This window comes from Aulonocara sp. 'chitande type north' Nkhata Bay, linkage group LG19 (assembly GCF_057382095.1).
Source record: "Aulonocara sp. 'chitande type north' Nkhata Bay isolate Kocher_YH1m ecotype deep benthic linkage group LG19, A_spYH_male_GT1.1, whole genome shotgun sequence".
Lineage (NCBI taxonomy): Eukaryota > Metazoa > Chordata > Actinopteri > Cichliformes > Cichlidae > Aulonocara > Aulonocara sp. 'chitande type north' Nkhata Bay.
Window position 1 is genome coordinate 4,955,038 of NC_141362.1, and position 144,179 is coordinate 5,099,216.

The 144,179-nt window shown below is 39.8% G+C and overlaps 3 protein-coding genes and 1 long non-coding RNA gene across 4 annotated transcripts; 2 read left to right on the forward strand and 2 right to left on the reverse strand.

The window, feature by feature from the left end:
* Nucleotides 1-6,392: 6,392 nt before the first annotated feature.
* Nucleotides 6,393-76,724, forward strand: sptbn5 (spectrin, beta, non-erythrocytic 5). Its single transcript, XM_086274842.1, has 81 exons — nucleotides 6,393-6,482; nucleotides 7,842-7,964; nucleotides 11,766-11,933; nucleotides 12,199-12,315; nucleotides 12,552-12,700; nucleotides 12,847-13,075; nucleotides 14,676-14,762; nucleotides 14,856-14,963; nucleotides 15,039-15,123; nucleotides 15,202-15,335; nucleotides 15,930-16,150; nucleotides 16,281-16,419; nucleotides 16,541-16,675; nucleotides 16,777-16,865; nucleotides 17,051-17,204; nucleotides 19,649-19,852; nucleotides 20,948-21,163; nucleotides 21,433-21,607; nucleotides 22,221-22,357; nucleotides 22,503-22,715; nucleotides 22,861-23,013; nucleotides 23,790-23,920; nucleotides 24,196-24,447; nucleotides 25,051-25,126; nucleotides 25,506-25,717; nucleotides 26,091-26,340; nucleotides 26,516-26,655; nucleotides 27,381-27,480; nucleotides 27,650-27,820; nucleotides 27,986-28,150; nucleotides 28,682-28,771; nucleotides 28,857-28,993; nucleotides 29,392-29,578; nucleotides 29,744-29,853; nucleotides 30,491-30,581; nucleotides 30,785-30,901; nucleotides 31,052-31,209; nucleotides 31,623-31,755; nucleotides 31,856-32,001; nucleotides 32,375-32,489; nucleotides 33,419-33,529; nucleotides 33,912-34,091; nucleotides 34,285-34,488; nucleotides 35,046-35,195; nucleotides 35,281-35,385; nucleotides 35,594-35,782; nucleotides 35,982-36,137; nucleotides 36,741-36,929; nucleotides 37,014-37,109; nucleotides 37,446-37,567; nucleotides 37,886-38,000; nucleotides 38,491-38,604; nucleotides 38,895-39,016; nucleotides 40,000-40,162; nucleotides 40,237-40,425; nucleotides 41,095-41,172; nucleotides 41,252-41,424; nucleotides 41,528-41,618; nucleotides 41,693-41,839; nucleotides 42,064-42,201; nucleotides 42,383-42,550; nucleotides 43,752-43,840; nucleotides 44,044-44,230; nucleotides 44,522-44,590; nucleotides 44,673-44,816; nucleotides 45,640-45,836; nucleotides 45,935-46,139; nucleotides 48,282-48,461; nucleotides 48,549-48,704; nucleotides 48,801-49,018; nucleotides 49,546-49,735; nucleotides 49,816-49,992; nucleotides 50,417-50,524; nucleotides 50,702-51,450; nucleotides 51,673-51,721; nucleotides 51,798-51,866; nucleotides 52,573-52,656; nucleotides 54,298-54,389; nucleotides 55,422-55,538; nucleotides 74,698-74,894; nucleotides 75,375-76,724. Exons 2-81 carry the CDS (start codon nucleotides 7,851-7,853, stop codon nucleotides 75,527-75,529), a joined length of 12,240 nt encoding a protein of 4,079 aa, XP_086130968.1. The 5' UTR covers nucleotides 6,393-6,482; nucleotides 7,842-7,850; the 3' UTR covers nucleotides 75,530-76,724.
* On the reverse strand, nucleotides 57,579-59,235 carry LOC147306353 (transcription factor 7-like 1). The gene is made up of 6 exons (XM_086274843.1): nucleotides 59,189-59,235; nucleotides 59,029-59,091; nucleotides 58,667-58,823; nucleotides 58,414-58,521; nucleotides 58,252-58,294; nucleotides 57,579-58,133 (listed from the first exon to the last, which is right to left on the reverse strand). Exons 1-6 carry the CDS (start codon nucleotides 59,218-59,220, stop codon nucleotides 57,862-57,864), a joined length of 675 nt encoding a protein of 224 aa, XP_086130969.1. The 5' UTR covers nucleotides 59,221-59,235; the 3' UTR covers nucleotides 57,579-57,861.
* On the reverse strand, nucleotides 70,334-73,448 carry LOC147306354 (uncharacterized). The gene is made up of 4 exons (XR_015126456.1): nucleotides 72,659-73,448; nucleotides 72,130-72,282; nucleotides 71,679-71,768; nucleotides 70,334-71,105 (listed from the first exon to the last, which is right to left on the reverse strand). It is a non-coding gene; the product is annotated as an uncharacterized LOC147306354 (long non-coding RNA).
* An 11,878-nt stretch (nucleotides 76,725-88,602) lies between the features above and the next one.
* Nucleotides 88,603-96,591, forward strand: foxg1a (forkhead box G1a). Its single transcript, XM_086275392.1, has one exon. The coding sequence runs from the start codon at nucleotides 88,840-88,842 to the stop codon at nucleotides 90,163-90,165; it is 1,326 nt and encodes a 441-aa protein (XP_086131518.1). The 5' UTR covers nucleotides 88,603-88,839; the 3' UTR covers nucleotides 90,166-96,591.
* The last annotated feature ends 47,588 nt before the right edge of the window (nucleotides 96,592-144,179 follow it).

A 144,179-nucleotide genomic window follows, 5' to 3' on the forward strand; every position in this document is an offset into this window, starting at 1 on the left:
TTGGGTTGAGGATGGAGTCAAGCTCAACTCCCAGTCCCACTGCCAGTTTCTGGAAGATACCTTCTTCAAGCAGTGGTACAGGAAGAAGTCTGCATCCTTCAAGAAAAACTTGATTTTCATGCAGGACAATGCTCCATCACACGCGTCCAAGTACTCCACAGCTTGGCTGGCAAGAAAGGGTATAAAAGAAGAAAAACTAATGACATGGCCACCTTGTTCACCTGATCTGAACTACATTGAGAACCTGTGGTCCATCATCAAATGTGAGATTTACAAGGAGGGAAAACAGTACACCTCTCTGAACAGTGTCTGGGAGGCTGTGGTTGCTGCTGCACGCAATGTTGATGGTGAACAGATCAAAACACTGACAGAATCCATGGATGGCAGGCTTTTGAGTGTCCTTGCAAAGAAAGGTGGCTATATTGGTCGCTGATTTGTTTTTGTTTTGTTTTTGAATGTCAGAAATGTATATTTGTGAATGTGGAGATGTTATATTGGTGTCACTGGTAAAAATAAATAATTGAAATGGGTATATATTTGTTTTTTGTTAAGTTTCCTAATAATTATGCACAGTAGTAGTCACCTGCACACACAGATATCCCCCTAAAATAGCTAAAACTAAAAACTACTTCCAAAAACATTCAGCTTTGATATTAATGAGTTTTTTGGGTTCATTGAGAACATGGTTGTTGTTCAATAATAACATTATTCCTCAAAAATACAACTTGCCTAATAATTCTGCACTCCCTGTAGGTCTGTTGACAGAGCTCTGTACAGGTCTGCTCGAGCTGACCTGAAAAGTGGTCCCACCTGTCCAGCAACAACACATGGCATGGAATAATAGACATCATAAACCACAGAGGCAGAACTGTGAAAACAGAAAACCTGAGTGTGCAGCTAGCAGAGGAAATAAACAGCTTCTTCGCCCGCTTTGAAACACCACAACAGCAGCATTCATCTGCCTCAGCCCTGCTCCCATCCTCATCCTCACCTGGTTCCTGCACCGCTCCATTCACTGTAACGGAGCACGATGTCAGATGTGTCTTCCTAGCAGTGAACCCCAGGAAGGCGGCCGGTCCAGACGGAATACGTGGTAAAGTGCTAAGACCATGTGCCCACCAGCTCACCCTCATCTCCACCAGAATCTTCAACCTCTCACTGGATGAAGCAGCCATCCCATCCTGTCTAAAATCAGCCACAATCATCCCAGTACCAAAGAAGTCTCCCATCACCAGCCTGAACTATTATTGCCCTGTGGCCCTCACACCGGTAATCATGAAATGCTTTGAGAGACTAGTCCTTCAGCACACCAAGGATTACCTCCCCCCAGAATTCGACCCCCACCAGTTTGCATACCGTGCAAACAGATTCACAGAAGATGCCATCACCCTCCACTCGGTGCTGAGTCACCTAGAACAGTGGCAGAGCTACGCCAGAATGCTCTTTGTGGACTACAGCTCACCCTTCCACCACTCGCCCATTGAGAGCCTACTAACTTACTGCATCACAGTATGGTACAGCAGCTGCACTAAGGCGGATAGAGCCACCCTCCCAGCATGTTTGCAATGAGTAGGAGATGCTCTGTATCTCACTGTACAACTGTATAGTGACAAAGGTATTGGGTTCTTTTCTAAAAATTGCTATAAACAGAGGAACCCAAACTGATGAAAAGTGGCGAATATTTTTTTTCAAATGACTATTTTTAGTGGATGTTTGATATGGAGGCAGAATGACAGAATGTTAAAAGAAGTTACTTTTAGTCACTCTAAGCTGGGCATTGCGTTCTCTGGCTGTTCAAAGCCATGGAACTTTAGACTTTCCAAGCAAATAATGATGGCCATACTGATGTTCTTTTCAGTACATTTTACTTTATGTTCATTTTCATTTTTATGATGTTTCTATTTTTACATAATTCCTCCCACATAGCAAAATTGGTATGGCCTGGATCTGTCCTACACAATGTGCTTACACATGGCCTGCGTACCGCAAAGAATGACGGCCCTATGGTGGCCCAGATCTGGTTTACCAGAGGTGGCCCACACATGAGCCAGCACAAGGCCAGTTGCAGACACACTGCTGGCCCTGTGCTGGCCCAGAACAGTTTCAGCTCTGGCCCCAGATGTCAGCCTAATGTGTACCTTAGCCATGTAAGCCATGTAATAACAACATGTGCTGGAACATAATAGTGCAAAAGTAACATGACGAAACTCTGTTCAGACAGTGAATGGACTGATTCTTATACAGCACTTTTTTACTCACCCATATTACTTAAAGTGCTCTATACAACATGTCACATTCACCCAATCAGGCCAAATGTTGGCATGCCATCACATAAACAGTGCCATCTTACCATGCCAGAAGTCATCCAGCAGTGCCGGCTTGACACCAGATCCAGGCAAGACCCGTCTGCTTTGTGGGATGACTTGTTCTTTTGGCGTTTTAGTTGTGGATTATGTTTGGGCTGTGTCTCTTGCCCTTTCAGTATTGTTTCCTTGTGCTTCTAAGTGTCCCTTTGTTTCTTTTTAGGTTATGTAGTATGGGTTAGAGATATTTTGTATGTTGTTTTTGTTTAATAAATCCGCCTTTTGGATTATTCCCTGATGTGCCTGAGTTCTGTTATTTAGTGTCACTTTGAAAGGACACACATCCAGCATTGACATATAATTGTTCTTTCAATTTTTGATAAAGATTACAGTGAATTGAGATGTAACTTGGCCCAGAGGTACGGTAGGACGCCCAGAGTAAGAAAGTGTTGAAAGTTGGACCTCAACTATTATGGATGATTTTTAATGAATTTTTGAAATTTCCATAATTGTAGTGTATTGGCTGTATTGAATTGCATATAAATGTCCTTTAATTTCTGAGTAATTTTACAGTAAATCTGGATGAAACTTGGCACACAGGTACAGTAGGTGTCCCAGAGGAGGGATGTGTTGAAAGTTGGACCTCAACTACTCAGGATGATTTTTAATGAATTTTTGAAAATTGACATAATTGTAGTGTATTGACTGTATTGGATTGAATAGACGTTTCCATTAATTTCTGAGGAATTCTACAGTAAATCTGGATGAAACTTGGCACACAGGTACAGTAGGTGTCCCAGAGAAGGAATCTGTTGAAAGTTGGACCTCAACTACTCAGGATGATTTTTAATGAATTTTTGAAAATTGACATAATTCTATTGTATTGGCTGTATTAGATTGAATAAATGTTTCCTTTAATTTCTGAGGAATTCTACAGTAAATCTTGATGAAACGTGGCACACAGGTACAGTAGGTGTCCCAGAGGAGGGATGTGTTGAAAGTTGGACCTCAACTACTCAGGGTGATTTTTAATGAATTTTTGAAAATTGACATAATTCTATTGTATTGACTGTATTGAATTGAATATAAGTTTCCTTTAATTTCTGAGGAATTCTACAGTAAATCTGGATGAAACTTGGCACACAGGTACAGTAGGTGTCCCAGAGGAGGGATGTGTTGAAAGTTGGACATCAACTACTCAGGATGATTTTTAATGAATTTTTGAAAATTGACATAATTCTATTGTATTGGCTGTATTAGATTGAATAAATGTTTCCTTTAATTTCTGAGGAATTTTACAGTAAATCTGGATGAAACTTGGCACACAGGTACAGTAGGTGTCCCAGAGGAGGGATGTGTTGAAAGTTGGACCTCAACTACTCAGGATGATTTTTAATGAATTTTTGAAAATTGACATAATTCTATTGTATTGACTGTATTGAATTGAATATGTTTCCTTTAATTTCTGAGGAATTCTACAGTAAATCTGGATGAAACTTGGCACACAGGTACAGTAGGTGTCCCGGAGGAGGAATGTGTTGAAAGTTGGACCTCAATTACTCAGGATGATTTTTAATGAATTTCTGACATTTCCATAATTGTATTGACTGTATCGGGCTGTTTCATTGTAATTTGTGTGCGCGCATGTGCGTGCGACTGTTCGCGCGCGCACGTGTGCGCGGGTATAGGCTTTCAATCGGCACATAAAGCGAAAAGGCGCTACCGTAAAGACTGGTGTAAAAGCGCAAGGAAATTTATGCGGCGGATAAGAGGCGGCTGGCTTGACCGCGGCTCACAAATGACGGCTCACTTTACCGCGGTGCTCTATCACGTGATGCATACTGCTCCGACGTGCTAACGTTCTGAGGTGAGTTACAGCGTGTTGCAAGTTTTGTGAGGTGCTTTCGTGATATTTAATGGATCGGATTACATTTTTTATTTTTCTCCGATATCCGATCCAGTAATTTAGGTCAGTATCGGACCGATACCGATACGTAATATCGGATCGGTCCATCTCTACTATATAATGCCCAAGAGAAAAGACATTAGCAGTGATCTTAGGGAAGCAATTGTTCCTGTCCAACAGTCTGGGAATGTCCTCTTCCAAATAATTTGAAGTTCATTCTTCTACAGTGAAAGATTTAGGACTCATTTAGCATCTTAAATGTTAAAGGTCATAACAGTGTAATTATAAGACTGAACAAGTATGGCCTGCTTGGAATAGTTGCCAGAGGAAAACCTCTTCTTGCTAAACAGAATATGGCACTAAGGCTAAGGTTTCCAAAGTTGCATCTTGAAAAAACCACAAGTCTTCTAAGAGAAAGGAATCAAGCTTATGCCCATACCACCCTTAGCACACCAGCTGTCAGAAGGTAAGTCGAGTCAAGTCTGGTTAATACTGGGATGGAGGACTACCTGGGAATACCAAGTGCTGTACTGTTTGCTTAGGATTTAGAGTGCACTATAGCACAGAAAAAGGACTAGGGCAGATTCTTATGCAGTGGACGTCCCTTTGTGCTCGTCCTGCTAAATGTTAGTGCAGCATATAATACTGTTGACTAAAACAGTACAGAGATTAGAGCACACATTTGGTATATCTATCTGATTGATTTCAATTAGTGCATATAAATAGAAAAGGTTTCACACATAAAAGTTCACAGAGTTCAACAGGGTTCAACAGGGTTCTGTGCTGGGACCAATTCGTTTTACATATAGGAATAGATAGAAAACACTGTCATTCCTATGCTTTCTTCAAATCAACTGTTAAACTGCAGACATATTTGAAAGACTTGAAAGCCTGGATGACCTCTAATTTCTCACTTCTAAATTCAGACATAGTTCATTGCACATTACCTTGTAACACTGTAATTCATTTTTGACCAGTATATGTCTTTCAATACACACATTAAACAAATATGTCTAGGACTACTTTCTTGCGTTTGCACAAATAAAACTAAAATGATAGAAACATCCTGTCTCAGAATGATGCTGAAAAGTCTTCAGTTAATGCAGAATGCTGCAGCAGAAGTACTAAATAGGACTGTGCTTTCTCATAGGGACAGAGGAATTCCCATAAGCTACCTTATGAATAACATAGGAGAGACCACAGTCACTGCTTTCCTAGTGGGAATGTGCAGTTATGAAACTGTTTGAAACTTTGAGGCTGTATTTAAAGACACACCCTATGCTTAAATTAATTGGTCTTGCTACTGGAAAGGACCTTTAGGAAGACATTCAAACCCTCTCCAGTGAAAAATGGTAATTATTACATAATGTTTCCTTGCAGAGCTGCAGTCAGGTGGTTTTGGCAGGATGAGGGACGGTTATGCATTATTAATTATAATCCAGGAAACACACACTGTACAGTTTACTTTTACTGGATATTGAACTGTCTCCTCTCTTATCTTTTCCTCTCCAGGTTTTTTTTTTTTTTATACCAAAAGGTTTCAGATTAGGACTCAGTGTGCATTTTGTTAAACTGGATCTTAATCCTGGTTCTTCTTCAGGACACTTGCATTTGGGTGCATCATTTATTTACATTGTAGCTTTTATACATGAATATATGCTGGAAAGATTTAGAAAGAAAGATAATGCATTCGAAGCGTGTCTGTGCGTTTGTGTTTTGAGTTACTGTCACGTTGAACTTTGACTCTTTTGCTGTCAGGTGAGTGGATCTGCTCAAGCCGTAAATCCAATGGTTCCAAAGTTCACACACACACACACACACACACACACACACACACACACACACACACACACACACACACACACACACACACACACACACTTCAACCTCTTCAAAAAAGACGAGACATGATATTGGCTTTTATTCAGTTCTTGTAGAATTACCATAGCCACACCAATAACCTCTTGCCTAACCTTAAATCAAGTATTCACCCTAAATTTTATTAATTTACTTTGAATCTCTGCAAATTAGCTGTGTAAACACATTTATGTCCCCACAACATGGGCAATACTTGTACACACACATCACAGGAATTCACACACCTCTTTTATGGCAACATTTGGTGCAGACAATAAAATCAGATCAACAGGGTGTCACTCTTCACTGGATCAGAAGGGCATTATTTCTTCTGAAACGGATGTCTTTTCCCCTGAGATTCCAAAGTTGAAAACAAAATAAATCATAAAGAGCTTTGGGCTGCACAGGACTGAACGGTAAGAGCATGTTTCCTCTGTCTGTGTGCTTGCGTGCTGTATATAGCTTCTCTTCCTGTTCCTGTAGTTTGGTTCTTTCTAAGTTCTTCTGCAGGTTATCTTAGCACCAGGATACTTAAAAGTGACCACATTGCTGCACAAAAGTGTTTCCTGTTTATGTGGACATTTTTAGGCTTCGTGGGCCATATTTGAATTGGTCATTTTACAGTGTATTGCTAAATTGGAAAGCAGAGATAAAGAAGGAGATTTTGACAGCAGTATGGATTTTAGACTGATCTTTATCTTTAGACTGAGGTTAGCTTAGCTTGGAACAAAGTTTAAATATCCTGTTTAAACTTTTTAGTACATCCATCTGGTTGCTATACATTTAGCAAAATTAAGATTTCACTTTCAAGATGATGCATTGCAATAAATTGTGTTTTGCAATATTTGTAAAATTTTTAAACAAGAGAATAAGTGAAGGATAATAGGACAACACATGAGGTTATCTACCTTTCTATCTGTGCCTGAATGTCTTGGCATCACTCCACAAAATCAAAGATCAACTTAGGTTTGACAGTTATAAAAAAAGAAGTGTGCATACACACACATTAATGGCACAAAGCAATGAGTCAGTGAGTTAGGTTATTAAAGCTTAGGAATTTTTACAGCTACATTACATTTAGGTGTAACTGCTGTTGTCAGCATGGAAGAAAATAAAATGTGTCCAATTTAACCGTTGACTCAAGCAAGTGAACTGACAACTCAGTTTAATTTGCCTAGTCAGCTGATTAATCCTACCAAAGGGCAAATGATGAGTGAGGCTTAAATACTTAAAGGATCATTCTGCTTTATTTCAGTCTGGTTTATTGCCCCTATTCTGTTTCTCCTCTTGCTCTAAGGCTCTTTTTAACTTAGGCCATGCAATCACTTTGTGTCCGTCTCTGTTATTTGACTATCATGCATGTTATGCTTATTTTAAGCATTGCTTAAAAATCAGTGACTTCGACAAGTCAATCGCAATGTGTCAAAGAACCAGTGTAGTGCGACAGAGGCTCTAATAACCAAGAGGCACAAGAACACAAGGATGCATAAACAGAACTATGACACTTTCAACAGTAACAACTAAAGTCTTTCAGTTTGCATTTTTTTTTGCCTTTAACCTGCAGACTGAAATGTTAAAAGCATTAACTGACACTCCTGTGTGCCACGGATGTGTCTGTCTGATATTACGCTCTCTGATGTGTTGCTGTTGTCCAAACTAGATCTCTCATGAAAATGTGTTTTTTACTTGTTTAAAGCTGTATAAAGTTAAAGCAAGAAAAGGTCAAGATCTGAAAACTGCGTGTGTTTGTGACTTTTAATGTTTTTCATGTTCAGCCCATCAGGATGGCGACAGAGGAGGATGGGGCTGGGAGAGTCCGACAGCTGCAGGAGCAGCGGATGGGAGTTCAAAAGAAAACGTTCACCAAGTGGATGAACAGTGTCTTCCACAAGAATGGGGTGAGATGGGAAGAAGAAATAATTCTAAGAAATAATTATGCATTGCATATGTAAGTTACAGTGGGGCAAAAAAGTATTTAGTCAGCCACCGATTGTGCAAGTTCCCCCACCTAAAATGATGACAGAGGTCAGTAATTTGCACCAGAGGTACACTTCAACTGTGAGAGACAGAATGTGAAAAAAAAATCCATGAATCCACATGGTAGGATTTGTAAAGAATTTATTCGTAAATCAGGGTGGAAAATAAGTATTTGGTCAATAACAAAAATACAACTCAGTACTTTGTAACATAATCTTTGTTGGCAATAACAGAGGTCAAACGTTTACTATAGGTCTTTACCAGGTTTGCACACACAGTAGCTGGTATTTTGGCCCATTCCTCCATGCAGATCTTCTCGAGAGCAGTGATGTTTTGGGGCTGTCGCCGAGCAACACGGACTTTCAACTCCCGCCACAGATTTTCTATGGGGTTGAGGTCTGGAGACTGGCTAGGCCACTCCAGGACTTTCAAATGCTTCTTACGGAGCCACTCCTTTGTTGCCCGGGCGGTGTGTTTTGGATCATTGTCATGTTGGAAGACCCAGCCTCGTTTCATCTTCAAAGTTCTCACTGATGGAAGGAGGTTTTGGCTCAAAATCTCACGATACATGGCCCCATTCATTCTGTCCTTAACACGGATCAGTCGTCCTGTCCCCTTGGCAGAAAAACAGCCCCATAGCATGATGTTTCCACCCCCATGCTTCACAGTAGGTATGGTGTTCTTGGGATGCAACTCAGTATTCTTCTTCCTCCAAACACGACGAGTTGAGTTTATACCAAAAAGTTCTACTTTGGTTTCATCTGACCACATGACATTCTCCCAATCCTCTGCTGTATCATCCATGTGCTCTCTGGCAAACTTCAGACGGGCCTGGACATGCACTGGCTTCAGCAGCGGAACACGTCTGGCACTGCGGGATTTGATTCCCTGCCGTTGTAGTGTGTTACTGATGGTGACCTTTGTTACTTTGGTCCCAGCTCTCTGCAGGTCATTCACCAGGTCCCCCCGTGTGGTTCTGGGATCTTTGCTCACCGTTCTCATGATCATTTTGACCCCACGGGATGAGATCTTGCGTGGAGCCCCAGATCGAGGGAGATTATCAGTGGTCTTGTATGTCTTCCATTTTCTGATGATTGCTCCCACAGTTGATTTTTTCACACCAAGCTGCTTGCCTATTGTAGATTCACTCTTCCCAGTCTGGTGCAGGTCTACAATACTTTTCCTGGTGTCCTTAGAAAGCTCTTTGGTCTTGGCCATGGCGGAGTTTGGAGTCTGACTGTTTGAGGCTGTGGACAGGTGTCTTTTATACAGATGATGAGTTCAAACAGGTGCCATTCATACAGGTAATGAGTGGGGGACAGAAAAGCTTCTTACAGAAGACGTTACAGGTCTGTGAGAGCCAGAGATTTTCCTTGTTTGAGGTGACCAAATACTTATTTTACACCCTAATTTACGAATAAATTCTTTACAGATCCTACCATGTGAATTCATGGATTTTTTTTTCACATTCTGTCTCTCACAGTTGAAGTGTACCTCTGGTGCAAATTACTGACCTCTGTCATCATTTTAAGTGGGGGAACTTGCACAATCGGTGGCTGACTAAATACTTTTTTGCCCCACTGTAAATGAATTTATTTAACTTGCATACATGTTCCAGCACATTTGACTAAAGGTTGTTACACATAGTCGTAACTGTACGAGACATAATCAGGATGTTTGTATTATGAGGATGTGACAGTTACAAAGCGATGGGTGCAGTAAATATTATCTCTTAGTTCTTTTCAATGTAAACAACCAAATTTTCAAGCCAACATTAAATGATACGATCGTGGCTCAAGAGTTGAGAGTTCGCCTTATAATCGGAAGGTTGCCGGTTCGAGCCCCGGCTTGGACAGTCTTGGTCGTTGTGTCCTTGGGCAAGACACTTCACCCGTTGCCTACTGGTGGTGGTCAGAGGGCCCGGTGGCGCCAGTGTCCGGCAGCCTCGCCTCTGTCAGTGCGCCCCAGGGTGGCTGTGGCTACAATGTAGCTTGCCATCACCAGTGTGTGAATGTGTGTGTGAATGGGTGGATGACTGGATATGTAAAGCGCTTTGGGGTCCTTAGGGACTAGTAAAGCGCTATATAAATACAGGCCATTTACCATTTCTTAAGACCGAAGGAAGGGAATTCCAGAGCCGAGGAGCAGAGCGGCTGAAAGCTCTGCTCCCCATAGTGATAAGACGAGCAGGAAGAACAACAAGATGAGCGCCAGATAAAGATCTGAGAGAGCGGGAAACAGTGGTGATATGAAACAAATCACAGAGATTAGGAGGGGCAAGATTATGGTTGCACCTGAGAAAGAGTCTTATCTTTTTCAACTTAAGCAAATAAGGAATTAAGGAAGGAATTAAAGTGTCTTTAATCCAGGTGCTGGAGATTTCTTTTTTTATTACAATTAGCCTCTTCATAAGAAGGGTCATAAAAGCTAAGGACCTTTGATTATTATTTTGTGTGTGTTCACACACTAACTACACTTTATTACTATATTAGATTTGACTTTACAATCTCAACAGCATTTGTGCATTTTATCCTTACATGCTTACACTTTCTTCTTACCCACTGCAAGGTTATCAAATATTTTTGAGGCCTCTATGTTGGCCAACTAGCTGTCATCTTAGAGCAAAGTGTGAAGTTGGAAACTAACAAATGCTAGGTTGGTTAGCAGGTTCAGTCCTTAAACCAAAAAAGAGGAAAACACAGACAGAGATGGCTGCTATTTAGTGGTAAGTAAAAGCAATTTATTTATGGACAGAATCCAAAGACAGATAGGCGGGCCAGTCCATATACATCACAGTGATAAAGTTATACTCACAGTCAGCACTTTTTAAAATGAAATGATAACGTTTGAAGCCATGCAAAATTTTACCTTCACACGATTAACGTTTTCTAAAATATAGGCCCTTAAATTACTGTCATGATTATTAATAGTAGAGCCAAAAATCATTTCATATCTATTAAAGATATTAAAAACATAAAAAAACAAACATTCTGCAGTCCCAACATTTTGACTTAAAGATTTTTTTATTTAAAAAAAGTTAATCACTGCAGTAATGTGCAAAATATTCAAAAATACTGCAGGGTGATAACATATGATACTGTATATAGCAGTTTAATACACAATTCTTATTCTTTAATACACACTTTTTGATCATTTGAGTACATTTCCTTACCTCTGTTACGCAGTAGAAAGTGCATTGTGGTATTAGTACTTTTACTTTAGTGAAGGACTTGCTTCACTGATTTTGTTCCAAACTTGTTACAATGTTACAAAAAAAAATATCCAAAGACAGAATTACGGTACAAGTTGATTCACAGCAGCTACACAGAAGACACATAATAGTGTAGAGGGAATTCCAGGAGTTGGTAATGGATAGAGAAAGAAATCTAAATTAGAGGTTACAACATACACAGGAAATGCAGTATCATCAAATACTTAAATGTTTAAGTGGAGAGGAAGGATTGAAAAGTAACTGATCTTAAACTGAATTCTCAAACCATTTGAGAATAAATCACACCACCTGTAGGCGTTTGTTTGGTCTAGCAAGTAGATAAAAGAATGGCACCCACACACTTAGACTAAGGTTACCAAATAACTGCAAGGTTTAGTAATATTTCTGATTTGCAAGCTTGAACAACGTGAACATCAAAAATCTGGTACAGTAACGGGGAGCTTCTATGTCAGGTTTGGCTTGTAACTGAAACTGTCCGGATCTCCTGCAGGAGAAATTGGAGCTGACTGACGTCTATACTGAACTTAAAACCGGAGAAGTTCTGATCCGTCTGCTGGAGTTCATCGCCAACGAGAAGTTGCCATCGCGGAGCCGAGGCAAGATGAGAGTCCACTTTCTGGAGAACAACAGCATTGCCATCAATTTCCTCAAAACCAAAGTAACCTACTTTTTGCTTTTTGGTGTCCTGAAAGTGATCCACCAAATTTACAAATATACAAAATTAATAGTATTATTCCTCATGAGGAGAACGGTCTTTTCTCAGTATATTTTAATCTTGATTAAATGTTAGTTCTAAAAAGCCAATCAGATTATCCTAAATGTCAAGGTAATGACTTTCAGTTCTTACTGGCAGCTGTAAAATGTTGAACTTCATAGCAGTCTCACGAACGACAGCTTCACACTGCTCTATGCTCTACTGTTAGATTCGGGTGGATTTAATTGGTCCAGAAAATGTGGTGGATGGGGATCGTACACTGATCCTGGGGCTGCTGTGGATCATCATCCTCAGGTTTCAGATTGGACATATTAACCTGGAAGAGGTATCGAATTAAAACTACAGCAGAATTAGTTATCTCCTTTAATTTAAACAATTTATTTATGAATTTAACATATTTAACATTTTCCCTCTTTTTTGGGGTATTTTCCTTTTCCCTTTCCTTTCCCTTGCTCCTCCACATTTTTACTTTTGTCTTTCCATCTTCTTGTCTTTTAAATTTTTTCCATTTTTGCCTTGTTCTCATTTCATCTCACCCCCTTCCCTCCTCCTCCTTCTCAGGGGAACAGCGTAGCTCATCGCTCAGCCAAGGAGGCTCTGCTGATCTGGTGTCAGAGGAAAACATCAGGCTACAATGGTGTTGACGTGCAGGACTTTTCCTCCAGCTGGAGGGATGGACTTGCCTTCAATGCTCTTATCCACGCCCACCGGTAGCATACTTGTGCACACGCATTTTTGTTGTATTTGTGAGGTCCCTCATAAAATATTTCCTAAAATATCCTCAAAAGTCAAAAACTCAAATGGAAACTCAAATCGCTTCTCACAGAGTAAACATACATGTGTCTGTCCATCCCAGACCTGACCTTTTTGACTACCACCGTTTCCATGGTGATAACCCCCAGCGTAATCTGGAGCATGCGTTCACTCTGGCAGAGCGGGAGTTCAGTATCATGCAGCTTCTGGAGGTGGATGACATCATGGTCGCTCATCCTGATGAAAAGTCCATCATGACCTACGTGTCTCTGTACTACCACTACTTTTCCAGGATGAAGCAGGGGCAGACCATCCAGAAGAGACTTGCCAGGGTTGGATTCAGCACAAACATAAACACAGCAGCATTGCATACAACAGAAAAAAAGATCAGTCAGATAATAAATAATATGACCATAATAGCATAATACATAATATTAATTGAAGCCCAAGTGATTCTAAATTTGTGTATAGATGAGTGCATATAAATATATACGACACATACAGACATGCACATGTTATAGATATTAAAGGTGACATATTTCTAATATAAGGCAGAATTGTTTCTGTTTAACTAAACGTGCAGTAAAAATAAAAAAGAGAAGCAATGGGGCAGAGAAAGAGTCTGTATCAGTCTGTCAGTCCATCTTTTCAGACTCAGTCGGCTCTTGTAACTTGATGTTGATTAGCAAAAACCGAGGCTGGTTACAATGGAAAATCTAATCTATAAGGCAGGTTTATTTGTCCCTAAACTCAGATTGTGGGTCATTTTTTTCTTTAAATAATGTGTTGCTTGACATAATGTCTGTCATACCGTTTATAGTGTGGACTGCTCTGCCCCATGTGGTATTGTAACCTGCTCTAAATAGTATAGATTACTGCTACAATGACAAGCTGCTGCTCACACAAAACACAAAACACAGCTGGTGGGATTTTTATTTTGGTAGATAAGAAGGTATTAGTAGCTCAAAGGAGAACCTTTCATAAAAGAGGGGCTGTGGATGTTAAGAATCACATCAGATCACATACAATGAGATGCTGCTGGAGGCAGCAGCAGGAACTCATTCAGAGAACCTCACACCTTTAACACACCGAAGCTACAAGCCTTTATCTGCTTCACACATGTTCCTTCTGCTGTACATGATAATAACCAAGTTAAACTGTTTTGGGGCTGAGTGTTGTCAGATGTTTTTTTAAGGTTTGCATTTTGTTTATTTGGACTGAGGGTTATGGTTGCAGGAGTGAAAGTGCTGTGACTGAACACTGATGCTGCTGTATTGCTTCTCATTCTTAAATAACAACCACATTAGTTAATGGGAGGTGAAACTAATATGTTTAATTTCTCATCTTAAGTCGCGTACACAATGGAAGTGATAACTACAGCTTTGAAAATTATGTTAGAAGCCACTTTTATATTTATTAGTATTTTTGCATTGATAGGTAGGCAACTATAAATCAAAAATTAAGCAAGCCAATCATGTGATGTAATATAACAGCCATGCATTTTAAAATCAACATTGGCTCATATAGCTTGTGATAGTGATAGTGCTCAGGTGCAGTGACCAGCATTTTCAGAATGCCAGGAAGTGACTGACAGCAGCCTTTTGCAATAAGATTGAGCAGTTTCAGATGGACACTTTTTTACCCCAGTGGGGTTGAGGGGACATCAAGAGGGGCAGGTGCAGGATGCAGAATTACAGTTTGCAGAATTAGAGTCAACCAGCAACAATGGGGATAGCCTATTAACAATGAAATCATTAAGAAGGCAAGATAGGTAATTTAAGGATTAATTTAAATGAGCAACTTTTCTTGGTTGCTAATTCTTTGGTTACGAACAATATTTTTGTCTTTGATTTGCCAGTCCAGATTCCATTTTAACATATCAAACCAAAACATCCAGAACACAAAAGTAGGACTTCATTCTTTTCTCCACAGATTGTTGGGATGCTCATGGAGCTGGATGGCATGAAGATCCAGTATGAAAGAATGGTCTCAGATCTGCTTCGCTGGATCAAAACTAAGGTAACAGGTCAATCCCAGAAAAAACACAGGAATATAAGACAAAAAAACAAAACAATTAATGAATTAAATTTGGTGATTATTTTTTGACTGAAGATGGTGCAGCTGAATGACAGAAGATTCCCAAACTCTTTGAGGGAGATGCAGAAACTGATGAGCGCTTTTAAGACCTACAGAACTGTGGAGAAACCTCCCAAATACCAGGTCAGATGACCCTCACATTTTAAATTCAGCGTCCTCCTTTGTTCATCTCCTTAAAGTTAAGTCTTGTTTTTCCAGGAGCGTGGGGCAATTGAGGCCCACTTGTTCAGTCTGAGGACTCAACTGGCAGCCAACAACCAATGGGCTTATAATCCTCCCGAAGGTACAGAACACTAACAGTCAATTATAATATAAGGGCTGCTATGACAAAGATCGCTCATGCTGTTGTGTATTTGTAAAGGTAAAACTCTGAATGACATCGAGAAGAGCTGGGCTATGCTGGAGAGGGCGGAACATGAACGAGAGCGAGCCCTACAGGAAACGCTGCTACGCCTGGAAAGCCTGGAGCAACTTGCACAGAAGTTTGCCAGGAAGGTAACGCCACTCTACTCATATGAATGTCTTTGTTACAAGTCTCCCAGTTTTGATCGTAATGTTATGGAGTTGCCTGACATATTCCTGAGTAAATTATAAAAACAACTTTGTGATTACAAATCACTGTGTTGTGCGTAGAAACAAATTTCAGTGAGTTTTGGTAATGTTAACCTTAAAATGGATGCGACCTTTTGACCACTCTTGTTCCGCTGGACATATATGCAAGATCTTGTTATTTGTTATTAACAACCCCACAGAAAAGTAGATACACACAACACAACAAAAAAGTATAATTTTGATTTAATTTTAAACCTTTTTCTTTATTAAAATAGGTATATCATTGGAATCTGTTCAGAATGGAATACCCTTTACTTAAAGCTGGGAAATGGGGACAAACGTGTTGCTGTGATTTTGTGAATTTGTTTGTGTAATGTTAACTTAAAATGGAAACCACTTTTTGGCATCAGAAAGGTTAATCTATGCAGACAAACAGCATTCAAAACCCTGGATCTGATATTCAACTTTCTGCCTGTTTTTATGGCTCCTTAAAAAATCCCCAATAGACTGCAAAATCCTTCCTTTTTGTCTTCTCAGGCAGCTCTGAGGGAGGGCTATCTTGAGGACACACTGCGTCTGATCCGGAGGCAGGACATCCGAGGTCTGTCCACACTGGAGGAGGCTCAGGCAGCTGGCCGGCGTCTGGAGGCCTTGGCTACCGATGCACTGGCCAGGGAGCCACGCTTCACGGCCCTCAGAGACATGGCAAAATCCATCGAGAAAGGAAACTACCACAGCAAGGAGCAGGTCATTGGGAGGTGGGAGGATGAAAACAATGACTTTGTGTAACCTTAAGTCTTTCTCTTTTTGAAGGGAGAAGAACCAAGAAGTGACATTAATTTAAAAAAAAAAACTTGTACTCTACATAATAATATATTTGTTTCTAAGGGAGGAGAACATTAGCCATCGATGGAAGGACCTGCTGCAGCAGCTCCAAGAACAGAGGATGCTTTTGGGAAATGTAGTTGAAACTCTGAGCATCCTGCGGGACATTGAGCTTGTCTCCCAGGAACTGAAAGAACTACAAGTGAGCTTATTATTCGAAATTTAGTTATAATGACGACACTGGAGTTTTACTTAGATTGTACTGTGAGAGAAGTGGGGTGACTTTAATATTACTGACTGTCCCCTCCCTTATCCCATCTTAGTCCCAAGCCAGTTCCTCTGAACTGGGGAAGCAGCTGACGGAGGTGGAGTCTCTTCTTCAGAAACAAGATCTCCTGGAAGCTCAGATCTCAACTCATGGTGAAACCATCACTGCAATCAGTAGCAGAGCTCTGAAGGTACGCTAATAATTGGCATCTCATGTCCTATTAGTTCACTGTTTGGGGAATTTGTAAGGGTGATTTCTGTCAGACTGACCCACCTCCTTTCTCTCACTCAGGCAAAAGTAAGGGATGGGCAGCAGATTCAGAGCAGAGTGAGAGCTCTTGACACTCAGTACAAATCGCTGGTGTCTCTCAGCAGCAGCAGGTTTGCTTTAGTTTTCTCATTTACAGCATGAGGGAAAAATCATTTATCAAGCAACAGGTCTAAACGTGTAACATTTCTTTGTATGTCCAAAATGGTGGAATAGAAAGTCTAATTAGTCTGATATTCTGTTGCTACATCTCTCACCTGTGCTCATCTTGCCTCACATCTTTCCTTTGCTGTGTCAGGAGGAGGCAGTTGGAGGCTCAGTTGAGGTTGTTTGAGTTCCTCTATGACTGTGAGGAGTTGGAGGCCTGGATCTATGAGCGCTGGTTAAAGCTGCAGACGGCTGGACTTGGAAGAGACCTCAACCACATCCAGGTGGCCGAACACAAGCACAAGGTGAGCCAGAAAGCTGTGTATACGGACACTTGAGCCCATAAGGTTCCATGCTTTGGACTTTGACACTGTGAAGAAGTTTTGTTTGCTTTTTTACACAGGCACGTGTGTTACAGTGGTTTAAGGGTGTTCTTTGTGAATGTGTTAACTCTGAATTATGTGATGAAAAGTCAACTTTTTTGTGCCTCTTGTGAAAAACACAGGATTCATATTATTTTACAGATTGTCAAAACTTTAGAAATGTTACATTGTTATTCTTTATTAAAAAAAAGAATAACAAAAGCTTATAAAGCAGATACATGTTTCTGTTTTTTTAAAATGCCTTAAACTAAAGCAAGACAGGACTCTAAGTCAAAAGATTAACTTAAAGAGGCAGCTTTTATTTGCTGTGAAAACTAAAACCAAAATACATGAACACTGTCACTCAGCGCAGACTGAAATCACAGAAAACTGAATTTTATTTACACACTCCCGGTTCACTATACACAGGTGAAGGAGAAGGGGGCCAAGGTTCCCAGGGGTACAGGGAAGAATCAGGAAAAGTGTCCTCTCTTGCTCCGCTCCACACGAACAGAACAATGCACTTGGAAAGGTCCTTTCCTCACACACGCCACTCTCACTGCGGCACTCACGAACAGGCTTCGGTGTCCAAACTTCCAAACCGAGCACGAAGAATCTGTATACAGAGATCAGGAATTAACACGGAAAACTGTCACGAAGAGAGCTCAAAACTGGCTTAGGCTAAAGTAGCACTGACGAGCGTTACTCAATAGTCCAGCAGCGAGGTGCTCTCAGTCACTGCCTTAAGTAGCGAGAGCAAACAAGGTGAGGAGCCACAGGTGATTGCTTGCAGGTGGTGATGGCCAGGGGCGGGAGCCCACAATGAACTCCACCCAGGCAGCAAGTAGAGAGAGAGAGGAGAGAGAGAGGAGAGAGAGAGCGAGACAAAAGCAACACACATGTAGCCACACAGGGCCAGCCGGGCAGGCACCATGACAAACACTACACAAACAAAAGATAAACTAGAACTAACAACTGAACTGGACTAGACTTGACAACATGGAACTAACACCAGAACACAGCTTACATGGAGAACACGACAATGAACAGAGTGAGACTAAACACTTAAATACAGATGAAGGATAACAAGGGGATGGAAACAGGCGGGAACACAGCTAGGACTAATCAAACCTGAGAAGACAGGGAGGAAGCAAAACTAAATACACTGAATACAGGACAAAGGACTATCAAAATAACACAGGAAACAAGAGACACACATTAAGATGTAAACACAGGAAACGGGGGGAGCGAGGGTCATGAAGGGGAGACAGATAATAATGGATTGGATTTATATAGCGCTTTTCAAGGCACCCAAAGCGCTTTACAATACCGCGCCATCGGCCCAACACCAGTAGGTAAGTAGGGTAAAGTGTCTTGCCCAGGGACACAACGACCAGGACAGAGAGCCCAGGGATCGAACCGGCGACCTTCCGGTTACAGATGCGATTCCCAACCCCCTGAGCCACGGTCGCCCGATGAATCAACACGGAGAGAAAATTTAACATGCGCGAGAGACATGATAGACTACACAAGCAACAAGGACACAGGGGAGGCCAAGCACAGAACCATGAATAATATTAACCACAAGAATGTAGAATATTGTGTAAAACATAATCTTAAAAAGAAGAAAACATAAATCCTGAGCTCCGACTCACGGCCCTGACAATATAGAGTTGGACCTACAATAGGTTGCATGCTGTGTGGATTGTTGAGGGATTATGGACCTAAAACCAGGATGCAGGAAACAGTGACTAAACTCTAAGCAAGTTTTAATGGTGATAACCCAGAGAGTAAACCAAGCCAAAATCCAGAAGCTGAATACAAAAAGCAGGAAATCCAAAACATCAAGGGACACTTGGCATCAAGGACGACAGAGACAATACAAGAGGTAACGAGGTAAATGTTCGTCATGTGACAATTGAAACTAATCTTGAGACAAGCGAAGTAGGAATAAAAACAAAGCACAAGTGACAAAAGACTATAAAAATAAAACAGGAAGTAACAAAACACCAACACAATGACTCTAACAAACAAACAAACCGAAATAAGTGAAACAAAGGATTAAGTCATCGGGAATAACCAATCAAACTAAGACTTAAGAATTCAAAAATACACAAGCTGAAAAAAGTCCAAAGCCCAAGACCACGAAACAATATTTGCCAAGTTTTAAATGAAATGAAAATAACATAAACAAGAAACAGCAATGCAAAGAACAGAAGTGCATCTAAACAAAACAGACAAATAATAACATTTAAATTCTGGTTTAAGTCATGTAATCTGGTTAATCTGACTGTTTTTAGGCTGAACATGACCCCACCTTGAGAATAAAGGCAATTTAAATCTATCTTGACTCTAAATGCCACTTCAAATAAATCATAATTTGATAGGTGCTGGAGGCAGAGGTCCAGGCCCAGGAGTCTTTGTATAAAGGTGTCCTGGGTCGAGGTCAGGATCTGCTCTCCAAACAGAGTCAGGAGAATCAGCAAGCTGTTCAGAAGTGGATCAGGACTCTCAAGAAGCAGTGGAGCCACCTGACTGACGAGGTGACGGGACACCGCGACAGACTGCAGGCTGCCGCTACCATAAAGCAGGTGAATAATAGTGGCGAGCCGGCTCCTTATCGCAAGCCGTGGGTTTTTTTCCCCTTTCTCTCACCCTCTCTCTCGCACTTTTTCCCGCTTCACTCCGTACACGAGCCTTGTGCTTTGCGCTGGGCAGAGGGGGGAGGGGCGGTAGTTACACTCGCAGTAGCACAGGAACAGAGCGGGAGGGAGAGAGAGAGAAAGAGAGCCAGGGACAACAACGTCACATTAGAAAGGTATAGTAATCATCCACAACTATTTTCAGTTGCGGATGATAAAGGATTCAGAAAGTTTATTCATGCAGGCCCATATGACAGAGAATGTGCATCTTCTTTTTGTTTTCATATTTTTTCTTATTTATATTTAATTGTGTTGTGGTTTGCAGTGTTTTGTGTTGTTTCACTTTAAATTTGTTTAAAAGGAAAAAGCTGAAAATTTAAATAGTTAAAGTTGAAATGTGAATAGTTGTTTTTGTTTTATATGATTTATTTATTACATTTTATGTGGAGTGAATAAATAAAAGTATATTTAGGTAGCTCTGTTTTGAAGTTCAGTTAACGCTAGAAATGTGTTTTGGAGTTTGTACGTGCTTTTTCTCTAGGGGCCACTGTATATATTTATATTTATATATAAATAAAACCACTTTTTTTTTACATTAGTAATTCCTTTTGTGCATAATTTTATATTATTGTTAATAATAAATTAATTAAATCAACAAAACAACCTGAGGAGCCGGTTCGGAGCCGAAAGAGCCGGTTCTCTAAAAAGAGCCGGAAATCCCAACACTAGTGAATAATGTGTCATTAAAGGCAGAGAAGAAGAAGAGAAGATTGAAAAAAAGCTGTTTTTGTTTAGTGTAGCTTCTTTTTGTCTGTAAACTCCTATCTCTGCTCTCAACAAACACATTTTTGAGGTATTACTGTTTTTTTACAGTTAGTCTAATTATTTTGCAGTCAGATTTTTACCTGTGTGCTGCTGTTATTGTGTAGGTTCTAACCATCCTGTCACGTATGTCATGTTTTATTTTCTTGTGTGGTCTTTTGGAACCTGCTCTTGATCTCTATAGACATGCTCTAAGACAGTAACCTTTATTTCTCTGACCAGTATTTTGCAGATGTGGAGGAGGCTAACTCCTGGCTAGGTGACAGGAAGCCACTGCTGATAAGCGAGGATCATGGGAAGGACGATTCCAGCACAGCATTGCTTCTTCAGCGCCACCTTCGTTTGGAGAAGGAGATGGCAGCGTATGCCTCAGAGATAAAGAGACTGTCAGAACAGTCAAAAACTGCAGCACAGCTGACGGCGCTGACTGCACAGCAGGTCATTCTGCATGCTTTATTCAGATATTGTTTCTGTCAGATAGATTTTCCTAACATTTCTTATGTGTAGTTATTAATGAGTCCTTACTAAAATAATATAACATAGTTGAAAGATGTTTCTCCTATGTGTTCCTTACTTTTTTAATCTTCATTTATTGGCTGTTATAAACTGTGATATCAATAAACTGACAAATAGCTAATATTGGCTCTACAACACTGACTGTGATAGTAGATGCAAAGCTATAGGCAATATTTCCTCATCCCTTGTAGGCAGAGCCTCAGCAAGGCAAGATGATCCAATATAGCGATTCCTCTGGGGAAGAGGAGAAGGAGTGGCAAGGAGCACGAACCTCACTATCCAGTACCAGAGGTGGGAAGGGCCCTGTAAGCATCCCCCCTCAGAAAGAGGAAATCAAGGCCAAAGTCCGCTTCAGATACAGCAGAGGTACTGGAGTACTTAGTGTCACTGTTGTGTTGCATAGCATGATAAGGAGTGACTGCTACTCATACATGAAAACACAAGCCTATATTCTGCACTAAATAATCTGCCAGCACTACACTGTGTTATTTCATTTCTCATTTTGATACAGAATGCCCATTTTTCTCTTAAAACAGAAATCTTACTCAGGTCAGACCAAGTCACATAAAAAATATTCATTAAATATTTAGGCAAATTTATAGAGATGCTCTTGTTTACAGAGAGGACCAGATAACAGGCCAATTTAAAAGGAAAAATATCATGCATTATGTCCTTCTCTATTAACCATGTCTGAAAGTGGCTTTACTCCAATTCGCTATTTTCTGTAACACAGGCCAGGTTAACACAGGTTTACTCTGTGGTTTACTATGAAGAGCAGTAATCTGTGCTAAAAAAAATGATGACAGAAAATAAGGAAAAGCAGATTATGTAAATTGTAACTGTTTTCATTTTTGCATTTCTAAAATGTAGCCAAGTGTGTTGTGATGAACAGACATGGGCTATATCTGAAATCACACAACAGAAAAACACATAGTAGATACTTTATTGAAATGTAAAGTATAAACTAACCTGATTTCAGGTCAGTTTCCGTGGGACCGCAATGAGATTGTGACCATCGTCAGCAGTGAGCCGGATGGAGACAGAGTTGTGGCCAGAGACAGTGGAGGAAACCAGCAGTCCATTCCCAAAACCTACCTGAATATGCTGCCATCCAGTGTATGATCAATACTGAACCAGTTCTTTGGTCAGATTATGAAAATATCACATCTCGTTAGTGGACATGCTTTGTTAGTGGGCAGTGTGAAAATAAATTATTATGTATTTTTTTAAAGTGTCAATAACTTTATCACACCCTCTTCAGGTTCCTCCACCCACTCCACCTGCCTCAGCCAATGATATGCCAGAAAGCTCAAGCAAGAAACTGAGTCGTCCAAGGCGAAAACGCTCTATGCGTCGCGGCACAGCTGAGATCCAAACCACATTACTGCCAGACCCCGAGTACCAGAGAGATACTGTGGAGAGCACACAGGGCAGGTTGGACCAAGAGTACAATTTCTTGTACAACCTGGTGAAGGTGAGAGAAAGGAGCAGTATACAGAATATAAACTGTTTACTTAGTTATGTGGGAGGTTGTATTAAGATGACAGATTATTATACAGAAAAGGACATTCAGAGTAGCTGTATTCTAAAATCAGATTTATATTTATATTGGTTTTCAGACAAAGACAAAGAGCCTGGAGGAGATACTGCGTCTTCATCGATTTTACAACAGCTGCCATGAGTTTGAGTCATGGATGGAGGATAAGGAGAACATCCTCAACACCTTCAGCACTGATGGTGACAATCTAGCAGTGGTTCAGGCCAAATATGAGGTGAAGACTTCTCCAGAAAAATATTTCCAAACATATCGTACAAGACTTATCCTACAAACTGAAAACAGGGGATCAACTCATCTGGGTGAAACAAATGTCCCAATACCTCATGATTTTTCTAATTTGTTTAATCCTTAAATGCATCTCTTAAAAAATATTAAGACTACGTCACAGCCCATCATTTTGTTCAGTTAAGATCTCAGCATAAACTGTAACAGCAGTCAGGTGTTTCCTTTTGCTGATGGTGGGAAATTTAGCCTTGTGGGTTTACTTATAAATGAGTAAATAATAGCACATGGTGTTGTCGAAGCTGGCTAGATGGATTCTGATACCAACAGATTTGTAGATGAAGATCAACCTTAAGTTAAGCTCATAAATCATATTATTTATTGGGAAGGAGAAACTTTTAACCTCTAAAGCCAGAAAATCACAGGGTAAATACTGGCTTCCAATTGTCACTTCTGTAGGTTAATCAGAAATGAAAAAATGTGGCTTTAGGTAGAATACATCTGATAAGGCAGCAGTTCATATTAAGTGCCACTGAGTTTTCACTGATTTTCTTCTGTAGCATCAATCTTTCGTTTCAGTGATTTTCACCCAAACAACAACTTTTTTTTGTTGCTTTTTTAAATGATTAATTTGAGATTTTTTCTGACTTTTGGACATATTTAAGAGGCCTGATTTTTTTTATTTTCACTTCTTCAGAATAAACTCAGACAAACTCAGATTCATAAAATATCTGAATACTTTGACTCACCCTTGACTTTCTGTTTTAGAACTTTCTGACTGAGTTAGCGAGCGGACGAGGTCAGCTGGACGATATCATCAAAATGGCAGACGAGCTGGTGAAGAGCCAGCACAGTAAACAGAAAGAAATCCAATCCAGAAAGAGGAGTGTTTCCAAAAGGTGCAAAAAAAGTCCAAATCACTCAAATCAGCACAAGGACCCAGATACACAAACTAGATCCTGTGAAAAAGTGATGTCTCATTGTTACTGTTATTAAAATGACAACAGTGAAGGACCCAGTAACAACGGCTTGCTATTATAGCAACATGCTATAATAAAGTGCCTGGGCTGTAGGTTGAGTACAGGACAGCATTTTGGACAGTTTTGGGGCGCCAGAAGCTCCTGATGACTGTGTGACAACTGTGTGATAGTTCTGGGTTCTTGGTGTGTTGCAGGTGGGATCGGATTCAGCAGCTGAAGGATGACAAAGGAAAGGAGCTGCTGAGTACGGCAGACGTGCAGTCCTTCCTGCATAGCTGCGAGGAGGCTAAAGCTCAGCTGCAGGGTGAGCTGTCCCAGCTTGACGAAGTGGACGTGGGCTGCACCCCCTTCACTCTGCTTGCTGAGGAGAAGAACCAGATTCGGGCCCTTAGAGACATCAAGATGCTTGAGGGGAAGATTGCTTACCTGAAGAGCGTTGCAAAGATGTATGGTCTGATATAGTCTGTGGGATTTTGAGGTGTTCTGCAGTTGTCTCAGTAGTACTTAATTTAATCAAAAACACTTTAAAAGTAATTGATGGTTACAAATATGTTAAGCAACCAACCAATCAATCAATCAAACAATCAATAATAATAATTTTAGAAATGTGTGTTGTAATTTGATAGAAATAAGTCATTGTTGTTTTGTATTTGATGTTCATAATGATTCATCAGTGATGTGATATATGTATATAAAGGAAATTAAAAGAGCCATAGACGTGACACTGAAGGTAGCTGCAGTTTTCCTGAGAATAGTTTTGTGAATTACTTTCACATGAATGGGCTCATGGATTGGCCTACACTGGTCTGTACCTTGGTACATGGGCTTTGATGTGTTCATGTGTTCACCGCTCTCCAAATATCTATTACAGATGATAATGGTATCTTAATTTACATTACGAATAACACAGAGCTGCATTAGTCTGAAAGGTTTCAAAGTTAAAACACTTTACATGAACTTCTAGCTAAAAGTGTTTTTTCTAAAGAAACTTCACGGTGGAGTACATCTCCATTCATCTCCACTCAATTTGCTCACATCCTGTGTTACAGGAAGCAGGACTGCAGTCCGGCAGAGAGTGCGGCCATTATGGAGGAGGTTCGAGGTTTGGAGGCTCTGCTGGATCAGGTGACATTTTCCTTCTTTGTTTTAGACTGACTGGAGTGTAGTAGCCAAGAGTGAAGGTGTTCAAACTTCAGTCTGTGTTCCTACAGAACATCTCTTTTGTGCTTGCAACATTTCGTGTTGATTTGCATTGACACTGACATACTCGACATCATTATTTTATTAATAAAAGTGAAGATCTCTTATTTTTTGTATGTACAAAGCAGGTGGTATAAGACTGAAAAGGTACAGCGTTTGGGTCATTATAATTAGGTTTGATATTCTGATGAACACAGACTCAGAGGCTGTTACTGTTTTATTATTGTTATATTATTATTAAATGTTTTGAGTAAAAAAATCTAAAATAAAACTACAAACTAAAAAAAAAGACATTTTTGTACAGGTGAAATGTCAAGCATCAGACAGACAGCACCAACTGGAGGAGGCCCGCAGGCTGCAAAGTTTCCAGCAGGAGGCCAAGGAGCTAGAGCGCTGGGGGGGTTCAGTTCAGGAACGGCTCCTGCAGGAGGAGACAGCGAGCGATGTGGCCTCGGCTGTCACGCTGCTGGAGCAACACCAGGAGCTGCAACTAGAAATGGAGACACAGAGGAGCAGGTAAATAGCAGAAACTGTGCACAGCATTCAGTGCTTAGTGTGTTGTTGTTCCATTCATTGAATTGCATTCATTTAATTCTATTTAATTCGAAATAAATTAAATCTGCAGCATCAGTAAATTTAAATGCAAAGTGTTTTAGCAGTGGTTAATAGGAATTTAAAAAAATTATGATGAAAATTATTATGATTAAAAATTATGCTAAAGAATGTTCAAATCATTAATCCTGTGCACGTATTTTTTTTAACTACCATAACGCTTGTCCATAATGAAAGCCATTTCTATCCCCTTCTGACAAAGGGATTGAGAAGATTGGCTCATGGACATCATCATTTAAGTGGACTGTGTCTCTCCCACTGTGTGTGTTTTTGCCAGGCTGAAGGAGATGGAGAACTTAGGGAAATCTCTGCTGCAGGGATCATCCAATGGGAAAATAGGCGGTGTTGACATCCAACAAATCCTTGATAATCTCAGTGCTGAAAGGAGTAGGCTGGAGACGCTGTGGGCTAGTAGAAAGAAGCATTTGGAGCAGGGTGTGGAGCTCCAGAGGCTGAACCAAGAGGGAGACCGGATTGAAGCAGCATTGTCTGGACATGAAGCCCGACTAAAAGTCCAAGATCTTGGGGTGAGGGTGCTCATTTCTCACCTTTTTACATGGTCCAGCTCCTTGAAATGTTACCCTTAAATTTGAATCCTAAATAAGTATTTATAGAAATCTGTGAAATTGCTATAAGTAAAGATTATAAATAGGATGTTCTATCATAAAAATGTCAAAATAATGATTACATTTATTGATGCAGGACTCGGTAGACAGTGTGCACAGTCTACTGGGGCGACAAGATGAACTTGAAAGTCTTCTTATGGCTTTGGATCAAAGAGTGGATAAATTCGCTGAGCGCAGCAAGGAGCTTATCGACCAGCAGCACTTTGCTTCAATACAGTAAGAAAACACAGCAGAAATTGTTCCATAAAGTGGGCTGTCAACTCCATAATTTAATTCTTATGCTGTACTGGAGTAACTTTGCATATTTTGCTTTTAAAAATAATCCTTCTTTGTCTAATCTTAAACCTATTTATCATATACTGAGCCATGGCATAGTCCCGACATTCATCCATGTAAACAAGCTGATTTAGTTCCCTTTATGCCAACTTTCTTCTCATGGACTGTTCCCAGCATACAGAAGGTTTTAACAGGGTGGGTGGGACTAAAGAAATAAGAGTAGAAGAAGTTAGGGATAAATAGAATTGGTTCTATGAATTGGGTACTATCACTCTGTTTGTAAATCGTTCTACAAGTAGAACACACATCACTGCAAAATTAGCATAATGCAAATCTAAGCTCATCTGCTTGCTACTTCAACCTAACAGGAAAGCTTTGATGCAGTATGCACACAGTTTGCAGAGCACCAAGGCTGTTTCTTTTCCATACGACATGAAACCGTGCCATCTAGCTGTCAAATAAATTACAACACCACATGTATACCATCTCTGCTACTTTGATTAAATGGCTTGTGAGGTGTCATGCCAATCATCTTCTCAGGCAGATGGCGGGGAACTGTTTATATTATTAGTTAAATTGTCCCTCTAACAACCAATATGTTCAAGTCAATAACCTTAAAATAAACTGCGTCACCAATCTTTAAAACCTCAATGTTTTTCTTACAGCATTAAGGAACGGAGCAGGAGCATCCAAAAAGCCAACAGGAGGCTGAAAGAGAGCTGCAGGAAGAGGAGGAACCTACTGCTGGACTCCAAGAAATACCAAGTACTATTGTCAAAATGCTAAAAACAAGAAAACATACTTTACTTTATGTTGTTTATTGTGTCGAGTACCTGCACTGATCATAATATCTACAGGAGAGCGCTCAGATGAATGTTATAAGTTCTTTAATAATAATTATAAGGGTGAATTTGCCTGGTGTTTCGTGTGGCAGGAGTTCCAAAGAGATGCGGATGAGCTGCTGTTGTGGATGGAGGAGAAGTTTAAGGTGGCAGAAGACGAGTCCTACCGAGACCCCACAAACATCCTCTGGAAGCTGAAGAAACATGAAGCGGCTGAGAAGGAGATGCAGGCCAACCAAGTCTGGTTGGATAGACTTGTTCAGGTAAAACACCTCTAACTTTTCACCCAGCATGATGACTTCTGTAGAGGAAACAACAAGTGTTTGACAGTGACTCTGGCAACACATGCACAGTTGCATATATTGAAAAGACGACTTGCACTTTGGTGAGATGTCACTTTCAGTACATATGTGTGTGTTTGTGATAAGCTGGGAGAGGAGATGATTGCTGAAGAGCACTACAACAGTCAGAGCATCAGCAGGAAGTCTTCTCAGCTCACGAGTCGGTGGAAAAGACTACAAGACAAGATGGCTGACAGGGGGGACAGGCTGAGACAGGCGGGGCAGCAGGAGCAGCTGATGGAGCTTTTGCAGGTAAACTACTGATGGAGAAACTGGATAAGACGTTTGTGTGGTCCAGTTCAGTGATGTTGGTGCCTTTTATGGCGTTTTGAGGAAATTACCAGACAAATAATGCTGTCTGTGTAGCCCATCCAAGAAGTTTGTACTTCAGTCTTGATTTGTGAGATTGTAGCATTTATTAATGCTAGGTAATCAGTTAATTAGCACTAATATATGTATGAATGCACTTTGCCAACCTAGCCTACCTGCATTAATTGATAACTTTACACCCCAGCCTCTTGTATGCCTCAAATATGCTCACCACTGGCTCCCAAAAAAGCAAGAAGAACACAGCTTAACTTTGAGACTTCACAAGCCTTTAGGTGACACTATAACTGACCCCTGTCTTTTATATACAGTTCATAGTTTCTGGCCAAATTTAAATTTACACTAATTTTAGAGGTCAACTGGAGTAAAAAATTAAAGACCATCCTTCCCAGGAGAAGTAATTGCTGTCCAAACAGAGCTTCATTCTCAGAAAAATCTTGTACTTTTCCTCCACAGGATGCCAAGCTGAAGATTGAGGCCATCCAGTGGATGCTAAACAATGCTGCCAAAGGTCACGACCTGCGCTCCAGTCGACAGTTGCTGAAGGTGAGGACAGGCCTGCATTGATTTAATGACGCTGGGTTTTACAGTTAGACATCAGTGAGTACTTTGTGTGTGTGTGCTCATGCAGGAGCATCAGCAGCTGGAGCAGGAGGCCAAGGAACTGGCAGAGAAGATCAACTCTATTGTGAGCAGGGCCAAACACCTCGCTTCCAACCACTTTGACTCTCAAAGGATCCTCCAGGAGACAGACGCCTATCTCACTTTGTAAGTTACTTTGAATCTTCAAACAAATAGATATTTGCATTTATTGCATTTAGAGTAACTTCAGTGCATATAAAACCAAGTGCATGGTGAAGAAAAGAAAGGAGTACAAACAAGATCAGGTCAGGGTGTCTCAGCTAAGAAAACGATCTGTTGAAGTAAAATGACAAAAGGCAAAATAACAACAAAAATAAAAGTGGATGACAAGGACGCTCACACAGAGACAAAATCTGAAAGACAGATACATAGAATACAATTTCCTATGTCACTTCAGGTTTTATCTGTCATTGTCTCCTTTGGGGTATTTTATTCTGTGTGTAATTAAAAAGTAATAACATAAATATAGTCCAGTGCTCACTTTAGGTTATCATCATCTTGACTTTATAACCTCTGTGTGGCAGATTCAAGTCCCTGCAGAAACCTCTGGACGAGCGTCGAGCACAACTGGAGGCATCTGTGTCGTTGTTTGGATTTTATCATGATGTGGATCTTGAGCTCAACTGGATCTCTGAGCATGTTCCTGCCTCTGGATCTACAGGATATGACAAATCTCTGGCTGGGGCCCTCAGCCTCATGCAGAAACACAAGGCACGAGCTGGGTTGCAGTTCTTTATCTATAAAACCTCCCCTTTTCCTTCATGTGTTAACTGAGTTGAGAGCTCAGTTGGAATTACAATGGACTCAAGTGATTTGACACATTCACAGGGCTGTGTTTTACTTAACATTTGCTCATGTACTCGTGTGTTAACCCAGGAGCTGCAGGCCGAAGTGAATGCACATAGAAAACACCTGAACCACATTCTGAAGAAAGGGCGCAGCCTAGCCAAATCCAACAAGTCAGAAAGAGAGGCGGTGCTGCAGAGGTGTGGTTGTTTTTTTTTGTCATCAAAAAAAAGTTTCATGTGCATTGGTGCATTGTAGTGAATCTATCTTACGCTGACATTGCTTATAAAATGCATTAAAACTAGAAACCATCACAAAATAAGCATTTAATTAGACAAGGAAAATGGTATGTTAAAGAATAAGTTATAATATAATAAAATTGATAAAACATTATCAAACACATTACCTTAGTCCACCAAATAATGAGAACAAAATAGACACCATTGAATGATCTTGTCCAAATAGCTTGGTAATCACTCCTGTCTTTGAGGCCTAACACTGATGCAAAGATGGGATTGTTTTCAAAACCCAGCACACTGATCTGAAGGAATAAATTTAAATTTAATGACATTAAAACGACCAATTCCATGAGAGAAACTGGTCCTTTCTCTAAATGTAGGATTTTGGATTTTTAGACTGCAAAGATGCCATTGGCTCCAATGTATGCAAATGTTTCATAATTTTTGGGAGGGGTTATGTTATATAGCTGGGCACTTGACACAACTTTGAGAAGGTATTTGTCTGTACAGTTCAAGTGATCTGTAATAAGTACGGTTTCAGTTTGGACCAAATGTGTTCTGGCTTTGTGGAGCAGTGTAAATTTCTGCTGTTTTGCAGGTGCGACCACCTCAATACAGAGTGGGAGGAGCTTGAGGATGCCTGCAAAAAGAGAGCAGCTCACCTCAGCAAGGCTATTACCAGAGAACAGGTGAGATGGACAAGGATATTATATATTGGAGGGAAGTGAAAGTCTGATACTGACACTCCATCATCAAAATACTTTTAAGTAAGACACTTAGTTCTGCAGCTGTCTAACTGGTCATTTAGAGTTAAATTTTGAAGTATTTTATGCTAAACCCAACCAAAACAAAACATAAACTGCTACATTTTCTGTGTGTGCCTCATCTCTAGCTGCTGTTGGACTGCTCAGAGCTGGAGTCCAGACTCGCAGAGATGCTCAGTCTGGTGAACATCGACGACTATGGCAAAAACCAGCTGGCCACACAAAGCCTCATTACTAAACACCAGGTATATCACACACTCTCACTGTGTACACTTTGCTTAGTCGGAAAAGGACCTCATATGATTCCCCTATCGATTCCTGACGAAGAAATCAAAGAACAGCGTGCAGATTGTACAACAACAGAATCAGTAAACAGTGTCCTTGTGTTCGTGCAGGTGCTGGAAGGACAACTGGAGGTGTTGGAAGCTGAAGTAGAGGCATTAGGAGACCAGGTAGAGCAGGCCATTCAGAACTGGAGCCTGGAGGAGCTCAGCAGACCCTACAGTCGAATCAGCAGCCTGAACCAGCAGCTGCAGCACCAGGCTGGACTCAGGTGAGCACACACTCATATTGTTGGATTACTTTCTCTGCTTTTCTCTCACAGATTGTTTTTTGAGTCTCTCTCTTTCGTGATATTTTTCCTAATCGTTGTTTGTTTATCTATTTACTGTGTTTTTTTCTTCTTTTTTTCCTTTTTTTGTTTGGAAAAAGTGCAATATTTACATAAGGCAGTTGTTAATTACAAAAAATGTAGAAAGAACATACGTATGTGACAGAGAGAAAGACTTATACAGTAAAGTGCTGATCTTTAATATCTTGACCTGCTTCTAGGTGATTTATATCATTTTTCTCCAAACAAAATGATATTAGTTCAGATGATCTGTCTCTGACTTAGCGGTTTTATTGTTGGCTTTTTTATTGTGTCTGTGTACTTGTGTGACTGACCACCCTAATGTCTCCTGTTAGGGGTCAGAAGCTGAAGGAGGTCCTTCAGCTCCATGAATTCAGGCGAGAGTCTTCAGAGCTGGAGGACTGGATGAACCAGCAGAGACAAACAGCTGAGTCTCAGGACCTGGGCAATGATTATCAGCATGTTCAGGTTACATTTCATTGCACAATGATTGTAAATATTAATTCTAGTGTGTTTTTGGAGGCTGAAGGTAGCTGTAGAGTTGTGTGTCTGTGGATTATGCTTGCAGTTGGTTCGAGGGAAGTTTGAAGGCTTCCTGAAGAAGCTGGAGGTTGGCGAGGAGAGACTACAGAACTGCAGAAACCTGGCTGTTCAGCTGATCCACAACAAACACCCACAGAGCTCTGCAATCAAAGACACTCTGCAGCAGCTTAGGTAATCACACAGCCACAGTAGTGAGTCAGTTATTTTATCTGTGAGGCATCCTATTCCTTTTCTTGTTTGTCTTAAATGCTGAAATTGTTGGATCGGTCCACCAGGGCCTCTGCTCCTGGCCGCCACCCAACACACATTTGCACCCGACCCTACGGTGCCTCTGGCGGGTGGTGGGCCCATATCCCTTTTTCCTGGCCAGGCCAGGGCTAAGACACTTGCCCTCGGGCACCCTGCCCTTGTCTGGTTCTAAGGCGGGGCCCTGGTAACCCTATCCCGGGAAGGGTGAACTGTTCCCTCGATCTTCCACTCATAGGGGTCCTTTGAATCGCTCTTTGTCCACCTTATGTTAGTTTTGATATTTATGTTTCTGCAGTGCATCCTGGGAAGATTTGAAAAGCTTGGCCAAGGAGCGTCAGGATCAGCTACAGAAAGCTGAGGAATGTCACCGCTTTTACCAAGACCTGAGTGATGCGCTAACTCTCATCCAGGTAGCTATGTTCATGTAGAAACTGCTGTCTGACTCCTAGACATGTCAGCTGGGTTTAGATCTAATTACTTTGAAGACATCAGATCCCATGAATGGATTATGGCATTGAAATATGGAAATATAAAATGGAAGATGGAAGACAGCACACCCATCAGAAGCACGCTCATTCAGTTCAGTTCAGTTCAGAAGAATGAAGAACTGTTAATAAGAGGAAGGGGACTGGCTGTCCTCCCCTAAATTATTATAGAAAATAAGACATTCTGATTTGGTTTTAGGATTATCTGTGAAAGATGGGAGATAAAGTGTACATCTATAGATGGAACCAAAGAAGGAAAACACTGCAGTGCTAAACTTTGAGATATCATTCAGATCACACAAATATAAAGCGTTTAGCTTGTTTGGCACGAACCTAACCAGCCCCGCCTCAGTAAACCACAATGAGAACAGGCCAAGAAACATGGAGGTGGGAGGGAGCTGACAGCTGGAGCTGTAAAAGTTTGAAAGGTGCAAAAGAGATTGCATTTATAGAAACGCTATGGTGTACAAAAACTAAACCCCATCCAGCAACATAGACACAGCTGTAAAGAATTTCACTTCATCTATTTGTCATTGTATCTGAAGTACAAAGAACAGAAGGAAGATTAAAAGTCCAGATCATAGACTATACATGAAATGTGAGCATCAAGTAAGTCTGGTTATCAATCTACATCAATAAATGGTATGGTTGCAACACAAGGATAGACATACAGTGTCTGTTGATTATTAGTAGCTAACAGACTAAAAACCACTCGACACAGCTGAATCCTATTTCACAGTTACACTACACATCTGTCATTTTCTACTTTATGGGATAATGTTTTTTTTATCGATTATGTTATTGATGGTCCCCTGTGCAACACTTAAAACTTCTGTTCCTGTCTCTCTCTGTAGGAGCGACACAAAAGCATCCCTGACGATGTGGCAAAGGATTTGCATGGAGTGACGTCACAGCTGAGGAAACATGAGGCCCTGCTCCTTGAGCTTGCCACCACAGAGGAACAGGTGATAAAGTGCTAAATTTGTTGACCAAGGACATCATATAGTTAAGAAAAGATGTTTAACATCTGATTCAGCTTAAATGAAAAGATCACCATGGAAACAGTCTCTTATGGGTTGTTAACAGGCTAGGGAGCATTTCTAAAGTGGTTTACAGTCAGTCTAACCTACAGAATGTATTTTTCTGCCCAGTGATACATAAAATCACTCTGAAGGGCGGCATTTCTGACATCATTACTATAGAAATGTAGCAGAAGGAAAATCTGTTCAATACTCACTGATGATGAGCTCAATAAGACAGAGTGGAAGATGCTGTCTGACAAAATGACAAAGTGCCATTGGCTGGAATGAGACATCTTAATGTATCTTATCTCTTTCATTTCTATAGTTTCAAGAGCAGCTGGACTCTGTTGACTCTGTCCTGGAGCTTTGCACGCCCGAACTGAGTGTTCGCCTACAGAAAGTGCAGGACGAGGTGGTGGAACGGTGGGAGGAGCTGCGACTTCTTGCTGAGAAGAGAGAAGAGGAGCTCAAGCGGGCTTCCCAGCGATATCAATTCCTTAGCATGGTGAGGACAGATAGATACAGGATGCAGGTCTGAAAGTCTAAAGTAGTACTTCCTTGAGTTGTTCAGTAGATGTTTTGCATCTTTTTGTGGAGGTTTTTCAAGTGTATTTAGGTATAAGGGGAATTTTATCCATTTGGATTTTGTCCCCAACAATGAGCTTACTTCTGTCATCTTCCCCACTCTTCTTCTTCAGGTGCAAGACTACTTCCTGTGGTGCAGCCAGCTGATTAGTGCAATGGCAGTTGAGGAAAGCATCAGTGATGTGGCTACCGCTGACCTCCAGCTGGCTCAACATCAGCAGTTATGGGCTGAGATGGAGGCAAGACAGGAGACCTACCAGCAAGCTCTGGACATGGGAGAAGAGCTGCAGACACAGGACAAAAGCAACCAGAAGGAGGTAAGGAGGAGAAGTAAGATTTTGGAGACTCTGGGGATAGCTATATGGCACTTTTCTCATTTTATGGAATACAAACAGAAAATAAAAGAAAGAAAAGTCTGCAAGACCAGAAAGCAGATTAAAAAATACAGCTGCAAAATACAGAAAATCACAACTTCATTGTACCCTTCAAGCACTGTCCAAAACACATTGTGTGCATGAAAGGATTTAGGATGCTGAAGCAAACTCATCTCTGGAGATCAGCTTGGCTTTAATCATTAAGCTCATCTGTTGTGGCCTAGAGTCATATTCTGATTGATTTCAGAAATAATCATAAAGTTACGGTTACCATTTACCTATTAATGAAGTCCATGTTTGATAAGTATAGAAAGAGTTTGTTATCCCAGGGTGAGGAGGGGGTTCGGGTCCTGGGATAACAAGGGATAACAGCTCTTTAAAAAAGAGCTTAACCTTAAGATGAGATGAATCTGAATTTTTTTCCCCCACTGTTGTAAGGTAGACATTGACACAGTCTAGTCAGAGAAATTAGACTTTTTGTTGGGTGATGATTCTCTTAGGTGTTGGAGAAGATGGACGCTCTCCAGTCAGAGAGAGAAAAACTGGAGGAGAACTGGAAGAAGAAACAGAGCTGGTTAGAAACTGTTCACCTGGAGCAGATCTTCTACAGAGACGTCAACAGCATGGAGAAGATGTCCAACTCACAGGAGGTACACCTGCTGTATTTGTTCAAGAAAAAAACCCTGCAAAATAATGATACCATTGATGGTGAAAACTTCTGTCATGTCTCCACAGATCCTGCTGAAGAACAGCACTCTGGGAAATACTGTGGATGAGACAGAAGGTTTGATCAAACGCCATGAAGCTTTTGAGAAGCTGCTCAGCTCGCAGGAGGACAAGGTCTGTACTCCTTCTGAGGGTTGGTCCTTTCCCCTACAGTTAAAACAAAATGCACAGCTTCTTTAAAGTCAATTGGAAAAACTAAACCATTTAGTGACATGCTGAGGTAGAGTGAATGATAATACTCTACATTTTATAGTAATTACCACTTTCTACCTTGGTTGAGCCCCTGCTCATTTAAATCTACACTTCCCGCTCTCTGTTCCAGCTGTCATCTCTGAAGGAGTTGGCTGAACGTCTGAGGAAACAGCTGAGCAAAAAGAAGAGCGGACAAGTCAAAACCAGACTTAAAGCTCTCCTCCAGAGACGAGAGAAAATTAAAGAGCTTTCTGCCAAACGTGGGGAAGAGCTGGAGCTTTCCAGGCGTCTGTGCATTTTCAACCGAGATGTCGCAGAGGTAACTTGCTAACCAGTCAGAACACTGGGCAATGTTTGGTAGCTGGATCCCCAAATATCTTTAAGGTTTTTACAGTGTTAAAAAATAAGGTGTGATTGACGATAACTGACAAATGAAAAAACTCAGGTCTGATTTCCAGTTCAATTCTCTGTTTATAACACTGTTTAACCGTCCATCTACTTCTGTTTCTGTGCGTCAGGCAGAGGAGTGGGTGTCTGAGCGGATGCAGAAGATGGCAGAGGACAGTAAAGCTGACCTCAGCAACCTGCAAACCAAGATGAAACTCCTGCAGAAACATCAGGTGTTTGAGGCTGAAATCCTGTCTCACCATGAGATCATCAGTAATGTACTTTTGGTAAGAACAGCTCGAGGGCCAGCAGTAGGGCAAATTAATATGAAACCACAATAACAGAAAAGATTCAGCGGGAGTGAAAAGATCTGGGAGTGATCTACTAAAAACGTGCAAACATATGAGCAGATTTCATTTCAGTAATAACTAACATGAACAGACCTGCTGAAGGTGTAAGTAATCTGCCAAAAGAATAGCTTTGTGAACACAACCCCCCCCCCCAAAACAAAACAAAACAAAACAAAAAAACAACAACACAAGAGCTGGTCATGTTGCACAGTTCTGTGTGTGCACATTGCTGAATAAAGACACAATTAATATTGCCATGTAGCTAATAGTAAATCTGACTCCAAGTGGAAAAAAGTGGAAAACATGTATAGCAGTAATGCCACTTAACTTTAGGTTTAGGATTGTTTGACGTGATTGGACACAAAGAGGTGAGATGATAAGATGAAATGTTAATATGGATCTTTTTTTTAATTTACCTTTCAGAATTACCACTTACAGACATGATTTAGTGAACCTGTCAGTGTTGGTTAGATTGCGTCTTCAGCTTTGTGCCTTTGTGTCAAACATCTACATGCAGCCTGCTTTGTTCTTTGCTTCTAGGCTGGGGAAGAACTTGTATCTCTTCACCTGAGGTCCAAAGAGGTAAAGAAGAGTGCAGCCACACTCGAGCTTCACTGGGAAGAGCTGAAGAAGGCTGTGGCCATCCGTGGCAAAGCTCTGGAAGATAACAGAGCCTTCCTGGAGTACCTCCAGAAGGTGGAGGAGGTGGAGGCCTGGATCAGACAAAAGGTAGAGCACAGATAAATGGATGGAAGTGCATTGCTGTTAACATGGGGACATTTGTTACTTTACATCTGTGACTCTGTGTTTCAGGAGGTTATGATTAATGTTGGAGATGTTGGAAAGGACTATGAACATGGAGTCCAGCTGCTGAAGAAGCTCAGTGAGTTCAGGGGAAGTGAAGATAAGGTAAGTAAACTTATGTTGTTCCAACGTGAGCTGCGAGAAACTACAGCTATGCTAGGCTGCAATGATAGTTACACAAGACACAGAGCTCAGTGTTTGATGACTCAACCTTTTGATGGCAATAGTGAAGTCGGACAGGGCCTCTATATACCACAAACAGGGAGAAGATGAAGAACACTGCTTTTAAATGCTTTGCTCTCTAGTGTTCTCCTCAAACAGGATACGAAGAGCTTAACATGACTAACATTACTGATATTATAGAAGGAATAGCTCAAACTGACCACAAGCCACACTGTTTTAATATGTCTGAAAAGTGACAGCCAAATCTGTAATCTGCAGGACGTGACAGTGGATGATGCTCATATCAAAGCCATCAACAAACTGGCAGCCAAACTAGAAAAAAGACAGAGTGCTGAGGAACTGGTGACTGTGACAAAGAGGAGGCAGCAGCTCAATGAAAGGTAACGTGTCTGAAGATCTTCCACTCGCTTCCACTCATGTGTTTTTTTCCCACTCATCCAGATCAGGGTCACAGTGGGGCTGGAGCTAATTCCAGCTGCTCCACAAGAGGAAGGGCATATCCTGGACAGGTCACAAGTCTGTCACAGTCACAGGCTAACACAAGTGCCTACATGGGTACCCATGCAATTATAGGGAGAACATTCACAGAAGGCCCCAGCTGACTGGTGGATTTCAACCCAGAACTTTCTTGCTGTGAGGCAACAGTGTTGACCAGCGCACAAACAAAATAATGCATCAAAGTGGTTCTTCTCCTCCAGGTGGAGCAAATTTCACGTTGATCTGAATAATTACAAGAACCAGCTCGAAGAAGCTCTGGTGGTCCACAGTCTCATCAGAGAACTGGAGGAGGTCAGAGACAGAGCTAATGAAAAGGTCAGGCAACTGTTTTTTTAACCTTGATGCTGCACTTCTAAAACACAAAATTATTACACTGTAAAAAATTGCACACTGTGAAAAATATCAGCAAAAACAGAATGCAGTGATTTGAAAATCTCAAACTCATACAGTATTCACAAAGGAACATGAAAACAACATTCATCTAAAACTCCAGCAAATGGTCTCCTCAGCTGCCAGATGGACTGTAGTTAAAAGAAGTCAGGATGCTGCACAGTGGTAAACATTGCAATGTTCTAACTGTGTTGAAATGCTGGACCTGAGCTGATGTACTCACCTTTAATCCTGTCCGTCCTTCGTCACTCCCAGTCAGAATCTTAACATCTTTTCTATTTTTTATTGTGAATAAAATATGGGCTAATGAGATTTGCCAGTCATTGCATTCTGTTTTATTTACATTTGACCCAGCATTGCAACTTTTTTGGAACTTGGTTGGTATTTTGAAAAGGTTCCTCCTCGCTCTCTTTAGATGCTGCTGCTGCAGGATCAGGATTGTGGCTGCGATGTGGACAGTGTAGAAAACCTGATTAGACGCCACGAGGAAATAGAGAGAGAGGCTGGAGTTATCCAAGATAGAGCAAAGGTGAGGCACCCAAGGCTGCAACTGACACGTTCATTCTTGACTTTAGGAATTGTAACTGGAAAGCTTGCATGTAAGCTTGGTACCTGTTCACAAAGATGGTCACAAGTAGATGTTAAATAGATTAAAAACAAGACAAAAAAGCAAACCTTGACAGATGGAAACAAAAATCAGATGAATCTAATCTTGTCTAATCTTTCATCAAAAAACTAAATGCAGTTTTATAAGTCCAGCTCATTTGCCAAATTACCACCTCTATGACTAAAATGACTGACTTACTTCTGTCTCATCAGTCTCTGGAAGAAGGCTTGTTGGGTGATGTGAGTGCTCAGTCAGTGATGAGCGACAAGCTGAAGACCAAACAGAAAGAAGTCCAGAAGACTCTGAAAACTTTGGACAAGGAACTCAAACACAGGTAACTTTAATCTACTATTAGAAGCAACAGTGATTTCAGTTATTTTAATTGCTGAAAGTTTTCAAAGGTCAGAGCATCTAGTAATTAACAGTGAAATAACTATGTAGGCACCAATGAAGTTTGCCAATGTTTTCTTTGCCATCTCTATACCTTGTCTAAAATCAAGCAGTCTGGCAAATTCCTTGAATTCCTCGCAGGATTGTCACTCACCACTTTATCTAGGCTACCGAGCAGCTTTTGAATTATCTGTGTGATTGTTGTTGATGGAAAGTGTGGTATTTCCAAAACCACGGAGTAGCAATCTGTGATTATCAGGTTGTGTTGGTGCTTACCCTCACATTGATCCATAGCAACTTTTTCCAGGGTTGTTCTGGGAGCAGCTTGGATATTGAGTTTAGTTTAGTTAGTTTAGATATGAGAGGTTCTTTTGGTTGACTTTTCAATTCATAGCACACAGGTAGAGCACCGTCTTTACCTGTGCTCGTCTTTCGGTGCAGCTCTGTGTAGGCAGCTGTTGTTTTATCGTTTCATCCATTTTGCTGGTGGGTGCAGGAATCCCGTCCAACACTAGCCACACAGCATGCCACATCGCACTGAGTGTTAGCCAGAGGGCTAGGTGACAGGTTGTGATAAGCGTTTTCACTTTAGCATACTCCTATACTGGATTCTCATGTCTAAAATCATGGGAACATGTTGGGACTGTAGTTGCACACTGTTCCAGGTGTGGTATGTAATGAGAGGTACTGGACTAGCTGAAGCTCGGTCTGTCTAAACTAGCTAGGCCATCGAGGTATCCCTCAAACTTTCTACAAGCCCACACACCTGCTAAAGGCTTTTTTTTCCCCTCTCACTAAGCATGCAACATGTTAACCACTGGACTTTTAGAGGCCCAACAGTGTTTTACATTAGTAAAAATCAAAAATACGGATAGTGATCAGAAGAACTCCCTCAGGAAAAACTCAAGAAGAAATGGTCTTTTTCAGAAAAGAAAAGCTGCAGGAGGCTCACCAGTTGCAGCTTTTCAAGGCTAACCAGCGCCTCCTGCTGGAGTGGAGTCTCAAACAAAGCAGTGAGATGGCAGAAAAGGGACTTCCCAAGACCAGAACAGAGGCTGACCGGCTCATTGTGGAGCATCAGGACTGGAGGGTGAGCACTGTGGCTTACTTAAACTTTACTACCTTAATGAAGTAAATGCCAATTTTAAACGTTGCTGTTTTTAGACGGAGATTGACGCTCGTGCTGAACGCATCGACTCTGTCAGGGACTTTGGTCTGGGTCTCATCCGGTCTGGTCACAGCTTTAAGTCAGAGATCCAAAAGGCTTTGAACCAGCTAGAGGAAGCTAAAGCTGGACTGGACCGAGCCTGGTTGAACCGTAACATAACCTTGGAGCAGGCCCGTACACTACAGGTGACACAGCAGCGGCCCCCAAAATAATTTAATATGACTTTTTGATGTGAATAATGAATTAATATAGTCTCATTCATATTTATAAGTATATTTGCAAAATTAATTTGCTGAATAAATCTCAGATTTAATTAAAATAAATATATTTCATGTATTGTAAGTTAACCTGGTCCTCTTAGCATTACACTGAATAATCCTTAATATAATTGACGAGATCAGACAAGATCGGGCGTTCTCAGGGTGGTATGGCTGTTCTGTGACTGCAGCTCAGGCGGTAGGGCAGGTCATCTACTGATCCTCCTTCAGTCTGCATGCCAAGTATCCTTGGGCAAGATACTAACCCCAGATTGCTCTCCCCGATGCTACATTTGCTATGAATGGTAGTTAGGAAGCACTAAGAACCTTAGCAGACAGTGCTTGTGTGATTGGATGAATGTGGCATGTTGTGTAGAGTGCTTTGAGTACTCTGGGAGAGTAGAAAAGTGCTATATAAGAATCAGTCCATTTACCACAATTGACACATATGATTGAGCTACTTTACGTAACTGAAAAGTTTCAGCTACCTTAGCAAGGTGGATTTTGTGTCTTCTTGTAGTTAGACATAAGACAACTATGAGACACAGCTTTAGCAGTCAGATTAGCTTTTGCTGAGCTCTTCTCTGTATCCTTCAGATCTTCCTGACCTCTGTAGAACAATGTGAGAGCTGGCTCAACAACAGTGAAGCCTTCCTGTCTAATCAGGACCTCGGGGTACGGATGATTTGCTTCAGAATCATACATATATAGGAAAGTACTCTTATGCTGTGAAAGCAACCTATTCTTTTTGCAGAGCTCAGTGACAGAGGTAGAAACACTGCAGAGGAAGCAGATTCAGTTTGAGGAAGCCCTGGAGGCTCAGGGAGACCAGCTGGACCAGGTAGAGAAGCTGGCCCAGGAGATGATCCAACAAAAGCACTATGATGCCAACAACATCAGAGCAAAGAGCAAAGCACTGACCACCAGGTAGTCATCAGACATCTCAGCCACACACTTTCCAATTAAAGCAAGTACTGTAGCTGGAAATAATGCTTTGACTCCTGCTTGCTCACCTGCTGTGTTTGCGCAGGCGGAGTCAGTTGCAGCGGCAGAGTAGATCTCGTTACAAAGCTCTGGATCAATCCCTCCAGCTGCAGCAGTTCTTGTCCAGCAGCTACCAGGTAACTTTCTGAACTCTGCTGAAGCCTAATTTGTATTGTTCTTCAGGGGTCTATAGCAAATTTGTGTTTTCCAGGTATGTGTGTGGCTGAATGAGCGTAACGCCATAGCACTGGATGAAAACTGGAGGGAACCAAACAACCTTCAGGCAAAGCTGTTAAAACATCAGAGCTTTGAAGCAGAGATCCTCGGCAACCGCTACAGGGTGGAAACCCTCACTAAGGTGGATTTTCTTAAGTGTCTGTGTATTTCCCTGATTACAGCTCTAGCTGCAAGATGTCTTGGGCTGGACAGTTAACGGTTTATTCCTGAGAAGTGTCAAAAAGATTATCCCATCAGAATTTTTGTCCTATTTAGACCTTCTCTTAGATTTTGCTAACATTTCAGACTTTATTGTTTGTTTACACCATTGGGAATATAAAATGTTGCCTATTGGGTGCTTTCCAGGAAGGAGAGAAGCTGCTGTCTGAGTCTCTGTCTGCTGAAGGAAAGGTTCGACCTCGACTCAGAGAGCTGACTGACAGCTGGGATACTCTGATCCACAACAGCAAGGAGAAGAAAACTAGACTGCAGGAGGCCTACCAGGTACTTGCCCAGTCATGTTTAATGTTGCCCTTAAAACTATAACTTAATTTCAACTTAAACCTACTCAACTTTAATCCTTAACTAAATCTTCATAGAAAACATTAAAGATTTCTTTCATGCTCATTGCCCTGGAATTGTAGGGAGGCACATAAAGTTCTCTGAATGCCCTTTGTGTGTTTAGGCATTGCAGTTCCAGCGTTCATTGGATGACATGGAGCAGTTCGTGGCGTCAGTGGAGAGGGAGCTGGCCAATGAGGACTGTGGCAGTGACCTACCCTCTGTGAACAGACTGCTGAAGGAACTGCAGGGGGTGGAAGAGGAGATGGATGGACACCAAGACCGAATCCAGGTGCAAGCGCGAGGGTGGACATAATGCTTAGTTGTTTTAAATCCTCATAATTTTGAGTTTTTAGTTTGATTTTTTTTCATTACTAATTATATCTAAGCTACATACTAGATTACTTCTATAATGATATTATAGCCGTCATGGTCCTGGGTCTTTGTCCCAGGGTTTATGCTATGGATTGTGTGAATCGGGTTAAAATGATATTCTAAGTTAGGCTAGATTCTCTGATTGTTTCATGTTCGGTTTTCTTGTAATTCTGAGTTCTCATTCGATCATTTAGTTTCTGTTTAGTTTCTAGCTCTTAGTAAGTAAGCAAGTAAAATTTTATTTATATACCACCTTTCAAGACAAAGATCACAAAGTGCTTCACAAAGAAATACCAAGGCATTTAAAAGAAAAAACAGACGAAAAGGTTCTTAGTGATCATAGTTTTCCCTGCCTCTGAGTCTAATCTTCTCCTGTCAGTCAGTCTTGTCTCTGTGTTTATTCCTGTCTCCCCAATTGCTGCGTCTTGAGTTTCTGTCTGTGGGTTTCCCGTGTCCTGTGTCTAGTATATTCATTTTTGCTTCCTCCCTGTCCCATTATGCCAGTTAGCTTCCAGCTATGTTTCCCATCCCTTGTGTATTTAGTCCCCTGTTGTCCTCTGCCTGTTGTCGCGTCATTCCACATTGCTGCGTGTCTCTCCCATGGTCCTCGTTTCTCCTAGTGGTTCTAGTCTAGTTTCTCTGTTCCTAGTTTTCTAGCTTCATAGTTCTTTGTTTCCAGTTTTAAGTTATGTTTACATATATCCCGTGTCTCAGTGTTTACAGCAAAATAAAGCTGCCTCTTTTAGTTCATCACCTTTGTGGCAGCTCCTGCCTGCCACACAGCACACTCATGACAATTGCCCACCCTACTTCACAACAAACATTAATGTGAAATTTATTTTAAAAACCCCACCATATTGTTAACATCAGCTAAATGTTAGTGGAGACACATTATTCATGTTAATGACTATATGTTTAACTCAGTTTTAAGTCTAAAGGGAAAAATAACCTTACTTATACTTCTTTGGTTTCCAAACTGGCATGCCACACTAGAGTTGCCTGCCAACATCATGGAAAAAGAGCATTGTAGATTCACTAAAGTGTGACAAATGTCAGCTTGCTTTGTAAATCCACTGCATATATGAAGTATATGTAAATGTATATATTTTATATATCAGGGTCTGGTGGACACAGCAAAGAGCTTCCACTCTCAGGGTAACTTCCTGGCTGAGGAGATTCAGACCAGAGTGGCACACACCATCAACAGGTTTGTAAACAGTAGATCATTTGCACTGTGAAGAAATCTGGTTGTATACATAATGTAGCCGACTTCCTCATGTCTCTTTATAACCTTGGAAGAGGTTGATGCTCTTCCAAGGGTATAACAACTGTTATAAAAATTAAAATATCACTAAATGAGAAAAAAATGTTTGAAATGTATTTCACCGGTGTTGGTCTTTACTCTGACAGGTACAACAGTCTGGCGCAGCCCCTGCAGAGACGTAAGGAGAACTTGGAGGCCTGGCAAGTCCTGTTCCAGTTCTACAGAAATGTGGAGGAGGAAACGGCCTGGCTGAATGACAGACTGCCCTCCATCACTGCCAAAGACTTGGGCAGCTCCCTCAGCAGTAGCCAGCAGCTGCTCCACAAGCACCAGGTGACCACTTGCAGAGTTTACTGACAGTGAGGAAGGAAGAAAACATATCTAAATTAATTAATATTCACATTATTACAGACATCATAATTTTAATAAGACATTTATAACCTCCTGGACTTTATTTGTAGCTCCAAATTGCAATTGTTTTTATAGTTAAGGACATCTTTGATTACTTGTTTAGTGGTCTGGTCATAGGTTATTAAATAGCATCTATGGTTCAAATTGTTCCAGGTTTTGGGTTACTTTTGTTGTGTTTATTGAAAAAAATAATTTGCAAATCATTTTTTAAAGACCTTGATGCAGGAGATCTCTGGACGCATGCCATTGGTCCAAGCAGTTCAGGAGGCGGGGCATAGTCTGGTAAGGATCTCTTTGATTTCGGCATTGTTATAGCTGGAATGTTTAAGAAATGATCCGGGAACCTTATGTGTTCTTCTCTCAGGTCAGGGGCCGACACTTTGCATCTCACGATATCCGGGAGCGTCTGGAGGACTTAAAGAGTCTGCATGAGAAGCTGACGGTAGAGGGTGAGAAGAAAGTGAAACTACTGCAGGAGGCAGTCAGCATACATGCCTTCCTCACAGAGGTAACAGACACATGACATAAAACTGAGATTTAACGTATAAAGGTCCCCCTTTTTAGATATATTATAAAATATCTGAAAAATAAGTTTTGTTTCAAGTATCATAAACCACAGACTGTAATCACTCACATCCTCAGACCATGCCGCAATGTTACCGACTGTGACTCCATCAACATGCTATGCTGCTCTTGTTCAAAAAATAAAAGTGGCGCCTTCGCCTCAAGGCGCTTTATATTGCAAGGTAGACCCTATAATTTTACATACAAACAAAAACCCAACAATCATATGACCCCCTATGAGCAAACATAACTCCCTTTTAACAGGAAGAAACCTCCGGCAGAACTAGGCTCAGGGAGGGGTCGCGGTCATCAGCCGTGACCGGTTAAATCCTGAATTGATATTTAAATAGAAATGTATTTTGCCAGAAATACCTTTAATAATATATTTCTGACTGTCTGAATCAAAATTGAATTGAATCAGAACCTCGTGGATGAAAATCAAATCCATTTTAGAAATCTGTGACAATACCCAGTCCTATGTATAACCGCTCATTACTAGCAACACTGTAGCTGACTGTATATAAAAGATTTAAGTCATACAATTGTACAAATTACCCTCTGAGCAGGTCACTATCACAGGAAGAGACAGAACACCATGTACTCTCACGGTCAATTTAGAATCAACAACTAATCTAACAAGCCTTTTTTGGACAGTTGGACTGGTTTAAGACATTATTTTATGTTATGTATATAATCACAACAAAAAAAACTGTAAAAGAAAAAAAAAAAACTTTACCTGTTATGTGCCTATTTTTGTGTGTTTGAAGGTTTCAGAGCTCCAACTGTGGTTAGAGGAGCAGCAGGTGGGTTTAGAGTCTCGAGACTGCGGGAGGAGTGAGGAGGTGACGGAAGCTATGCTGAGGAAATTGGACTCTGTGGCTGTAGAACTGGACAACCAGAGGAGGACATTGGAGAAGCTGCAGGAGAACGGTGCATCGTTGCAACACCTTAGACACCCCAAGAGGTAAAGCGGTGTGTAGTACGATGCAGTATCATCATTCTGCTTGGGTTTTTTTTTTTACATTTTGAAACTTAAAAGAAAAGAATGTTTCTGTTTTTCAGCCACCTGGTCAGTGAGTCTCTCCCAGCTGTCGTTGAATGTTTTGAGATGCTCCTCAGACTTTCTGCATCCCGTCGTGCCGCTCTGGAAGATCAGCTCCGTCTCTATGTGTATGAGAGAGAGGCTAAAGAACTCCAAACATGGCTGACCTCCAAGAGAACGATGGTAGAGTCCACCGACTGTGGACAAGATCTGGAGAATGTGGAAGTGAGTCACGTAGAAAAATAATCATGGGTTTCTTGTGCTTCATAGTTTTTAAAAAGTAGAATGGTTGAGCCATCAGCTATCAATTGCTGCTCCTGTGAAACTAGCTCCCAGTTTGGGTTGTAAGATTAGATTTCCAACTTTCTTTTTGATGATGCTTATAGTCAGGGCTGGATCAGTTGATCCTAAACCAGCCCTTAGTTATCCTGTTATAAGCTCAGTCTGCCGGGTGACTTCCCATCATACACTGAGAATTTGTTCTGTACTCATTTATTTTCACTCCTCATGTGTTTATACACCACTACTGCATGGCATTAGCTTTTCTCTTTCCCTTCACCTACTAACCAGTCATGGCAGCTGGTTGGCCTTTTTCTGCTGGAAGTCTCTTCCTGTGAAAAAGGAGTTTGTCATTCCCACTCTTGCCAAGTGATGCTCTTAGGGGATCAACTTAAAATGACTGTTGTTGGTGATTGTCGTTGTGAACTGGTGTTAAATAAATAACTAGCCTGTGCTAGTGCGCCATAGATATAGTCAGGCTTGCCTCAATTCACAGCTTGGGTTTAGGAACCAGTGTCCAGGAATAAGCCTGGACTCTAGTTTCCCTTAGTGAGAGGTAGCGGGCAGGGGTGGGTATACTTTTATCACTCTGGCTTGTTGCCTGTATGTTGGTTCACCAGTGCACAAGAGCATTGCTTTTCTGCACCTTCAGGTCGGGGAAACGGTCCAGAGACAGGAGCAGAGCTGTTAGTTGCTCACCATCTAGTGACCACTGAGGACACTGGAATGGACAGACCTGGCCCCCCAGATGTGTAGTGAGGGTGCATAAGCCGTGTCTGACAGTGGACGTATTCAGCTTTATTAGCTTGTGGGACTGTGGCTGATAGATATTGACAGGCCAAGCGGATTATGGCTCTGTCAGGAGCTGAACCAAAAGAGTTTGGAAAGAGTTTTGTGAGCCCACCGAACAAGACTTGATCTGCCTTAGTTGACCTCTCTTACCCAGGCAATTCCAGCAAAACATCAGGTGATTCTGGATGAACATGCAGCCCTCTTCTGGACTGCGCCCAGCTGAAGCTAAGCTCCAGTAATGCTCAGGTTGTCAGGAAATAAACAGCTCATCTGATTTCTCTGACTACAGCTGTTTTTTCCAAATATGTCCCCAAGGTCCCCGAGGGGCACAAGGTGTTAAAGCCCTGATACTCTGCTGAGTAAAATGGAGGTGGCTGAAATGCCAAGAGTTGGATTGTGGGGCATCTGTATGATGTCTCCAATTTTTATTTGTGTAGAAATTCATAAAGTCATTGCTAGTTAACGTTAAATGAGTACTCGGCTCAACAGAACTCTCTGTCACTCCGGCTACAGTCCGGAAAGCTGGGGTTGTTCCTGTTTTCTTCAATCAGTGATAAATATTAGTTTTATGGAGGGCCCTTTTTTTGGGGGGGGGGAAGCCACTAATGGGAAAACCATTATTGGATTTTTTTGTATTTGAAATTTTGTTTTCTTTTTTCGTGATTTCTTTTTTTATGTTTTGGGCTTTAAGAAGTATAGAGAGTAGACAGGTAAGCAGGGAGTGATTTGGGAGAGGGATAATGTGACACAGAGAAAGGTCTGTGGTAGATTCAAACCCAGATGAGCTATAACAGCACCTATTGAACTAGTTTTTCTAACTGTAGAATCAGTGACGGGACTTTAAAAAATCTGTCCATCTTCTTATCTTGGGCGACCGTGGTTTGCCTGCACCAGTGTGTGAATGTGAGAATGAATGAATAGTGGAATTGTAAAGCGCCTTGGGTGCCTAGAAAAGCGCTATATAAATGCAATCCATTATTATTATTATTATCCAATTCAGGGTAGCAGGAAGTTTGTTCAAACTTATGAAAACAGAGGCTCCAAGTTATATTGATTGCATTTGTTTGGGTTTAGTTTCATATTTATTTATTGTAGCATATCAGTTTTTGGCTTGAAAAAATCTTAAAAAGGAAGAGACTTTACTGGCACACAAATAGAGAAAATGGTCAGTTTGTAGTAAATATTAAACCAATGTTCTACCAGGGTGTATATCTTCTGAAACTCTTAGGTCTCAAACTGCTAATATCTCCCTCTTTATTCATTTCTTAGCTTTTTGTCCCTTCTCTCCATCTATAGGTCCTTCAGAAGAAGCTGGAGGTTCTGGTTTCAGAAGTTTCCGGTTTGGGTCGCAGCCGACTGACCTCAGTACAGCAGCTTGGCCGAGGGCTGCAACAAGACGATCAGGCTCGCAGGAGGGATGATGCACTCAGCAGGCTGTGGGATGAGCTCAACAGTAGCATAAGGACCAGAGAACAGGTATAGATCTGATAGATCAAGCTACCTTTGGATGAGTTGATCTGGGTTAGAGGTTGTGAGAATGATGGTCTGTCCTGTGTCCTTCAGAATCTGCAGGCAGCAAGGGAGATTCATCAGTTTAACCACGATGTGGAAGAACTGAAGGGCTGGATGGCTGAGAAGGAAGCAGTACTGGACTCAGAGGACCTGGGCCACGACCTGCATTCCATCCAGACTCTGATGAGTCAACATGAAGCATTGGAGGTAGGAAATGTCCACCAAACACTGCATCAAAGCTAAGTGGTGGATGCATGACAGCTGAATGAATGTTCCTGCCTCGTTGTCTGTCTTTTCCATCAGAGGGACCTGGTTCGAATCTCTGAGGAAGTAACCAGGAGTAGAGAAGTAGGTCGCACACTGAGCAAATCCCAGCCTCAGGCCAGGTCCTCTGTGACTCAGCGGCTGGATGACCTAGAGGACTGCTGGACCAGTATCCAGGACAAGGCCTCCCTACGACGGGCCAGACTGGGCCAGGCAGAAGATGTGCAGAAATACCTTTCCCAGTGGACTGAACTCATGTAGGTTCTGTCAATGGAAAAAAAATTATTCACACACTACCCAAAATTCAAAAACACTACAAATAGTATTAAGTAATTATTAAGTTTAGCTTTATTTTTCTATACAAACCCCCAAAGTATTTGTGTTTCAGCCTGGTCTCAAACCAGGGACCTTTCATGTGTTAGCCAAATGTGTAAATCACTACACTGTGGAGTCCAGTTGGTAAAGCTCATTGACATTGGATTAAACTGCTTTAGAATTTTTATCTGCAAGCGGCTTTACACCCCAGGTCTTCCTTTCATGTGATGTTTGACGACATCAGTTTCATATCAGTTGTCAGTTGTTGTCACCCGCTCTGTTCTGGGGTCATGTGCCCAACTCCACTTTCCATGTATGTGCACAGAAGAGTGTGCAGGTGCCAGAAAGCTACTCTGCCAGATATAAGCACAAATGAAAATAACAACCTCTTTGTTCCTACCAGCAGATTACCAGCTTTCTCTTTCAAAGAAGCAGTATTTTAAAGATTGCACATTGTCTTGTGTTCCAGGGCGTGGCTGAAGGAGATGCTGTCTCTGGTGAGAGGGGAGCCTCAGAGTGGTGAGGGAAGTGACCTGGAACAGCTCATTAAAAAGCATGATGAGTATCGCGTCCAGATTGACAGACAACTAATCAAATCACAGGCCGTCAAACAGAAAGGAAGTCGTCTGATTGAGGACGGAAACTTCATGTCTGAGAAGGTAGTTTGGCACATCAAACATCAACAACAATAGAAATGACTCCGAATGGCTGATATCCCACTGTATATTCCTCCTCTCAGGTGGAGCAGCGTATCTGTGAACTAGAGGAGCTGGAGATGCGGGTGGAGAAGGTTTGGGAGGAAACCAGGCTGCTGTATCAGGAGGATCTGGAGATTGTCCTTCTGCAGAGAGAGCTGGAGCAGGCTGAGCGCTGGCTGAGCTCCTATGAAAGCACTCTGATGGCTGAGGAATACGGGGTATGCGAATGCTGAGAATTGGACAGAAAAGTGAAATGGACAGATGTCTCTATGGGTCAAGCACACTTTTCACTTTTCAACTCTTTTGTAGCGATTCATGGAAATTGTTGCCCTGTATCAGGGTATATTTTTGCCTGTAGTGTGTTAGTAATGCAGATAAATGCAGAGGTAGGAGGAAAAAAGATATCTAACATAAAATGATTTGCTCCTTGTTGTCCATCGTTCAATATGGATGCGTTTTTATTTTACCCCTGAAGGAAGGCCATGTTATACCTGTTATAATAATAGACTCAATACACCTGTTTGAAATAAACTGAAATTATTTTTGAAGGAAGATTTCAGAGGATGGAGTCCCCAAGACGTCACTCAGAACTCGTGGCATTAAAACGTCTCTTAACCAGAACATCTTCTGTGGTTCCTCCAGGATTCTGTGTCTGACGTTATGGAGCTCCTTAAGAGGCAGGAGGACTTGGAGGCCATGATCCAGGCCCAGAGTGACCGTTTCATTGCACTTCAGAAAAAGAAAACACAGGTAACATTAACAACAGGAAAGAATAGAGTTTCATAGACTAAATCAAAGGCTTTTTCCCCAAACACTGGTTTTCTCTTTCTTTATTAGGTACTGAGATCTTAAAAATGTCTTAAAACCATTTATTTAGATCTTTGTAGTGCATGAACCCTGTTAAAAACACTTTCTTTTTTATTGCAGAGGGAAAACAGGCTGGGTCTTCATGGAAATGAGGAGAAGGACCTCCAGTACAGACAGCCTCCAGCTAGAGTTTCCTCCCTGAGAAGTAAACCATCAGAACTAAAGACCCCACGGATCTCCTCTAGAGACGTTCATGGCAGGCAGACAGACAGAACAATCAGACCATCCGTGCTGGAGAAGAAAGCAGAAGCTGTCTCTAGTTCTCCTAGCCCTCTTCTCAGCCCACCACTAGGACCTGGATCAGATTCAAAGATTATTAAAAAAGCAGAATCGGCTGACAGCTCTGATGAGTCCGATGAGTCCAGTCCCAGCCCGACAGTTAACGCCGGGAGAAGGCAAATCAAAAATTCACACCTAAATTCTAACACTCCCCTTGGAGAATCAGCGGATTCCTCTTCACAACCGCCTCCTCAGTCCCATTCACTAAAAGAGACTCGGCCTAGGTCCAAACCACCTGTGGCTCCAAAGCCCAGAATTTCCTTTTCAGAGCAGGCGTTTGGCTGCCGCTCTGATTCTCCGAACCTTCCAGAGAAACCCACCACTCCACCAAACTCACCTTCAGCAATCAGACGACTTGTTGCCCCCACTGAACCGCCACCACCTCCACCTGTGAAAGAAAGATGTATTCGCCCTAAATCACCAACATCAAGGCAGCCCGATGTGCCTGGCTCTCCTGCTCCACCTGCTGCTGATCACATTACACCACCCAACGCCCCGACGGCTGCACCAATCACAAAGGAGGATAAGACGTGAGCATGCCCCGTTTCCTGCTGCTTTGACATCGACTGGCTGATTCCTCAACTTAAAAAAAAAAAATGTTACTGCAGTGGTTTCAGCTCATAGCAAGAAAATATATATTAATCATCCATGGGATCAGTATGCTGCGCTAAAGAAATTGCACACACATAATTATACAAAAAACATTAAAAAGTAAGTTAACTCATGGTTGACCTTATTCCCCCCTCTCCTAGACCTCAACAAAAGTCTTTAGATCTAGCAGAGGGGCAACCCGAACCTGAGGTATAAACTGTCTTATTCATTAAATTAATAAGCATCATCAACCACATGTTCTCACACCTGTCATACTTACTGCCAGGTCACACCTGGGGAGCCAATCAGAATGGAGGGCGTGTTGGAGATTAAGCTGAAACAAGGAGGAAACAAGGTGAGAGACATGTTACACATCTGTAACTGATGATATGATCTTTATAAAGATATCTAAAAACGAAATTTCATATTGGGCATGAACTCAACGTGCTTCTTTGTTTGATACATTTTTAATTTTATTTACACATCTCTATCAAACTGGATGGACAACCTGATGGAAAAGGAGCTATTCGGCTTCCCAGTTGGATTTTCCAATTTTTATGTCTTGGTGGTTGCTAACACAGTATGAAATCATGCTCTTTATAAGGTATCCAGTTGTGATTTTGTTGCTGTACTGAGTAGCTGCTTAACGGAGGAAGATGCTGTACTCAGGATTGTTTCTAAAGGCTAAAGAAAATAATGTAACATTATAGTGTTGCCCACTTAAAGTGAGAGGAGATAAGCAGAGTGAATTGCTCTGTTGTTTTCCTCGTACATCCACACCCTAAAGACGGCAGAAGCTGATACACAGTGGTGTATTTTTAATGCCATTAGCCAGTAAAATGAAGGTCTTTTATTACTTTTTGAAACCTACTTTGAGTACCTGGATGATTTATGCCAGTTTTCTTTTTGCCACTCTACCCTTCCATTAGCACCGGTGGTTTGAGAGACACCAGTGGTGCTCCTTTTATTTCCTTTTATTCCCGAGAACCTTTTTGGGTTATGGCAGCCTGTTTGTTGTGCCCACTGTTGAAGCATTGGCTGAGGCTCCTCTTTTGTTGCAGGGTCTGGAGCACTGGGAGGAGGTCTTTGCTGTTCTGCAGGGAGAGACTCTCAGCCTGTTTAAAGACACAGCAGCTGCTGCACAGGTAGAGAACATTAAAAAGCCACTGCATCACTGACAGCACTGCCTACATGACATGACAGCAGTTTGGGTAAAAACAATTAAGTCCTGTCCTGAGTGCGTTTAGCACCATAGCAGATGGACATGTTTGATGGTATCATGTGTCCTTGACACAGTGATCCCATTTACCTAGGCTCCCCTGAGGCTGGGTTTGTATCTTCTTCCAAAATCAAACTGAGGATCTTTCTTTCTTTTAAGATGAATGTGTGAGTGTATCCTGAGAAATGATGGGAAAAAGAAACTCAACAAAAAACAGCATTTATTTGTTTAAAGAAAACATTAAAAAAAATAAAAAAAATAATAAATTCACACATTTCTTTTTCTAACGTATTCAACAATGAAGCAAATAAGGGCTTCCATTAATAGAGATTAATAGAGATGGCAGTCATGATTCTCTTTTTTTCTAATTCAGTCCTCATTTTGTCACGGTCCGCTGTGACAGACCGTGTGGAGAGTGCGTGGAGGACTCAGGTGCAGACACGAGTGACACGGGAGTAAACTTTAAACAAAAGCGAGCCTTTTATTGTGGCTGGTAACGCAAGAGAAACAAACAAGAATAAGGGCAGCACAAAAGCAATAACTAAACAGAAACCTAAACTGGGAATGAACTAAGGTAAGGCTATGACTTAGAATACAACAGACCGGGCATGGAAACATGGAGGGTGGGAACACAGACGACGCGACACAGACTGTAAGAAACACAGAGACTAAATACACATGAGGGATGATCAGGGGAAGTGGCCACACATTGGAACGCAGCTGATATACATGAACTTAACGACAGGACAGGAGGAGTGAAACTGAATACACTGACAGTGAATGCAGGCCTTCAAAGTAAAACAGGAAACATGGGACATGAACCGGGGAGACGTAGTACAGGGGGAGGTGACAGACGCGACAGCATGAACTTGACAATACAAGACACACAGACATAAACACACAAAGGGCAAGGGAGGCTTGATACAAGGGTAACATAACTACAAAAGGACTGGACTACCTTAAAGAACCTAAACAATCAATAAACATCAAAATAGACTAAACACAAAACACTGGGTCGCACGACCCAGGACCATGACACATTTAGAATTTGAAAATCTCTTCATGCTCTGAATAGACGCCACCATAATCAATGCAGAAGCTAACTTTAAAGGTTTTCAAAATATTTTGGTAACTTGAACAAGGGTTTTTGACTTTTATCCAAATCTGGAGATTTTTATTTTTTCTTTCAAAGTGTTTTTAGCATGATCATCTTTATTGGAAACATTTTCATATATTAAATTCAACTTCCTTAACTTCAAGTTGCTTTCAAACAATTATGTTTATGCAATGAAATGAAATGTCTGTTGGAGTCAAACTCAAAATATTCCAAAATTCAAAGGAACTTGCTGCCAAGGCTGCTGTTTTTGTGTTCTTCAGACACAGAATAATTACTCGCAGTTGAGCGTAGGTCGTGTCTAATGCATACTCAGTGTGTTACGAAAAGGAAAATATTGCAGCTTATTTTTCTACAGGAAGGATTATAACCACAGTGTTCTCCATCTGCCTCTGCACGTTCACTAATAATCTCAGTGAGGTTACACTGTTTAACTCTGTTGTGCTTTCACAGAGGACATCTAGGTGGCCTCCTATCAACGTAGTTGGAGCAGTTTGCAGGGAGAATCGCTACTACAGAAGCAAGGAGAACACTTTCAGACTAATGTAAGAGCTGCACGCTTCATGAACAGTGTAAACACAAGCACAACACAACATTGGAGCATTGGAAAGTTGACTTTAATGTTGTTGCTAAAGTTAGAAATCACAGCTTCTCTATGCTGTATGACTGTCTGATGTATAGGACATTCTGAAACTTCATATTTACACTTAAAATTGGCTACTATATTTTTTGGACTAAAGGCGCACTTAAAATCCTTTAATTTTCTCAAAAATCGACAGTGCAGCTTATAATCTGGTGCGCCATATGTATGAAGTTGATGGTTGATTGTTAAAGCATTGCGGCTACCGTAATCAGGAGCCTCGAGGATCCCTTCCAACATAAATGAATACAGAATACTAAACAGCAGTGACTTTTGTAGGGTTACTGAAGTTGGACTAGCTGGTATATAATGATGTGCTACATGATCGGTAGTGACACAGCTATGTTAGCATAACATAAACACAGTGAAGCTGGAGGATGAACGCTAACTTTTTTCCACTCGATAAAAGTTAAGGTGAGGGTTCCTGATGGTTAGAGACAAATGCAGTTGCATGGCAGGATGCTGTAAACGGAAACCTCAAACTTCAGTCAGGAGAACTGAGATAATCCATCCACACTATGAGGTTAGTCATTAATATACTGCAACAACATGGGAACAGAGCAGCTGTGAGAGAATTCAATGTTAATGAATCAATGGTACGGAAGTGGAGGAAGCAAGAAGAATGAAATGAGTAAAGTTTGACTTATCTGACTGCTTTGTTTCACTTATTGCGCCTTATGTATAAAAGCAGACCAGATCATTGACAGTGCGCCTTATGGTCTGAAAAATACGGTATTTGTTTCTTAGCACTGTGAAACTATATTATAATTTTGAAAATTTGTGGCTCACCACTGATCTTTCAAATAAATTCTGCCCGTGCCATACTTTGGTCTCAATTATGCATTTCTTTACATCATTATATGCCGTATTTTCTTATGCAAAACATTCTTAGGAAGACTTATTTTTCTGTACTTGTGTTGTGCTTTCTCTCTCTCAGACTGGAGGATGGCAGTCAGTATGTATTTACAGCATCAAGCAAGGAGCTCCAGCTCATCTGGATGAAAAAGCTCCAGAACTGTCCAGAATCTGCCAGCAGTGACTCTGACGACTCTGGGTGAGCGCTCACTCATGGTTGATCAATTTTAATAGACCTAAGACAAAGCTCTCTCTCTTTTGGATCATAAGTGATTACTCAGTTCAACTGGAGAATGTGAAATATTTGAGCTTAAGCAAAAAAAATAAAATAAAATAAAATAAAATAAAAGTTGTGTATCTCAAGGTTGCAAATGAGAACTGAAAGAATTAAAAGGAAAGACACAAGTGTTAATGTCAAACATGTAACCTCATCATCTACTGAAACAAGACTAGTGATATAACCTAAAATCACTATCACTCAATATCAATAAAAGCTGGTGATAACAACATATTTTTGGTGTTATTACACAAACCTTTATACGAATTGTTCAGTGTATTCCTACTCAGATGGTCCTAGGACAAGCTAGGGTGCTTCACCTCCTCTTGGATCTGTTGTCATACTTTGGAAAGTCCAATCACTTTAATAACAATAACAGGTTGTTTAAAATCAGAGTAACATAGAAGGCCTGTCTGTTTCTATTTTTGTTTTGATAACACTTTAAAATTAAGCTTGTTGATAAGAGAGCAAAACAAAAACAAAAAACAGAGAACAAGCGTGAGCCGTGAAGAAAACATGACACAAACGAGGCTTTCAGGATCAGTCTTGTGATGTATGCCACTAAGTGGCTGGGGAACTCTATGTGGTTGCACATCGATGAGAGGGGTTGGCCCCCAGTGCAAGATGTACATCATGTATTTGGAGCTGCTACCTGCTTTTATACCTCTCGAGCCCTTTTGTCCTGTTCTGGTCCAGCATGTCCTGGTCAGCACCGGTGTTACAACAGTGGTTTCTTGCATAAACATGCAGGTCAGGACATGCTCCCATCCCCTGTTAAAGCTGCCTCGCTCTCTGTTGTTATGGTGCAACATTCATTCTCTCTTGCCTCTTGAGAGGGCAGCTCAGTTAAAGGTTTGCTTTCAACTATGGTGGCAATGATCAAAACTGTGAGGGCTTAATCTACAAGGGGTGTGTGTGTGCCTATGAATGGCAAGTGTAGGTGTGTTTTCTCTTTCCAGTGCTCTTTTACAAATGGAATGCAGCAGCCCTGTGAAGTCTCTGTGTCCTGTGATGTGCCACATAGTTTCATTAAACAGATTCAGGATGTTTGTCTGCTTTGCTGACAGCCAGGTATAAAGCTTTACATAAACAGATACACTGCCACTGGATTTTGGAGGCCATTTCCCTAGCATAAAGTACCAAAGGTCTCTCCTTGCCTCAGTGTGTGAGACCACATACCACCAGGGAATGGCAGCCTTATCTGTTCCATTTAAAAGGGTTTATATGTGACAAACCCAGAGGGTTCATATGAGAGGTTGACCCAAAAGCAGACGCAAGAGCTGACTTTTTGATCAGGCACCAAAACAAGGACTATCAGTACACACGTGCACACATACACACAAACACACGCCTGTGGAGAGATCTCTGGCAAGCAGTTGTGAAACAGAGGAAAGACTGAAATGGTAGAGGAAGGGTTTTTGTTGTATGAGAGCTGCAGGGCTGTTGAGGCTCTGCAGAAAAGGGTGGAACGTCAAGCTAATTAAGCAGTGAGCTAAGACCTTCTTCAATAGAGTGTATGAAGGTAGCCGTGGTTTGGGGGGTGCAGGACTGATCTGATTCTGGTGAGGACCAGTCTGCTTGAGGAGAGGAGGGCTGTAGAGGCTGTGCAAAGGGCCCAGGTTGGAGGTCGTTAAGTAGCGACATCATATTTTTTACAGTTTGGCTGAAGAAGGGAGGCGTTGGTTGGCATTCAGTGGGTTCAACAGAGGAGTCCAGCAATTTAGATGGAGAGGAGTTCTCCAGAGAAGCAGGGCTGTTCGGACTATATTTAGGAGTATTAGAACAGGAGAGTGTATCAGGCTGTGGAGTGACAGGGAGGATTGACCACATGTCATCCTGTCAGTGAAACCAATAGGCTCTTTTTGGTTTTTAAAGAATGTGTCAGGGGAGGCACATAATGTGGATAGAGAAGTATATACAGGAGAAGCAGGGTTGGTCTGATTTAACTGAGGACCAGTGAGTGGAGAGGAGGGCTGCTGGGATGGAGTCAAGCTGTTCCACCACTGACAGCAGTGCTTCATCAGTGTCACTGACAAAAGTGGCCTCTTTCTGGAGCTGAACGGGTGCAGCAGAGGAGACCAGTGATGCAGATGAGGCACCCCAACCGGTCGCAGCAGATGGCCGCCCCTCCCTGAGCCTGGTTCTGCCGGAGGTTTCTTCCTGTTAAAAGGGAGTTTTTCCTTCCCACTGTCGCCAAAGTGCTTGCTCATAGGGGGTCATATGATTGTTGGGTTTTTCTCTGTACCTATGAAGCGCCTTTTGTTTCAATTGAATTGAAATCCATATGAGAAGCTGGGAGGACCGGATTTACTTGACACACAGGCGCATCAGCTGCTGTCTGTGTGTTCTGCAGCTGCACACACGCTGACTGCTGATCAGGAAGGTTGGTAACAGCTGGCTGTCTCTGTGGCTGCTCAAGAGGCTCCTTCGCAACTGAATAGGAAGAAGATGGCTGTGTCTGAGCTGGCGTCACACAAAGCCTCTTGGCCTGTTGATCTTCCTGTTTAGGTTCAGATGCTGCACAAACAAACACAAACAAAAACACAGTAAGTCTTCTTTTGTTAACAGATTTCCGTCTTCTTTTCATCACATTTCACATGAAAAAACGTCGTAATTCCCAGAAATCTCCTCTCACCTGTGCTCGAGGTGCGATTTCGTGTTCTCTTCCTCTTTTTGCCCTAAAAACAAAAATATGAGAATTTTCATCAGTTGATCCAAACTCTGTGCACTGGTTGTTTCATAATTCAGTGCAGTGATGGGCACATGTATGAACTGCATGTTAGCACTTTGGACATACGTAGTTTTCTTTGGTGGACCAGTCTGGATGCTCTGTGGCGTGACGGCATCTCTCGCTTTCAGCCTGATCAAAATATTTAGCTTGTTGTTCTTTTGAGAGAGACCTCCACTGAAGACAGACAATCATGAGAACCCACTGTCAGCATAGATAAATACTCAGCTACACTGTTACTACAGGGCAGCTGGCACACATGCACAAACATGAGCATAAAGCATTAACAGATGCATAAATATATGCAGAGTTACACACTTACCCTCTTTGCCACAGCTGCATTTATGGCTGCACTGGCAGTTATATTCAGTTCCACCATCACCTTTGGCCTCTGCTCCTTCAGGTAAAGCATGAAGGCGTTTGGTGGCTTCTTTATGTACAGCCGGTCCGCATCCTGTTGGGCTTCACATTTCCTTTTTCTACAGGAATAAAACACAGAGTCAGTGCACATGTTAGCATTGTGTACAGCTGTGAGCAAAGTAGTTTAAAAACATGAGTAAAGCTGTGAAACTGAATGTAAGGAGGCACCATTAAAGGAAGTTGATTACAGTAATGCAAGCAAACATCTGCAGAAAAAAGACTGATATCTGGAGATAACTGACACAAAGCACCACAGAAACTTACTTTGGAGTGGAGGTGTTGGATGGGGGAGCAGGAGGGACAAAATCCCAGACTGGAACACCGTGCCTACACAGATGCAGAGACGGATACGAGATAGCAGAGTTTATGAAGATACAAATGTTCAGCAGCTGTGTACACTGGTGTGTTTGTGTGTTTTACGTACAGTTCTCCAGCAGGATGCAGGTACTGGATCATGTTTTCTGGAATCCCGAGCACATTACGCTTGAAACACACAAAACACACAACAGATGATGAGAAAAGCTGGAATGCTATGATCTATCCACTCGGTGTAGGAAGTGATCAGTGGGAGGAGAAGATGTGCATAAAACTACATTCATACATAGCTGGACTTTGATCTCCTGCGTTATTCTTTGGAATTATGTTTCACTGGCAGCGACTAAGTTTACTGTTCAGCAAAGCTTCACACCACATTTATACAAAGGTGAAATACAAGGAAGCTGAGAGCAGAGTGATGAGTCCAACACTTTTAAACATCTTTATCAATAAAACTTCAATGAGACCTGTCACTACCTCTGGGTGTCTCAGCTGTCCCTGGCTGACTGTAGAGGTGAGCTGGTGCTGAGACCATGAGTGGAACCAGCTGCTGAGTCACAGGAGGAGCTGGTTCTGGGAGGATGTTGCTAAAGAATCCTCCAGTCTGAGGATCTGATGCTGGCTGAGGGGGAGCAGGTGTCCCAGAGGGTAGGATGTTTGCCCCAGAATGCCAACTTCAGGAGTGGAAGGCGCTTCTTCTGACTGCATTGTCTCTGAAATATGATTGTTTTCGTCCCTGAGGTCCATTTTAGAGACAGACGGGTTGAGGGGGTCGCTCAGAAGAATGACAACTTCTTCTCTCCGGGATCCTGTGGCACACATTCATAAAAGTGTTATATTTAAGTGTTATATTTGTAAAATAATTCAAACCAAACTGAGAAATACAAAAAAACTAACAAACTAATTAATACTTCAAACGATGCTAACCTCAAACTTTGTTAACTCTCATTACTTTGCTGCATTTATATAACAGCAATTGTTCTTACTTTGTAACAAACAGTTTAAAAAGATAATGCACTGTTTCACAATTACAGTTATATATAATATAATGAACAGGTTTCAGTTGTTTACCAAAAAAATGTAAATATCATATATATGTATATACAAGAATCTGCAATTCAACAACACTAACAAGGTACATGAGGACTTGGAATTTGATTTTTAAAAAATACATTTGCTGACTGACGGGTTTTAATTTTGCATCAGCTTAGCCAGTTACAACATTAAAATAATGACTTTTCTGATTTAAAACCTGATTAAGCTGACCTGTACTGCAGAAGGAAATAAAAAAAACTGTAGAAACAAGTTGCTCTGCAGATTCAAGTTTTACAGGCATTCGTGTTATGAATTAATACAATATGATGCATTGTTGAGATGAATTCACCCCAAAGTTTGATTAAAATGTAACAAGAATGTGCTGTATGAAGGCAGTTACTGCCTACAGGTTTATTTAAATACTGCAGATATATTTTAAAGTACATTTTTCTGATAATACCATTGCAGTTTTCATTTAAATTTTAATTCGATACTTGTTTTTTTTTTTTTTTTTTACACGATGTGAATTACTTAGGCTACGTTCACACTGCAGGTCTTAATGCTCAATTCCGATTTTTTGATCAAATCGGACTTTTTTGTCTGCTTGTTCACACTACAAATAAAATGCGACCAGCAAACGCGCTCTAGTGTGAACGCTCAAAGCGGCCCGCATGCGCAAAAGAAGATGTCACACACAACGCGCTCTGTTTAGACCCAGAGCAAACAATATTGTTTGACTGATGGCCCTTAATATAAAGACTTCGGACTTTACGTTTCCCAATTTTTGCTTTAAGTTATTTTGTTATTTACATAATAATGTAGATAACCTAATAATGATCCTTATTGCCGTTTTAGAGGAGTGGTGCTTCAAAGGATAGCTGCAGATTTCTGTCAGAATCTGCAGATTATACAGTACAAATAAAAATGTTCACGTTTCTCCAACGTTGTCTTCCCAACAGTTTCACTGACATCTACACAGGATGGCCAGGAAGCGTTCGCGATGTCTTCTCTGGCGCTGATAATTGGCGTCTGTCTTGTGTCAGTGACGTAAAAGACAGATTTAATGCGACATGACCGTTCAAACAGCAGTCGCTTTCTAAAACATCGGATATGTATCGGATTCATTACCACATACGAAAGTGACCCAGATCGGATTTGAAAACATCGGATTTGTGCCGTTCACACTGTCGGATACTGATCGGATATGGGTCACATAGGGTCAAAAAAGTCGGATTTGAAGCGCTTTCGCCTGCAGTGTGAGCGTAGCCTTAGTTCACTGCTGAATCACACAGTAGCTCGATAATTCAAACTTTAGTTTGTAGACTTTGTTTACACGTTGAGGGACACAGTAAAACAGGAAAAAGGCTTTTCTCAGGGACTCTGGGGCAGATAGTTTATGTTGGGCCCCGACTGAGCCCACAGTACATGTCAGGGTACTTATTCCCTTAGTAACCAAATTGTAAGCAGAGAGACAAAATCATGCTCAGAAAGGTTAACGCTTGTTTTCAGTTTTGAGTGTATTGAATATTTCTATTACAATATGCAAAAAGTCCATCAGTTATTGAAGGAAACAGCTGTCGGATGTTGCTTTACACTGTAAAAAAGAATTCTGTACAAAAACAGTAATGTGTTTTGTTTTTTTTAACGGAAGTTGAAAGACTTTCCTGTAAATGGTACAACGGAAAAATCGTCTTATTCTTAGTCACAATATATTTTCTGTGTCATTAATGGATTTTTTCTGTGAATAGAAAAACTGAAAATTCTGTTTCTATTACTATTTACAGTCACTTCTTTTAACTTTAACCCATTAAATGTACGTTTTTATATCCTTAACCATACATTTCTATACAATTACACCATTATACACCATTTGCTTGTAAATTAAAACTTCTTAAAATGATCTGTGCACAAGTAGTACACAACAACATTGGTACATTTAATGCTAAATATTCTTTTATTTTATTTTATATTGCTTGTTCTGATGAAGACTTTTAAACTGTCAACAGCAGCTAAGTGAATAAGGATTTGTGTCCATGAACCCTCAGCATTGACAACACTTAAATGCCATAGTTCAAAATCCTCAATCCACACCTTTTGTCCCCTGTGTTCAAAATGCTCTTAGCTGTTAAAGTAGAGGAGAAAAGTTTGACATATTTCACAGCCATTACATGTTCTCTCAAAAAGAGGGCACAGTTACTTCCCAAGCAAAAACCTCTGCTTGTGCTCACAAACCCTAAATCGCAACAAATTAGACAATAATAAGACAAGTGACTACAAAATGACACCGGAGGTTGGTGAAGAGCAAGCATGAAGTGAGAAATTGTGTGCACACTTTCTAGTGATACCTTCATTTACCTGTGTGATAAAGTCCTGAATGTAGCGTGGTAGTCCATTAAATTCCATCTGAGCTTTAAAGATCAATTTATTCTGAGGAAAAAAAGAAAAGAAAAGAAGTTTTAAGATGTTCATTTTTTGTTGCTATTGTTTACATTTAAGATTAAAAAAAGGAATAAAAATACAAAGTTTAGTATTAGGTGGAAAATGACTTGAAATAAACTGAACTTGTACACCTACCACTGAAAGCCAGCAAGAAAGAACAGAGTTTTGGTTTTGTTTAGATCTGCTGTGGATTATCATTATTAATTTTCCTAAAATAAATGTAGAGTTGCAAACACATAACAGCATTCCGTTGCAATATAAGCAGTTTATAATTAAAGTAACACGCAAACCTTCACAAACTAAATCAATCACAACATTAAACTCACCTTGTTTTTGTAGACAAGGTGATCAGGCTTTTTGATCCTCTCCTGAGACCAGCTGCACTGCACCATCAGCATCTTATATCTTCCTTTTTCACTCAGTAAAGTGTTTCCTTTTGTTGGCTCTGCACGTGCAAGTGTGTGATCACAGGTGAAATAAGGGATATTTTTCCATTGCAGGTTTAGAGTGTTTCATTTAGTGATAGCTGTTGATCCACTTTTCAAATAATCTCTAAGGATCAGAATTTTTTAAGAAAGACACAAATGTCCCTGCTTATTATTAGCTTGATATAGACATAACAATTTACAATATGTCAGCAGCATCCCCACATGGCATATAACACCCCTGCAGACCAGCACTGCGCCTATATTATACTTTAGTCAACATATAGTTATAATTTAACTACAATTAGCTCAATGGGGTCACAAAAATTTCCCACATACTTGAAATGATCTACTCAGCATTACAAAAATTACATTTTCAAGAGAAGTTGGAGTAAAAATGTGTTTACAGGAAAAATGTGTCTGTCTACAAATATTAACTAAACATTTTATGTGCTACAAAATGGACATAATGATAAATGTGCTGAGGTGAAACTAAACTTTCAATAATATCACCACTATAGTTTGTTAACCAGGGGCGATTCTAGGATCAGAGCTTTGGGGGTGCTGAGCACCCAGAGAGCTGCCCAGCCAGCCAAGATACACTTTACTCGTCACAATGAGACTTCTTCCCTGTCTCTTTCGGTCCCTGCATCCTCCCTGTCCTCATCGTCTGTTGTCTTCGTCTCCTTTATCAGTCATCACAGTTTTACCCTCTCTGTGCAAGTCTGCAAATTTCTTTATTAAATCATAAGATTCTTAAATTCATCAAGTCTCTCTGTGCCTGGGTCCTCGTCACAAAACATGACATCACTGTTTTGTACATTTTAACACAATTGAATCCCACATTTGTGAAAGAAAAGCAAAACACTTTTTTGAAAAGTCTACAACAAAACCATCAAATCTGATAAAGGTTATTTAAATGCTGCAAAAGAAGAATGGATTGGAATAAAAAAAAAATACATATCCTAACCTTAATTACTGCGGGAGAATAATGAATGATGCTCATAGTGAGTAAGAAGTAAACTGAGTGCATTTTTTGGACAGAGATTAACTTTTAATGTGTTTGTATAATATAATACAGATACATAAAAAACACTCCCGAAACAGAATAAATTCTTACAAATACATTATTACAAAATATTAATAAAAACCTATAAAAATGGAGGCAACTTTGCCTGTGGTAGAATGTATACAATGTATGAAAAAATCTTTACTGCAGATACTAATTTTGTGTTGTAAGATTTCATGCTTTGGTACTTGAGAGAGCTTGACTTTTTTATCAGGTGGTACACACTGTAAAACGTTTGAGAAACACTGTATGTGTGATTAAGATTAAGGAACTGACCTCCCAGCCCATTATTCCGTCAGTGGGCTGGTTTCAGTCATTATGCTAATGTACTGTTTATAAGGTTGGGGAAACCTGCAGTCAGCTGAGACTGAAGAAGTCACTTGGATGGGTGACGAAACGTTTCTCCCACAAAACACTACGTCCAGATGAACAGAATCGACTTTTGGAGAAGTGTATGTGTGCTTTTGGAAAACATTTAAAGCTGCTGTACAGAATCTTTGAAACAAGCTTAAAACATTTTTAGAATATAAACAGAGCATCTGCTTCTCTTTGCAGCTCCTCACTCCACCAGGACTGTTTGGCTCTTTCTGATAGTGTGCAAATGTGATGTACGTATTGCGGCAGTCATACAGACAACTGGACGGTCCAAAAGTTGGCCTACCTATTACTGGCTGAGGTTTTAGTAGAGTTTTGGCTGAACCACATAAAAATATATCATTAATTTTAATCTCCCCAATCCATTACAATGTTATGTCGGAATGTTGTTAAAGAGGGTCAAAAATGTTTCAACCCAGTTTGTTTTGCAGATTCTGTACAGCAGCTTTAATATAGAACCAAAATACATCAGTGACCTCCTGACCCAGTATGAACCTTCCAGATCCCTCAGGTCATCTGGATCTGGTCTTTTATCAGTTCCCAGAGTCAGAACCAGACACGGAGAAGCTGCATTCAGCTTTTATGCTCCTTATATCTGGAACAAACTCCCAGAAAGCCTCAGATCAGCTGAAACACTCAGTTTATTTAAATCCAGGTTGAAGACTCACCTGTTCTCAGCTGCATTTGAATAAAGCACCAAATCCACACTTTTAAGCTTAAATTTCAAAACTAACATTTTAACTACTGATTTTATCTACTGTTCTGATTTTATCTGTTTTGATTTTATATACTGTTTTGTTTGTTTGTTTGTTAATTAGTTAGTTAGTTTGTTTGCTTGTTTTAATCAATTTTAAATCATGCTTTTTATTTGTTTTTGTTTCTAATGTCTCTGTAAAGCGCTTTGAATCACCTTGTTGTTGAATTGTGCTATACAAATAAACTTGCCTTGCCTTGCCTAGGGAGGACACAACTTCCAGATTGTGTGAGTAAAATCAGGTTTTTTCTCTTTGTCAGTTTAACAGTTTCTGTTGTGCCCGTCACTGTTCCCTGTCTGTTTTCTTACCTGGTTCTTCCTGGCCTTGTACTTTCTCTTCACGTTCCCCTCTTTCTTCTCTTTGGACTGACAATCATACACAAATAGATTGTATTCAATTAGATGCAAAAATTACATTATTATATAAAAAAAACTATTAAGATCACTAATAAAAAGTCCTCTCTCAGTGTACTTTCAACCGAAAGGCAAATAACCAAACCACATGAACATCTAATAAAAGATATAAACATTAAAACACTGATCCAACATTATTCTTGATTAACGGATCATTTGATTTTACACTTGTACCTGAATGTGGCTCCTTTTTTTGAAAAAACTTCCTTATATCCATTATGAACTTGGCTGTCTCTGTACACACACACACACACACACACACACACACACACACAACAGGAGTTATAAGGTTAATGGGCATTCAGTCAGTTAGCTAGTTAGTATCCATTTCAAACAGGACAGTGGTAACAACAGTAGGCTGCATTCAATTATAAGTTTTAGATTTTAAATAAGCTGTATAAATTTTCAATGGGAGCAACAGGACGGTCAAATGTCGCTGATTTTACTACAGAGCAGGACGGATTATAGGGTAGCAAACATCATTGGAAAACACGTTTTCAACACTGCAGGTTACCTGGTGTAATGTTTTTCAGCTAAAAAGAAACATGGCCTGACTCCTACCTAACTATATAAAAAGTAACTTAGGGTTAAATGCAGCTAATATGTCCTGTTTTAAGCCAGGCACTTACCCCTCCGCTCCGCTGCGTCACAGCCACCATCGCTCTGGCAGAAAGGGTGCTAGAGCCAGAGCAGGGGAAAAACGAGCTGTAACAACAAAGTTCTGTATGCTTTTTATATTTTTAGTAGTGTGTCACACAAACAGCAAATATTGTCAAAAAAGTAAGACATCTTTGGGGGTGCTTTGATTCAATCGCCCCTGCTGTTAACTATCAAATTAGTCTATGCTGGTCAGCTAGCTAAAAGTTTTTATGTTAGCAGCCTAAATCACAGGCTAACATTAGCATTTGTTAGCCAGTCAGGATGGTCTGAGGCTAAAACTAGAGTTAGTGTAACTTTGCCTGAAACCCTTTAAAGTCTTCAGTAGAGGCAACTGTAAAACATAGTTAGCTGTCATGTTAAATTTAAATAATAATCTAAATAATATGCAAATGTACTGTTTATAAGATTGGGGAAACCTGCAGTCAGCTGAGACTGAAAAAGTCACCTGGATGAGTGACGAAACGTTTCTCCCACTGAAAACGCTACGTCCAGATGAACAGAATCAACTTTTGGAGATTTACTTACCTGAATGATTGAGAATGCATCAAGACGATGACAGGGAAACTATTTCAATTCAGTTCAATTTTAATTATATAGCACCAAGTCACAACAACAGCTTTATATTCTAAGGTAAAGCCTCTACGATAATAGAGGGACAATGCCCTGTAAGCAAGCACTTGGCAACAGTTCTCCCTTTTAACAGGGAGAAACCTCCAGGAGCACCGGGCTCAAGGAGGGGTGGCAATTTCATGGGTTGGGAGTGAGCATTGGAAGACAGGACTAAAGACTAAATTGATCAGACTAAAACATACTCTTTGTGCTATCTGTCCACCTTCCTGGCTTGAGAACAGTAAAATATTACCTCTAATATACTTGATAATAGATATCTGAGATTCTATAGATTCTATATTCTGTAAATCACAGGTTTGTGCTAAATGTCTGTTTGTGTTGAGGACCAGGTATTGCTGAAAAAAATCAGTTCATGAGCTCCAAAGTGCTGGTGTACTTCTTCATTTTTCATAAAGTAAATTAAAAATATAACTTGTCCAGCTCCAGATGGACACCCTGTCAGAGACAATAGCACTTTCCTATGGCACTTAATTAAAAGCAGCTTTCAGCGACAATAGCCAACTGTGGCCACAAGATGGTAGTAATGTAAATGCTAGGTGCACATATTAATGAACATGCAAGGAACTTTATGACAGTGCTGTCTGAGCTGAAAGGAGAGAGATCGCTTTACTTTGGTACATTTTTATTGAAGTCTATTTTTAGATTTGACAGGGCAAAGATTCAGTTATTACAGACCTCCAAACCTCTTGTGATCTTCAGGTTGGCTCAAGTATGTAGCGAGCTTCACCTAATATGCTTCCATGGCCAAGCAGCTTTATCCAAACCTTACATGGTAAAATGGTCTGTATTTGTATAGTGCTTTACTTGGTCCTAAGGACCCCAAAGCGCTTTACACTATACGCAATCATCCACCCATTCACACACACATTCACACACTGGTGATGGCAAGCTACAATGTAGCCACAGCCACCCTGGGGCGCACTGACAGAGGCGAGCACCAAGCACAACACAAAGTGTCAGATGCACTGGTGTAAAGCACCTCTATCGATCTCTGAAGCAGTGGAATACCTGATCTCTTCTCTGTCTGGTATGACAGTGTGAGCCGGAAGAACTGCACATGTCTGACAGCATTTTGCCGTGTGTGACCTTTCCTCAACCTCGTGGAAAGCCTTCACAGCAGAGTTCACAGCTGCAAAGTGTGACCTGACATCATATGAAACCCTATGGATCACACAAGTTCATATGTACTACTATGTACATATGATTTGGGGATATATAAATAAAACTGAATTCAATTGAAATGAAATTGAATATGCGTGTAAAGGCAGATGAGTGATTACTTTTGGCAATATAGTAAATGTCACCTGCCTTAATAGCGAGGTATTTTCAGCCAGGACATGCAGTGGCATGAGTAAGTAGTGATGTGACCAGCTAAGGATTCAAATAGTTGTAATAGTGAATAAACTGTCTTAATTAAAGTATATACATCAAGATAATGATAATATTAACAAACATATGAAACAACAAAGTCTTCATTCAGATGACATTAAATCATCCCGTAGTTATCCTGCTATGAGCTTATTACAGTGTTCTGTTGAATAAATAGGATTTTCTCTCTGATATTAAAAGGAAAGCTGTGCCTCATAATAGTTTGAGGTACATTTATTTAAAATTAACAAAGTATTATTTAAAAACTATTTATTTTAGCTGTGTAAGCAGCCATAACATTTCTGCTTTGGTCCTGTGAATTCTGTTATTAAATTAAGTTGCTGGAATGGATAGAGTCCCTAATACAAAGCATTACAGGCATGGTTTTCGGGGTCAGAGAGGACGGTTGTCAGTCACACGTGTTTGATGGAGTTTCAGGCTGGAATGGTTTCCTTCAAACTGTGTAAGATAATTTGACTTTGACTTTCACATCTACCTATTCACACTGTGCACTGTGGGGACACTGGGCACCTCTGAGGTGGGTGAGAGGCCAAAGAAATGAAACTCCCCACCAACAGGATTTTTCTTTAATGAGATACTTGGACAAGGTGAATTACATTCAGCGGGCACACAATAGTGGAAAAACACACGGTGGCACAGGACACAGCTATGGCTCTATTCAGCCGTCATGCATTGCATCTGCTTTCGTTTGCTGCATGGTGATGAAATATGGAGCACTGCAGTGACTGCATGACTACAGCAGTCACAAAATACACTGACGAAGGGATTTCTGTGGGACAGATTGAGTACGTTTATTTAACAGGTACAGAAATTGACATGTAAAAAGGAAATGCTGTGGTTTTCACAGCAGTTAGTGGTGGGGTTATTTGTTGAGGAACTGAATGCTAAAGTCCTGAGCTCAGACTGGGATTGTTGTTTTGAACTGTGGACTAACCAAAGACTATTTTAAAAGATCTGGATGTAGTCTTTGGTCTAGATCGTAAATCCTATTGAATAACAATTCTTTACAATTCAATATCTGTAGATATTGTCCTCGTGTTCTGAGATCCATCTGCTTACTCCTTTCCAGCCTTATCCTCTTTTCTAATATGGCCACGTCTTTCCCCAAAAAACATGATAGTAACAGCCCAAATGCCAGACTTGAGGCTTCATAATGGTAGTCCACAAAGGAAGGATTGTGGCATGGAAACTGTGTGCTTGCTGGATAACAAGATATAGCTTTTAAATTAAATAAACTTGGGTTTTTGTTAATGCTGATTTGTTTTCCTAGTATTTGCCTGCTTCAAGGCTTTGTGTTAAGCTACACTGAAAAAAATATGTTGTTGGATTTACTTAATTCAATGGTGGACATTTGTTGCACACAGATGTTTTGCTTTGGCAGCAACTTAAACAATTGAGTTAAATTAACACAATTTATTCATGTTCAATAAACCTGTGCAATTTGTGTTGATAAAATGTGACTTAAACATGTTTTGATGAAGTAATTTGAGCTCTTGAAATATTTTAATCCTTCACAATTTTCTCACTTTATCCCAACACCATTCAATAACTTTTACCCAATACTACTTGGTCACTTAAATACTACATGTTATCTTCAAATTACATTTTGCTATTATATTCTAGTATCAAATACACAATTTTCAAATGGAGGCCTTATAACAGATTATATTGTCCTCTTCCAAGATGGTTGCTGGCATCCACCAGTAACCTTTCAAAACAAAATGTCTAATTTCACTGCATTGACAGTAGGTAAAGAATTAAACTGACATTACTCCACTACTGAATCTACATAAATCAACAGTTAAATAATGTCAGTTCTTCCGTGTTCTCTGGAATCAATCACAGCAAAGAAATTAGACTCTTTCTTTTGAAAAATGTTGGGAAAGAACAAATCAAAACATTCTATTTAAGGCCTCTGACGTCAAGATTCAGTTAAACAACAATTATAACTAAACAATTTGAGGTAATGTTAGTTTCCATTAACATTAAATTAGGTTACTGAATTGGCAAACACCTTCCTATTAACATTACCCATTTTACCCCAATAACTAAAGAAATTAGCACTTGCAGGTCAAAACCTTTATTCAAGAGATGCAAAAATAACATTGATACAGTGACTGTCAAAAATTACAGCACTGATCATACTGTGACATCTTGGTTCAAAACAGCACACTTAGAAATATTCAACGTTCCTTACTTCAACTGAATGAAACTGAAAATACCATTTCACACGGCCCATATGGGATATTTAGACTGCATAACTGTTCATGCTACATCTCTTCACTAGTAAAAGAAAGAAAAAATACAAAGAGAAATTTAAAAATGCTGCCAAACAGAGAACTTGTACAGAGCAAAAGGAAAAACAAACAACAACAAAAAAACGGCTCGTCCTCATGGCAGTTGCAGTGTATATAAAAATGAACCCTGCGATCTGTTCCTGGAATTGAGCTTCAAAAATGCAGCAGAACAAGTGTGAGATTTAAATGTCTTCTCACCTAGAGCTGGTCACCTCACATGCATAACAGTGAGCTTTCGTTGCAGGAGCAGTTTTGTCTTAGTTGTGAACTTTTCTTGAGAGCTGAGTTGCTTCCAACTCCATTACCACCCTTTGAATCACCTCAAAAGTGTAGCAGAGTTGTGATGGGTAACTCATATTGAAGGAATAAAAAAGGTCCAAACAGCATGGCTACTGCAAAGGTCACGTTATCCAGATCTTGAAGAACTACTATACCCTCGATGATGATGCCAACATCAGAAAAGTCATTGCCTGGTGCATCCTCTGGAGACAGATGTTCATTGTGGTTTTCTCAATCTGTGCAGTGGCCTCAGTCAAGTCCTGGTTAAACACAAAACATTTTTTTAAGATTCCCTTTTAAACTCATCTCTTTTGAATCTACCAGTTCTAATGTTAGAGTAATTTAAACCAATGCAAGCAACATAGTAAATAGCTATAGCCAAAGAGTGGCCTGCCATGCTGCCATTCATGGTCTAACAGAGTTTCTAAGAGAGGGTGAAAAACACAATTTTACATTAGTTTTTGTTAGAAAGACACCGGCCCATCAGAAATCCAGGTTTTGTCACTCAGAAGATGTTAGAATTTAGACTTTCAGCCCCACAATTTGGTTAGCTGTTGGTCTTTTTTTTTTTTCAAACAAAAGCTAATGTAAATATTGGTGGGATTTTCCTTTGTTCACTAGAATGACAAATTTAACGTTTTTTCACACTGATGTGACCCCTAATACAGGGGTGGGGCCTCAAGGGCCGGTGGCCGAGTTCACTACCAGGCCTCATGTGAACTTCAAATTATTAAAGAGGACTACTAGTCCTAACCAGTCCAATGAGGATCAAGTGGATAACTGAATGCATTTTTAAATGTTGCAAAGCCACAATCTACTCATAAAACACTCACCATGAACTCCTGCACCAAGATGTTGCAATTGTCTTTCACACAGATGCGGAGCACTTTGATGAGGGACTCCCTTCGAGCATTAATGTCATCCTAAAGTATTATAACAAAGAAAACAGAGATTTGTGAACTTTTCAGTAGCACAGAAGAAAATGATCCCAGACAAAAACTTAAACCAGTCAACATGCAACACCAGCATCTACAAAGCAATATCAAAAGTTCCTGTTTGACATCAACTTTATGGATATATAGTTTCCAGAACATTTATTTTTTTAAAAAGATCAATTTTTCTCAGTGGGCCAGTAAATGCATGACGAAAATTATGGCATCCTTTCGGTGGAATCAGTACTCACAGGTAATAGTTGACTGTTTCAATGGATGCAGCATAAAAATCTTTTACTGACCTAATGCAATACATATACACTTTGTAGTTAAAGAATTTTAAAGTTCTTACTGTCATTATGGCAGCTACATCCTTTAGCTTTGTGCCCTGTTCCCCCGATCACTTTGCAAACACTTTCAGCAGACTGTCAGAGAGAAACTCAGCTCCGTCAGAAACCTTGACTGTAAAGGCATGGTTGGGATGCACTGGAATGCTGCATTTCATCTGAAATGACATAAAATTATTTTGAAATAACAGCAGGCTCTGTGCTTGGTTAATAATCAGTAATGTTTTGTTGAATAAAAACTGTGTTTCCAGATCTTATGGGATTAAAAAAATCCAAAGATGTTTATTTCTGATTTGCAACCCAAGAACCCACAAGTTACAACCTCATTTTAGTTCAAGTGTGCATTAATGTGAGTCCAGTAATCACCTTTCTGACAATACATACAGGTATAAGTTAAACCTATGGCAGATTTTGGATTTCTCAGTTGTATTAATAGGGTGGTCTATTTGAGTATGCATGCACCTAATAATTATAAAAAACCTATTATAATTAAGTTACAGAAACCTTAAGCGAAAATAGAATATACTTTCTTACCATAACACCTTGAACCCACAATCCATCAGCTGACTCCTGGTGAAATGCAGAATAGATGTGGTCTCTCAATGTGCATCAACAAAAACAAAAACAAAAACAAAAGGACAGCAGGTGAGGGCAGGAGGGGTAGGGATGTAAGCTAGCATAATACCGCTGATGATATTAGCTAAAGCTGTTCAATGTCCAAAATCTCACTAACACCACGGTGCAGTAAATACACAATGTAACTGAAGAGTCAGTTGACAAATCTATTCACACAGAAAACCAAATTATGTTATGAGTGCCTCGCAATTAGGTTTAATGTGATATTACGGCTCTTGTGCCAAAAACAAATTCAAATGAAAAAGCGCCAATTCTTTGACAACAGATAAAACAGCAAATAAGCTAACGGCTCTTTTTTAGCATGTTACATGGCGGCACTTTAGACGTTTAACTACATTTGGCTGAAATATGGTAAACATTAATTCAAAAAATCAAGACATACCAAAAAACGTAGAGTTGGCTTGACTTGACTGAGATGGATGCATTTTTTAAACCACGATCCAAAGCCCGCGAGATGAAATCACGCGTGGTTTCACGAGATTTAACGTTGCTATCTTATTGACTTACTTCACCTGAACATGATATGAACAATTTAATACACCCTTTCTGCATATCATGTAGTTTTTACACTATATAGTTACATTTATCTTTAAAACATGAGGCAATTGTGTTAAATACATGCAAGATGCTTACATAAATCCAAGAGATGGCCAGTCCCTTTTTTTCAGTGTAGAGTGACCATGTAATATCCTAGTCCTGTCAGCCAAAAATTCACAGGATTTCTAGAGCATTCACAGGATTCCAGAACTAGATGTAATAAAAATGTAATGCATTATATAGTATATAATTGAGGCATAACATACTCAAAGTATAGGCAGTACAAGCACAAGCACTGGCTGGCGCCTCTCAGCAGGCTTTCAGAAGTTAGTCAGGTGGAAAGAGAAGAAGGAATTGAGTCTTCTAAGGGAGCGAAGCCTTAAAGAGACAGGTTGTTTCAGAGGATGAACCAGGGGCTGACTGTAGGGCTAGTCAATGATAAATAAGGAAGTAAGGATTTTTTTTTACCTGTCAGCCTGAAAGGCTTATGGGGATATTGTTCGTACCCTGCTGGGCGGCCAGGCAGATATAGGCGAGAGGTGTGGATAATTCAAGAATGACGTGATATAGGATTTTCAACTTATCATAGGTGCATCTACTCAAAGTCTGACCTTCAATTTATTTGATTTGGTTTTTTTTAAAAATCTAGCACCAAATCACAATAACAGTCACTTTTATATGTACCCTACCATAATACAGAGAAAAGCCCAACAATCAATGACCCCTGTGAGCAAGCGTGTGGTGATGGTGTTAAGAAAAATTTAACAGGAAGAAACCTCTGGCAGAACCCGGCTCAGGGAGAAGCAGCCATCTGCTGTGACCAGTTGGGGGGTGATGGGAAGGAGACAGGACAAGAGGCATGCTGTGGAAGAGAGCCAGAGATTATTAATAACTAATGATTAAATGCAGAGTGACTTCTAAACACATAGTGAGTGAAAAAAAATGTGAGTCAAGAAAAAACCTCCACCTGACCTCAAAAACTTGACCTGAAAGTCATATGTCAAGGTTTCGGAAAATCTTGTGAACAAGGTAACGCCACCTAGGATTGTCAAACTGCTACTGAAAAGCTTGCATGAGTTTAAATATCCTCTGGCAAGATTGTCTAAAAGTTTTTATGAATGCAATAACTCAAGACATCACCTAGGAATTGTACATTTTTACCATATATGAGGCTGAGGGGTAGCACTGGTGGCCACCAGTATTTTTTTTTTGAGTGGCCTCGCAAGTAGAGACAGAAATGACTGTAATAGTTAGCCCTTTAAGTAGAAAGCTTGTATCTCAGATCTCCCCCTGAATGTTGCCAAAGACTAGTTTGAGAATCATGTAAAACAGTTACTCAGAGTCGCATGGAAGGGGTATAATAGATACACTAAAATTAAAGATGACTTGTTGCTACTCAGGAGAGCGTCATCTTTCAACCTCAGTTTGGAGAAGCTGGCTGAGTCTCCAGATGATTCCTCATCAACCAAACCTCTCAGCAGGAGAGCTGAGAGCCTGGAGAGACAGTTATCCTCAGAGGGCCAACCTCCACCCAAACCTCCCCATACCTACTACAGCAGACATAACTATCCTGATGGAGGGGAGGTCAGGACGGCAGGTGAGACGTCACAGCAAATTTAACTGGTTTTCAAACTTGTCTCAGTCAAGTTTCAGCTTCTGTCCCATGAGGGCCAAGAAAAAGGATAGACTGCTGTAAAATGTGCATTTAGAACCATGTTATGTTAGGCAAGTGTTACACCAGTGCCAGCTTATGTGCACACTGACTTTCACAGGATTTATTTGCACATCACTGCAGAAAACATACCTTAACGTTTGTTCCACATGGTTACACACTGTTTCAAGGATGGAGTTCATTTCCAGATATTGTTAATGCACGCATATTACAGGTTTCAAATGGAAATGCAACCTTGGAGTCAGAGTTGCTGAAGATTTTATCAACGCAAACTCCTTTTTTTCATTTTGTCAATCATTTGGATTTGTAATCCATGCATTACTATAGTTTTTAACGAAGCACTGAACAGCGCTTAGATGACTTCTATGTCAATAATTGGCCTGATTGTGACTTGATGCACTGCAGATCCACAGAGTCTCCAAAGCCAGCCGTCAGTGCCTCCTCCTGCTTCTCCTGACCCCCAGGACCCGCCAGCTGTGAGCCCCCAAGTAATAGAGGACCCTGTGAACAAAGACAAGCCAAAAATGAACGTCTTCAGAAAGTTTTTTTCTAAGAAGTAACACTTTGGTTTCCATCCATAAATCTTGTGATGCTGTCCATCTCAGTCTCGTTTCAGATTTGGAATATTTTTGTTACCATCAACAATAAGGATACAAAGTCTTGACATGACTCTGCATGAAGTTTCATAGAAATCACATCATATACCAAATACAGATTTTCTTTTACAAGTACCTCCAGCAAATGAAAGGAGGTTATGCCCAGCACAGACGAAATGATAAAGTAACGGCTCATACCACTACTAGATTTGTGATTGGCTGCTTATTTTCCATATTTGCTGATTATCTGCTAGCAGCTGTGCAACCCACCTCCAGCCCAGCTCCTCTTTTTCATATTGTCTGACTTAATCTGTGCTTCTCTGTACTGTACAGGGTCTTACTGCTGCTCTCCCTGTCTCTGTCATTCTGTGTATACACATGGAAAGGTAACGTAAATAACTGCAAATGAAAATACCATAATCTTCTTTTACTATAGAAGTTCTAACTAAAGTAGCAATCAAATACAAAAAAAACCCCAGCAAAAAAAAACTCCTTAAGAGATTTTTGGAGAAGCACTTTATGCCATGGCCACAGTAAGGAAGGATTTGAAGCAGCCAGCAGGTCAGCAGTTCTACAGACAGATGTTAATGATGTGTTTACATCACCTCTAATGAGAATCTGCTCTCGGCCTGATCCCAAACAGTTTAAAGTGACTCCATGTGAAGACTTTGACTGCACGACATGATCACTACTTTATCAAAATTGACACTTGCTCTCATACAGAATGATTGACAGCAAATCAATTCAAGCAAATTTGTCACATTTAACTGGAGAAAAGATTCGCGAAGATATCGTTCAGCAGAGATGACGCTCTGCATTTTCACACAAAGAACTTTGGCTAATGATTCAACTCCATTTATTTATTAATGAGCAACAAATCCAAACATCTCCAGTCTCATTTTCTCCTCCATTCAATCAGATCAATAAGTGAATCAATAAAAATAATGAGTCAGATTGAAACTTGAAGAAATCATTTGGCAAAAGAAATTAAACTCAGTTGAAGTGTTAAAGTGAGAGTCATTCAATAAAACTGAATCAAAAACGTGATGTAACTTCATCATTTATCTGTATCTGTTTCTGCAGATCAGACTTCGACAATGTTACTTATCTTTTTCTGTATTTGTTTGATTGCTCTAAGATTGTTTATTGATGTGTTTGAATTGCTTTAATAAAATGTATCCATGTTTCATTATCAACCATTATTGAGCTCTTTCTCTCACTGGAACTATGGTAACGATTGGCCACATGTTAAAACTTCATCAGTGTGTTGACTCACAGCACCAGTATGTTCACATGTTCAAAGGTCATCTGCCTGGACTTCAAGGGTCACGCAGAGAACATTTGACCATCGTCATCTTAGATTTGAACTCTGTGGCACTGGATTTTGGTGTTAAAGGAGGCAATTTGACTTTACTGAACACCATTTTAAATATCCAAATACTTAAATATCTAAAAAGAAAATGATTATTGCTAAATGTCATGCACCAACCTTTGGGACTGAGAATTAAGCTATTGATGATGTGCCAAAATCTCCACTGGCTGTTTGAGGCTGTCTCCAAAAGCAGTGGGAATGACAACATCTCAGCCACAAAGTGGTTGCCAGAGTAAAACCACAGAGCATGAGCATGCTGAAGCAAATTAATTCTTCAAAATTGCCAATGTTCTGAAAATGTGATCACTACAGACCTCCAAACTTCATGTAGCCTTCAGATTAGCTCAAGAACAGTGTATAAAGAGCTTCGTGAAATGTATTTCCGCTGCAACCAAGCATTATGCAAAGAGTCAGATGAAGTAGTGTAAAGCAAACTGCCACTGGACTCTAGAGCAGTGGAGACGTGGTCTGTGGAGTGACGAATCACGCTTCTCTGTCTGGCAATCGGATGGACGAATCTAGGATGGCGGTTGCCAGAAGAACTGCACATGTCTGACTGCATAGTGCCCTGTGTGATGTTTGTGGAGGTGGTGGTATGGGTGTTTGAGCTGGGCTTAGCCCCTTGCATACCAAAACACTTTGGACAACTTCATGCTCCCAACTTTGTGGTGATGGTTTTGGGATGGCCCCTTCCTGTTCCAACATAACTGTGCACCAGTGCACAAAGCCAGGTCCATAAAGACATGGATGAGCGAGTTTGGTGTGGAAGAGTTGAAGTTGTTGTAGCTGCAAAGGTGGCTGACATCATATTAAACCCCAATAGATTAAGAGTGAAATGTCCCTCAAGTTCCTATGCATGTGAAGACAGACGAGCAAAAACTTGCTTACGTTTTTCTGAATTCTGTTATTTTAGATATGTTACTAAATAGCCAACATCTGTTATGAGTTATTCGGAGCACATTAGTTGATAATATCATTTAAATTTAGTTCCTATTGGCTTCAAAAAACTGACAGCAGGTAAAACATTAACTGAGAAGCTGAAGCCTTTATATGTCAAGTCACATATGAATGTAGTCCCAAAATGTACATTTTAGGTTAAACATTTTTCATCAAGTATTTCCACCACATTTTTGATAAAATATGACAAAATCAGTAGTAGCAGTACTTTATTTGCCAAAACTAAAAGTTTGTGCTTTTTTCCTAGAAGTAGGTGAAATGATCGTTTCAATTCAATTCAATTCAATTTTATTTATATAGCGCCAAATCACAACAAAAGTCGCCTCAAGGCGCTTCATAGATACAGAGAAAAACCCGGTTCACTCTGGCACAGCTGGCTGCCGGCAGAGCCGGCGGGCACGCCGGTGCAGCCCCCTCTAGCTTCTGCTCGGTGGCTACTGGGTGACGCCTCGTCTGGGGATCCTCAGCCCTTCCCATGAGGGTGGCACGGATGCCCCTCCGGTGGTCCTCCTTGGGCTCACGCACTCTGGATGTCTGGGGCCTGGATCTCCATGCCTGCTTCATGCCCTGGGGGACGGGGCTATGGCTCTCTACATCCTCTTGCAGACCATTACATGTGGAAACCATTTGAATACAAGCGCGCTGATCCACACAGGTGTGCACACGGGTGTTCACTATTCGTAGACTTAAATTACACCTTTCTTGGCTGCTACTTCAAAGCACATTGTGCGCTGTCTGTCCTGCGTGCTGCACAACAACACTGAATATTTAGTATTTACTGCTGTTTACACTTAGCTAGATTAATGCGATGGTGTTGTGTTTAGTATGTTGCTTTGGTTTTTTTTTTTTGCTTGTTTTCTATTCTTTCTCTCTCAACAGGTGATCCAGGAGATTTTATTTTATTTTTTTTAATTTATTTCTTTTTTCCCCTTTCTCACTGTCTCTCTCCCCTTCTGTTTTTCTTTTCCTTCCTCTTTCTTTCTCCCTTTCCTATCCCTCACTCATGTCTGTCCCGTCTGTAACAACTGAAAATAAAATAAAATAAATAATAAAAACAAAGGTCGATCAAATGGACCAATGCGGCAATGCCACGATGATCCATTTGGCAAAATAAATCCATTGGGTATCCTTGTTGGTCTTCAGACAACAATTCTGACGGCTAAAGAACCAAATGGGACAGGCAAAAAAAAAAAAAAAAAAGATACAGAGAAAAACCCAACAATCATATGACCCCCTATGAGCAAGCACTTTGGCAACAGTGGGAAGGAAAACTTCCCTTCAGTGATTCTTCTAAATTTAGATCTACATGTTGTGAACTATCCCATGAGTGTCATCTGCTGTGACAATACTCTTCCTACAGTGGCAGTAATATGAAGTGGAATGGCTAAACTGATCATGCCAGTCCCTTGTAAAGTTTGCACTGACAAATTGTGGGGTGGTTGCTCAGAGCAGGTCACCTACTAATCACAAATCAGCCACAGTTCTGTCTTCTTCTTGCTTGGTCTTAATATCAGCACAAAAACAGAGCCCACTTACTTTCCTGCCTCCCCTTGCAGTCAGCTCTGTTCCAGATCTGAGAGTCAGAGTGTAACCAAAAACCTTTTCTTTTATACTTTTTTAAATTAATTCTAAATTATTTCAAAACCTTCTGTATACTCTGGGCAACTGAGCAGGTCAACAATGCAAAAAAGGCATGGCATTTTGGGGGAGGAAAAAAAACCCTCCTTTCCTGGTAATGTTATAACAGTTTCTCTTTCATGTTGTTATTGTGTGATGGTAGCACAGCTGGTCTCATAGCAGGATGCTTCCTGGTTTCTACCTCCTGGCTGGCTGAGGCTTTTTCTGTGTGAAGTTTGCGTGTTCTCCCTCAGCTCAGATGGGTTACCGTCAGGTGCTCTGGTCCTCTTGCAATTCAAAGAGATGCATGTTGGGTTAGTTGGTGATTCTAAATGAACCACAGGATGTGAGTGTGTGTTTTTGTCTGTGTCTCTGTGTTGACCCTGCTACCTGTCTGCTGTGCATCGCAACTCTCGCCCTGTGAGCTTGGTCAGACTCCAGTCCCAACATGACCTTATGGTTGGATAAGAGCAGATGGACAGACGGGTCATGTCTTCCTGTCTGCAGAAACTCTCACTTGTGTGAAGCTCCTCTAACCGAAACGTCCTCTTGGTGTCGCTGTCGGTGCAGGAATGAGCCTCACACCGTGTCTGTCGTCCTCGTGGCGTGAACATGCGGCCTCCAGTCATCTGGTTGTATTCTTTTGAAGTCTGTTTTCAGCGTTTGTCATCGATTGAACCATTATATCATTTTGAAGTCCTCCGCACCAACACGTGGTGTTCGTCCACAACGAAAACCTTCCTTGCGCGAAGCGCGTTTAAAATAGATATAAACAGTCACTGAGCAGACTCCAAAAATATGGAAACAAATCGTGAACTTGTGTGCATCATATATCTGTTGTATTTGAATTGATTTTAATTGCACAGATTTTTCATTTAAAGGTTGCCCAAAAATGAGGAATGCGCTCATGATCACTTAATGAAAAAACTTAAAACGCAATTTATATGTTAAACAGCCAAATTAACGTGATCGAGCTCATATTTATTCCTTAATAAACGAAAAAGAGGGCATTTTATCAGTTGAATGGCTTTAAAGGTGTGACGTTTTCTTTAAATCTGTACATTTTTTGAAAGCCTATATTCGGCTTTATTTGTGGGGCTTCGAAACATTCAGCCAGTCCACGATTAAATTGTTTTTAGATGGGCTTCGTGCTGTTGGATTGTACTGCTAGTATAGAAGTATGTGACCGACCATCGGGCTTTACTGTTACCGTCCATTTTTGGTGGTGTTGGACCTATTTGTGTCCCTCCAGGCCTCCGTCTGATTCCCCCTTCAGCATTCAGCTCACGGCGCGACAGAAAGACAAGAGAAACCAGCAGAGAGCAGAAACAGCAGGAGCCCAAGGACAGGAACAGTGTGCAGAAACAAGTTGAACTTATCCAGAAACCAGATACTGACGATGGCATTTTAGCTCTCTCATTTAAACTTCATTGTGTTTCTGTGTTCGGCTCTAATGTTGCTTTTGACTGCGCGTCATAGGTGCTCTACTTTTTATACGTTAAAGGTGCTTTGGGCTATAGTAAAGTTTACTGTCATTCAGCTATTAGAGGGTGTTCTAAAGAAGAAAGAAATGCATCAACCTGCTTTTTTAAATTTATTGTTTAAAAAGAGCGCAGGTCTTACCTCTGTGAGTGGACTATTGCTTTTCACACTGAAGCTGCTTGCTGGTTTTAAAGGTTTATTTCCTTTCACCTTTTCCAAAGTAATCAAGAATTCTAATTCAATTTCCCTCATAGATAACTGAATAAATATATTAATATACACGAGAAATTATATATATATATATATATATATATATATATATATATATATATATATATATATATATATATATATATATATATATATATATATATATAAAACACCCAGCACGCCCCTGCGGGCGGTTTATCCTTCAAGCTCGGGTCCTCTATATACAGGAGGTTAAAGGTCCGTCCGTATTTGAACTGTGCATTATACCCGGCTAGGTTTGCACATTTAAATATTGAATCTGATATTATTCCAGGTCAAATGTTTAGACGGCAAAAAGCAAGGTTAGGGTGACCAAGTGCTTCACTTTATGTGGGACTGCACAGCATTTTCATCACCTTGACCAATCTCTCCTCCTCCCCCTTTTCCACATACGATGTCCCACATTTTGATTGGCTGTAGTTTACTAAAGTCAGCAGTCAATCTCACAAGAAACGTGTGGCTCAAAAAGAAATCCACAGATCAGCGGACGCATCCAAACAGCGGATATAACAGCGGTGCCGCTACTGTGAAAAACAAAATACACTGATGTACAAAGAGAATATCATCAAATTATTAAAAACAAACAAACACGCATAATGTTGCAGTGCATACTGTTTGTGAGCTATTTGGAAAAAAAAATGTATGAAATGAAACAGTGAATGAAATAAATGTGTAGCCTGTATAGTTGCATGTGAGCAGTTCAACCACCTCTGCAGCATCGTAACCCCACAGTCTCTGCTGCTGGTCGCTCTATGTGGAGGTTGTTCTCTATATTCCAGGTGATGAAAAAATCGTGTTTGTAAAAGTATATCTTGTTCACAATAGGCCTGATCCAAATAAACCTTTTATTCCTGTTAAAAACTCTTGAACTCGGCTTACTATAAAAAGAGACTTCCCAGCAGTTTAAACGGGATTACTGTAAGATCATTACAGCTGTAACATCAACATGACACCAGATCTCCGTGTTAATGTAACAAAAGTAGCAAGATTGGTGTGTGAAAAAAGAGGGCGGTATACTATTAAAACCCAGCGCGCGGTGATGTCAGGATTTTATTGACTCACTTTAAAAATAAAGCGATATTTAAGTTACTTTCTCTCCTTTGCCACACTTTCCGCAGGGACGTTTTAATCAGTTTCACTCTCGCTTGAGTATTTATGGGATTCACTGACATGATTTAAATATTTTATTGCATATTATCGCCTGCTGTTAGAACTTATATGTGAGCAGACGCAAGCAAGTTTGTCGTTTCAAACAATTTGGAATTTTCAACATTTACCAGAGAAAGTTTCAGGTGTTTGCTTTTTGCCATCACAGTCTCATTTTTATGTTTTCCAGACACGAACTTTTAATCACACTACTGCTTGAAAAAATAACGACGTTATAAGACTGCGCACGATAAACTGAGGCTCAATATGAATGCCAACAGGAAGAGTGGCATTTGTCTCGGTGCAGTTCCACTTTCCACTGCAGGGTGGCATCATCTCTCCTTCTTTGAGCTCTAAAGCCAATCAATGGCAATACTGATGTTAAGAAATCACACAGCGTCATGTGTTCAAACATTCACACTCTAAGGCAGTAAATTCTGCAGATTAGCTCCATCGTCTTTGTGTAGGATTTAAGGGAACACCGATTATTTTGGTCGATCCCCCCCCCCCCCCCCCCCTCCCCCAACAAGGCATACTATAGGGGACAAAAATCAAATGCCCGTGTTTAAAAAAAACACTTTGGGAAAATTACTTTGTTCCCCAAAGGAAAAAGAAATACTTATTATCATTATCTAAATAGACTTGTGAACTAAAATGTCTCTCTGATATCCTCTGCTCCTTCTTATAGAGCTGCAACAAATCCCTGAAACCACAGTAAGACCCCCTAGAACTCACTTATGACTCCTTTTGATAACCAAAAGCCTTTACAAGAACCCAAGGAACCCTTTATTGACAGAATGCCCCATCCACCCCATAGACACCATTAACAAGCTCCCAGACTTTATTAAAACACCAGGTTTAACTTAAGAAAATCTGAAAGCCGTCAGCGCTTACTGAAAAAAAAATCGAACCACCTAAAAAACTCTTTATTGAATCACTCAGTGCCCAAATAAACAGTCTTTCCCCAAGAAGCAGCCCCAAAACCCCCTTTAACCATCTCTTTATATTCTGCTTAGCAACCCCACAAGAATTTCCAGATTCCTGATATGGAACCAGAAGTTCCTTAGTCACATTCCTGGACTGAACTATGGAACTTCAGGAACCCCCTTCATGCTTTTCTTGGTCTGAGCTTTTTCTTCTTTACTGTCCTCTTTCGGTTGGTATTTAGCAACTTTAAAAAGGTCTTGACCTTTATTAACCTCCCCTTAAACTCTTGAGCGCCAATGATCACCATTCCCCTCCTTAAGAAGCTCTTGGATCCCAAATAACAACTCTTGAGACCCTCATAATTGAACCCACTTCTACAGTAAGCAGCAAAAGAACCTTAAAACTTTCAGATCCCACTGAGTCCCCGAGGATGCCCTCAGAGACTACCAAAGCACCTTAATGCTTTGCAAGGTCAGAAGTATTTTATTATTTGTTGCCTCTCCCTTTCAATTCAACCAGAAACACTTAAAATGAATAAAACAAATGCTGAAAATATAATCTATAAGAATATAATCTTTTTCTTTTAGTGATGGCTGAAATCCTAATTATGATCAGACAGCTGGAGGTCGGAAGTCTCTTTTGCGTTTTTTTCGCCGTAAATATGCTTGTTTTTTTTTTTGTTTTTTTTAAACTGATATATCATGAAAAGTAGAGCGATGCGCAAAAAGGTCATAATAAAAATATTTCAGTCTTCTAACAAGGTTTATTTAATGTTTCATATTCGTAAACGATTTAAGGATGTAAATGGAAACTTGTTCCCAACAGAATTAAATAAAAACAAAGAAGATTCACTTTAATCTCTTGCATAAGAAAGTTTCTGACGCTCCTATTTTGCCGGAAAATTTCAAAAAAGTTTATTTTGAGTTTCTATATTCAGAACTTAGCACTGAGTGTACTTTGATGGTTCTTTTTTATTTGTTATACTTTAAAAAAATAATAATTTTTTTTTCACGTTGTTTAAAGTGTTTCCCAAGTTGCTGAGGTCAAGTTTTACTGTATCTTATCCTTCATGAGGGCGTTTGCCCCCATAAAAGAACTCAATTTCGTTTTCAGTCCCCCTTGTTAATCAGCCGTTTTTCCACGACCTCTGGATTCTCCAAATAGTAACGCTCATATGGTTTTATTTGGAGTTTTACTTGTTGCCACTTTCTTCAATGCTTATTTTTGGCATTTTAAATTACAAGGACAATAACTGGATCCTGGTTTCATTTGAATGCCCCAGCTTTTTAATTTAAACACCAGCTGTTACCCGCCCAAGCAAATGTTAGAATTAGCATCTAAAAGTCGAGAAAAATTAGAAAGAAGCTGTTGTTACGTGAATTTATTTTTTATTAAAACAAACAGATTTACATCTGGAACCGCAGAAACTACCCCTCCTGGCCTCTCTCCGACGAATCCACCTGCTGCTTTTGTTTCAAGGGACAAAACGTGTCCTTAAATTTCTGAAACAGGCGCTTTGCTGAGATGCTTTTGGACAAACTAACACCAGAGAGCACCAATTTTTATTCATCCCTGTTTTTGTCCTTCTGAGACTGGATGGAGGGTTTTCTCTGCGGCTCCTCCTCCTCCACAACCTTCCCCTCCTCCTCCTCCTCAGGTCTGTTTGGATGCTGCAGAGTCTCACAGCCCGACAGACACAATCAGGAATTTACCTCAACACATACAGACACAACAAGGAAATACAGCGACAACACGGAAGCGCTGCAGAAAACATGCAAGCTGAGCCGAACAGTCCGCTCACATCCTGAGCTTCTCTGAGCAAACAGCCAGTATGTTCAGTTAACAGACAAGCTCATAAACAAACAGCACCGAGTTAGATTACGCTGTCAAAATAAAAGCATAATGGAGAAAAGAATGTCCCTCTAAATACATTTCCTTTATGCGCGCGTTTTTACGCACGAATAAAACTAGTGGGAAGAATGAGTATCAGTTTTTGGCACCTGCTTGCACTTGACCAACACCCTGAATCGTCTCATCATTGGTATTATTATTTGAAGGGAAAAAAAAGCATTACATGAAGCTGAATCTATCCTGTATTATAAAAACTATGGTAAGTGAATGAAAGATCCAAATGAAGAAAATAAAAAAAAAAAAAAATTACAGAACCTTTCCATGAACGTTTTCATCCAGCAAATTGTTCTTTTTGGTTCTGTTGTAAAAGACCAGTCAATAATAATAATATGGCATTAAATCATACATATATGAAATGTTCATATAAAAAATTAAATTCGAATTTAAAAATGATTTATTTTTAGCAAAACAGATAAAACAAAAACAAAATATAAAGCTTCACAGACGGGAAATACCATAATAATAACATGACCGGTGATGAACCTTAATGGTTTATATAACAAAATAATTAAAAACAAAAAAAAGGAGATTCTGACAAACTGATGGAGTTTATTCAGACTTGTAGTTTCTGAGAATGTGTTCAGTGCTCAGTTTCTTCTTTGTGCGTTAAAAACCTTCCAGCCCGAAATAAACCCGCTCACTTTGCTACAAGTCTTCTCCTGCCTTGCTTCAGTGATGAGCGCCCGTCACTGACAGACTGCTTCACCTTTTCACAGAAAATAAATTCATATTTGTGGTTGTCTGAGAAGCGCAAACGCTTCCGTGACAATTCAGTGTTTCATGCGTAAAAACAGCGGAGCGTGTCCGAGCAGCTGGTTCATTTTTTATTAGAACTACACAAAGAATTACGTCAGGTGTATTTAATCCAGCGCGACTCTCTTAAAAGTCGCTCTTTGTTAATAAATGAGCTTTCTCCTCTTAAATTGTAGGTTTTCTGTGTGTCAGCAAGCTGAGTCACATTTCTGCCGAAAAGTCTCCACTTTGGATGAAAACTGTGAGTTGTTGGCAGATTTCCACATAATTCACGTAAAGTTAAGAAATTCAAAGTAAAATAAAAAATATGGAAAAATGTTCAATTAGCTTTATGTGGTTTCGTTTTGGACACCTCGATGCTCCAATGATGTCAAAAAAATGTGTGTGTGTGTGTGGGGAGGCTTACAATTTCGGTTGTCTTCCCCTCGCACACACTGACATCAAGATCCTCATACCACCTTAAACGTGTTAAATCAACTGTTGTGCACTTTACAGACTGACAGATTTGGCTGAGTGTGTCTCCCATTAAACTATTTAAGGTGGAATTACATTCTGAAAGGCTTTTATTTTGTAGACTTAACAGTTTTTTTTCCTTTTGTAATTATCTGTTCCAGACAACACGTGAGGGTGTTGTTGAGGGGGAACATAATATATTTATTTTTTGCGCTCATATGGAGAGAAAAACTTCATTGTAGTAGCAACAATACTTGTGATATCTGCATGGAAATATTACTATTACTGTGCTAATAACAGCGGTGTAGCTGTACTCATTTCGTCAATAATGACAGTGAATCAATAAAAAACCCCCAGCAGTGCTACTAACAAGAGGTAGTTGTGTAGTTTCAGGGGCTGAAGCAGCTGCATACGGCTGGAAGTACTACAGGCGTATTTGAGTGGATAGTCGTGTAGTTGTTGTGGGAACACTTAGCAGTAGTTGCAGTTTATGCATGAATTAAATGAACTCCAGTGAGACCAGAAACAATATCTGACTCAAACAACAGCAACAACAACAAAGTGCGTAAATATTACTGCACAGTCCAATTCGTGTAGTATCTGTAAAGCCATATGTGTTCTTAGCGGTTTACTATTAACATACGATAATAATGTAAACATTTAACAATGTAAGAACAACAGCGGTATCTATTCACTAATCTCCTCTCCACTGTGACACTTTGAACTTTTTTCATTTCCTTTTCGCAATCATTTCTTCGCGGGCTGGCAACCAAATTCTGTTATAAATGTAAACACATCAACCCATAAACAGCGTCCCCGTCTTTAATTTTATGAACGTTAAAGCGGAGGCAGATAAGGCAGATATTGTGGACTTCATTGCCTACATCCCTCAGTGCCGTTAGAGCAGCAGTAAATGAAGGAGCAGGGGTGCCGTACCAGTCACAGTATATGCGTATAATTGCAACGTATCTTATTTTATTTTGTTTTATTTCTTCGAAGGAAAAAAAATTACATAAATCCCTATTTGAAATGTTGTGTTAAATTATTTCACATTTTTCTGTCGATGGCGGTTTAAAATAAAAATAAAAAATAAATCTGTGAATGCGGCTTGGTTCTAGCTCTCGGCGGCCCTCGGCTCTCCACCCTTTCCCACACTCCGAGTCTCTTCCTGCCTCCGGTTCACTTCGTGCTGTTGTTAAATTCTCCTCCGCTGGGAGGAAAGTAAGTGACTACTGAAACCTTCCTTAAAGTGGCAGATTGAAATGACACCGTGTTTATGCCCGGCACACATTTTACGCACGGAGAAGCGGCTTTTGGAGAAGCAGCCCCGCAGCCTTTCTGCGCAGCGCAGTCTGCTGCGATCTGACACATAAATCACCTCAGCCTGTCCTGACCGTGTCCGCGTGCCCTCCGGATCCCCTCTCCTCTGTTTATTTTCCCGGGATGTAAACAGTTTTGGAGACGCCGAAGGGGCAAATATTTGAATCGGAGGAGTGTAAATATGAGGAGCGGCGGGGATTTGGGTTTACGCATGCACGGTGTGTGTTTTCCAGCTATGGTTTTTTGGTTTAGGTGGGGGAGAGAGTGTGAGAGGGGAGGGATGAGGGGAAGGCACACGAATGTTGATAAGGGTGAGTGTGTTTTCTACGCTGTAAAAAGTGTCCGATTTGGCGGCGTAAAAAGGCTCTAAAGTTTCATTTTCTCTATAAAAAAAATGTCAGGTGAATAAACGAGTGGGTTTTAAAAAATCTCAATTTTTTTATTCGAGTTTAATCCGTTTACAGTTCAAGGGTATGATTTCGCAGATGAGATTAATACGAGGACAGGGAGCACGAGTTTGAAGAAGAATAGTCTAACATCCAACGAAAATTTCGAAGCAAACGATTCGCTTTGGAAACCATAAAAACAGACTAGTTCCTGTCGCAGTTCGATGTTCATTTTGATCAAATTTCGATTCGTTAGGACAGAAACCATGAAATGTATCGGGAAGGTGGGCATTTTTTGCAGCGTGCAAGGCATTGGTGGATGTGTGTGTTTCCCTGTGCGTCATGATTGGCTGAAAGCGCAGAGGACGCCTTAATATTTAATACTAATGTTCCCCTGGTTGGCTGAGGACTGGAAAGGTCCAACCAATGTTTTTTTACTTGCTTTAGTGGCTGTGGCTCCCTAATTAATTGCAGCTATCTGTCTCCTATCGATGTGTGTGTACATGTGTGTTGTGTGTGTGTTTCCTTTTTTCTCCCCAAACCGAACATGAAATAGTTTGTTGGGCTATACTTTCTTTCTTCCTATCTATCCCCCCTTCCTTCCTTCCCGTCCTGGTTCGCAGGCAGAGACAGGACAGATTGAAACCCAGCTGTGATCGTCGCTTTTGGTCGTTGCCATTTTCCCCCCTTATTGCCCGGTGATGTTGGATATGGGAGAGCGCAAAGAGGTGAAAATGATTCCTAAATCGTCGTTTAGTATAAACAGTTTGGTGCCCGAGGCCGTTCAAAGCGACAACAACAATCACCAGAACCAGCATCACCACCAAAACCACCTTCACCACCACCACCAGAACCACCACCACCGGCCCGGCGCCGCGGACGAAGCCGAGCAGAAAGCTCCTCTTCCCGTCGCGCAGCCGGACGTTAAGGCGGACTCTAAAAGTGACTCCTCGAGACAGGAGAGCTGCCCGGACGAGAAGGAGAAGCAGGAAGAGAAAAAGGACGCAAAGGACGGAGACGGCGGCGCTGGAGGGAAGGACGGAGAGAAGAAAAGCGGCAAGTATGAAAAACCTCCTTTTAGTTATAACGCTTTGATAATGATGGCCATCAGACAGAGTCCGGAGAAGCGGCTCACTCTGAACGGCATTTATGAATTCATCATGAAAAACTTCCCGTACTACCGGGAGAACAAACAGGGCTGGCAGAATTCCATCCGACACAATCTCAGCCTCAATAAATGCTTCGTCAAGGTGCCGCGGCACTACGACGACCCGGGCAAGGGGAACTACTGGATGCTGGACCCTAGCAGCGACGACGTTTTCATCGGCGGCACTACCGGGAAACTCCGACGGAGGTCCACCACGTCCCGAGCCAAGCTGGCCTTCAAGCGGGGTGCTCGGCTGACCTCTGGGCTGACCTTCATGGACCGAGCCGGCTCCTTGTACTGGCCCATGTCCCCCTTCCTCTCTCTACACCACCCGCGGGCAGGCGGCGCCCTCGGCTACAACGGGACCTCATCGGGATACCCGGGTCATCCCATGTCCTACAGCACCATGCTCACCCAGAACATGAGCAACAACCACTCGTCATTCCCATCCTCCAACGGGCTCAGCATGGACCGGCTGGTCGGGGGGGATCTCCCCTACGCGACGCACCACCTGACAGCGGCGGCCCTGGCGGCCTCGGCGGTACCCTGCGGCCTCTCCGTGCCTTGCTCCGGGGCCACTTACTCCCTGAACCCCTGCTCGGTGAATCTACTGGCCGGACAGACCAGTTACTTTTTCCCTCATGTCCCACACCCGTCCATGACCACGCAGTCCGGCGGCAGCGGCGGCACCTTGCAGGCCGCCCGGGCTTCGGCCTCCAATTCCCCGCAGGCTCCGTCCTCCTCCTCGCTGCCCTGTGACTCTCTTAGGCCCGCTCTGTCCGGCTCTCTGCCGGCCTTCTCCTCAGGACTTTCCGGGGGGTTGTCTGACTATTTTACGCATCAGAACCAGAGTTCAACCTCCAACCCGCTTATACACTAACACCCCAAACCCTCACCCCCAGCCTCACCCCTCCACTTTATCCCACCTCACCTCTCCATCCATGCATCCATCCCCTCATTCTGCCCTGAAGGAGTGAGAATCTTTAAGTGACTGGAACTGTAAGTTGAACATTTTACACTGAACATTTACATTGTACAAAAAATGACAAAATTATTATAAACTACCTACTATAGAAAAAAGAGAAGAGGCTTAAAACTGCAAAACAAAAAAGAGCAGCACTGAGAAACTAACAGAAAGCAGCCCTGAAGTTTCCAGGTATTTTTTATTATTATTATTATTATTATTATCTTAATTGTTATTATTATTATTATTATTGTTATTATTATTATTATTGCTTCTTCTTCTGCTCCATCTTCTCCAGCAGTTTTAATTTTTGTGTACATAATGTCTGTTCCTATAAGTGTCCGGGGTTTGTCTCTGTATAGTACTGTCAGTCAGCGACGTGCAATGTGATCTGAGATAAAAAAACAAAACAAAACAAACAAAAACACAAAAAACAGAGAGCGTGAGGAGAGCTGCAGGCTGGTTTTTTCTGTTATTATTATTGGAGGAGGTATTACTTTTATAGAATATGTATTTAAAATAGTTTCGTCTAATTTTAAGATTTAAAAAGGTAAAATAATAATAATATCTCTGATAGCCTGTTTTGCCCGCATTTTTGCAGTATTATAAGTATCATGCGGGGTTGAAGAAAAGCGGCGGAGAGTGATTTTATTTTACAAAATTGAAACACATTTTTTATATATTTTTTTTATTTTTTTGTTTCTAGCGACTCTGCCTCCCGCAGTTTAAAGTCCCGAGACTGTTTCTCCACTCGTTTAATTTCCCAGTTGAAAACTGCTAATGTACTTTCTATAGACCAAAGAATCGGTTTTTTAGGATTTTTAGAGTCAGTATTCAGCTGCATAACACTACAGGCCTAATGTGGAAAGAATTAAGGACTGAATGAATGGATGGGAGAAGGTGTGGATGACGGAGTGAATGATGCCTCCCTCACTGCAGAAAATATCCATTTAAACGAGATTTATATTGCTTTTTTGCAGTCTTTTTAAATTAGCTGAAACGTAAATGGAGTTTGGTGGCGCCGATTTTTTTCAGCGTCATCAGCGAAGGATTGTTAGTGCTGCTGGAGAGATTTTTTTTGCCTCCTGTTGCCTGTTTTTTTTTAAACCTTTTGAATTTAACTGCTCGTGCTATAGAAAATTCAGATTTCAAGGCTGAATATTGAGCACAAATTTCTCGTTTTGCTGATGGATATTTTCCGCAGTGCAACCTGTGATGTGCTTTCTTTGACTGTAAACGTGATCGCCGATAAAAACGGACGTTCACGCTTCTTTTCCTTTTATTTACTTTTTGTATTATTAGTAAAAAAAAAAAGCGAGCGAGAGAGAAATGTCTATTTGTAAGTTGAATGTGGGCTTTTGCTTTTCTGTTTTTCTATAAAAGGAGGAACGATGTAAAAACCCGTTTGTTTGACAAGAAAAAAAATGCCTCATTATCTAATACTACTTGGAATGATTGTCCTTTAATTGTCGTCTCTAAAAAAATTTTCATGGTTGTGATACTATTGTGGTCTTATTCTTATTCCCGTGTTTGTCGCTTACAAAAGTTTAAAAAAAGAACAAAAAAAGAAAAAAATAATCATAAAAAATAAAAATAAAAGAATAGGTTACATTCATAACTAATGAAAATCCTTTTGTCTTTTTTTATTCCTGCCGTCCGTGTTTTCACTGATTTCACTGAAAAGCACAAAAATCAATTTAGGATTATTATTGTTCTTTTTTTTTTTTAACAGCAAAACCACCTTTTTTCTTCTTCTAGATTTTAACTTAAATTTTGGATTTTCTTAATCAGATTCTGAATTATGGTTTTATGGAGAGCAAACATCATTTGATTCATTTGTGGGCTAAGGTCGATATCCCACCTCATCCACACGAGTGTTTCCGTTTATGTTTTCCTGGAGTTTTAGTTGTTCTTGTTTACGCACACATCTGGGATTAAAAAAAAATTCAACCTGTGCGTTACAGCTTTTACACGTGCAGATTTATGCGCGTCTCGGTGAAAAAACTGTCAAATGATGCAACCGGAGGTCGCGTTAAGGCTGCTGAAGCCTGACTGACTGTGTGAGGGTCTTTTGGTGTTTCAGGTTGTGACATTTTCTCCTTCTGAGCAGTGAAATCTGAGGCGCTGGAGGCTGTGGCCTCTGGGTTTGTGTGCAGCCCCCTCCACCCCCCCTCCCTAATAATGTCATCTTTGCACTGTTTTATCATCATATGTCTGTTTGGTTTAAACTGCTCACAGCTCAAACCACCGTACACTAGTTGTAAGGAGCTCCAGTTTTTTCAGTCTTTTTTTCCAAAGAAAAGTCAGGATGTGAGAGCAGATTTGAGCGCTGTGTCACTGATGCGTTTTAGTGTTTTAAATGCGGCTTTTCTTGCTCACTTTGCTCAGTTCTGTTTGTTTTTTTAAGCCCCAGAGCAGAAACTTTCTGGATATTTTCCCCTTTACATTTTCAGATTTGACATCTTTCCTAAACAAGAGTCAGCTTTTGCAGGCTAATTGTGGTCACTGGTGTTCTTTCTTTGGCGCTGTGCAGTGTTTTCGTCTGTCTGTGGCTTTTTATGTGTTAACAGGTGATGACTTTGATGGTGAGATGACTCTTCTTCTCTGTTTTTTAATCATTCTGCCTCATCTGATTTTTTTTCTTTTTAAGAATCAGAAAAAGATGATTTTTTCCCCCTTAAATTTAGAGATTTGTGCATTTTTTTCTTGGTCAGGGGCCAAATGGTGATGGCGCGTTTTTTCCACTACAATTTCTGATATTTCCACCGTCAGGAGACTTTCTTTCTTCTTCCCCTTGGCGCTACTGTGGTTTAGATTTTGAGTATTTCAGATGCTGGTGGCCGGGTTTGCGCCTTCTTGAAGCTATTTTACAGCTGAAACTTAAACAAGGTTGAAAATTTACTTCTTAAGTTTGGAACTATTTAATGTTGTGTGAAGTTAATTATTTATTTTTGTGGTGTCATATTTGTACTATGCAACGATCGGTCTGAGATCCACATGTATGCTTCATGTATAGGTCGCAGATGCTTGGTTTGGTTTTTAAATCTCTCCAAATAAACACACACACACACACACACACACACACACACACACACACACACACACACACACACACACACACACACACACACACACACACACACCTTACATTTCAGATTATGTTAATTCGGTTCTTCAGTAAACAGGTTCACATATCGGTTTTCAGTATTTTTGCGCTTCTGTGGAGAAGAAACATGAATTAAATCCAGCAGGGATGCACGTGCTGGTCGTGAAGTCTCACATTTGGAGATTTTCTCTCTTTGTTACCTGATGCTCTGCGTTTAATTCTGTGTGGCTGCAGCTTATGTGCCACTTTCTGTTTTGTTCTTTCTTTTTTGGGGGTGTTTGTGTGTTTCATTCAGGAAGTCTGATTCAAAGCTGAGCGTGTGCGTTTGTGTTGTGCTTTCTGCTGCTGCCGGGATCAGCTTCAGTGTCTTCTTTGAGGTGCTCTGATCGCTTTTTGTGCAGTTGTCGTGATTCCGAACTCAACCTGAAATCAGAATTCTACTTTCAGCCCTGAAAAAGAAAAGTGAGATCTGGATGTAGAGATGTGTTTGCGTCCTCCTCCTCAGCGCTTATGAGCAACGCCTAAAGACTCACAGTGTGTTCAGATGTCGCTGTGATCGCGTGGATGTTTGTTGTTGCAGCTGGTGTGATTTTGATCCGCGGCCTGCAGCTTTTCTTCCTCTCTCTCTCGCTCTCTCTCTATGCTGGTGCACAATCACCACCTCACATTTTTTTCTGCAGGTTTGTGGCGTAAAGCCGTAAACTGAGCCTCTCTGTCTGAGGCGCTGCAGGCCTTCCAGCTTATTCTTCGTGTTTTAACATTTCAGCACAGGCTGCACACCCATATACATTTTTTCTTTCTCCACTTTCAGGAGTTTAAATTCTCTAGAGTCCACTTTAGTTGGTGCCTCATGCTTTCTGAAGCCCGTTTTCTTGCAGTGTTGTTGCTAAATTCGAATAATGTTTGCTCAATTGAAGGAAAAAAACAAAACAAAAAACAAAACAAAAAAAGCTGTTTCGATGTGAGGATCGTCCTTCCTCACCTGACAACACGTTCTAACCTGAATGAGTCTCTGTTCGGTTTTGGATAAACGCTATCACGTGATTTGTCCTATAGTGGAGTATAGTAGGTCTATAGGTCCCCTCCATCCATCTTAAAGCTCCAATTTTCTGTCTCAGAAACAACAGGTCTTGGTGTTGTTGCAGAATGTTGTTTCCCGTCTTCCCTGTCGTTTGGTGGAAAGATAATTCATAATCCATGCAGATGTGAGAGTATTCTGCTCATACAATAAGCCTGCAAAGCAAACACTGAGTTTCTAATAGAGTCAGTGTGAGAAAAATGTGATATTTATCTTATTTAGTTAAAACAAACTCATAAAGAAACCTCACAACAACAACAACAACAACAACAACAACAACAACAGGTAGTGCAATTATTTCAAATAATGACAATGACAGAATAAGGATTATTGCCCTCATGCCTGTCTGCTGCCCACAGGTCAAAGGTTAAACCTCCATCCTTTTTTGTACTTTTCTTAATATGTGTTAAAATAGCAACCATCTTAAAATCTCTTCATTTCTTTCAGTGGAAATTATTCCAAAAAACAAAAACAAAAATCCCAAAAGAAACAAAACAGAGTTCATTATTATTATTGAATGTTTTTGCTTTTTAAACAAAATTCGTGTCCTATTAAGAGATTTTGGATCATGAAATATTTCACTGCTGCACCTGCAGTAACTAAAGCAGGAGGTCAAAGGTCAAACCTTCAGACTGCCTGCAGCTTCCACAGGACGCAAGTGCGACCCATGTGTAGCAGACGTGTAGTGCTTGTGTTGAACCTGCAATCAAAGTAGCAGAAAGTGGAACAAAAGAATGAAGATGCAATGACGCTAATAGTTGTGTCTTTCTGCTTTTATTTGATAATCATTTATTTTTTCTGTGCATCACCGCAGCGGCTGCTAGCTTCAGTCTGAGTGCAGATGGCTCAGGATCTCCTCCGCCTTTTTATCGCGCACAGATCTGTCGTTTGGAGTCGCTGAAAACCTTCGGCTGTTTGTGCTGTTTGCTGCTGCGGCTTTAGTGCTCAGTGGATCAAGTGTGATCTTTCATTCTACAGCTTCAGGGTTTATTTTGCGGATCGATAGCCGGTGTTTTGCTACTCTGTCAGAGGCCTTATGCATGCTTGTTTCGGCTGCCTGGTGAACACATTTCATCCAGAAGGGCTCCTGGGTTTTCTATTTATTTATCAACTTATTTTTTTATGTCTTGATAATGATTATGATTTAAGTTATAGGAGACATTCATTTACTTATTTCTTCAGATCAGAAAAGACTCACTTTAAAGTGTTCAGCATGGCATTTTAAAGGCACAATAATGACTTTTGAGGGATTTTTTGCCTTGAGAAGAAGAGGAAAAGAAAAGAGAATGAATTGAAATTTAAAAAAAAAAATGTGATTATTGGACAATCAGTCAGTCTGGCCTCTAAACCGCAAATCAGTCCTTTAATGGAGAAAGTTTGTTACACAGTAGCTCTTCTTCTAATCAGAAAAATCTCAATTATGTGAAGTTCTGAGCACATTTAGTCAACAGGTATAGAGCTTACATGTTTTTATGAGAAGAATAAAGCTTCTGAAAGAAAATTGCAGTAAAAAATAATTCCTGTCACACACACTACTCTGAATTTGGTTTAATTTGTGACAACGATTTACATTACATCTGGGCATCAAATCAGAGTTTTCCATCACCAACAAGAGGATAACATATGAAGAAAGCCCTAAATGTTTGAATTTGACTAAACAGATTGGACCATTTCACGAGAATCTCATTGTCAGTGATAAAACGCAACAAAATCAAACACTTTGAAATGTAGGTTTTTAAAACTCTAATTCCTTTGGCACTGAAATGAAACGCAGTTAAGGTGCTGAACAGTGTCGGCCTGTTGCCATCAAAACATCTGATTAAAAAACAGAAAGAGTCATTTCAGTGTGGACTCTGAGGGGCAGTAAAGTCCATGAGGACAACGAAATATTTTATTATTTTATATTAGAGATTTAAAGGATAAATGAACATTCCCAGTAGGTGTCTTCAAAATAGCAAAAATAACAACATTAATTTGTAAGGATTAAACATGTGATCTCATAATCCAGGATTTAATTGTAAGATTTAGCTTTATCATGAACGAAAATGGGAAATATCTTGAGAAACTAGATCTGGTGGTTAGGAGATTTTTACAGTCTGAAAAGTAGGAATAAAATTCAGAGTATCTTGGTAGTTTGGCATTAAATAGAAAAACACAAAGCTTGGCAACCCCCCCCCCCCCCCCGAAAAAACCCCCATCAGGCTTTAAAATCCCAGATTTCTTGCATAATCTGATATTAGATTAGAGATAGAACTTTATTAATCCCTCGGGTGGGTTCCTCTGGGAAATTCGATTTCCAAAAAAGCACAGCACCGACAGAAGTTACAGAGTTACAGAATATTATATATATATATATATATATAATACACACACACACATATATATATATAAATACAGAGACAATATAAATAAAATATACGAAGGGGATAAATAGAATAAATAGGAATAAAAATAAAAATACAAGTGAATTGCACATTTCAAGTATTGAGTCTATTGCACCGTTGACTATTTACAAAAGTATTGCACAAAAGGTATTGCACAGTGAGGTGAAGAGGCACTACAGCTTAGTTGTTCCCCCCTCCTTTGTCCTCCTGTTTCCCCTCCCTCTCCCCTCCAGGGAGGAGTTAAACAGTTTGATGGCGTGTGGGACAAAGGAGTTTTTAAGTCTGTTAGTTCTTGTCTTTGGGAGAAGCAACCTGTCACTGAACAGACTCTTCTGGTTGTTAATGGCCGTGTGCAGAGGATGCCCAGCATTGTCCATAATGTCCATCAGTTTCTTTAATGTCCTTTTCTCTGCCACTGTCACCAGAGTGTCCAGCTTCATGCCGACCACAGAGCTAGCCCTCCTGATCAGTTTCTCCAGCCTGGATGAGTCCTTCTTTGCTGTGCTGCTCCCCCAGCACACCACAGCATAGAAAAGTACTCCAGCAACCACCGACTGGTAAAACATCCTCAGGAGCTTCCTGCAGATGTTAAAAGACCTCAGCCTCCTGAGGAAGTACAGTCGGCTTTGGGCTTTTTTATACAGGTGCTCTGTGTTGCATGACCAGTCCAGTTTATTGTCCACCCACAGCCCGAGGTACTTGTACTTGTTGACCACCTCCACCTCCTCCCCCTCTATCTGAACCGGCAGTGGACCTTCTCTGGACCTCCCGAAGTCCACAACCAGTTCCTTAGTCTTTGAGGTGTTGAGTTGCAGGTGGTTTGTGTGACTCCATGCGACAAAGTTCCTCACCAGACTTCTGTACTCCTCTTCCTGATCATCCCAGATACACCCCATGATGGCTGTGTCGTCTGCAAACTTCTGAATGTGGCATAATTCAGAGTTGTAGCAGAAGTCAGAGGTGTACAGGGTGAAGAGAAGAGGGGACAGCACAGTTCCCTGTGGTGCTCCTGTGCTGCTGACCACTGTGTCAGACGTGATGTCCTTCAGCCTGACGTACTGTGGTCTGTCAGTGAGGTAGTCGGAGATCCAAGCCACCAGGCAGGGGTCCACCTCCATCCTGTTCAGTTTTTCTTGAAGCATACAGGGCCGGATGGTATTAAAGGCACTGGAAAAGTCAAGAAACAGGATCCTGACCGTGCCTTTTCCCCCATCCTTTTCCCTTAGCTGTATTGATGTTATTCCTGCATCATCATAATAATGCTGATCACCATTGCAGCTGGTCAGTGAATCAATAGCCAAGAAGCTAGCTAATGCTTAAAAAGATCATTAGTAAACCAACATGAATGATCTAAATTTGGCTGCCAGCAAACCTAACTCGACACATTAATTTCCACAGAAATAAGCTATGACATCACAACAGTATGATTGGTTAGTTGCAATGTCGATCCTGGACCAACATTTCATTACTATTTTATGGTGGTGCAGAACAACACAATGCAGAACAATGTTGTAAATCCACACTCACAGACATGGTCTGGAACCAAATTAGCAAATAGAAAACAGAATCACTGAAACACTATAATTCTGATCTCCAAGGATATTTATTTTTTAGAAAAAATAAAAAAGCACCCACATGATTGTTTTATTTGAGATTTTTATTTTCCCACTGTTCTCTCTAAAGGCTGATTTATAGAAATCTTAAGAGCTTAGATTGTAAAAAGTGAGTTTGCTACTTTGTGAAAGAAATAACTCTAGTTATCACAGATCAGGACTTTTAAAACCCACACCACAGGTCTGCTCAAACAACTAAATACTAAGGAGTTCTCTGTAAAATGTGGGTCATTAAATCTCAAATCAAGGTTTCAAATGTTCTGCTCCATGTTAATTATATAGAAACATAGCAGATATCTTACATTAGGAAATAGTTAAGGTCCAAACATCAGTATCTGAAACTCAAATCACTTCAAAACTGGATTCAGTTTTTTTTACCCCCTCAAAAGCTTGTATATTAGGCACCAAGTTTGATATACTAATAAAGTAACTGGGTGTTCTTGGTGACTACAGAATAAAAGTTTTTTGTGCTCTAAAATCCATTTCAGGAGCTCTTTTGTACCAAGTTATGACATTTCTGAAAAATACAATAAAATAAATAAATAAATCCAATGGGAGGGGGGTGATTTAGAGACTGAGTGTATATGTGACCAACACCCTGGATGTTTGGAAGCAGATTAGAACACACACCAAGTGCACCGTACTACCTTAAAGAAACCAGTGTGAACCTCTTTAACTCAAATCAAGGTTTGAGTTTTTTAGTCCCATAACACTCGAAAGCTTGATTCACAGCTTCTTCAAAGCCAGAAATCTTTGAACATTTAACTGCACGTTATCGGTGAGTGTTATTCAAAAATATGTTTGGGATGCAGTAGCAGGCTTTTTAGTGTAAAATAACACTCCAAATCTTATTTCGTGAGCATCTTCCTGGCACCGGAGTTTATGATTGAAAAACAAAATTGTCCAAATAAATATGTCAGCGGAGATTTTTAATGGCCCATAATCCTCCAAATCATTAAAAAAATCTTGTAAACTTGCTGGAAAATGTTAAAAAGAACAGCAGGTTATTGGTAAATACATGCCTCAGAATATCAGCATGGGCCTTCAAAACATCACAAATAGGAAAACCGAAAAGACACATGAAAGACACTGGCCTTGAAAAAACCCCATGTCTGATCAAACGATCTAAAAAAATAATAATTTTTAAAAAAAGTGAACGTTTGTGGAGCAGCAGCAGCAGACGGTCGGTGTCTCGGTGTGTCGTGGTCTGATCCAAGCGCTGCTGTTCTCTGCAGGCTGTTTGGTGTTTGAGCCTCGGCTGCTCTCAGATCAGCCCACCATAACAACAAAGGCGGACTTTCAGCGGCAATTTGTTCGTTTCCTAAAAGAGGGCTGCGAGTTAAACGAGTCCCACTGTAACGCAAGAACTAACCCGTCCCCCCTCACCCCTCCTCACCCCCCAACAATGGAGCTGCCAGGGAACCCAATATCTGTCAGGCTGATGCTATCTGTCCCATGTTAAATGGGGTGACCAGCAGTCAAAAGACAAAAGAAGCAACAGAAGGACACAGGGGAGGAGGGGGAGGAAGTGAAGATAAACTTTCCCTCTTTCTTCCATTCCATTCCGTTCTCTTCCTTCTTTTCCTTTCTATCTTCTCCTATTTTCCTTCTTTCCTTCCTTGATTTTATTCCTTATTTCCTTCTCACACCATTCGGCCTTCCTTTCTAGGTTACCCTCTTTCCCTTTTATCTCTCCTTCCACCCCCCTCTTGATTTTCTTCATTCCTCCCCTTGTTCTTTCCCCCGTCTTTCCTACCTATCCTCTTTCCTCTTTTTATCTCTTCCCTTACTTCCACCCTTTCACTCGACTTCCTTCCTTCCTTCCCTTTCCTCCCTATTTTGCCATTTTCCTTCTTGTATTTTTTGTCTTCCTCTCCAGTCTTTCCTCCCTGCTTTAGATTAGGCTTAATCTTGTTTTTTTATCGGTGTCTCTAAAAGAACTTAAAAGAAATACACAAACGAAACTAAACCCAAAACACTGACGTAACATTTGGCATCACAGACGAAAACAGTAAAGACACAGCGGGACACGTTTGACTGCAGTTTGTAAAGATACCACAGATAACTGGCAAATATTGGCGACAAACAGAAAATTCAAATAATAAGGTAAAACGGATACAATAAAATGAAATAAAACGGATTGTATGTCAGTAGACCATATGACAGCAGTTTTTACTCGTGTTCAGTAGACCGCTTGTGTGGAAATGCAGAGATGTTTTATCTATCTGTTTATTTATTTTGTATCCGCCCAAAAAGTTCCCATTAGTTCAAACCAGTTTCTGCGACTGCTATAAATTCACCGACACTCACCACCTGTTATAGATAAGCAAACAATGTTAGGTTTATTCTTCTCTAGTTATCCTGAAATAGATCCTAAAGACGAGGAGCTTAATTTTAGAAATAGCCTGACTTTACTGGTGTGTGTGATCCTCCTCTCCATGGATCTGAATGGTTCAGACTGCAGGGATTGGCTCTTGGAGGGCGCACAGGATTAAATTCTCAGGGCGAAAAGGTCAGCTGACTGTGCCCCAGGGTCGGCACCAGAGCATATGAAGTGCATGGCCAGCCACCTTTGACAGAAGGCATTTGGCTTACGTCACTTTGCCATTTACAATAAAATAAAATAAAATAAACGTGCTTTCGCTCACACACTCTGTGCCCAGAGGTTACAAACCAAAATGCAGCAATACCCGTTAATATACATTTTACAGAATACTACGGGAGTCATCGGGCCACCTTCACAGGGAAACCACAAATCATGAACAGGTATACATAATAACTCTTTACGCGTAGTAGGCTCACTGATAAAAGTGGTTACAGTCAGAGAAGTGCAGAATCACGTGTCTTAGATTGCGCAGGCAGGAAACGAACAGGAGAGACCTTTTCTCTGGGCGCATGCGGAAGGAGATCAATGAACTCAGCACACACCGGGACAGTTTCCTGTGAGTGCAGTCAACACATTTCCATTTGTTTTCCCATTTTCGATAGGATCATGCTTCAGAACTGCACTGGCTGATGAATGACCCCTTTTTTAGCTTCATAGTGACATGAGGGCTGCTTCCCAAAATCTGAGCGATTACTGCAGAAGCTCGACTGTGAACTGGAATCGGAGATCTGTGCGTTTTTGGGGGAATTTATTATTATTATTATTATTATTATTATTATTATTATTATTATTATTATTGTTGTTGTTGTTGTTGTTGTTTAATGAACAAACTACATGAATTAATGTATGTTGTAGTTGAAATATACCAGTAGGATGGCCTGGACCCCCGAGGCCCGCCCATGACGCCCACGCTGCTGTGCCCATTCACCATCTCTGTATGTCAGGGGAGAAGCTCCTTCCTGGAGCAGCTTTGTCCTTACCATTAGCGTCAAGTGTCATGTCTCCTTTTGACTCCCCAACAAACCAAGAGCCGGATATGGTGCCTTTACCCCGATATAGAGCTGAGATAAATAGTGGACCCAACTGGAGAAGTGTTAGAACTGACTTTGTTTAGGCAAATCCACGAAGGAAATCAATGGCCAACACTTTTGACAATCTAATAATAAAGAAAAACAAGAAGCCTTTCTCATATCCTCTGTGGAATACGTGAAGACACCGAGGCATTTTGAAGTTGCATTAACTTAATAAAACAGATCGTAGTGCGTCCTGCACCCCCCCCCCCCCCCTTTTTATTTTACAGTGTATAAAACACGCGGTCACACAGCAGCTGTGGTATGATATTCGTTGTGGTAGTTTGAATATAAAGAACCACATTTTAAACAGCTAAGAGGTACCACGCAGATGTTAATCAAGACGCTTAATGGAGATGATAAATTATATTTCTGTACTTTATAATTGTAGACAGAAACCAGTCACGAAAAAGGTCAATTCAAAGTAAATATAGAAAACAGAGGAATTCTCAATTTCTTTGGGGCCTATAGTTTAGCGAATATTCCAAACATGGCATCAGCAGCACACTGTGTATTAAAACCTGATATAAATGAAACAACAAAGTTTTTGTTGTTGTTGCTTGTTTTATTGACATTATGACTTTTATTAAAACACACCCAATATTCCAGGCTGATTTCTGCTGTTTCCACATTTTTTGGAAAAATATAAAAACCACAGCGCACATAATCATTAGAATTTTACTATTTTCAGTAACAGCTATTTAGTTTTTAAAACCAGTAACATTTGACAACATTTTACAGAACATATGCGTTTTTAATAATAGTTTGCTAATTAGCATTTTTTAATCAAATGTATGGCATATGAGCAGAAACAGAAACAATAATGAATACAAAAAGTGTTCCAAAACACTTAGGCAAATAAATAACAGGTTAATGAGTGTGTGTGCTTCAGAAGGTGACGCGATGGTCTCTCTCTCTCTCTCTCTCTCTCTCTCTCTCTCCCCGTGTGTGTGTGTTTAAAATGAAGCCTCTTCTTCTTTTTCTTAATTTGTGAAGCTGTTTACACGCTTTGCTTTCTTGTTTTCGTCTTTCTCTCATTTTCTACCCAAATATATATTCTGCTTTGGTGACTCGACCACCACGTGACCATATGTTCATCGGTTGCACCTGAACGCAGAGAGGAGGCGTGTGACGTGAGCGTCAGATAAATTCACAGCATTTTTTTTCAAATCCTCAGAGCGATTTTATACGCACCACCGAAACTCCGTGAATCAGTCCACTGTGTGTGTTTGCAGTCATGTTTACCGAGGAGGTGATGAAGCGATTACACAAATAAAAAATAAAATATTTTCTTTGCATGGAGCCAACTAGCTCATAATAAAACTTGCCATAGCGCTTTCTGTATTGTTCTCTCGTTCGCTGATGTATTTTTTAAAACATATTTTAAGATTCTCTGTCTCACACTTACTCAACAGCCTTCTGTCTTCCAATAAAGGTTCCCGTAATCTTCATAACTCATAGCTAGAGGACGAGCTCATTTGTCATTTTCTTGTATAGTCTTTTCATAATTTATGAGTTATTAATCAGATGTACGACACTTACGACTTAGGGGGAGGAAACATTTTCGGTCAATGTTTACATTAACAAATAAAGACAAAAAACCAACAAAAAAACCCCCATATGTATTAAACATAAAAGTCACGTGAATGCCGGGCGTAAAATATCTGATCCTGAAAAGTTCCCTGAGGAGGACCACCAGACGATGAGTACTTCCATTTACTTACGCCTCTGTCAGTGCGCCCCAGGGCAGCTGTGGCTACAATGTAGCTTGCTGTCACCAGTGTGTGAATGACTGAATGTAGTGTAAAGCGCGTTGGGGTCCTTAGGGACTAAGTAAAGCGCTATGCAAATACATACGAGTTAATTTTCTGCAGTTATTCAATTCTTTTTATTTTCACTAAAACTTTTAAGAAGAGGTGTTTTGTGTTGTAAAGTAACCGTCGTACAATATGAGACAAAAGCAAGCAAAGAAAAACAAATAAAAGGAAAAGAAAAAACCAAAACCAACAAACAAACAAAATAAATAAATAAATCAGGGGCTATATGAGCAGCACTTGGCGACAGCGGGAGGGAAGAGCTCCCTTTTAATCCAGCAGAACCCACGCGGGAGGGGACAGGAATCTGCTCTGGGAGTGATTGGAAAGAGAAGAGAAAAAAAGCGAGCGCAGAGAGGCAAGAACAAACACAAACTATGGGACAGAGATGACAAATATTTATGGCATGTAGCAGTAAAACGCACTGGGGAGTGAAAAGAGGGAAGAGAAGAAATGCTCTGTCCATCACAGGAAGTCTCCCAGCAGCCTAAACCTATGGCAGTACGGCAGTAAGTAAGCAAGGCTTTAGCTGTGCAGTGGATGGAGAAGCTACGCAACCAAACATTACAACCGTACAATCAACTTGACGTGGTTACTTTAAAGGCTGGAACCAGGTCTGAGACCACTGACGATCAGGTGCATCAAGGTGGTGATAAAACGCAGATAAAACTGCTATAAGACTGAAGCAGTCTGCTCTCAGTTTTCAATTAAACTGGGTCAAGCCAGCACTCACATGGAGTTGGTTTGTAATATCGCAATCAATTGTGCAATCTTGTTCTCAAATATATTGCACTGTGTTGTAAATCTGTTGCATGTAGTTTCATACACTTATGGTAATTTTACGTCCAGACAAATGAGAGGCGACGAAGAAGAATCAATATCTTTATAATAGAGCTCTTCTCTTAAATCAGGGGTCTCAAACTTAAATGAGCTGTGGGCCACTGCTGACACTATCATCTCATTGGAGGGCCACTTTAGTGTTCAAGTAGTACACCCCCCCCCCACCCCCAAAGAAACAAACAAACAAGAAAACACCCATAAATATGTCTGAAAATGTACTGTTTTTTTTTTTAAAATTCCAAATATTTTATAACAAGACAAAACAGAACTCTTAACTGAAGTCTTTCATTGAACTACCAAATAAACAAATTGATCCTCTCTTTCTGGCCAGACACGTGGCAGCACTTCTGCAATCATTTTGTTTGCATTTAACAAAATAAAAATGCAGACCTAAGTGTACACATTAGGCTTTGACTTTCTCACTGAACTAACACAGCCAATCCCTCCACATGTTTGTGCTCTCTGCTCAGATTGCCTTGATACTAAATCATTTTTTGCTTTTAAAATAACTTATTTTAACATTGCACTCAACAACATAGAAATCCTCCCTAACAAAAAAGTAACTTCAAAGGCCAAATTGCGCTATATCTCTTCATGTCAATATACGGCTGCAAAGTAGGGGTGACATGGGCTGCAAGTTTGAGACCTCTGTCTTAGATGTATTGATGTAGACTGCAGACTGAATTAGAACAGAGATTTAGTACAGGGTTTATAGCGTTTTGCTTTATTACAAAGATTCCTCCATATAAACCCCAAAATTGTATATACCAGCTAATATGTATGATGTGTAAGTGAACAGAAACCATTATTTACTGCCTTCCCTGTTTTAATGACGATGCTGTCTTGTGCTGCGTGCATAAATACACCAATCTCTGTGTTTTTTAGTGCTGTGTGAACCTGAATTGAAGTTATTTAACAGAGTTGCTGTCACACAGCCTGCAGTTAGAATTTGCTATGAGGGCGTCTCTGAAGAAATGTTATGGGCAGTTTGTTGGCTTTGCAACTGATGGTGCAGCGCAGTGCTGTGCTGATAAAGAGAAGCAGCCCCACTCCTGAGTGAAAAAATCAACACTAACCTGACCATTATTCACTGTGCCAATTTTAGTTAGAACTTGCTGTCCATGGTGCTATAAAACAAGAATGTTGGCATTCTTTTCATATTAAATATTAAACTTAACTTGAACAGCTGGTCAAATAGTTGGAAGTTGACAAGGGATTTAATTCTGGCAGATGTTTGTGCTGCTGCATTTGATTGCAAGTATCTGAAGAGAAAAGACTGAGACTGGGAATATTGCGAATATTAATTTAATTAATGCTAATCCTAATATATTGGAACACTCTGACATTAAGCTGAAACACTAACAGTCTCACTGATAGCTACACTTTGACTGACATTTGTAACAGTACCTTTTTAGAGAAGTAAAAGAAACAAAGAAACATGAAGGTTGCTCTGTGTGTGCGCTGCTGAGAATAGGCAGGAAGAGATGTTGAAATTGTTGTAGTGATCTCAGAGTAGAAAAGTGGCTTAAAGCACAACACACTGGAATACTGTTAAAAGGAAAACGCTTCCTTACTTCCAAGCTTTGTTAAGTTGAGTTCAGCTCTGTTTCAATAAATCCAAGGATTTTCCCTGAGCAGGAATGAGTGCAGCTCAGCTCTAAACACTATGAGCGAGACCTGAGTAAAGAGGGATATGACTGAGTGAAAGTTTTGGCACTTCACTTATAGGTTTGAGCCATATAACCCTGCCAATTATGCACTCATTTGGACAACATCTCCCCCTCTTCTTCTGAATAAATGAAGACTCCTAGAGACTGCTATGAAACACACATTAGGCACAAAACAACAACAGGCTTTTTGATGTTAAATTGCCTGCCCAAAACCTTAAAAACTCAAGTTTGTATGTTTCATTATATGATGAAGGATAGGAGTTGGCTCAGGGTCATGAGCTGCAACTACAGTAGGTCATAGAATGGTACTGTCATAGTAAGTAAGTAAGTAAGTAAGTAAGTAAGTAAGTAAGTAAGTAAGTAAGTAAGTAAGTAAGTAAATAAGTAAGTAAGTAAGTAAGTAAGTAAGTCAGTTTGTGAAATTTCATTGGTCATATATTCCACATACACGCTACAATACTGTAGGAGGTATTATTGCAAAGTGGAAGTGTTTAGGAATCACAGCAAATGAGTCAAGTGGTAAGGTAGTGAAGTGGTAGGATGCTTAATGCTTAAACTCCAGTCAGCTAAGGCTGGATTTCCAAGCCTCATCTGGTGTTAACAGCAGCACAAGAACTATGAGCTTCATGGCATGGGTTCAAAGCAGGTCCTGTAGGTGTACGTTTGTCTATATGGTATATGATACTATGAGACACGATGAGGCCAGGATCAAGCTGGAGTTTGTATGTGAGATCTAAATTCAATTCTGGGTTTAAAAGGGAAACAATGACAAAAAACCTAAGGATGATTAAGGATGATTATTGGATGATTATAGAGAGTGTTGTTTAGCACACTGGTCCAAAACCTTCCATAAGTGATCAACTGGGCAGTGTACTCATGCCTCTTGGATGTGGCATCTGTATATGATCAACGCATGATAAAGGCGGTCACTCAGATCAGAATTTGGTTGAGCTGCAGTCACCCTTTCCTCTAAGGGGACAAGTGGACACAAAACATTGCAGAAAATGTATCTCACAGCACAACAGAGCCCCCACATCCCATAACTGTAGGAATCAAATGTTCAGCGTTTCCTTCTTTCCTCCAGCTGTTTTGATCTAATTTACAGATATTTGGGACAGCAGGCTAAATTCAGAAGTGTTTTCAGGCTCTGTACATACCTGCACATTTTTACTGTAAACTGAAGCTGTTTAAATAAATAAATAAATAAATAAATGAAGTATACTTTATTGATCCCCATGGGGAAATTCCTCTCTGCATTTAACCCACTCACTCAGTGAAGCAGCAGTTTCATAGGATTGACAGCACTGCAGTAAAAAAGTTTAAACTACTACATCCCAGTTTGACTCTAAAAAAAGGTATAGGTTCACATGTGACATATGAACATACAAGCAATCTGGGTTCATCATGTCCAGATAAAACCAAAACTTAGCTAATGTCTTTCATTCATGGCTAATTCTTTTTATAATAATTACATAGAAATGGTCTGAGCTGTTGTCTGGATTTATGCTTTCTGTTTGTTTATTTGTTGGCTCGTTTCTTTCATTCCTTCTTTCCAAGCTGATTTTTTGATTTTTTGCCTTTGTTAAAAAGACAAAAGGGCCACAGTTTGGATCACTGGGACGAGCGGGCGACCATGGTGGGGAGCGGCCGGTTCCCCTCTTTCTCCTCCCAACTTTCCTGTCTGTCTTCACTGCACTGTCTAATAAAGGCAGTAAAAAGCCAAAAATAAAATATATAAAAAATTCTTGGCCACAGTTCAGTTTAAATAAAAAAATCTACCCATTTAATTCAATGTAATTTTGTTGCATAAACACAAATGTACCAGAATCTGGACAAATTAAATGTACTTGACTGCTGTACATTCACTTTGTATCAATCACATTTTCCTTAATGAGGATTTATTTGACTAAATAAACCCTTAATTTTATATATTTCAGTTTTATTTTACTCAAAATTATTGTTTCAGTGTAAAGAATCTTTTTTTGTGTGTGAGTGTAAATTGTCTTTACACCTGTTCTAGCTCCAAAAGGAGCTGCAGTGAAATGCTTAATGTTAAATATCCTTTTCATAGATTCAAATGAAATACTTAAAGCATGTTGTATTTTATTTAAAGATGTACGTAGACTTAGAAGCAGCACAGTGTAACTTTAGTTAAAAAGTTACTGGCACTTTAAGGAAACAGCAATGTTGCTTAGATACAAAATACTGTTCTATGAAATATTTATGTACCACAAGTAGTTTATTAATATTGCTGTGATTGTAAAAACTTTAAACCTGCAAATGTATACATTTTGATATGCAGTGTTTTGTTCCAGATGTTCTGCAGCTTTTTCTTGGAACGGACCGTGTGACTGATCGATCTCCCCAGAGAGCATTTATCTGTCAAACTGTGAGGGTACCCTCGAGTTCAGATGCAGTCTATGCTTCTGTATGTTTAGCAGGTTATGCTCAAATTCTTCTTCTTGTTTTGAATTTGAACAAACAGGAAACACTGCAAGGAAAATTTTCTGTGATAGATGGGCCCAATTGAGCCAAAACTGTCTTCTAGAGATTACACTTTGCACTTTGTTTACACCAGTGACTATAGAGACACCAAGGCGTCATGCACTAGAAAAAAAAAAAAGAAAAAAGTAATTGCATAAACATATCAAGCTTTAGTCATTGTACCTGAAAAATGAAGCCAAGGCAAATGTGCCAAAAAACTGCAGAGGCCCTTTGAGACTGGCTTCAAAAAGGAGTCCGTTCCCATAGACTCCTGTGATCAAATGTCCAATTCTACAACACTAAAAGCATGTTTAGAGCCTGGTACAAAACAGCTGTAGCCTCTATGGATAGTTTCCTGCTTTGTAACAACAAACTGAAGAAAAACCACCACTGAATGAAGGGAAATGAAAAAATAATAATCTTAAACTTAATAATCAAGGTAACAGATGCATAAACACGGAGAAAGGATCAATAAACAGACATAAGTGATGAATAAAAGACCTATAAACTGTGCACATGAAAGAATAAAAAACCAAAACATAATCGACGACACATTAATGATTGTTTGTTTTTCCCGATTCCTGTTTCCTTTTGCTATTGCTAGTTTTTCTTTTGCAAGGAGGTTACATGGCACCTTTTCTGTCTCTGTAACCATGGTCACAGTTAGCTCTTTCATGCTTACTGGTTTTTTATTGGTTTTAGTGATCAGGTTAGCCTGCAGGTGCCATGTGACCTCAGGGTAGAAAAAAAGATGATCTGAGGGCAAGAGAGATATAAATACCAAACGATAATTAGAATTATCATGTAGTGAGACCAAGTATGGTTTTGTGTGGATACAGTGGAAATATGTGTGTGTGTGTGTGTTTGCGTGTGTCTCAGAACCCACTCCATTATTTCTTTCAGCCACATATGGCCGGCTGCCAATCAACGACGATTAAGATTTGGGAATGTCAATGCGCTGTTTTTCTTTCTGCGTTAAATGGTTAATCTGGATTTGATTGGTACAGATGAGGCCTGGACACACACACACACACACACACACACACACACACACACACACACACACACACACACACACACAACAGGCGCTCAGAATGTTCAGTTAACATTCTTGTTGCTTAAATCACTGCAAATACTACACATTTTTTTGAGTCTCGTAAAACAAAAGTCCAGACTTATATGAATACAGCAACGCCACATAGTAGGCTGGAGTCAAGTGATTTGTTTGTTGTAAAGCACTCTAAAGAATGACCTATTTGCATGTTTAGGCAACCTATCTTACTAGCTGTTATTATCACAACCTAAGACAACACTCCAACTCTACTGTCTGAGAATCAGAGCCTCTAAAAGTAGCTTCAAAACTGTAAAAAAAAAAAAAAGCCTCACAATAAGAAGTTACTGGGTTTAAATCCAGCCCTGGGCTTTCTGTGTGGAATTTGCATGTTCTTCCCGCATCCAGTGTTGGCGTCGTTACTCAAAGTAATATATTTCAAATGACTTTTCTTAAAACTAATGCGGTGTATTGTTTCATTACTCACCAGAGCAAGTAATTTGTTACATTACACACTACATTACTTTCATGTTACTCCATAAAATGACCTGAAACTCACTGTAACATATTTGAGTTTTTGTGTATGTACACAAAAGCCATAACATAAAACAAAGACGCCTATAGAGACTTTAAATTGATTAGCACAGTGATCCTACTGTTGAAACATGCGCAGGTGGAAATGGAGGCTGCACCAATGCTGTAAGTCGACTGCTAATCACTGCCTTTGTTATTTGTTGAAGTTCATGGTCTTGCTGCTGGGCTGGGGTCTGTATGCGGTCAGTCTTAACATTATTCTGCATTCTTGGCTAGCTTTGTGTTAGCAGATGCTTGCTTGTGTTAGCAGTATTAGCAGCGTTATGTTGTTGTTGAATTTCACCAACCCTTTTCTCTATTCCGCAAAGGCTGTAGATCACTCCACTGACTTTAGTACAGTTATGCGTTAAATTACAGCATAACTGAAAAATGCAATGTGATTATACAATAACCTGTTACAGCCAACGTTGCCTGTATAGATTCTCTCTCTTAGATTAGTTGGAGACTGTCAATTGACTTTAGCTGTGAATGTGGGTCTGTCTATATGTGTTAGTACTGGAACAAATTGGCAACCAGTCCAGGGCATACCCTGCCTCTCATACTATTACAGCTGGGGTAGTCTACAGCGCCCCCCATGACCTTGAACTGGGTAAGCCGAAGAAGAAGGATGGATGGATATAAGGGGTCTGTGTACTTTTTAAGGCTTGAGCTGAATGAGGGGCGGATACTGAGAGACACTTTCTGTTCAGGAGGTCAGGGCTTCTCAATCATAAACTAGTGATTGAGACCATATCCTCAGCAGGAAAGTGTTTACTGGGATTATAGGGAGCTCATTTTCCCATAGCCCTCTATATAATTCAAATTATTTTGTAACCAGTGATATCGCCCCCTGTAGACCATTAGGTTTAAAGGCACTTGTGAACTCGATTCCCTTTTCCCTTTTTTATATAAATGTAGTCAGTGAACACTGTGTTTAACCTTAGTGCTATGACCTATTCCTTTATGCAGTGCTTACAGAGATGTGGACTTTCAAACGTGTGTGTAAAGGGCTTAAATGTCTCATGCACTTGACAATTCGACCATATTTGTCTCTGGTTTGTGTTCCCCACACAAACCAATTATACTCTTCTAAAAGGAAGAACAAGAGCTATTTTGTTTGCATTTTATTAGACAACTCAAAAAGAGTAAACAGTGAGCAACCGTTCAACAGAAAGCATAGCAGAGACATCATGAAATATATACGGAGATCAAAACAAGTGCCTGGTGTTTTTTTTCTGGCATAAGCTCAGCAGACAGTCAATAATCCAGGACAGACTTACATCACCTACAGTATGTCTCTGACTTCAGATACCATACATCTAGGATTGTTTATCAATATTCACTATTGAGTCAGGGTGACGCTATAAACAGATAACAACACAATTTCATTTTTTAAATGAGGACAATGTGTAGGTGTAAGTAGTTCATCTGAGCAAATCCACAAACAAATAACAAACCAAAATACTGTCTTTATTGTTTCAAGAAAAAAAAACATTTTTGTAAAAATATTTTGGTTTCTCCACGCTGCTTATGACCTTATATGGTTAGCAAGCGAACATTTTCGCCTCAACGTTGATGTGCTAGAAGTGGGAAAAACATGTAAGTGTAAAGTTAAAAAAGGATTTGAGCAAGTTTGACAAAGGCCAAATAGTGATGATCAGAACAGCTCCATAAAGGCAGCTTTTGTAGAGTGTTTCTGATCTGCTGTGAATGATATTTGTCAAAAGTTCTCCAAGGTAGAAAGTGGTGAACCAGCGACAGAGTCATGGGCACTCAAAGCTCACTGATGTGTGATTGGGGTCTTTAATAATCAGACCCCATTCTATCTTAATGACCTTGTAGTACCATATCACCCCATTAGAGCACTTCGCTCTCACACTGCAGGCCTACTTGTTGTTCCTAGAGTATTTAAAAGTAGAATGGGAGGCAGAGCCTTCAGTTTTCAGGCCCCTCTTCTGTGGAACCAGCTTCCAGTTTGGATTCAGGAGACAAACACTATCTTTACTTTTAAGAGTAGATTTAAAACTCATTTTTGCTAAAGCATATAGTTAGGGCTGGATCTGGTGACCCTGAATCCTCGCTTAGTTATTCTGCAATAGGCATAGGCTGCTGGGGGATTCCCATGATGCATTGAGCATTTCTTCTTCAGTCCGCTTTCTCACTCACTATGTGTTAATAAACCTCTCTGCATTGAATCATACTTGTTATTAATCTCTGTCTCTCTTCCACAGCATGTTTTTTTTTATCCTGTCTTCCTTCTCTCACCCCAACCGGTTGTGGCAGATGGCCCCGCCCCTCCCTGAGCCTGGTTCTGCCGGAGGTTTCTTCCTGTTAAAGGGTTTTTTTCCTTCCCACTGTCGCCAAAGTGCTTGCTCATAGGGGGTCATATGATTGTTGGGTTTTTACCTTACAATATAAAGTGCCTTGAGGTGACTGTTGTTGTGATTTGGCGCTGTATAAATTGAAATTGTAAAAACTGAATTGAATTGAAATGTGTGTGATGAGCAAAGGCTGGCCTGTGTGGTCTGATCCAACAGACGAGCTACTCAGATTTCTGAAAAAGTTAACGTTGGTTCTGATAGAAAGGTGTCAGAACACACTGTGCATCATATCCGGTCTGACGTCATTAGCTGTGTCTGGGCCCAAGCTCCGCTGCAGGTTGCTAAGTCAAACGATCACTAACAGAGTTAGAAGTTAGCAAGGAGTTAGCTCACTAATTTCCATCTAAATACAATATATCATGTTCTGACTGAGAGATTTCTGAAACAAATTAAGACGTACAGCTCTGCTATCACTTCCGACATAAATGAACACAGGGAAGTAAACAGCAGTGACGTTTTGTAGGGTTACTGCCAGACAAAGGCTGGTATAAAACCATGTGCTGCGTGATCGCTAGCGACACAGCTATGTTAGCATAACACAAATGGTGACGCTGGAGGAAGAACGCTAACTTTTTTCCACTCGATAAAAGTTTCCGATGGTCAGGGACAAACGTAACTGTATTCCGGAATGCTGTAAACAGACCAAACTTCAACGAGGAAAACAACAGGTAATCCATCCACAATATGAGGTTAGTCATTAATATACTTCTGTATGGGCTGGGCTGTAGTTGCATAGTAAGGTTTTAAAAACTGAGCTTTAAAACGAATAATGGTAATAAAAACCGAGAGAGGCCAACAGTGATCGCTGACTGTTTTTTAGATGCTTTTTGAGATTAATTAGAACAAGACATGAAGCATTAAAACATGTTAAAAACACAAAAGCCTTATTAAATGCAGGGTAGTTTGGGCCCTGAAGCAGGGTTCATCATGTCATCACTTAAAGACTGGATTTGTGTGCTGTTTAGCCAGCAAAAGGGGGGCCAACACTGTGTTAGGCAGGTGGTCATAATATTATAGTGGATTGGTGCATTATGCAACCATTTACTGAAAAATGGAGATTTCTCAGTAAATCTCCATTTATACCAAGTATACTTTACGTCAATATACTTTATTGACGTAAAGTATATACTTTACGTCAATAAAGTATAATATTAATAATATAATATTGTATAATAGTAATATAATAGTAATAATATCAGGATGTATTCAAACAGAACAGTTTGTACCCCATCTTTGATGACTATTGCTAGACTTTTATTTTACTGTTTCATTTTTATTTATTTATTTATTTTTGCTATTTAGTTTGGAAAAAGATTGAAGAAAGTACCATAAGCTGGGCTAAAATATAGTTTTTCCACAATGTTAATCAAACGTCTGAGGGAAAGCGTTTCCCAATTGCAACAACAGTCATATGGCATTGATGTTATATTTTTTCAAGTGTTATAAGACTTCTGATTACGTTTATGAGACTTTATTAGTTAAAACGTGGCTTCCAGGATTCCTGCTTAGGCATCATTGCTGTATGACACTCAAAAACAAACAGCTGACTTTCTTTGAAATGATAAAGAATAAGAATCATAAGGAATTACAGCAGAAACTTGATCATTTTGATGTCTGTGTTTTTGGCAAATAGCATGACAATTTTAGATACTATTGTAATCAAATCTTTTCTGTAAGAGTAAAACAGCATTAAACTAAAAAGTAAAGAACACAAGCACTGAAAAGTCCTTTAAAGGTAAAAATCAAATGTGACAAATGTTTTCTTTTTCCAGCTCTCCCACCTTGTTAAAGTCATCTCTTAATCAGTTCTGCTGTGTACCCATGCCCAAGTTGTGTTCAGTGATGTTGTCATTACTTGCTGTTAATGATAATATAGTTAATGATCATGATAAATTAACTGATTGGAAAACAGGTAAAAAAACAAAACAACACAAAAAAATCACCATTCAATCCAAACATCATCAAATATACTTTTTACGCTTTTGTCGCCCAATTGTTTCAGCTCACATTATTATAAATTGATGTTATAGGAGAAGTGAAGCATATGTGATACAGTATGCACACAATATACCTCAGTTTAAATAAAGATAACAGTAAAAGCTGTCCAGGTTTGAATTAACTAAGCTGAAATGTAATACTGTGTGCTTTGGTGTGTTTTGGGAGGGGTGGTGGTGGTCGGTGGTGGTAGTTCATGTGAGCGAGCAAGAAAACACTCGACGGGTCGTGAATAATCGTTTTAATGAGTGTGTAAAAGCAGGCGGCTCAGTGAGGGCCTGTCGGGTTAAACAAACTCTCTAAATCCGATTGTCAAAATGAAAAGTGGTGTCGTTTCACCCCCCCCGTTTCCTTCTGGCTTCCTTTGGCCGACCCACTCCCCCCACCTCCCCACCCTTGCCTGGTTCAGTCATGCCAATTACAAGACATAATAATATTTTCTTAAACCCGGTGTGATCTTTGGTTTTGTTGTTTTAAAAAGCCCGCTGATCTTGGTGCGCTCCGCTGCTCTTTGTCAATGAAGCATCAACAGGGATGGCTCAGCAGCGAGCACTTCCTTTTTATCTGCTCACTGCACCGTTTCTTCTTTTCAGCAGCTCACAGCTATCTTTATCTCTGCACGTGTTATAGTTTTACAGTGTATAGCGAAATGTGATTTGTGGAAGCAAAGTTTTTGGGTCAGGTCCATTTTTGTGACCTATAATGTGCTGAATGAGTTTCTAAATATTTTGAGGCTGTTATAATCTTAGAATAGATTTACCAATTTGGAATTAAGAGTACACTTTTAGTATAAAAAGTTAGAGGTTCACTATAGATTTCTACAGTACTTTCAACAGTCAGAACTGGTTAATGCACAGCTCCATTTGTGGGTGTGTGTGCAACCTGTATGCATAAACAAATCATACTGACTCCCAGATGGTAAGATTTGTCTGAAAGCTCCTGGAAAAAACAACTGTCTGGTGATGCTTTTACAAAAACTTAATGCAATGCTTTTATTTGTCTTTCAGTCAGGTTACACTGAAATTTGACTTTCTTCAATTAAATTTCATTTGGCTACTTTTATCTTAAGTGATCTAATTAACATCTTTTTAAATTCCCATAATGCCATAATATAATAAAGGTAGCAGAAAACCATGAAATACATTTTAGCCATAGTTTCTGCATGGCACACGGCACACTGTATAGAAGACAGCTGTAGAAAAAGGATTTGATTTGAATCCTCTGTTGCGACTTTTGCAACTCTCTTAGTCACTAGATGCCAATCTGATAGAGGAACGAGTCAAGACATAATTTAGGGGCACCTTCATTATACTCCATGCTATCTGTAAAGATATGAATAACACCGTGTGCTGCATACATAATTTGTACATATAATTATTGATAGACAAGACACAAGAGTTACACACTGATTTACTAGGCCACATAAAAAGAGAAGAATTGACTGCAGCTAATACAGAATGAATACTTTTGTATTCAATCATTCTGCCTGAAACAGCTAAACCTCCACCTTAACAGAGACAATATCACAATTATGGTAGGATTAGCAAATACAATATTAAAGGATCAAAGAAGACAGGCATATGGAGGTAAACAGGTGAAAAGCTGGTTTAGCTTTGTTGGTTAAATAATCAAAACCCCTCTGGTAAAAAAGGCTCATTAGATTAGCGTCAAAAGCTTGCTGAGAGTTTTCAAACAGAAAAGTCAGACTAAGGATCAGCAGCAAATGGGCGGTCAATGTGACACAGAAAGGAACCACAAATATAATGAGGTGCAATATAAATCTGTCAGCACACACCAGCAGCCTCTGCCTGCTTTATACTGGCTCACTGCATGTTTGGTCTGTATCCGTGTCTCTGTGTTGACGTTGTGTTTGCCGACTGTATGGCTAAACAAGGCCTGCTGTGTATTTTTAGCTAAACAGGCCTTAGTGTGTATCCTATGACCAATATGTTGGGAGTACACACTGCAGTACAGAAAATACATACACAAATACCAACACACTGCATTTATTTGAGGAGTTTCCAGAATGTTTGAGCTGTTATTTATGCATGGCCCTGTCTTAAAACCAAAATGTTCCTGCACATGTATTTTGCTCCCTTGTGAAAATTATCTTCAACTTTAGATATTATTGTTTTTTGCTCAAATGGAAAGGTCAAGTTTTTCTTTACAGGCTAAGAAAGTCCTCAATCATGATGACCTTAAGCTAGCCTGAACCTGTGCTTTCACACTATGTACCTATTTTTTTTTGTAAATGCAGGTTTCCCTTTTTTTTTTTTTTTTGCCAATTATAACAACAAAAACCAGTTTGATCCTGTTAAAAGGGAGTTTTTCCTTCTCACTGTCACTAAAGTGGTTGCTCACAGGGGGCATCTGATTGTTGGGATTTTCTCTGTTTTCTCTGTATTATTGCAGGGTCTTTACCTTACAATATAAAGTGCCTTGAAGCAACTGTGATATAGCACTGTATACTACAAAAAACAAACAAACAAACAAACAAACAAACAAAAAAAACCACAATTTGTGGCATTATATTAATATAATATTAATAAAATATATTAGTTAGATTTGATGCATTTAAACAAACAGCAGGGATTTGTATATTTTTTCAAATTTAATATGCATAAAACAGCTTCCTGTGTAAAACATTTTGTGGGATGTGATGAATTAATGTGATATAAGCATGTATAATTTTCACATATTACAAAAGCATAAATTCCAGTTTCAGATGTACTTAACTAATATTATAACTGAACAATATTCACGTGGGAATCATCAGGATGCTGCACACATTATTTTTTTACCGACTTCATGTTTTGGTCAGCATCATCTGGGTTATTTGGTCATTTTCAGATCAACAGTTAGACCTATACTGTAGCTATTGGTGAGGGAAGAATTCAGATTAATTTTGGATCATACTACACATTTTTATTACAAGTTTTAAAGAAGACATTGTTCTGCTCCACAGATGTATCCCACTGGTCCTCAAAAATTCAAGTTCTTGCAGGGAGGTAAGGCAGCTAGTTACAGACTGAGCTGTAGTACCACTTCAGCCATTATTCCTGAGGTGTGCCTGATGCTATAAAATAGCGTGCAAGTGGAGTTTGTTTGTGCCCATTTCCAATACCCGAGCTAATATAGATTTTTGTTAGAGAATTTTGAACTTACATCTTTATTTGGGTTATGGGAAGCATTTGCTAATCAAAGTAGCTACAAAGGCCAGCAGAACTAAAAAGGTGTAATTCCTGTCATATCTTCTCCTTGAACCAAGGATTCATCATATCTTCCTCAAGCCCTTACAGTTACTGTGCTCACAGTGTATAGTCTGTACAGTCAGAGATTTTGAGGAAGGGCATTTCACATGAACATTTTACTGACTTGGGCAAACTGACTATTTATGTCATGACGCAGACCCACCAAGACAAAACGGGACTTAATACAGAAAAATGAATTGTATTAGGAAAACAAAAAACAACTGAAAACAACAAATAAAAAACTTTTTTTTTCATTCAGATTTCCAAAAATGAGTTTCCATTAATATATACCAGTCTATATGTTTCATACTAGGTATAGTGTTCTGTGGACATGATGCAAACAGTCAGCCTCTCTGTGTGGACTGCACAACTTTCTGGATCTGTTGTTGAAGAATTACTTTCTTCCTGGATGAGAAGATCTTCCAGCTGTGCAGTGGTCAGTGGTTGTGGCTGCCTCTTATGAACATGTTGTGGAGCATGTCTTCAGGCCCATTTAGTACGAGACATTTGGGACTAAATGGTGGCCAAGGAAGTGTCTGGACATGGTCCTGATAACCAAAGGCTGCTACTCTGGCAGTGTTGGGGAGGCCAGAGCGTTCCTGCAAGAACAGGTTGCAACACTTCATCTCAGCACCTCTGTCTAGTTTAGCTTTCCTGGAACAATCAGATCAGAAACTGCTCTCATGGACAAGGCTGCAGCAACAGTGTGGGCATATGTGGCAGCATGCAGCATGCTAATAGCCTGGCCTCAGTCATCTTCAGTCAGTTATGGCATGGTAGCATTGATAATAATGTTGCGGATACACCACCAAGAATGCAGAAAATCAAACCAATCCTAAGATTTGCAAGTGAGTTGATTTGTGTTTGGTAAACAAATTACTAAACCAACTATTAACTATAACCAGTCAACTGTAATGTAAAACATATATTTTGGTGTTTTCTAAGAGACTGTAGTAATGTACTGAGAGATGGATTTAAAACAAATAATGAAAATGTATTTATGTTTTTAATCTCTAAAACAATCTGTCAATGTTTTCCTCTATATCTGTATATATACTTTTAAAAATAATTCATACATCTGTAAAGCAGCGATTATTTTGAAGTTGTTAATGTTTAGCTAATGTAAAAACTAACTGTATAACTAAATGTAAAGTATAAAGAAAATACTGTAGTGCCCTAAATTATTAACAAATGTAGTTAGACTCCATCACTTGAAGTCTAAACCTTAATTTGTGGCTGATATTGGTATGAAGAGTGAAAATAAATCTGCTTTGTGGTTGAAAAATCTCAGAGTTTGAGGTCTGATTCCTGCAGAATCCTTTTGTTTAATATGCAACCCAAATCTGTAATGAAAAGTCAAGCAACAATTAATTAAAAGTCAATTTTTTCCTCTGTGGTGAAGCTGAAAAATCATCACACTGACCAGATAATAATATTGTGTCAGCAGTGATGGAGTGAGTATAAACTATGTGAGTCGCAGCTGCTGTGCATAATGACAAAAACAACCGCAGAGAAAGCTAAAAATGACACTTGTTTAAAAACAAAAAAAACAAAAAAAACCCCAAAACATTTTTTTCCAGACACAAACACAGAATGTCATGATTGAGGAAAGTCAGATGTTGGAGTGGTTAGCTGAACTATAATTGCATATGTATGTATGTGTGTGTGCGTGTGTGTATGTGTGTTTCTGTTTTTAGCTTTTCCTACTGATAAAAAAATACAGACATTTCTGTTATTTTCTATCAATGATAGAAACGTTTTCTTTAACCGAGAGTTCACTTTAAAAAACAAAACAAAAAGAGGATATTCTGTCAGTTAACAAAAACTACTTTTTTGTTAATGGATTTTCAGTTTTATAATTGCAGGATGGTCTGCACAATCACCTAATATTAACTTTTCTTTAATTTGACACATTTGTTTCTTACAATTTAGGCACCAAGCAGCATTACTTTCTCATGTAGAAAAACTGAGATGTATTGTTGAAATTGCATTTCACTGGTTCAGCCCACTGGCAATGGCGTGTCCAGCGGGGTGGCCTGGGGGGGCACAGGCCACCCCCCCAACCAGACTGGCCACCCCAGGTGCCACCCCAAAGGCAAAACAATAAAATTCAATCAAATATCAAATGTCCGATTATGTTTTCACGGTGACGCTCAGATATCCGAGTGTAAGTGAATGCAGCATCGGCTTCTGCGCTATGCGCATCACGTTAGCAAAGGTAGGAGAGCCAAGCACGAAAGACGTCACTGCAGGAAACAATTTTTCGGTGAAAGAAAATGAGGACAGAATAAATGTCCCGGTAAGTAATATTAAGTTTGTTGAGTTTAGTAAACTTCGGCGAAATTAGAATACCAAGGAAAAAATAACACTTAAAGAATTATTGCAGCCGTGGAATATTTCAGACAGTATGCTACAGAGGGGAGCTAACATAAGAGTTATGAGTTATAAGATGTAATCTAAGTCGTAACATTGCTGTATGGAGCTGCAGATTTGGTTGCAGGTTAACATAGCTGGACTGGCCATCGGGCTTATTTGACTTATTTTTTATTTATTTTTGTAACGGCATGAACAATGAGAGGTGGTGGATTGGCCAGATGCAGGTCGATGTGTAGAAATAACTCCGTTGTTTGGTGGTGGCTATGGTGGGGCTTCCACAGAGGCAGCAGGTGGATGAGGGAAGGGGAGGCAGGAGGAGAGCCCCGAGGCAGCCGCCAGTCCGAGTGTCAGGTGAACTGAACTTCAGGTAAGAAGTTATGACCTGCAGTCTATCTGGGTCAGATATGAACTAAGTTTAGGTGGAGTTTATTTTCGTTGTGCTGACTTTTTACTGTCAGTTGCAATAACTCATACTGCGTTCTAGCCAGCTTGGAGTTTTTATACAGCTGTTCGGTTGCTATGATGTTACTGATAGTGAACTTTATTTTATTCATAAGGTTAGTTAGTAGAGTTGCCAACGGCTCCTTAAAAAAATGGAATGGTCCCTCAATCAGAGAAAATATTACACGTTTCGTGTTGAGCTGAGAAGAGACGCAGTTTGTCCCGAACTTCAGCTAGAATGGAAAAAGACACAAAGCTGGATTTATTCTGTCTTTACGCTGCACAGCTGCCTCTTCTCTCATCCTCCCTCTCCTGTTGCTACTTCAATCATGAAACTGATCGATGATCAGCTGATCGGCTTTTCTCTCTTGTTTGTTTATCGCCCACTTTGCGCCAGAAAGACGAAACCAGCAGATGTCGCGCTAAACAACAGCAGCACGTTTAAGCTTGATCGGCTGTTGTTAGAATTTATTTAATATTAATTTCTAGTATCAGCTGATGTTTGCTGGAGCCACAGCTGTAAAGCTGCTGGTCATGATGTCGGTTTGGATATCTGGTGAGAGGGAAACGTGAAGACCACCCACCAGGATCCTTTTTTATGTAGCTGACAGCTGGTAACTGTGCAGGGGCGGGTCTAGCAAAGTTTTGCCAGGGGGCCAGGTAGGGCATTAACAGGGAAAGGGGGCACAAAGAAATACTTTTCTTTCCTATTCTCATTTAAAATATCTAGCTTTTATTAAATAATTATCTAAATCTTACAACCAAAGTTTTTATCTGACGTAAAATGTATAGAAATCATACATATACCAAAAAGACTGTACATCACTGTCACAACAGGGTTTGTTTTCATTCAAAGGCTTTATGGCTTTAATACCTGGTGGGTCGGTCTGTAGTCAAAATGCCCGATTTTCTGTCCCAGTCCAGCCCTGCAGGTTATACTGGCAGTGTCACCATGCCAGCTGAATGTATTTCATCATCAGCCAGTGTTGTTCTTTATCAATATTACCAAAGTTTATCATAAGGCAGCATAGAAAGTATTTACTTGCTTTCAGGTTTTATTCAAATATTAGTCTTTTCAGTTGTTTCTCCACTTTTTTCCTGTTTCAAAATCAAACACCAGTTTGTGAGAAGATTATCTTCTTTTTTTAACAGGCAGAGAAAGTTTTGCATTGGAATGGCTAATTTGTCAATTGTTTGCTACAAATGTTCGTATTTTAATATTCAAAAATGTTTTTGCCCAAAACATATGTGCAGTATATGTCAGTAAAAATACTATGCAAATATTGCTGTCCTTGAATGCTGAGTAAACACTGACAAAGCACTGATTGTATCTCTTGTACTTTATCAACGCAGTATCTAAAAACTTTGCACCGTAGTGGTTAAAATCTCATTCTAATAAGAGTTAAAAGTGCATTTGGTTATTAGGTTTATAGGATTATTGAATTATGGTTAAGGGTTGGTAGAATTTTTTTTTAAAACATTATCTGCCAATTAAATCTGCCACCCTTCTCCAAATCTGTGCCCCTACCTGGCCCCCCCAACAAAAATTTTCTAGACACGCCACTGCCCACTGGAGATCAGAGTGGGGTGTAGGTAGCCTACAGTGTAATATTAGTTTGGAATCCCCTTTGAGTGTTTTCTGTGTAAACTATTGCCCTTTGCATATAATGAAGTTTTTGACATCAAGACAAAATGAAATCAGTTTCCGTCACATAAAAACACTTTAGATATACAAGTTAAATAAAGCAAAAGAGATGTATAATAACTCATCTCTGATCTTCTTAAAAATACCATACAAAATCTGACATATGGTGCACTTATAATACGTATATAAAACAAGCTTCTCTCAAGTGAAACAGAACATAAACATCACCTATATCTCAACATTATAGCCCTTATATATCTCCAAAATATTTTTGCATATATATATATTTTGTAAATCTTCCATATAGAATAGATTGGTGACATATGTGGACTGTTCTGCTTTATTGGGGCTAGAAGTTTGTATCACTTCATCCAATTACAGAAAAAAACATAATTTTAGAATGTATAAGTCTACCTTTTCCTATTTTTTATTTAATTTAATTCCCAGTTGTTTACCATTTAAGGTTTCAAGAATGAATGAAAAAACAATGTGACATTTTTTTTTCATTTCACTGATAAAATATAAAGAACCTTAAAATGTCTAGATTTGACAAATGAAAAGTATAGGTGTTCAGTACCATGAGCATAAAACTAGTTTTGGATCTTCTTCTGTAATGTTATATTGAGCATTAGTTGTGTGAAACTTGAGTCATTTTCTTGATAAACTGCTTGTGGTTGGATTTTCCAGTTACAGTTAACTTCTCTGTGCACAACTGAAACCCGGTCTTTTCTGATGAGCAGCAATGTTTTTTCTGCCAGTCTTTGTCTGCAGTCTTTCTGCCTCTCTGTGGGAGAGGAGGAGGGGTGATGGGTGGTGGTTTGTTGCCCTCAATATGTTGTGATGGAAGACTTGGTTATCCAGAAGGAGTGTCCGCCTGGCCAGACAGGAACCATCATTGATCTGTTTGGCATCAGGCGTCTCCACAGCTTAGAGTGCTGATCAGGCTGCCGGTGGATCCACAGAGTCGGGCTCTGTTCGCACTGCAGCTGACAGCACACCCAAGTCTGCTCCTTTCTGTTCGTCGTGGGCAGATTTTTATCTTTCTCTGCTCAGTGTGAACCAGAAAAGCTGCAGAGTGTATGGAAGTGACAGAACATGATGAGGAGTCTCCATTTATGAAAACAACAGAAGTGGTGGGAAGCAGAGTGGGTTTCAAAATGAACAGTAAAATACTCATGACCCTGTTGAAAGGTTGACTGTTTCCCCCCCCAAATGTTACACATAACATTTCAGCAACACAGCAAGGGTACAATTAAATGAAGCTGTCTTTGACCAATGCTTGCTTATTATTACCCTTACTATTGGTTTAAATGATTAGTTCTTTTGTTTTATTTGAGCTCATCGACTCCCTGACCAACTTAGTATAGACCTACTATATGTATTAAGTCTTGCAAAAACAAATTTTAAATTTTATTTTATAATTTTTTTTAGCTAGTTAATACACAGACCAGAATGATTGCATGTGTGGAAGCAGAAGTGTTTCCAGGATATTTCCAGGAAAATAAGTATAATGGAAAGGTTGTTAGATAAGATTTAAACATGAATTGTTTGGGGCAGAATGTGTTTTGTATCTGCAAGAACCGTTTTACTCTGCTGGAGGGGGTAAAGCTAATCTCTTCCAACTTGTGTGCCCGATTTAGTTTAACAGGGTGGAAACAAAGGTGTGCACGAGAGAATCATGTTGCTGTAAACTGAGTGATGAGACGATGCTTTTTGGGATGATGAGAAAATCTGAGGCATGCAAAGAGCAAAATAACAAGAAAAAGTGGGATATCATTCTGGCTATTTAATAAGAATTATGAGAGCTCATAATTACAGTTTCGCGGGACCTTCACTTCCTAACTAGCATATTGTATTGGCATACTATGTTTTATGTGAGTTTTATTTTCCCTGAATGTATAGAAAAGCCTCCTCTCCATGTGAACTAGTTTCTCTTGATAAGGAGCAATGCACTGCACACATCTATTGGAATAATTACCTTTGCAAAGTGTTTTAAATGGTGCAAATCACTGTAATTTGACTCAAACCAAGATTATTTTGTTTGTTTTTGAAAGGAAAACTTGAAAAACAAAACTAGGAGTTTGTTTCTTCACTGTGGCACACACCAGTTTAATGCACAGATATGAATAAAAGGGAATCTTCTTAAAACAGGATTAGTAGTAGCTTGTCCAGACTTGTCATTCCCCCCAGAATACTTTATAAAGTTTCAAAGCCAAAGTTAAAATGCACCACTAACTCTACAAAGATACAGGTTAATTTCTAACTTCCCGACGTTACAGCAAGTTCTTAAATGCTAACACAAGTATAATAAAGTGAAAGCTAAATGTTAAGTGCTTGTATTAACTGCACAATCATAGCCAAATTCAAAATTCTAACTTTAACTTTCCACATTTACAGCTAAAGTTGAAATGGTAATTTTGACTTTATAGACAGAACTCATTTTTAAACCAACTTTAACTTCCCAAAGTTAAGCAAACATTTAAACTCCAGTATAAGCATAACAAAGCAAGTGCTGAAGCTTTGCACCCCTAACCTTAACTTGTTGAGATTAGAAATTTCAGCTGCTCCCCTATTTTCTAAGGGGTTACTACAGTGAATGAATATGTGATGAATAAGAAAAACTATTGTGTCAACTACTACACCACAGATCCATTTAAATTGGAACATTAGCTAAAAACTTTAAAATTAGACTGTACCTCATAACAGCCATGGCCGGCTGGTGTGTTTCTACTACTGTATAAAACAAAACATTTTTGTACACAGTACATATTAGGATATTTGAATAACATTAATCAGCATTAAATCAGGAAAACAAAAACTGATATGATCAATTAAAATTCAATTTAAACTTTTGCAATATTTTACATTTTTACTCCAGAGTCACCTCACAAACTCTGGCTACCGCTCATCTGTAGTGAGTGTAGTCAGACAGAAAAGTGACTCTAGACCAAATCCAGCTGTCAGTCTGCTTTTTATCTTAGCTGTCATTCCCAGGTGAGAAGCACCGCCTAAATTTACTCTAGGAGAGCCTGCAAACCTTTGCTAAAGGTTTACAGGCAGCTAGCAGAGGCTGTAAACTTCTGCTAGCTGCTGTTAGCCAGCGTTAGTGAAACAGTCTTTGCAGTGAATCTAAGGGTGGACTTTGACAGTTAGTGAATGAACTCTGATAAAATGAGAGAATGTAATCAAGCTGTTTATCAGAGGAAAAGTGTGCTTTTTAGGAAACTCCGATCTAACAATAGCTGGCATAATGTTAGCTTATAACCAGCTCTTGTGTTCTCTTCAGATGTACAGAGACGGGAGAGTTGCATGACGATCTGTGATAATAAGTAGCTGTGACAATATCGGGATAAATAAGCATGTTTGTGATGTTTTTCGTGTGTTAGAGCCCTGACCATTCAGGAGATGAGATCTGAGGTGAGGAGGAAGAGGATGACACTTTGTTAAGATGCCCGTGGCATTGTCTCTTTCCTTCATGTTTTCGCTTCTCTGGTGCAGGGGACCCCTTCGACAAAAAGGTGTATATCAACAGGAAAGCAGTGTCTTTAAGCATGTCATCTTAACAGAGCTTCCATTTTTCTCTAATTGAGATATAGGGACTACAATTCACTTTATTTGGGCCTGAAACCCCCATGAAATAGTCTCAAAAATATTGATGTCAAAACAAAGCAGTTTTTTCCTACATGATTAAGAATGACATTGAGGAAAGACACAGGCTCCAACCACAGGCTGGTGTAGTGTTGTTTTGCTCATGGTTTGTCTTTTATTATTACCCTTTAATTATAGATTTTACAAACCATTTTCTATCATCAAACTAACTGTCTGTGAAGCCTTTTGTGCATAGACTCTCTATGCATTTGCAGAGAGGTTCCAAACAAGTCTTTGGTGACTTTTGTATGATGTTTGCTCTCCATTGTAAAGATAAAATCCGAGGACAGACTCGCTGTTCTTTCTTGCGTAAACAGCTGATGCTGGTGCTTGCTGTCTGAGGCGTCATATTTTTTCAGTTTTCTGAGGCTGAATGCACTTGCCATCACTCTATTTTTGAACTCGAACAGCACACATTTCAGCCCTGCAGTGATGATGGTTGTTGTGTCACAGTTTAATGTTCCTTCCCAATTGCTGGAAAGCTTCTGGAGGCTTCAGGTGAGAATGTATTTTCAGGGATCAACAAGAATGTTACATGAAAAGAAGAAGAAAAAACACACAAGTGTAAAGGCTTTTTTCCCCCAGTGTATTTCTTTGTTGTCTTGAATTATTTCAAACACAGAAATGTCAAACCGAGATGAAAAGCCAAAAAATACAAAGAATGGAGCAGAGAGATTCTCCAAAGGTCGTTTGGAGATGTCTGGGGTTCATCTCCGAACACTAAGGACATGTAGTTATGATCTAAAATTGTTCTGGCAATCTGTGGTCTGACAAATGCCTTTCTGTAGGACTGTGCACAAAATGTTGGGGAAATGCTTTCTGGGCAGTATTAGCAAATAACTGATATGTTCGGAACTTTTAAAGGATGTTAGCGTACAAAAATATCAGTAGATGGACAAATATTGAGATGATGTAGTTCAATTTAACGGATTTTAGGACATGAACAACTTCATACACTGAATTGCAGATGCACTGTTCTAACTTAGATCAAGACACAAACGGAAAGTTTAACCTCTACAGGTGTATACCCTGACAGTGGACAGAGAAAGCATTTTAAACTAAGTAAAGAATGCTGCTGTTGTGTTGCTATCTTGTGAGACGATCCCTTTCAGAATACAGCGGCACCAGGATTTCCACCAACTGGGTAAGTTTAAAAAGATTCTTTTATATCGATAAAGCTCTGAATCATTCGATTCCACAACTAAACTTATTTATAAAATTCATCACTATGAGGTGACCTGTTAATAGAGAGGCTTATGACCTATTTTTTGCAATTTTTGCCTACTTTCCAGAAATTAAAAGATATTATATGTCATATATGTCAGTCTCATATTTTTGCATTATAGTTTTCTGTAAAAGATTTTAATTGTTTCTATTCCAAACGGGGAAAAATGATATAAAAAAAGGGTAGCTATCCCTCCTCCAAGCCTCGTCCTTATTCCCTATACCTTACATGGGTTAGTAATCTTCAGGTAGATGTTAAGAGTTTAAAATATATACCTAAATTGTTCAAATATGAAGAGTTTTGATGAGAGGTGTGTGATCTACAGAATGTCAAGCCTACTAGCAAAAGGAACAATAGTCACAATAAATAAATCTATTTCTTTGCATTCTTTATGTATACATACCCTGTTATAGCTTTTATCAATGCAGCTGTTTGTGTTAGTGATTTTTGAACATGCATAGGAATATTTTTTTCCATAACAGAATTTTAAGACATTAGTTCTGTGCCTAAGCCTTCTCTGTGTGAAGCCATTTGGTTTGGTTTGCTCAGGTATGGCTTACATCTCCAGTCCTGACTTCTCCTTGAGGTCTGTTTATGACCGCAAATGACCGTGTTTTGCCTCCTTGAACCGCCCACCCAGCTCAATCCTGCAGGAGGCCTGGATTTACCAACCATTAAGCGATCAAAAACCTTTGTTTGAAAAATATTTCTGTGGGCCTTTTACCTAATTGCCTGTCAAAATTGACTTAACTATCGTCCGTGTGCAGAAAAGAAAGCCATGTACGCCGTTCATTAATTCATACAGGTGCTATTGAAGGTGGATTTGGGTTTCACAACCTGCGGATAAAATACACCAACATGTTCGCACGAATGCTGAGTGATTTAAAAGGGAAAAAAAGAATCTGCTATTTTAAAATCACACTTGCCTTGACGTGATTTAATTTATAATTTTCATTCTAAAATCAATCAGCTCTAACTTGGTTGCTGGTTATGAAAACAGCTCCTAACAGCAACTATGGTTTTAACAAAGTCAAACAGAAAATAAGCAAATGGTTATAGTATGAACTGAAAATCTTAACTTTATATTTAAAGCAGCACTCTTTGAGATTGTTCTTTGTTTTCTCACTTGATGCAGTTACAGTATTGTCACAGTGTTGTCACAGTGACAACAATAATAACACACTAATTTAAAAATGCTTGTTGTGCTGACTTCAAAAGGCTCTTTTACACACTGGTAAGTCTGAGGGCAGCCAGGGCCTCCCTCTCTCTGTAAGATGATCAGCTGGAAATGAACCTTGCTTGACCTCCACTTAACACAGAAGATGGGATCATGGGATCCCTCTCTCTCTCTCACTCTCTGTTTCTCTGTCCATTAAATATAACCATTAGAAGACAAAGATCCTGTCCGAAACACTGTGGATGGGTCAGTGCATCTGTAAGTTAATCTCACAACAAAAGTCAATAAACAAAGATCTAATGTGTTTTTTTGTTTGTCTGTTTGTTTGTTTTGCTTTGGATAAACTCTTTAAACATGTACCCAAATACGTCGAGTTTTGCTGCATATTTTGGAAATTTAAGGGGGGATATTTATGAAAAACACAGATTGAGGGAAAATTAGTGTATTTCTGTTTCTTTTTCTTGTCCTTGAACCTCTGGAATTTATATTGTGGATAAAGTTCATGATCAAAAGCTTAGCTACAAGGGATCAAAGAGGTCGAACATATCTAGAGTATTTAAAATAGCAGAAACTAATAAAACTGGACTACTGAACTTAAGTAGCTGATGGTAAATGGACTGATGTCTGGACCCTGTGCTTTGACATACTGGGATGGGTGCCAGCCAGCGCCGGAGGATAGGCTTTATTTTAGTAGGTGGAAGATTTCAGCATGCACACCTGCCTTTGCCAAAACTGACAAGGTTACTTCCTAACAGTTGGTGAGACTTTAGTTGAGGGAACAAACAGAGTTTATAGACCTCACTTCAGAATTATTTAAAATAAGGTTAATGTGACTAACTTTCATGACAGTGCTAATCTATTTTAGTACAATATTGAATAATGATGGTTCTATGTGGTTGTAAATGAAAAGACCGACAAACTCAGGCCAGATAGTCTCTTTCCACAGCAGTGCTATTGTACAGTAACAGAGAAGGAATGATTCATGGTTGTCTTTTCTATTGACACTTCAGATGTTGGCAGTGGAAGGTAAGAGATCACTTCAGCTCAATCAGTCATTTTAAAGATAATCAGTGCAGTTGTAGTCTGCCAACGTGTCCTCAAACAGCAGAAAAGCTGATTATGAAACAAACATGAGGAATGGTTTGCTGGCCATTTGCTGATTAACAGTCTGCCTATAATTTCCTCAGCTTTAAGATGACGATTAAGATCAAATCTCTAATTTGCTGCATCAGTAGCTGCAATTTTAGAATATATCATGTAGGAACAATTGTTTTTTTGTCTTTTTTTTTACATTTTCATTGATTGTGACAAAACGTTTCACATGCAGTACAGAACAAAACAGTCCTAACTAGCATTGATAAGGCCAGCAATTGAGTTTTAAGTGACAGCTGACATTTACTGTTGGAAAATCAAATGACAACAGGTGCAATGTAACCACCGATTGACAAAATAATGGCAAACTGGAACAGATCACAAAAACTGCCATAAAAAGAACAAAATTTCCTTAAAACGCTGTTGAAAAAACAACAACAGGAACATGCAAAACAATCATGAACAAGACAGTATTTCTAGTTATTTTCCACATTTACTGGTGTCTTTTTTTTAGTGATTGGTTGTGACTGGTCTCTTTGTCATTGATGTGATTTAGGACATGCAAGACTTGTCACCTTGTCCATAAATGAAGAAGTTTGATAAATTGGAGCAAACCGATAATAATTTCATTTGGAATGTAGGTCAATGTTTGTCCAGTATTACCAAAGAAAGTGTCCAAACTGACCTTTCAAGGAGCAGGAGTTGTGCAGCACTTCAGAAGGAGGCAACCTTGAAGGAGTTAGCAGCCAAAGTTATATGAGGTATGGGTTGGCTGTTGATACTTGTTCAACTGAATATTAAAGCAAATTTGCTCAGAGTACTTAAAGTATTGTGTAGAGAGCTCTCTTGTTGTGTGTCTGTTATATAGCTGCATGTGTTGTACCTTTTAGGTTAAACAAAACATTTTAAATAGAAAATATCAAATGAAAATGCAAAACATTGTGCAAATCATTTTTTTAGTGATGCTCCATTAAAAAAAACTAATCTAATACAATTTGCATCATATTTTAGTAACATGTGACAATCTGTAGGTCTAGAGTTACAGGAAAAATAACAAATATTATGACATTTTTATCAAGAGTCTTTCCTAAGAGTTTTTTAGGGTTGTATGTACAGATTGTTAGATTATAATATTATTTTATGCCATGTTATACCCCTAATTAAAGATTGTGAATTATTATGTAGTTTTAGTTTGCATTATTCTCCTGAATTAGAAGAAGCTGATAACTATTACATTAGTTAAACTGATTTGCATTACATTAAACTGCTGACTTGTTGTGAATGAATGATATTGTTTTATGATGCATTATATTGCTGAGTTATAAGAAATACTGTTCGCAGAAGGTTATTGTCTAATTTGTCTGAGTAGAAGAGAACAGAGTGTGCTGGAGTTTTCTGCCCCATTTCAGCAGGAGCAGATAAACAGGGAGCCAAGGTCGTAGCTTAGGCGCTGTGTGAGAGAAAGCATGTGAATGTTTAGGCTTTTTATGATAAGGTGGAGGCACCAGAGGCTATAAAAGTTTGAGCAATGCTCCACCATTTTGAGATTTGAGGCTGTCTGCATCAGTGTCCATCTCCCACGTGTGTGATCATTAAATCATCGTTTGACTCAACCCGACCGGACCAGTGTTGTTATTGTGGTTTTTCTCTTGTCTCCATCCCCAATATTTTGAACCTTAACAAGATATACGGGAGGACTCAATTAGAATTTTTTAACTCTTAGTAAGATGAACAAGAGTAAATGTCATTTTCGAAATGTCAAAGCCTTAAGCTTTTACTGTTATGTGATTTTTAAGTGTGGTGTCGTAAAATGATGTGATTGATTCTCATGAAGAAGCTGGGTTCCCCATCAGTGGGGAGGAGGCTGAGACATGTCTGAACAGAAATGTCATTTGCTGAACAATTGAGAAAACGTGCCACATAAAACACACACCTGCAGCCCAGGTTACAGAGCTGTGTGGTTCTGTGTTAATTAATTGGAAATGAGGTGACTAATTATCCAAACCTGTTTTACCTCTCACTTGCTGTTCGGTTTTTCTCTCCTCTCTTTGTATGGTGCAGTGGCATGCTTTCACTGTCAGGGCAGAAATCAGGTAACATGTTGGGGTTCAACTGCACATCAAATACCAGCTTTTTTCTGTGTGTCCTGTGTTTTTATTCAATGTTCTGCAGATGTTCTTCAAAGAAAATGCAAATTAAAGCCTGGTTAAGTCAATATTAACTTCATTGCCCGTTCTCCAGTCTGTAGACAAGAGAACACAATGATGTGATTAAAATAGTTTAAAAAAATGTCCATCCATTCACCCATTTTCTACTGCTTATCCAGGTACAGGGCAGCAGAAAAGACACTACCTCTATTGGGGAGGACACTGGCCTTCCCAAGCCAGCAGAGATACAATCTCGCCAGCGTGTCCTGGATGCGTTCTGGGGTCTCCTCCCAGTTGGACATGCCTGAAACACCTCACCTAGGAGTCAGTGTTTTGAACATACACAGACAGTTTAGACTGTGTCAACTTAGTGCTTTCACCAGACACCTAAAACCCATTTACAGTCTCACCCTGTGGGAAAAATCCATAGTGCTGAACCCTTGAATGTTAAAAAGTAAGAATGACCAAGCGTGCTCCCAATCTTGTTACCTGACACACTGCCTTTGGGAATGGAAACCATGGATTCTTTGACTGAAAATTGCACAGTCCTAGCTTTAGACCCAGCTCTTATCACTTGCATGATTCTTTAAATGAATTTTGGGTCATGTTCAAAGTCATCATAACATTGCTGAGATGGAGATGAGCTGGAACGAGAGATGGTCACATTTAAAGTTCTTTGATTTGTATAGGACTGGTTGCTCTCTTCTAAAGAAATGAGCAGTCTCTAATTTTTATGGTAGTAATTTTAATAGAGAGAGACAAAAAAACTCACATTACATAAAAGTTTTGATGATGATTTGAATATCACTGAGGAAAACATGTCTTAGTACTGTGGTGAAACAGAACACAGCGGTAAATAATACTTAAATAATTTTACTAACAATTGTCACCTTCTTACCAAGCTTCCTGCTGATGGTCTTGTAGCTCACTCCAATCGTGTGCAGCTCTAAAATCTTGGTCCTGATGCCCTTTGACAGCTCTTTGATCTTGACTGTGGTGGAAGATCTGATTCTGTGGACAGGTGTGCTTTATACACATGAGTTGTAATCAGGAGTATCTGTAATTGAATGATTCTGTTTATTTATATATATTTATATAGCGCCAAATCACCACAACAGTTGCCTCAAAGCGCTTTATATTGTCAGGTAGACCCTACAATAATACATAGAGAGAAACACCCAACAATCACACGACCCCCATGAGCAAGCACTTTGACGACAGTGGGAAGGAAAAACTCTCTTTTAACAGGAAGAAACCTCCGGCAGAACCAGGCTCAGGAAGTGGCGGCCGTCTGCTGCAACCGGTTGGGGTGAGAGAATGATCAATTGACTGATTACAGTGTGGCTCACAGTCAAACTGTGAGACCTAGAATTCTGACTGGTAGGGCAGAAAACAATGAAATATTTTAAAAAGCTCCCCGTTGGTCACATTTTTGCTTTTGTTCATCTTTGATCTCATGTGTGCTTAAAAACTCAGATTAGTGTGTTTGGTTTCTTATGTCCTCATTTATTTGAAATAAAGGGAAAAAAGAAATGCTTTTAAATATTCCCAGTGTGAGTAAACTCATGCAAACTTTTCATGGAAATCTTGCAGGACCTTATGGGAACTTTAAACTGTTGTCAGATTACAGAAAGCAGAACAGAAACCTTGATGACATTCATTAATCTTCCTCTGTCATGAAGCAGCTTTATTTATAATCTCTGGGCCACATTATCTCCGGTTTCATGTTTGTATTCTTATGCAGGTCTTTTGTTGCTCGTGCTCTATTTTCATAATGTTTATTATTGTTTGTGCACACTGTATTATCTTCACCACTGTCTGTTTGCTCTTTTCTTAGGTCTTATCAGTATCCAGTTCTCTGGTGCTGCTGTTGGGTGATCCCAGTTTTCCCCGAGGGATCATAAAACTTTGATCTAATCTCATCTGAATTCTTCTTCTTTTTGGGAGTTGTTTCATGACTGAGAATCTTCTTCTCCTTATTTTCCTCTTCTCTTTTATGCCTTCCTCCTTTCCGTCCTGCTTGTCTGTCAACCGACAGAGAGGCGACAGCAAGTCTCCACACCGTAAACTGATCCACCTCAGAGAGAGTGCAAGGCAAGGTGGGAGAGGATTCCTGATATGGATCTACCTCAGAATCTCAGCCAAACAAAGCCTCACCTGTTTTCACCACCCTACCTTGTTCCTCCTCCACCACCACCACCTCCACCGCCGCGGCTGCATGACCAGAGTCTGAAAACCTCCACTTTGTCAGTTTGTGCGTTTTCCTCTCTGGTTTTGTTTCCGTTGGGGATTGTGGAGGCTTTGATACACAGAAATACCTGTTAGTAGTTGGCGATCCTTTTCCCAAATACCTCCTCTTACTTCCTCGCCCTACCCCCTGGTCTCACCGGAACAGAAAATTACCCCATTTACCCTTCTCCCACCTCCTCCTCCCCCACCATTTTGGGTGTCCCAAATCAGGGCCCCTGGGGCAGATCCCAGACATAAAAGTTAGCATTGAGGAGCCGAGTGTCCGATATCAGTTAATGTGAGATACAACTAATTAGTCCATTATCGGGCCCCCGCTCTCACCGGCTCATAAATTGGAGCCACTCAACGGTCGTTTATTATTTATCAGAGTAGGTGAGGGAGGGGTGAGGAGGAAGGAGAGGGAGGTGGAGAGAGGATTGCTGCTGCTGTTGCAGCTTTGCTTGTTCAACATATCAAGATTAGTTTCAACTAGCCCTGCTGGATGACTGTAGCCTGCAAACACCACACACATATTATCTCTCACACACACACACACACACACACACACACACACACACACACACACACACACACACACACACACACACACACACACGCATAAATATTAGCAAGTACCTTTAACCTTTTACTAGTATTGTTATTTCTGTGGTACCTGTAGGTTACTTTAATCGAGTTTTCTCCTTTAAAAAAAGATTGCTTTATTTTTGTTACATCTTATAAACATTTTGAGGTTGAGTATATGCGTTTGTGTTTGGTTGTCATGGTTACAGGTTTTATGTATGGTGAAGTTAACAGAAAAGAATGAAATAATCCATTTCTTACTTTTCTCATTTCTGTTCTCCGAAAGACTTTTTTAAAAATCCGTCCTACTCACCTGGCATTAGCATTAGCAGCTAGCTGCTCTTTCTGCTAAAGAGATCACGATTAAGAAGATGTCTCTTTGACTAGTTCAAGTCCTGTTCCCTATCTGACAGATCGCCGAGAACGCAAATGCACCGATGTTTTTAATGTGAACATCTCCAGTGCATGCTTTGGCATGTGGACACTGCCACAGAGACTCAAGAGATTGTGTTTAATATTTGGAGTTTTGCAATCCAAAACTAAATGCTGTGATTCTTCCTATGGGATGCTCTGCCAGGCCTTTACTGCGGCTGTCTTCAGTTAATGCTTTTTGTGAGCCTTTGTCTTCTCTCTTAGTTTTGTTTCTGTTAAAAGCATGCTTTGCTAGCTTCACCTACTTTGTCTTTAGCTTGACAAACTTGTTGATTTTGCACAATCCTTTCAGTCATGGCACAGTATAGTCCCGTACACTTCAGATTTCATCCCGCCAATTCTAGCAGCAGTCACATCATCCATGGGACTAGTCCTCCAGTTCCATTGGCAACCACACATGCCATACCATTGTCTCCACCATATTTAACAGATAATGTGGTATGCTTTGAATTTCTTAACCAATGAAAGGATTCATCCGCTTTAGTTGTCCTCTGTGGCATTACTGACCTTGTCAGTACATTCTTATTCTGTGAGATTAACATGAGTAGTTACTAAGCATTAAACAGAGAATCAAGAATGCAAAATTGGGCAACAGGTCAGTTTAAGGGTCTTATTAACCAGTTATGAATGTATTATAAATATTTTATGACAACTTGTTCTGCTATTCTGTCGCATTCTTCAAAGCATACAACCCAATAGATTAGAAAGACGCTGTTGGATGTGATTTAAATAGTTTTTTTTATAAGTAAACAACCGCTGAGAATCACAGTCAGTAAAGGGGACAAATACTGCAAAATTACTGGCGCGATAAAATAACTAAAAAGACGTATAAACTAAAAAAAAAAGGAAAAATAGAGAACTGAACCTGATACAAAGACACACAAAATGACCAATAAAGTGATACAAAAAACTACAAAGGCACAAAGAATGAAAGACAAACTAACAAAATCAGTACAAGGAGAATTGTAAGACTATAAGGAGATGCAAAACATGTACAAAGGGACACAAATTCAATACAAAGAGACAAACCCACAACACAACAAACAGCAAAACAGCCTCACAAAGATCTTGAAAGAGATAGAAATTGGTTACAAAAAATTGAAATGACCAGAGAGGCAGAAATTGGGAAAAGAAAGAGAAGCAAAAGATTACAATGAGATGCAAAACATCCACAAAAAAAAATCCAAAACAGCTACAATGATTTCAAAAGTATCTCAAAGAAAGGCAAGACTATATAAATAAAACAATACAGCAACAAAAATGACTACAAAGAGGAACAAAACCGCCATAAATACACAATGCATCCAAATACAGATCTGCTTCCTGTCTGTGTCTTGTTCTTGTCTACCTGATATAGTGAACACTGACTTCATTATCTGAATCTGCAACTATCCTCTGATTCATGTGAAATGTGTGGCGGATAATTTGTCTTACTTTTCTCCCTCGTTTAAAGCAACGCTTTGTCAGGCCAACAATTTCACACAAACACCGACAGCAGTTTGCCGTCTTATGACCCTTCGCTGTCCGGACCAATTATTCCTGTTTTCGTCTTCATCTCAACAACAGGTATTTTAGTCAGAGCAGGTATCACGCTGCAGGAATTGTGTTACACAGCTGAGAGATTTATTGCTCAGCAAGGGAACGTGTCGTACTGCCATCGCTGTTGTTGTCTCCAGCTTTTCATCTGGGTGAGAAGCACAGAAAGGAGGCGGGGAGGGGGGCATGTGGGAGGAAGAGATACAGGACAGAGAAGCACTCGGAAAACACAAAAACATCTTTCTTTTGAATGCAAATTCCTTGAAAAAATTTGTATTTTTACTTGTAAAACATTTTCTCTGATGAAATATTTAGGAAAGATTTTCAAGGTAGGTCCTGTAAGATGCCCTCAAACATTTTAAATTGCAGTAGTATACTGTAAGTTGTACAGAGGACCTTCTATTTCGTTCGATTCCATAGATACAGCTTTAATGTGTGCCCCCAAATAACTGCCGAAATAAATGCTCAAAAGCAGCTGGCAAGGCTTGCTACTAGAAAGACATAGGAAGTCATATAATTTAATATGTAAATATGTAATTTTGCATAAGTGATGTAATTTATTAAATGCACGCTAATTATAATATTTCTGGTAAAATCAGGTTTTAATTTTATTGTTGTTTTTCATGATTTTTTCCCCCTTTAAATAACAAGAATATTTGATAAATATTTAAACTATCTCTTTATTGGGTTATTTTAACAAAAGAGTACATGATTGTTGATGAGAGGCAAATGTTTAGTAAATTATTAAAATCACATTTTTGCTATTCACCTTGTACTGTTTTATATCTTCTATTTTCATTTTATTTATTTTTGTTAAATAAAAATACTTAAAAATGCATTCCTGCTATCAGTAAAGCATTTCTTATGTTTTCATATTTTTATTTATCTTTATTTACTTCTGTGAAAGGAATAGCTTTCATTATTTTGAAATTATCAATTTAATATCCTTAAAAACAAACAGATGTATGAAATATAGATGAATATGTCCCGTCAGATTCTTCACATCTGTGATCAAATGGAGAGAGAAGTCCTTGAACGGTGTGAGAAGATGTCGGGAAGAATACATGCTGCAGCTTCTGCTGCTGGTTTTAGTTACATGTATCACATCTCAGCAGAGGACCATATTAACATAAAGTCATTATTATGATGTGATGGCATTTTCACATCTGTGCTCCTATAAAACCATAAATACACAAAAGAAAAAAAAATCAGAGAAACATTATCTCTTACAACTGCATTCATTAACACCTCGACACGACCCCGCCGACAGAGAGCAGATATACCCACAACACTTAGAGCTAAACAAAACCATAATAAGTGACGTTTTTTTCTATCGACAATGTTAAATTTAAATACAATCTCAGTTTTTCTGTTAAAGTTTCTCACATAGGGCTCTGCATGGTGAAGCACCCACCTACACCAGTGAACCTTTGCAGCCATATGTCACCAGTAATCTTCTGTTACTATTTTACAGATTTAAAACATAACTTCCACTACTTTATCATTATCATTATCGTATTAGAGCCACTCCCCCAACCACACCCCCGCCTCTTCCCTGGTTTGTTCTTCAAGAACAAGAACTTCTTGAACTTCTTTAGCTCACCTTTAAACCCCACCTCCACTCCCAAACCCCAGTTTAAAAACTCCCTGAAATGTCTCTGTACTATATTACAGTATGTCTAAATTGTTTTAGCATCTGTTGTATAGATCCAACAGTTTGTGTACCTCCAAATTGCTACAACCTTACTTTGTGTTCCTGAATGGAAATGACAGACGGAATTCGCAAAAAAAAAAAAAAAGAAAAAAAAAAAAGGAAATGACAGAAGCTGCCCTGAGAAGACACTAAAAAGACAATACAATGAAATTGTTTGCTGGAAAAGGAACGGAAAGGAAAATGCACAATCTTTTCAAGGCAAGTGAATGCAGCACGGTTGTAATATGAAATTGCTGTTGGCAGGGTAAAAAAACCACAGACTATGCTGGTCTGCTACTGAAGACTGCAGCAGTGGCTCTGATGGTGAGTTTAACAATATGTTTAACTTCCAACAGCAGCAGTGTGTTTACCCACAAAGCCCTGATCCACTCAAACAATCCCTCTGATAGACCCTTAGCTAGATTTGTCTTTGTTCATTCCTTCAGTTAAAGCACACACACACACACACACACACACACACACACACACACACACACACACACACACACACACACACTGCGGTGAATTGCCTCACCCATGCTGTGTATTTACTACAGTAATCAAAGTCTGTGCAAGTGTTGTGTCTTTATGTTGTGGAGGTGCTATGTCATCTACATTCACAAACACACACACGCCCTCAGCGGGAGTCTCTGAAAAGTGATGACTAGAAGAAAACACTTGTTCACTGTCTAGAACATTAAGCATTTTTAACTGTCTTTATATACTCAATTTTTTTAAAGACCAGAAACCTTCATCAGCTTAATCTAAAGCCCCTGCTGTACTTCATGCAATTTAACATGTTGGTCTGAACAAAGAGTTTTACAAAAAGATATGACATAAAGTTCCAGATTTGAACTTGAGTAGCTCGTTTATACCACAGCATGTCCTTTAGTGCACTTAGAGATCACTTGCAATAACCCAGTGCATCAAGGCATCAGCTTACTGACAAACTTTTTTTGCCGCTACCACCCCACCAACCTCCTAATGTTGACTCTCTGTTATCTAGGTAAGAGGCATCTGACAACAACATCATTAAATGTCACTTCCTGGGTGAGTAAATCCCGATTCATTGGATAAGCCAGACTGAAGAGTTGGTTCTAGAAATCCAAAACACACCAAAACTAAACAAAAGAAGTCCTGCATCAACACTCTCTCACTATGGAAATGTTCAGATCATTAAGAAACATCCTCTGGAGCAAATGAATTCAGGTATTAACTTTCATGTGAGCCAGGTTCTTGAGATATCTTTCACTGAACCAAAAACCTGTTATTGGCCCCATATATCAGTGGAATCCTGTGTGTGTGTATGTGTAGCTGTCTGTCATTGTCACAGTGTGAGAAAGCGTCCTCCTGTTTGCATCTAGGTGTCATTACAACAAGACAACAGTGCGTTAATAAAGAGAATGACTGGAGCGTGTGTGCTTTTGTTTTCCATGCTAATCAGCCAGCTGATGCTGCTGCTCTCTGCTTTGTTCCGCTGAAACAAACAGAGCAGCATCACTGTCAGCATCACGCTCAGAGCTGACATCTTTCCTCAAATCAATATTATTGTTTTCATTCATCCGCCTTTGTTTATCCAATAAAGGTTGGGCTTAGTTTGGAGACTGCCCGTAGAACCAGCCTTATGCTAAGGAGCTTCCAATGGATCATAAAGTCAATTGAGAAAGTTTTCACTGTGACTGAGAAATTCTTATGGGTTTTGGTTTGGGAGAAAAATGCTTCATGGGTTAAGAAAAGCATGACATTATGTTAAATTCATGCTACTTTGATAACATTTTGCGGCTTGATTAAGTGACATAATACTGTTCATCATTAAAAACATTGCAACTAGTGGTGTGACACAGTGCGAAGCAAATGGTCGCAGGAACTTTAAATATAATACGCTGTGATATGAAGCAATGACAATAAAACTCTATGGGAAAACAGTAATCCAGTTTGGAGTTATTCTACCCCTCTCTCTTTTTAAAGAGCCAATCACCTGCTTTAAAAGCAGTAGTAAAAACTGTTGGCAAATGTTGGGAGAAAAATGTTCTGAAACTTGCAACTTTCTAAACCTTATGTTAGTACAAACTCACTCAACTTTTAATGTGCATTTCTGGGAAGAATATGTAGGCACAGTGTTTAGAATGCTGCCGCATAGAAAGAAGGTTCTAGGTTGGAACATCCTGGTTAGCAGGAAACTTTCACCCTGGGTTTCTTCCAGGTATTGGCCCTGATGACCTGTCCAGAGCAATCCTTTCCTTTTCCGCTGTGTCAGTTGGGAACTGCTCCAGTTCCCCTGTGACCACAGGATCAATAAAGTGTTCGGAAAATGCATGGATGATCAGATTTGATTGATGACAAATGATATTTTTATTACCACCAAAATTAAGGTTGTGGCTTTGTTGTCATTCATTTAAAGGAGCTTAGTCTCATCAGCCCCAAATAACTGCCCAGAAGTATTATCAAAAGGAATGTCAAGTGGCCGGATTTCTTGATGGACTGTGTGTCATTATATTTCCATCATGTGATGCAACTTGCTTTTAGTAAGATGTAACACAAACAAAAACAATGTGACCAAACAAAATATACAAAATGTACAGTAACTTGAGACACCGTACCATGTGATCTAATTGTATGCAGTATGAATACAGTATGCTGTATCATTCCATTGCAATATAACGCAATGTAGCATTAGGCTAATGGCTAATTTGGCTAATAGGCTAATTAGGCTAATAATGGCAAAAAATAGCACAAACAGCAAAAAAGTTCTGGAAGGCATGGTTTATGATTCTCGTCATATGTATTTCTATTTTGTCTTTCCAAGTCTTTTTTTTTACACTCTTTCTCACTCTGTGTATGTGTTTGCCAGCCTGAGCTCTGGGCTTTCTGTTTTCCCAACAGCCTCACTGAGTTTACAGACACAAAGACTTTTGCAACAAATCCCCTCAGCTTCTCTTGTCTCTGGGGTTTATCTCTCTCTGTGTGTGTGTATGTGTGTGTGTGTGTGTGTTACTCACATTAGACAGCATATCACTGTTTCTTTGTGTGTCAACTTTGTGTTTGTGTGACGGTAATCAGGGGAATTCAGCAACTCTCCAACAGTCTGTCACTGTTTATGTCTATGTCTCTTTGTTGACTTCCTCCATTCGTTTTTATCATTTTCTTTGACACCTATCTTTCCCTTTAAAATATCCAATAATAATGTTCCCCTCAGCTTAAAGAATACGTCTGCTAAATGTACTTATTCCTACTTACGGTTCCTACTTTAGCTGTTTCTGCTACAGAGAAAAAACTTCATATATCTGCATGTACAGGTAACATATTTAGCAAAATTAATAAAACAAGGATGCTGCTGTTTTTTTTTCTTATTAAGCATCTTATTAATAAGCCATTTATGCTCTGGTGTATAACAATTTATCAAGCTCAAACCCAACATGTTTTCCTGTATCTAATGCTCCAGACTCTGCATTTTCCCAGGAAATAGCATTGACTTGGCATTTTTGTGTATGTGTATATTTACTTTTCCCAACACAAACTTTCATTAGCTTTAGTACAGAGACCTGGAGTGCGTCTTAGTAAAATGTACTCAATGTGCTCAAACTAATGGAGTGGTTTTTGAGGTTACATGCTTAAGATGAACCTGGTTGAAAATCTTTTGTTACACTGTTAAACAATATGAATGTCTAAGTGTCAAAACAATCCCCCATGTAAAACTACCGGAACAGTGTGAAAAGCTGTTTAACAAGAGCTTTTGAATGGCCCAAAGACAGACATGACTTCCTCACTAACCAGTTACTCTAGTGAACAAAGACATCAGTATGCAGACTGTAGCTGTAATATTACGTTACTCTGTGTTTGAGTTCCAGTTTTGCTGTTGAGTAAAAGGCGATGAGTGATTCCGTATAAATGCAACAAAACCAAGCAAGGTTTCACTCATGTGGGAACTTAACGTTTACATTTACTTAACTGACATGGATCAGTTCTGTAAGCTCTGTTGGCTCTTGCGTTTCTAGCAAAAACACTTCAATCAAATACTCCACTGCCCCTACCTTCAAATGGTGAACACTGGACCAAACTGGAGCTGAATCAGCAGAGCATATTAAACCATGTGACAGTATTCAAAGAAACAGTGAGCGTCATGAATAAAAGAAATGGACAAAACCAGGTTAAAAACATGTGAAAATACTAAACTGAGCTGCTAAACACTACCCAACACCCCCTGAAACGGTGTCTGTTTTGTATTGTTGGTGAAATAAAGAGAATAATGTGATGAGCTCAGTTTGGGCTCTGGGCAACATTTATGTATCAGAGATGTTACAGAAAATGTAAAAACTTTTTACAGCATTTGAGGATAGCGCCGCTATTTATACGTAAACCAAATTGGACATGAAAATTTTTATTTCATGCATACAAATCATGTTTAAAAGTACTGCTGAATATTAGGAGACAACTTATATTTTCATAAAGCCTGATGTTGGTGTGTTGGCCTGCAATAATTGGATATATATATTCCTATATACTTCTACTTGTGTATGCACGCTTGTTGCTTCTTTAAATTCATGCTATTTTATGTCCTATGCTTTCACAGTGACAGTGAACAAGAGGCTCTGACACAATTTTGAACTGATCCTAGTGTCCGTCACATTTATGACTCACAAATGGACATAAAAACATGTCAAAACAAAGAATAAAACACCATCTGTGCCATCACAGGAGAAAAATAACATGTTGTATGTTTTACGTGTGATATCTGCATTCAGTGTATCATCTAGTGCATGTGAAGTAGCAGTGTATAAATGCATCTGTGTCTTTGTGTGATGAGCGTGTGTTAATCACTGTCAGACTACCATCAGGCCAGGTGGTGTTGTCTTTAAATCCAAGCCCCAGCTGTACCTGCTCCACCTAATAAGTGTCGTGTGCGCCTGTGTGTGTGTGTGCGCCTGTGTGTGTGTGAGCATCCTGGGATGTGGTTGATGATCCAATTCACCAGAGGAGGCAGGCGCGGCGTTTCCCACTCCTCCCAAATCACACCTCCAAACCCTCAATACCCTCAACTCCGTATTAAATCTTGCCACTGTTGTTTGTGTTTGTGTATTTGTGAGTGTGTTTGTGTCATTCGTATGTGTGCGAATTTTCACAGACTGCCATTTCCCCCCATGAGCTCATTTTTTTTCTTGCTCTCTCATCGTCCATCACTCATCCTCCGTTCCTCCTTTTTGTCTGTGTTGTTTTCTCATGATGCCTTGGGAAATATCGTCGACAACAACAACAGATACAAACACACACCATGGCTGTGTGTATGTTTAGACAACAAGCTATTGTTATACAGAGAGATTTTCACACAAAGACTCGGACAAGACAGTTTTAATGCAGTGGGAGAGATCATATATGTGTATGTTTGTGGGCATTTTGTGTGCGTTTGGCCACTGATTGACAACCCATCAGGAGCAACTAGAACAATGGGAAAAGAGACAGAAAGACAAAGAAATGCATGAAAAGCCTGTCCAATTTATGGCTTTGTAACATGCAGGTTTTTTAATTCTTTACAGCTCAGTTACACTACACCAATGTACTAAACCAGGGTTTAAAGTACTGGAAACACTCTGTATGATCCAGACTAAAGTACTAGATAGCCATTGACCAAATCAGGACTTAGGAAATGTGAATGATGGTTTAACTTAAAGCTGGAGCAACAAAAAAAATATTTACCAACAGAGAATGAACCAGAATTAAAGAGATACCAGAGAATAACAGGCCAAGCCTGTGGTAAAACCACAATGAATAATGGTCCAAAGGAGGGCTTAAACACATGAAAGCACCAGAGAACACTAAACCAAATTAGGCTGAAGAAATTAGACAACACTGGACAGAGAGTTGAAACAGCATTATACAATACAATGCATTAAATTTGAATTCATTAGAAACTTCATTTCTGAGACATTTAAGGTTTTTAACATCTGCTGGATGATACTCCGGATGCTTAATGAGTCTGTAGTGGCTAGTTTTTGTCTTCTGTGTCCTCACTATAC

Coding starts and splice junctions, on each gene's coding strand:
- sptbn5 (XM_086274842.1), top strand. CDS start 7,851: ATGGCGACAGAGGAGGATGGGGCTGGGAGAGTCCGACAGCTGCAGGAG. Junction 41,173..41,251: donor TGTCTAATCAGGACCTCGGG/GTACGGATGATT, acceptor TTCTTTTTGCAG/AGCTCAGTGACAGAGGTAGA. Junction 41,840..42,063: donor GGGTGGAAACCCTCACTAAG/GTGGATTTTCTT, acceptor GGTGCTTTCCAG/GAAGGAGAGAAGCTGCTGTC.
- LOC147306353 (XM_086274843.1), bottom strand. CDS start 59,220: ATGATCCAGTACCTGCATCCTGCTGGAGAACT. Junction 58,522..58,666: donor ATGCAGCTGTGGCAAAGAGG/GTAAGTGTGTAA, acceptor GTCTGTCTTCAG/TGGAGGTCTCTCTCAAAAGA. Junction 58,134..58,251: donor AAATCGCACCTCGAGCACAG/GTGAGAGGAGAT, acceptor TTGTTTGTGCAG/CATCTGAACCTAAACAGGAA.
- foxg1a (XM_086275392.1), top strand. CDS start 88,840: ATGTTGGATATGGGAGAGCGCAAAGAGGTGAAAATGATTCCTAAATCG.